Genomic DNA, 113,082 nt, shown 5'->3' with positions numbered 1-113,082 from the left:
ATTTTTTTGTGTTTCTTTTATGCAATTTGATACTTATTCAAATTTCACAGTTTGTGTTCTAAATTCAGTTTATGTTCTACTGTAAGAGTGATCAAAGAAAAGTATCGTACTATTGTAATAAAAGAAAAGCAATGAGTAACCTTTAACCGTCAAATGCATATTAAAAAAATAGGATAGTCATAAGAAAATAAAGAAATGAAGAAGACTTAAAGTCCAAATAATTAGAAGGCTGTTGATTTCTTTATAAAAACAAAATAAAAAAGAGCAATGTACATTGACATACCCGTTGAACTGGAACAATTAGAATTGCACTTTTGTTTTTGTAAGTAAAGTTTTCTCTTTATTGGATTTTGAATTTAGAAAAGATGATGATAATAGTGTAGAGAAAAGGAACATAGAATTGGGAGGAATTGAGGAAGAAATAAATTGAAGAAGTTGAGTAACTAATGTGACCGTTGTCCTTTTTTGTAGGTAGTGTTTTACATGGAAGTTAGAGATTATTTTTAGCATGTTATCCTTAAGTTTTAGAGAAATGATATGTCCACAACATTTTTACAATATTTTCACAATAAATCATAAGTAGCAGGTTGTTATTGTTAAGGTAAAAAAGTAATCTTAGTGTTAGGTTCAAATTTATCTCTACTTTTTAATATATTTTTTTCTTCTTCAAAAAAAAAAGAAAAAAAAGAAAAGAGATTTGAGGGAAAAAAAAAAAAAAACCAAATGTGAGATGAGATTAAACGTGGGAGTTAAACATGGCCTATTTTGTAGGCAAGGTAACCTACATCAAAGATGAAAAAGACCTTTATCCAAAAAAAGATGAAAAGATTGAAAAACCCTATATCCTCATCCCATGGTAACATACATCAATAATTCTATATATATATATAAATCATCCTTACAGAATGAAAAAGAACGTCAAAAAAATATAGCAAAAAAAAAAATAAACCTCATCCGTATGGGATGAAAAAGAATGTGAAAAAAAACCTAAACTTAAGGATTTTTGTTTTTGAAAGAAAAAAAAAAAAGAAGAAGCAAGTCTGGACGTGTAAAAAAAAAAAAGGGGGAAATTGGTGTGACATTATTGAACCTATTTTTTAAACACTTGCAAGAGAAGTTATTGGATAATAGATGAGGGTAATTTTGTTAATAGTTCAGTCCAAAGAAAGTGAATTATCTTATAAATAGTATAGACATTATATGATTTTATTATTTACTCTTCTATTTATCAATTGAGTTAAGATATTCCAAAAAAAAAAAGTTGAAATATTCTCAAAAAAAAAAATTTGAGTTGGGATAGAACTATATAATATCCTAATAATTATAGGATAATAAAATTAGTTCATGTTTCTTTTGTTTTTTAACTGAGTTGAGATAAAACCATTTAATATTTTATTAACTAAATGAAATGTTAGTTAGTTTGATTATTTGTGTTGGTTTGATGGAGTACTAATATAAATGTGTTGTTATTTGTATTAATTTAAACTTTGAAGTACTAATAAAATAGTTTGCGTTGAGTTTTTTTTTTTTTTTTTTTGTTGAGAAAACGATTGAGATTGTGTTGAGTTGGTGCAAATATTAAATTAAAAAACACAGTACAACCTATAAGTCTAGCTTGATCGAGGTGGGTTGGATTTTTTTTTTTTAACCCAACCATGGTGGACCAGATTAAGAAACCCTTCAAGAGCGAAAACTATATGTTGTTACGGCATATATGCTGGGTCTCTCACACAGAGGCGGGCTCCACAGTGTGTGGGACCCTTCAATGTGTGAGTGACCCGGCATATATACCAGCTCCTTCAAGAGAACCCAGCCTGCTCAAGCTCCTACCTATTTCAAACTTCATTAAAAAAAAAAAAAAAACAAACAAACAAAAAGAAAAAGGACAAAGAAGTAGAAAAGTTGAAAATTAATTATGGTAATAGAAAAGGGTAAGTACAAGTGCTTAGAAATCATGACTTAATTGCAATGCTCTACAGGGACTTACTATTTCCCCACTTGCTGTTGCTAATGTCTTAGATGACACTCTAATCTTCGGTTTTTTCTCTCTGTTATTTTTTCAGAGGGAGTGCAATAAGCCCGCCCATATCTTAGCTCGTCATGCTAAATTAGTTGTTGATTTTGAGACTTGGGTTGAGGAAACCCCCAGTTCCTTAGAAACTGCTATAACCTCTAATGTACCGGATTGTTTTTAATTTAATGCTATACTGCAATATTTTCCTATTAACAAAAAAAAGAAAGAAATCGTGACCTGTTGTTCATCCAAAAAAGAAATCGTGACTTGTGTGCATAAATATAATAAACAATCTATACCTCAAAAAATAGATCAGGCATCCTAGAATTTCCGTGTGTTCCATTGGACCATTTCCACGCCTAGGCTGACGGCCAGAGTTTTTCAAAAGCTAGTGACCAAAAACTTCCGTGGCGTTCACGTTTTGAAAGCGACTTCGAAAACAGAAGGACAAAGCGATAACATAAACGATTAACCACCAACAACCTTCTCTGACTATTTTATTCACAGAGACAGACTTTTATTCATATCTTTTTATGGGCATCATTGATTCATTATCCCATGTGATATAGATATAGGCGGAGTTTTATATACAAACAAAATCAAAGCTTGGATATTCTATTTATGGAAATGCCTGATCAGTCCCCCGTTGTGGGGTCTGAGTTTTTGAGTTTGGAGTTCGGACAGTGCAAGTGACCCGCACCAGATCCGCTATAGATGCTGAGGGACCTTGTCTTGTCCTTTCGCTTTCGTAGCTTCCGAGGATTCTTTTCTTTCATTCATGGTTCAAAGACTTGGTGCTCCTCTTCGATCCAGGCCTCTTTTTCCCAGACATTTGGAAGCCATGAACATGAGGTCAGTTTTCATGATTTCTCTCCCATGTTTCTGGACCTTCTGGTTTCTCTTCTTTACGTGTCGTTTTTTTTTTAATGTTGGATTAAATACCTTGTTTGTTTGTTTTGTCAAACTAATTAAGTCCTTATTTATCACTGCTTATTTGAATTTTGTTGAGGATGTGGCTTCAATATGTAACTTGTAAATTTTAGATCTGTATTCAAAACCATTGTGTGGTATTAGATTTAGATAGGAGGTGTAGTTGAGACTTTATATTCATAACATTGTATGACGTATAAATTTTGCATTTTTATCAATTCTTTTGATATGATACCATATTAGATTCATTCTAATTTAGGTTGTCTATGTGAAACAGACACTAAAATACTAAAGATACTTCTACATAACCCTTACAATTTTTTGTTTGACACTTTCTGAGCAAAAAATGATAAAGACAGTGCCAGAATGACATTGTTGCTTCAATATCTATTCAGAGCTGCGGATTGCACATTTCATCTAAAATGCTGTTGGCAAAGAGTTTTGTAGCTCAACTAGTACATTCTTGTGTTTGTAACGGAGATGTCTGGGGGTTCAAATCCCTCCACTCCCAACTTCTAATTAAAAAAAAAGAAAATCCAAAATGCTCTTGGAGCAATCATACATCTCTAGCACTGACATATTGCTATTATTGTTTTATAGAAGTAGTTGTTGTTTTGTTGATGATTTGCCTCTAGGATTGAAATGGAATTGATTAGGATTTATTTTAGATAGTATTTCTTTGGCTTGTTATTGGACTCTGAAAACACCCTAGACCTTGATTAAGAAGTGATAGTCTTATACTCCTACTTATCATATAGTCTTATGATAACAAAGTGATATATAGTTGTATACCCGTCTTCATCAACATTGTTCATATTTCATAATTCACAAGTATATAGTAATAACTTTTTTTACAATGTCCATTCTTAGTAATTCGAACAATTAAGCTCTTCTGTAGCTTCAGCCAAATTCAACATGTTTCAATGAATTATTTCCATTGCTGCTACTCAAGTTTCTAAAATTTTGCCAATTCTTAAAAAAGGAAATGTGGAGAGAAATCAGTGAGTAGCCATGGGGGAACAATTCCACTGTAATGCTTTTGTAGATGCTGTAGTTACCCTTTCATTGTTTGGCTGGTATAAGAAGAGTCTTATTGTTACATAAAACGTATGCATTGGCTAGATTTTTGTGCTTTGAGTGAATGGGATTTCCTTTAACTAAATTGTGATATTAGATAGCCCATAAGTAGCTTGGGGGTCCTATTTCTGGATAGAGCTAGGCAAGGAGAAACAGGAAGCAGAGTATCACAATGAGGCTCGGGGGATGGAACTTGAATCAGTGTGAGGAACCAAACAACACAGCAACTATTCTGTAGATAGCTTCTTAGTTCTCAAAAAGGATCAAAAGATTGGCAAATTTAACGGTTTAAAATGTGTGATTAGGGGGAGCATTGATAAGAAATCAGTTAATATTTTGAGAATTCTTTCTAGTAAGGAGACACTGTCCATATCCCATTTTAAACAATCAACATTATGCCTGAAGATGTGTAATTCATGCCTTAGATTTTGTTCCTGTTTAAAGGAGTTTCACTCAATGCATTGACTTCTGATGTATCCTTACAATTGCTCACTTTTCACAGGACAAGAAAGATTTTTGGGGTTTCTCTCTCTCTCATTCTCATCAATTTGGCTGCCATAATGGAGCGTGCTGATGAGAATCTCCTCCCATCTGTTTACAAAGAAGTCAGTGAAGCTTTCAATGCTGGGCCATCTGACCTGGGGTATCTTACATTCATAAGGAACTTTGTGCAGGGACTTGCATCACCCTTGGCAGGTGTACTAGTTATAAACCATGATCGCCCTACAGTTCTTGCAATGGGCACTTTCTGCTGGGCCCTATCAACTGCTGCAGTGGGTGCTAGCCAGCATTTTCTTCAAGTTGCATTCTGGAGAGCAATAAATGGCTTTGGTTTGGCGATTGTGATACCAGCACTCCAGTCCTTCATTGCTGATAGCTATATGGATGGTGTGAGGGGAACAGGATTTGGACTGCTAAGCCTTGTGGGTTCCTTGGGTGGCATAGGAGGTGGTGTTCTAGCAACAATTATGGCTGGTCACCAATACTGGGGTGTGCCTGGATGGCGTTTTGCCTTTATTCTGATGGCAGCATTGAGTTCACTAATTGGGTTCCTTGTTTTCTTGTTTGTGGTAGACCCTAGAAAAACAGTTAGCATCAATCATGATACTGGAGAGGCTGAAGAAAAGTAAAGTTGCTTTTCCCTTTTACCCCAAGTTGTTATCTGTTTCAATGCTGCCTCCATGTGCATATATTATTTAATCATGTCATCATAAATGAACGATAGACTTGGCTGTAATGAACTCAAGTAATTTTCAAGCAAATGCACTTTCTCCTCTTATGTCAGTTTTTCGGTGACCTAGCTGAATGGATGCATTCTGTTTCAGGAAGGTTTTGATGGAAAAGGGCAATGCTATTAGCACGGCATCATTTTGGCGAGAGTCTTGGATGGCGATGAAAACTGTTATGAAAGTGCAAACATTTCAGGTCATTGTCTTACAGGGCATTGTTGGGTCGCTACCATGGACTGCCATGGTGTTCTTCACTATGTGGTTTGAACTAGTAGGTGAGCACAAAAGCAAATTTCTATGATTTTGTAAGTTTATTTGGGGCAAAAGATGTTGAAATTGAAGATGATATTATACGATTTGCATCTGTAACCTGCCATCATGATAGAGTGCCAAAGTAAAGATTACTCAGTACAAAGAAGGGAAAATTATTTGCTTATCTTGGTAGCCTTTCACTTATATTTATTAAAAATTTAAAGTTGGTAAGGCATGTATAAAATGCCTACTTTTATGGGCATTCGATGAGCAGCGTATAGCTATTCCATTTATCTGTTTAAATGAATGAGGTATGATGCCATCTAGATCTTTTTGCAGGTTTTGATCATAATGGTACAGCAACCCTCCTTAGCCTTTTTGCTATTGGATGTGCTCTGGGATCCCTCCTTGGTGGTCTAATTGCAGATAAATTATCTCAAATCTACCCCCACTCAGGTCGTATCATGTGCGCACAGTTCAGCGCCTTCATGGGCATCCCATTCTCATTGTACCTACTTAGAGTGATCCCACAGTCAGTGAGCAGCTATTACACCTTTGCTACCACCCTCTTTCTAATGGGTCTAACCATTAGCTGGAATGGCTCTGCTGTAAATGCCCCCGTGTTTGCTGAGGTGGTTCCTGCTAAACACAGGACTATGATTTATGCATTTGATCGTGCTTTTGAAGGATCATTCTCTTCTGTTGCTGCTCCCTTGGTTGGAATTATATCAGAAAAGATATATGGTTATGATTCAAAATCCGTGGATCCAGTAGGAGGGTCTGCACCAGAGGCTTTGGCATTGTCTAAGGGACTTCTCTCGATGATGGCTGTTCCATTTGGTTTGTGTTGCTTGTTTTACACACCTTTGTATTATACTTTTAGGCGGGACCGTGAAAATGCTAGACTGGCCACTTTAAAAGAGGAAGATGTGACACGAGAAGTGTCAATTTAGTTGCAGATGTACCAAATGTGAATGCTACTGTAAGTTTAAATTTAGGACTCATGATTTTCAAGATTAGGAAATTTTCTCAAGAGTTGGAGTTCAAATTGTCTTTTAAAATAAACTACACAAAAATGGACTTTCAACTTCAAAAGATGATCCTTTTTTACTTTAATGTGAAAATTGTGCATAATTCAGTTTCTTTTTCATACAATTTCATGAATCTTTAATGGTAACACTCCTCGTCCTGGTGTATGTCCAACTTGAACTCTCTTTTACAGTTCTGGGGTTGGCTAGCACGGCAAAGATGATGGCTCGTTAAGGAACAATAAAACTGAATTGCATATGCCTAGAGGACTCCATGTTCTGATGATATCTGCTTTTTTAGCATATTCTGCTGATGCTGTGCACGTATGCTCTATCAGGTGTTGCTATTATCTTATCTGACATATATTTGTTGTGGAAAAAAAAGTGATTATGGTTTTGACCCGGGAAATAGCAATGCTACAGACTTAAGTTTTTTTTTTTTGCAACTTTTTTCACATTTTATTAAGGTGGTGAGTTATGATTGGAGTAACATCACTTTCACATAGACCACTAATTAAAATCACTTTTATCATGACTTCATTACAACATTCCACAAGCAATTGTGAAAAATAATGTGTCCCTAAATTTTAGTCCATTATTTTACTTTGTTGCCTTGGATCAAATCGTGATATCCAAATAAGGTGTATTGAGAAAAATCAAAATTTAGGGTACCAGCCACCAAGTATCAATAGTCTATAGGCAAAACAAATTCTAATTGTCAACTCGATTCCAAAACCGGTTCATTAAGGCAGTTTAATAAAATTTAGTTTATATATGAAAGCAATACTTTCATGCCAAGAACAAACAGAAAGAAAACACAAGATAAATTCATTTTATTGAAAAATACATAATTAACAAAACTGAAAACTTCCTTTCAGCTGCCTTGCTAGAAACTCTAACTTGCTAATTTTTGTATTCAGATGAGATGCTCTCCCTTATCAAGTAAAACCAAACTCTCCACGAAATTAGTTGTGTAAAGCATACATCTAGAGTGTGGAATTCTAAGATTTTCCTCATTTAAACTCTCAAGGTCAAATGGAAGGCTCTGAAAAGGGTGACCAAAGGAGCTAACATTCTCAATCAGAAGTTCCCCATTATGGTGCAGCCAAAGATGCCTGCAACTCCTTTCATCTGTACACTTTTTTTAATCCAAGACTCAGGGCATATGTCACAAGTGTCACTCTCCTAATCTAGAGGTAGAGTACAACTGAAAACAATCAATGCCAACGACCCCTTGAACACTGTAAGACACTGTCGATAAACTCCATCAAAACCATCCAAGTAATTTTGAGTAAGCAATGTCTCATAGAATCTCTCATCATTGACGTCAAAGGATAAAATGAATTTGAGGTACTCAGAATATGCTATAAAGTGCAGAGCTCCATTTTAAAATAAACATAATGTGTCAAGAACCACTGATAATGATACCACAATCCTTCTCCATGAATCCGTACTCAATGTGTAAACCTTAGCCTTTACCTTTTGGTTTTGCCCACAAAACCCTTTCCACGTAAGTTTCAGAATCTTGGAAGTCATTGTTTGAGAATGATACGCAGGTCCAAGAGTGTGATTAGGGTCAATGAAGTTGGGAGTAGAGAGCATCTTAAAGCTTTCTAATGTTTGGGTTTCACAAATATATTACTCCCTCCGTCCCATTTAATTTGTCCTGTTTGAAAAGTTAAAATTTTTATAGGAACATCATTTATTGTCTTGTCTAACTATTAAAAATGTATTAGTTTCCAAAACTACCTTTAAATAAAGTTGATTTTCTTTTCAATTGGAGTAGTTTTGAAAATTAAATAGGGGTATAATAGGAACATTAGTAAATTAATGACTTTTATTCTTAGAAACAGAACAATATTTTGGGATATTCCAAAATAAAATATAGGACAAAATAAATGGGACGGAGGGAGTATATGATTTCCATGGTCGTCATGCCTATCAAAGCAGAACATGCCGTTACAAAAGCCAAGCATGTGGGGTGGGCATCTGAAAAGGAAATTTCAAACCTAGAAATCTGGGGTGTCATTAAGCAAATGTACACAATTCTTAAAAAAATGAAAGATGCTCTCTTTCTGCTATAAAAAACAAGGATTTTGTTAATGTGTGCCCTTAGAGCACACAATAATAATTCACTTTTGAAAATATTTTCTCGAAAATTGAAAAAATATTGACAGTTTTTTCAATTCTGGAGAAAATGTTTCTAAAAATGAAAGGCTTTAGGATTTGGACCCAAAAAACAAAATAGTCATTGTTGTTGGATAATGATTTAGCTTGGTCAAGGTGTGCCTTTTTGAAATCCGGGTTGGTGATGGTGGAGTACCGAGATTTGGAAACACGGCTCAATCTTCTTCTTCTTCTTCTTTTGTGAGGAACAGCTCAATCGGATAAATGATTTTACTATCAGCAGAGTTAGGATGTCATAGACAATGTCGTCCTGTAAGACATTGAGACAATAATAAAAGGATTTTACTAATAATATATCATTTTTGGAAAAAATGATATTGAAAATTGAAAAAGTTTTATAATTTTTCAATTTCTCATAAAATGTTTTAAAAAATGGATGGTTTAAGTGGATCCATAATAAAATTTGATGTTTCAAAGGTCCAAACATCATTGGTGGGTTGAATGGAAGACCATCACAAAGGGACTGATCTGAGGCAGATTGATTGTGTTTCTGAATTATGATGTGCTATAAGGTTAGATTTCTGAATTCATGCTATATGCTATGCTGGACCAAACCAAGCTTAATTTGGTATCTTTAATAACAGGGCTTAGATTGAGCTAGCTGTCATAAATCCAAATTCAAGCTATGACCCATTATAAATGAGTCTTTTTGCAAGTTTGTCAAATATTTTCTTTTCTTTGAGAAATTTTTTTATTATAAAATCCTAGCCTCTAAGCACGCGCTCGTGCTCAAAAGTTCTTATATTTTTTTAGATAAAATTAATAATTTGTATCTATTATAATTTAAATATATATTTGTAAGTGCACATTTGTACCCGGACCCAAAAACAAGTGATGGGCTCAAGCCCAATAAGCCTTATACAATGAAATTTGTAGAGTATGAGTTTGAAACCTAGGATTGGGACGTTGGAAGTTGATTAACAGGCTAAAGTGCCACAATCTATGCAAATGATAAGTAAATATGACAAAGAAACCCCCTCGGACGTAAGCCGAGGACAAATTGTATAGTACTTATCTTTCTATGCCAAAAATTACAATTCTTAGTTCTTTTTTCAGCTCAGAAGCAGGTCCCCCCTTCTTTCCTCTCTCGTCTTCTTATATACTTCTTCTTCTTCCATTTTTCATCCACGTGTCATACAAACCTTCCCCTTAGATACTTGTCCCATCCACCATCTTCTTGAAGTCTTTAAATAATAGCAGGAAGGCTGAATTCTACTGTTTAGAGGTCATTTCCCCATTAATGCGGCCAGGGAGGTAGATGCAGGGCCTTTAATGTGGTGGTAGCAGCTTTTTCCTCAGATATTTCTCACACATTCTTGCTTCTAAAGGGTGCTTGGATCACACTTTTACCCACCAGTTCTTCCAGAATTCTGCCTCCAATCCGTCTAGCAAGTCCCAAGGCCATTGATGGGCCTGTCCGAGGATATACTCCTCCTCGGACCATTATATTGCGGACTGACCTGTGGGCCTATGTACCCTGACCAAACAGACTTGTATTAACCAATCAGGCTCAAAGCCCAAATGTTTGTTCGAACATTTTTACCCCCCACAATATTTTTTTTAATTTTTCAAACAAATAAAAATGATAAAATTTGGAGATAAATTCTATTTTGAACTTCAAAAGAAAAAATCCTAAATTCTAGGAATTCTCTTTTTGAATTCAAAATGAAATTTATCATTTGACATTTATGATTCTATTTCTAAATAAAGTTACCATTTATTAATGAGGGTATTTACGGTGTTATTCATCGATGACTTTTTCTACAATCTACACATGAATATCCTCAATCCAAATGACACAATCATGTATGCCTTTTGCAAAAGCTCATGAGCAGCTTTATTACTGCGTTTAGTAACAGGAAAAAAAAAAAAAAAAAAAAACTCTGACCATCTTCATTACTATATTTAGTAACAGGAAAAAAAAATTACTCTTAGAGAATCCAGCGCTGGCTTCATCCAAAATATGCCCTACGTGCGAGAGATACTGCGAAGAAGATCAGAGAGAACCAACGTTTGTTGTATAGAATCACCTAAAATTGTAAGAATTACCAAAGCTTTTGCTACATGCTGGTCTCCTTGGCGCCACAGCTTCTCACTCAAAACCACAATGACTGACCGAGTCTCTGTTGTCTCGTACTAGCACTACTCCAGTCTTTAGAGCATGTTTTTGAACACCAGAGTTGATTGTCATTAAAACTTTGATTCATTATAACATCAAAGACTAATCTGATTTTAGCAAAAATTAAAGAACTGTCATATATATGTTACCGGCCCACGCTTTAAACTTCCACCTGTAGACAGTTTTCTGGTCTTTATAAAAGTTGACTAAGAGCACTCACAGCAGTGGTGCTATATTGGTATATTTTAGCTTCTCAACCACCAAAAAGTATGCTCCAACAGTGGAGCTATAGCAAAAAAAAATTTGCTTCCAGCTACAGTATATATCTAAAGATAGATGTGCACTATAGCTCAAAGGTAAAAGAAAATATATTACTTTATTAAATTTCTCTCTTCTATCGTTTAAAAAATATTTTCTCTTCCTTTCTTTTTCGCTCTCTCCGACTTCTCTTCTTTCTTCGTTTTTCCTTCTCATTTTTTTTTCTCTCCCTCATCTACTCTCTACTTCGCCGCCGATCTGTTTTGGATCGTCGATCTTCATCACCGATCTGTTCTAGATCGTCGATCTTCATCGCCGATCTGTTCTGGATTGTCGATCTTCATCGTCGACCTGTTCTGGATCATCGATCTTTCATCGCCGACCTGTTCTAGATCGTCGATCTTCATCGCCGACCCATCTCGCCCAGTCCTCCATTTCAACGTCGATCCTCATCTTCATCGCCTACGTCACCGTCCCATGCCGCCGACCCATCTCGCCCAGTCCTCCATCTCACCGCCGATCCAAGCTCCATCGGCACCGCCTTCATCGAACTCAAGAGCGTTGCGGATTTCGTGACATGGCTGTGGCTGGATTTTGTGGGTTTCTCTGTGGCTGTGTTGGTGTGGTGGTTTGTAATGGTTTTTCTCTGTGATTTGTGTGGGTTTGTTAGTGTGGGTTTCTCTGTGATTTGTGTGGTGGTTTTTGGCTAATTTGGATTTTTGGCAGTGGTTGTGGGTGGTTGTTGGCTTGCTAGTTGTTGTTGGATGGTTGTGGGTGGTTGATCTTGGTTGGTTGGTAGTGGTGGTGGATCGGTTTGTGGTGTTTTTTTGTTTTGTGGGATGTATTATTTTATTGTAATAGAAATATTATTTTATTGTGATGTTTATATTATTTTATTGTGTTGAAAGCTAAAATAGATACACTGCTGCAGCATGTTTTGTAAAGTGAGTAGATAAAATAGATAAAGTAACTTTTTGTGGAGTTAAATTGCTAAAATTTTAGCTCCACTGCTGTGGATGCTCTAACATGCTATTCCGAAAAACATTAAACTATGAAATAAATATGTATGAACTAATTACCAGTGATGCCAAAGAATGGTACCCAGATGAATGATGAGCATTGAGCTACCAAAAAATCAGTGTCAATGCAAAAAAAAACAAAAACCAATCAAACTTTTAGCATGTAAATTTCATTGATTTGCTTTATAGAGCTATTGTTAATCCAGAGCCCAAGTACAGATTCAATTGAACACTCGACATACACCCCCACCCTCATAATCACAAAGGTAGTCGTCGGAGCCTAGTTCGTGGTGGTTGGCTTTTGGCAACCGCAGCTGAGGCAGGGGCTGTGGATCCCACAGGGTCGCGCTGATCTAGTGGTTGGGGCCATAGATCTAGTCAGGTTTTAGGCCGATATGATGGTGGCAAGCTTGGCATATACCGATTTGCTCAAATTGCGTCGATCTACTGGGTGGTTGGGTTGGATTGTGCTAATCTTATGGTCGTAGTAAGTTGCGATATCACATCGAACACTTTTTTCAAACACAAAACATTTTACATCGAAAACAACGCGCTGGAAAAATTCCATATCAAAAGCAATACTTTCATGGCTAGAAAGTTTGGAAAGAAAATAGAAGATAATAACAGATTCATACTTGTTGATATAAATTTCAAAAAGATGTGTCTTGCTAGAAACTCTAACTCGCTATATTTCGTATTTAGATGACCCCTAATCCAGTAAAACTACGCACTCCACATTGTCCACAAGGTCAAATGAAAGGCTCTGAAAACAGATCATTTTACCTGACGATAGCTACACTTGTGGATCCAAAGTTTCCCATTGATGAAGCAGCCAAAGTTGCACGCAACTCCTACCATTGGTATACACTTCTTTTTAGTTCAAGACTCGGCCACACCATATTCTTTCATCACCCATATGTGGCCGAGTCTTGGACTAAAAAAAAGTGTAGCCATATGTGGCTAACAGATCAAGTAGTCTCAGAGTCTTGAAGCCATTGTTTTGGGAATGAAACGCAAGTCCAACAGTGAACCTATGATTATTAACGATGCTCTTGGACTTGCCTCTCATTCTGAAAACAAGGAATCCGACACAATTGTCTCCATTGCTATTGGATAATGATAAAGTTTCTGAATTCTCTGCTGTGCTGTGCCTTAAGGTTAGGTTTGTGTTTGCGGCGATGAATGAAAAGAGACCTAGTTTACCCCACTATTTAAGCTATGCTAAGCTTGACCAAACCAAGCTTTATTTGGGCTCTTTAAAAACAAGAGGCTTAGATTAAGCAAGTTTGTCATAAATCCAACTTCAAACTACGGCCCAATTATAAAGGGTTTTTTTTTTTTTTTTTCAAAATAACACAAATTTGAAAACATTTTCATTAGTTAGCACGGTTTCAAAACTATTTAGCAAACTAACATCTCGAGTGCAAGGAACTCGATTTTGGACTATACAACTCAAGTTTGTAAGGCTCGATTTTCGGCGTTCTTCTTCCCACGAAGAATAAACCCAAACTACAAAGGCCGAAAAAACAAACCAGAGATCAAACCCAAGCGGCAATGGTGAAGGCTCTAGGAGGTAGAGGTAGCAGCGAAGGTCCTAGGTGGCGGCAACGGCGACGGCGACGGCGAAGGCTCTAGGAGGCATCGGCGACTGGTTTGTTGATGTTTCTCTCTGGGTCTTTGGGTTTCTTGATTATTGATGTTTCTCTCTGATTCTTTGGATTTCGTTGGGTTTGTTGTTATTGACGAAGTGTTGTTGCATCTGGATTCTCTGGATATGCTGGGTTTGCTGAGAAATCGAGTTCTACAAACTCGATTTGTATAGGAAATAGAGTTCTGTGGACTCAATTTAGCACTTCAAAATCGACTTGGTTACACTCAAGATGTTAGTTTGCTAAATAGTTTTTTAAATGTGCTAACTAACAAAATTTTTTGCAAATTGGTGTTATTTTGAAAAAAAAAATCCCAATTATATATGAGTGTTTAATAGCTCCAATAAGTCATGAAGGAAAGGAAAGCTGCTTGTGGCTTATGCAAGCAAGGGCCCGTTTGGTAAGAGATTTTTAGTAATGTTTTATGGTTATAGAAATACGTGTGGGTGAAAAATTGTGTGGAAATACGTGTAATGTTGTTTAAATACTAAAAACTGTTGTTTAAGCAACAGTAACAAACACCTCCTAAATCGTCCGTTTTATGTAAAGGCTCTATCCAAATGCTAAAATCACCGTGCAAGAAAGCATTGTTTACATCTAGATGAGTCAAAAACCAATTGCGAAGGAAACACCTTACATTGGTAAGTAAGAAAATGTCTCATAATAATTTAAACCTGCCCTTTGAAATTAATTTTTGCAACTAATCGAGATTTGTATTTTACTTTATATATCCATTTGCATCCAATGATGATTTTCCTTTCGAAAGATCAATTGAGTTCCATGTTTGATTATTCTTGATCTCAGTAGCTGTGGACTTTTTCCAATGATCATGTTGGATGACTTGGTAAAAGGATTAAAGCAAATAATTTGTGATAAATTTTTATTTCATTAGATACACTCATGACACTAGTATAATCATCAATAATTGTTAGGGCTAAGATGGGAACCCAGGCCAAATAGGAATAGATGTGGGCTAAAGCTCCAACCCGATGCAATTTATTTGTAGAGGTGGATTGTTAAGGTCAAACTTTCAAGCCTTAATAGCCTTAATTGGTGAATTTGGGGAAAAAACAATACATAAAACAAAAGTGAAGAAGTTAATCATGGAAAGAACAAGTCATATTACTCAAACTCTTTCCTCGGGCCTGTCCGAGGAACAAGTATTTCTTATGATAGTCAGGCTTTTAGGTTACACAATTCCCTGTCCTTTTCTCTCTCCTTTCTCTTTTGCTTTCTTCTCTTTTTTCTCCCTCCCCTCCTTTTTAGGAGGATCTTTCCTACTATATATAGCTGCTTGGATCGCATATTTGTCTTACACTTGGAGGGTTGTTGATCATTTCAGGGATACTTGTCCCATCATTGCTTAGCTGGTGGTGGTAGAGTTGGATATATACAAGGTGTGGTGACATTATTCAGAGATCATTCTGCCATTAATGCAGCTGGCTGAGTTGGTGTAGTGCATTAAATGTAGAGGTGATGGGTGCTTTACCTGGAAGCTTCCTCCTTGTGTTGCTTGCACGTCTCTACTTCCTTCATCGATCTTCAATCACATAACCCTAGTAGTTCGCCTATAGTCTTCCGAGGAATGTCATTCCTTGAGCAAATCAACTTCCTCGGTTTCTCTATCTGGATTGGCCTTATTGTGCTAGTCTTGAGAGCATGAGTAGTTAGGCCTAACTGCCTCCTCGGCCCGAACTTATTTGGGTAATATCCCTTATTTAGACCCTACCCCACAACAATATTTAGGAAATATTTATGACCCCATATGCCACAAGTGAATTAAAGTAAAGGTAGCACTAACAATATGATTATGGTGTTCAGTGAGACAGACCCAACTCATGATAAAAAGTTATATTATGAATGGCGCTTTGGAGCGTGATAATGTTTTTAGTAATATTATTATATTGATAAGTACGTGACATTCTCATCCTACAATAGAATTTTTATTAGTTTTCTCCGATATTTCAATAATATTCCTTATAAAAAAATTATACTTTATAGATAAAATAGAAAGACAATAAGAGTGATGTTGTGATTTGATAATATTGTGTGTTTAAAAATTTGAAAGTTGCATGATATAATGACTGATATAGATAGGCACGATTCATGCCTACTCAATAATGCAAATATCCTTCAATTATTTTTATACACTCTTGATTGTGTGTTATTATTATTTTTTTCTTTTGTTGGGCATTGTTTCAATTGTTGCAAAAGAAACTAAATTTTTTAGCAAGAATTATCATATTTTAAATCAATTGTTTCTCAAATAGATATATTTTTTAATAGACATCATGAAATGTATTAAGTTAAATAGTGTCTTAGCAATATGTTTTACACGGCATCTTTGAGAATTGCCAATTGCGATGGTTCAGGAATTTCATATGTCACGTCTTATTAGAGAGAATTGAGGATTAGACTTCAGATATTATATATACGGTAAAAGATATATTGATTGGTTGGTTGGGTACAATTCCTTTAAGAAATGACAATTTGTAATTTGACGGGTGTCTCAAACGGAAATGCTAAAGAACATTATAAAAAAAACTTTTTAAAAAACTACTTTATAAGTAATACATTATCACTTTAACAATACATCTTACATCCTATACTCTATTATTTTACTACCATATTTAAATATTCTTTTTTTATTCTGTTTTACATTACCACTTTAACAACACACTCTACATTTAATACTCTATTTTTTACAAAATTAAAATAATTGGGTATGGAATAAAATAATAGTGTTTAAGATACATATGTTACTATAGTGAATATCTACTATTTTTAGGAGCTGGTATCTTATGCACCTGATACATAAAAGATTTTTCCCAATTTTTAGATGCTATTGTAGCAAAATGCAAAAATTTTTGCATTTTGCATTGCCATATGTGGGACTATTTTTGTGAATTTGATGCTACGGTAATAGTGAGAAAGCTTTAGGCCAAAAGTGATTTCGAAGTGAGTGCAAAAAGTAAGGATAAAATAATTATTTTATCATTCTATTAAAAATAAAATAAAAATATCAAATATTATTTTTTCTAGAGTGCAGCTTATGTCTAGTTCTCTAGTGCATCGAAGTCGCACCGATTGTGACATGTGTCCATTTGTAAACACGTGTCACAATCGCAACTCGTTCAGTTCTCCAGTGCATCGGAGTCGCACCGATTGTGACATGTGTCCATTTGTAGACACGTGTCACAATCGCAACTCGTTCAGTGCACTGAAGCACTAGACGTAAGCTGCACTCTTTTTTTTTATCTATAAAGTTTTAATCTATGACGTCTACTTTTAATAATTCCACTTTCAAATGAGTTAACCTATAATCTTAAAGTTTCTATTAATGACTTTTTCATAATTCAACCTAACTCTAGAGTTTTTTAAGTTAGAAGACGACAAGTAAGTTTATACATCAAGAGCAATGAGTTGCTCTGCATACAGACTATATCCTCCATCCCAATATCGCAATCACAATCATGTATGCTTTTTGCCGAGTGTGCAGGGTCATGGGCAGCTTTACTTTGATTGACTAAAAAGGATGAATGTGGCCTTGGGCATGTCGGAGACTCTGGATATATCATTAATATAGAAAGATGGGGATATGTCACTAAAACAGAAAGATGGATCTTATTATCTACAGCAGTTAGAACTTCGAACTTGTAAGGCATAAAATCTTCAACCTCAGAATGAAGCCAGTCAGAAGGAACGAAAAAGGGGTGGTTTTTACTTATCAGGAAAAAAACCAAATACAGTTTTCTTCCTGATCATCTAAACTCTAATGTCACAGTTCTTACTTACCAAATAGCAGTCATCTAAAGCACCTCAGACCCTTTTCAGTATCATTTCATCACCACGGGATTCCCAATCATCTGGGATCTCCAATAAAAACTTGAACCCATTCCAGTCCGACGCTCAAGTATAAACACAGTAGGTGTTTAGTAAGTTCAACGCATTGTAAAGTACCACAAATATGAGAGAGAGAGAGAGAGAGAGAATGTGTCCTTTTATGCCAATTAAGGATATCCAGTCTATCCTTGTCCCACATTAACATATTGCATATCAATATACAAACAGCATTACAGAAGTTACAATAACACACCACCTTCATTTGGGTTTTAATTGCTTGTTCTTTCAGGAATAATGCCCTAGCTCCACCCAGAAATCACAAAGGGACGACAGAAATTGTAATTTTCAAATAAATTCACAACCCAATCGGTGAGCATCCACTCATAGATGAAATGTGTAAACCAGCAGTCAGTGCTACAAAGCCTACATACACCGTGTGAAAAAGGTTTGCCCTACATACCCACCGGCCATAGCCCTTCTCACATTAGCTTCAAACATCTTGGGATTGTCTCTCAACACTGCTGCTGCATCATGGTTAAGGGGATCTTCATAATTTGGCTCCTGCACACATAATTGGAAGAAAAAGAACAACAGCACTCAGATTTAGATGGCAACAAAATCACATGGATCTAATTATCTAAACACCAGAGCATCAAGTCATACTGTGAAAAGATGATACAATCCATAGATGATAGTGTTTATATTAAGGACTGGTTTCCAATCTTCACGTAAGATGTTGAGGCAAACATTGCCTTCCAAGTCAATATTTGGATGGTAGAGCTGCAAGCAGGACCATTCTATATAAGAAGCTAGCTTACTATATAAACTAATGAAATGCCATTAAGAGAAATCAAAACGAAAACAAAAGAAACAAAATAGATAGAATGAGCAGGTCTACCTTGGTTTTGCACTTAACCTTTGGTGCCTCATGTGGATAGATGGGAGAAACCTGGAAGGAGAACGAAAAATTGCCACCTCTGTAACCACAAATGGAAGAAAAGACAGCTCAATTGTTATTGCTTTCAGTATTAAGGACTAGTCACATGTAAAATTCTACTCTAAAGCAAATGCACTTAAAATGCATTGTTATTGTTTCAAAGCAAATGCACTTGTTTGAGCAAATTCCAGACACTAAAGTTAGAAAGATTCCATACAAATAATATCCTTCATCAGGTCGAATGGAAACCTCAAAGTTCATCAGGTCATCCTTGCCATTGGGAAATGATATGATGCACGATTTTGGTAGATTCAGCTCAGAGATATCTGCAAGAGGTGACAACGCAAATCTGTCAGAAGAAATTCTACATTGTATTAGATGGTAGAAATTAGGAAGTCAATCCCTAGTTCCCTATGAGAAATACTTGGTAGAATCCTAAGCTTCAATAAGGAAGGGAACCAATAAAACTAATATGTATTGCATCATACTTTCTAGTTTCTGAAACCTAAGATTCTATATGAAAGCCAGTCATTCCAAAAGAGAGTAAGTCATTGAACTTTAAGCTCTGTTTGATTGGGAGAATAGAAAAGTAGAAGGAAATAAATGATCTAAGAAATTAGACTGTTAATATTATCAAGAAATTACAAATAATAATTTTATATCTAACGAACTTATTTACAAACTTATACAATGCAATCTCAAGTCTATATAAATATATTTGTATATACATATAAAATATGACATTATATACACTTAAACTGTTTCTCATATTCATGGGCTTGTTCACAAACAAGCTCTTATATTTGATCTTGGCTTGTTTAACAGTCAAGCACTTAAGCCTAAACATCTATGTTCATTTACAACCTTACTATTTCTTTACACATCCAGCACTTGCCATGGTGCCTCAATTTCTAGTAGCTACCAATGGTTTACAATTTGTGATTCTCAACCAAGGGGGAAAAGAATCAATGCTTTAAAAACTAGACTATATAAAAAGTTGAAGAAAAGAGAAACTTAAGGTATTGAAGTCCGACCAAAATTAACCAAAAGTCAAACCATGATAATGTCATTACTCCATTTCTCTCCAAACTACACCATTTGCTACAAATGTAACAAGAAACCCCAATATACATGACCCATGAATTTTCTAGTGGCCTAACATAGAGAGGGGTCGTCGAAAAGGGATGCGTATGGCTGACCGCAAAAAGTCAAGATATCAATTCAAAGCCACCAAAGACATCGTCTTTGTCATCCATGGAAGAATCTTTATGTTCATAATTCAAGGGTTCAACTGTTTCCCAATCAAAGGCATGACAGACTAGGAATCTACAACTATGACTTCTGGATCTTGGGAGCAGTGTTAAAGCGAATTTGTTCCATAGTAATTGGAATTTCAAGCATTTAGCTTAGCAACTGGTAAAACCCTGAGCTACAGTGACAGAAATAGGATGCAAATGGGATGATGATGAAGATGACGAAACACGAGGCAGGTCTGTGATTGTGAGTTAAGAAAGTGCCAAAAGGATTGGATCATTGGAAGACATGGATGGCCAAATGGTAACTACAGCTTACACTTTGTTTTCCTCTCCAATATCTCCACATTTTGGGTGGATCAAAATGTGTGGGACCGGGTGAAAATACCGTCCCATGCCTCTATCCTTCCTCCCTATTTTCTTCTCTATTGCAGAGATGAAAACCTCACTCCCTCTTCCTTCTTCTGTCACCCCCAAAATCCTCTCAACCAAACACACTCTTAGCGAGCAACACATTAGTGGTAATTCACAGCAAAATAAGAATTTTTTTTTTTTCCTTTTTATAGATAAGAATAATTTTATTGAAGAAAGACTGACAATGAACATGGAAAAGCATAAAAAAAAAAAAAACAGAAATAATTATATACAAAAAGAAAATGTCTCTAAAAAAAGGTCGCAATGAAATCACCATTTGTAAAACCTCATGCATGAGATCAATCAAATAAGGAGAAAGAAAAAGTTTTTTAACAACTAATTCCCCATACTTTCCGCATCTCTGAATATACGCCAATTACATTCCACCCCCGTATAGTCCACATCAAACACAAAGAACCATGTTACTACATCAAACACAAAGAACCATGTTACTACCAACAATAGAGTAAACATTTCTGCTGGTCAATTGATCAGCCAGGGTCCATGCTTCAAACATGATTAAACTTGTCCTATGCTGAGAAGCACGAACACTGTAATTTTGCCAATGTACTGGTGTCTGACACGGTAGGGCAACACTGGTCCGAATGTGTCAAGTACGTACCCAGCAGGAAAAAAATATCAATTTTTTATTTCGGACACGGCTCAGCCACAGTCAGGACATACCTGCAGAACAGAAAGACCAAAACAAGGGGAAAAAAAGAAACATAATTACACCTGGCAACTCCACCCCATTCAATCTTTTCTTTAGTGAAAATCCTCTTCAATTCTAGCCCTAAATTTCACACCTATTTCTCTCACTCTCGCTTGTTCTCTCGTACTGTTCTGTTTCTCTCACTCTGGTACACTCACAGCCAATTATAGCCACAGATCATCGACTGCCGACCAGTAAGTCTTCTCACACTCTGTCCTCTCTCTCTCTCTTCGTTTTGTACTAATGTTTTTTTTATTATGTTTAGTTTTTTAGTGACTCTGTGAGGCACTAAACATGTCTTCTAATTGATTTTTGGCTAGTCTGGTTAGTGACTTAGTTTGCTAATTATTTTTAATTTCTCTCTCTAAGTTGGACTTTTTGAATATTATTATTATTATTATTATTTTGTTAGGATACCTAAGAATAAATAAATATTAATTAATTAATTTCCATATTCTCGATGTGTCGTATCCAAGCTTTTCAAGAAATGTCATGTTGCTGTGCTACGTATCATGTTTGTACTCGTGCTACATAGGTCCTATGCCCCTATAACCCCACCTAAATAAATTATAATGGCACCAACCAGCTATCTTTGCAACCAAGAAGGTTGAGAAGTGCAATTATCATTATCTCCAATGACTCAGTTCATCTCTCAAACTACCCGAACTTTTTTTTTTTTGCAAGGTAGAAAGGGGAACGGGGTGCTGGTAAGGTTCGAACCCCAGTGCCCAGGCACCACAAGAGGTGCCGGAACCACTGGTGTAACCTCCTAACCACCTCTCAAATTACCCTAACTTGATCTGCCCTCTATTCAATCTGGAGCCAACTTGAAAAATGATCCATTAAAATATTTTGGAATGGATCTAATCAGGATGTCGGCCTTAAACTTCAGTATTGCTCACAAATTGATTGTTGATTTAAACACCACCCTCAATGGGCATAAATTATGAGGTATCTTCTTTTTTTGATGACGAGGAACCCCCTCAAGTTAAGGGCAAGTGGGACCACCCCTGAGGGGTAAACCCTGGATGCCTACACTCCCCCACTGAGCAGGCATTGGGCAAATCGTGCAATCACAATGTCTCAGCTAGGAGTCGAACTAGAGACTTCTGGGTTTACAGTTAGTCCAAGAACTCTCCTTTACCGCTGAGGTACCAAGGGTGGGGGCAATAAATTATGAGGTATCTTATTTGAATATTTCATCCCACTATGTACATCCAACAATGACATGATCCTAACCATTCACAATCCCTTTTCAATCTAGATGGTACTCCCTACTCAATATTTTCAGATGACATTACATGAACAGATGCTTATTCTAACATAGTCTTGACCCTATCATATGACTGCAACTTGGGGCTAAACAAGAATAAATGAATCAAAAATCAGAAACCATTAAGATGATAGAACACAAAGCAAAATGTACCATGACCCTGCATTCTCTATAGAAGTGTATTGAAAGCAACATCACCTTCAGTAAAAATTGTACCAGTTAAAAAATTTATAAATTAAAAAAAAAAACAAAAAAAAAAAAACCAACAACAACCAGACTTCGCTTCACAAAATAGACTTTAACTTGTAGAAACGGATGAGCTTGTATATGAATTTTTATAACCAATTCATATTATCAATGGCTACAAACTCCCCATTGAACCCTAATCCATCTCAAACTTCCTTCACCCAAAAGAACAGCTGAAATTACTGAAGATATCATCTAAGTAGTAATCCATGTTGCTCCATTTCTTCCTCAAGTCCCTAACCCTTAAGAGTTATCATGACTCTTATTACCAAAATGACATATTGCTTCGTGAAAACCATTCAGAAACTAAGCAAGCCAACATAAAACAGTAGAATAACAATAGATAAAGAAAATATATTGCCATAAGAAAACTAAAATTAAAAACAAAATGGTGTCATCACTAAATGGATAAGAGAACCTTTATGAAGACGCAATTCTCCAGCACTTTGCTTCTTAATAGGTGCCCCACCATTGGCACTTTCAGCAAGTTCTCTCTGCTTTTCCTTTACTTTGAATAGCCTAATCATATTTCCTACCAAAAAAAAGAAAAAGTATTACAATTAGCCTGCAACATATCATTGTGCTTCACAAAAAATCAAATCCATCAACATCACTGAGAAATATCACAGATGAACAACTGCATGGGTCACAAGGCAAAACAACAGCGAGTTAAATCTCAAAATGCAAATACCACTGTATATAAAATTCAATCCATCAACCAACTAGTAAATAAAAGTATAAAAACCCTAATTTTTCTCTGACGCAGCGTGTTGTCACCAGTCGAACCAAGAAGTAGACTTCCATCCACCAATTTGAATGATGAAGTTTACAACACTATAACACTATGGTATATAACATACAAAACCACTGTGAAACAAAAATATAAGACTGCGTGTCAATAATCAAATAGAGTTGATTTTAAGTGTGCAACAAGAAGCAATTAGCATCTAGCTCAAGTACAGTAAAGCCTATTTTCCATACTTTCAACTGTAAAAAATATATATATTTAAAAAAAAAATTAATTTAAAAAAAATTGTAAAAAAAAAAAAAAAAATTCTTCCTTTCCAGTTCAGAACTTTCACTCACTAAAGTCCCTCATTATCAAATTGAATTCTTGACCTTTTTTGCATAAACTTATGGCAGTAACTATCCTATTGTTTTTGGTTAAGATATTCTCAGATTAACAGTCTTGTAAGCCCTACAAGTAACAGGATACTTCAAAAAAATTCAACAACTTACACACATTCATTAGCATCCTACATACCCATTTTTTTGGTCATGTAATAAGATGAAACAGAAAAGCATCATATGATATGTTCTCCAAAGTTGTCTTTGTTTAGTAGAAATCAACTCTCTCTTACTAGGCTTTAGAATTTTCTAACACAGGGTTTGAGATCGGGTTTATATGACAGCATTTCACCAGTTGATGCACAATATAAAATTTTATTAATTTCTATAAATTCGATAAGTACAACAGGGGAGAGGGGGATTGGTACCCCGGATGTCTCAATGGGAAACACCAGGAGGTGCTAGTTGAGCTGCAAAGCACTTGACAAAGACTGTATAAATTAATCCAATGCTAAACCAATATGATTCCCTGATTGCAAACGACCAACCAATACTAACACATCACGTAATGTCATTAACTCAAAGATCTTCTAAGAATTATGAATTCAAAAAGAATTTAGCACGCAACTTAACCATCGGTTACTACTTTTAAAAATATATATATAACAAGAACAAGAATTTAGCAAGAAACCCTAGAACTGGTCATAAAAAATATAAATTTACTTAAACCCAAATTTCAAAATATAAATACCATATCAGAAGCCAAAACCCAGGTGCTATATAAGTAATGAAAACTACTTTTTTTCCGTTTTTTCAAGTAAACAATCTGAAAACCTGAATTGGGTTCAGTGGGAAATCTATTGAAAAATTCAATACGGATAAGGAAAGAAATATTGACAAATGATACAATAATCGATGATATCAAGGACAGGGTTCACACGAAGCAAACCTGTTCGATGAAAAGTCGCAGAGAGAGAGAGAGAGAGAGAGAGAGAGAGAGAGAGAGGAAATTATTTGATTGAGGCCCGCGCGAGATAGCGAGCGAGGAAGGGTTGGAATGGATGGGTTAGGTATAAAAAGGAAACAACAGTTGCACGGATTTGGTAAATAATAGGTGGACTTGTTGGATTTCTGCGTGTGTGAGAGATTTTTGTTCCTGCGGCTCTGCCTGATTTGTTGCTGGAATTAGAATAGAAGAATAAATTGTGCCTAAAAATATTTGCTTTTTTTGTACGCTGGGGAGGGAGTCGAGTCGAAGAAGTGTCAATGGAAACTAAAAAATACAATGGATAGGGATTGTATAATAGTGGAGAGGAGTGGGGGCCTTTTTGGCCTGCGCGGTGCTTAATCAAAGATTCGTGCTGATCGTTTAGGCATGTAGGGTTGTGTACATGTCAGCCAACCTAAGTTGAGCATGTAGTCTAGACTATAGACCATACAGTCTATAATACAAACAATTCTTGTGGGAGTTTTATGTCAATGCAACAGAATTGAATGTATTTTAACAAATTTTAAAATTTTTCGAGTTGTGCTTAGGTTTTTTTTTCTTAATATTCAGTTATTTGACTTCTTCTTTTTTTCCCGTGGATAGAATTGTATTTTTATTTAAATAATTATATGGTTGAATTTTAAGAATTGAATCTAAAAAATATCACTTATATACCTAAGTTTTGCACTTTGAGTAACATAGAATGAATGGACTAAAATGAGTTTCATTCATATTGGAGCTCCTCCTATCCATAAATAAAACATTGGAGCTTCTAAAATAGCACTTCAAACACCTAAAATCTTACTCCCTTTGAGATGCTATATCTAACAAAATTTAACACTTAGCTATAGTAATCTACAACTAGCAGAAGTTACTATAACATATCTTACTTCTTTTTTAATTAATTTGTTCTCCATCTACCTCTCTCTCCTCTTCTCTCTTCTTTTGCTCAAGTCTCAGATCTCTCTTTCTCTCCTCTCTCTACCTCTCTCACTCTCTCAAATCTCACATCTCTCTTCTCTCTTCTTTTTTCTCTCTCGTCCCTCTCTCTTCTCTCTAAACCCATCCACTACCCATTTCCAAACCCAACACTGTATTCTCCTCAGTCAAAACCTTTGCCCATGCCATCATGGCCAACCTCAGCCCAGGCTTTGACTTCCTCTAATTTGGGTGTGATATAGTGTTGCGATTTTGTTGTGGTGGTGTTTTTTTTTAGGGGGGGTGTTTCGATGATTTCGTTTGGCTTTTGTGTTGGTTTTTTTTAAGGTAAAATTAAAGTACTAGTTCTACTTGAATGGTGAAACCAAATCAAGCTTCAAACCCATCGAATCAAATCCAAATCTAGATTCCTACTTCACTGATTTTGAACCAATTCAATGTTTCAAACCCATTTCAAAACCTAGTTAATTGTTTTGAACCTAGTTTACAGGATGTAGTGGTGGGATAGTTAGATCTGTTTTTGGGTTCAGGACTAATCCAAGAGTAAGAGAGATATATTAATTTATGGGTTTGGGGAGAGAGAGAGAGATGAGATTTATGGGTTGAGGAGGAAAAAAACAGAGAGAGAGAGAGAGAGAGAGAGAGAGAGGAATCAATTATTTAAAAATTTATATACATAGCTACAGTAACCATGTAAATAGCAATGTATATTTATACAATTTGAGTTTAACTAATGTAGGTGTATGTTGGGGTAAAATGTGTAAAATTGACCCTTATGCTATTTCACATTGTTTGATGCGAATGTTCTATACCGAGCATAATGATTATAGACTATAGTACTAACACTTCATTTGGGAGTTCTAAAACAATAGAATGGAATGTATTTTACACAATAGAAAATGGAAGGTGAATTAATAGGAAAAAAAATAGAATGTAAGTAATCTTGTTTGGGAGCAATATAAAATAAATTGAATATAATAATTTTATAACAACATTACTATTATACCCATTGTATGGGCTAACAAATTGAAGTCCCTTGTTTGGGCTAGGCCTTCATCCGAGACAATTAATTTGTAAGAGGTGGGTATTTAGACTAATAGTTAAGTGAAAATAAGATCTTGACTAAGAGTATTAAAAATAAAGGCTTCAAACAAAATTATAAGTTTGTTTATATATGTTTATTACACTTTCCTTATAACACCTGAAGAGTGTTTTTGTTAGGAAAGGAATACATGGTAAGTCTCTCTTGAATATTAACAAAGTTTTAGCTCTCTCTTTCTATCTTTCTACCTCTTTCTAAAATCTCATCCCTATACACGGTGGATCTTTTCCTACTATAGTCCTAGTGCCTTTATCTCTGCCATCCACCTGTAGAGTGAATATATGATACTTCAGGCAAGATACTTGTTCCATCCTTCTTATCCCTTCCTCTTGAGATTGTGCTGAGTTAGTAACATGTTGTTGGGACACTGTAGAAGGGATTCAATCATTAATGTGGCATGCTTTGTTGGTATAGTGCATTCAATTTGGAGGAGATGGTAGCTTAGTCAGGAAGCTTCTTCCAACCTTTGCTTGGACTAGATACTGTTACTTTTATCAGTCGTCATCCCTAGCATGGCTTGACAATTCCCAGTCCTTTTCATATGATTGCTAACTTCTTTCCTTCATCGGTTGCTTCCTCGGATTCAAGCCTTCCTTGGACCACTTGAGTCCAATTCTTCTATAGGAATATTTCATTGGGCCCTTTCCGATTTCAACCTAGGCCTATTCAACTGATCTTGGCCCACACACCCATATTTTTAAATAAATGACTAAATGTATGGGGGTATTTTTGGAGTTTTTGTCAAAATTTCGTTATATCTTATTCCATTCCTTCTGACTCCTCCCAATTTTTGAGAGCATTAAAATTTAATTTGAGAGAAATGGGAGGAATGATTGTTCTCCTCTACCCATTGAATTTCCTCTCACTTAAACTCTCAAACAAGAAAATAGTTTTTCCTTATCCCTCCATTTAAACTCTCAAATAAGAGAATTGAAAGAATATTCCAACATCATTTTTCTTCTTCTATTATTTTCCATATATTTGCCTCCTCCCAACAAAAGTGTAAAAGCTTAGAATCATTCATTATTATGATTATTTTTTTAGTACACAACACTATATATATATATATATATATATATATATATATATATATATATATATATTTACAAAGGATGTTAATTGTTTGTATTTAATATTGTTTCAAGCACTAATTGAGTTTAGTTGATCGACAAATTAAATTATATGTTTAAACTTTGTTTATTTTAAAAAAATTGTTGACTAAAAAGCTCGATATTGTGCACAAATAACTTTATTAATTCTTTATTTTCCCATATATAGTAAATACCAAGATTAATTTTTTATACCCCTTCACGTATCTACATTAATAATTAATGAATAAATTATACTTATAAAAAAATTAGCAAATAAGTTATTTTTTAAATTAAATTATTTGAATTATTTAGATAGATTTTTTTTTTTGTTTATAAACTTATATTTTTACAATTATAAAATTCATGACTATTTATATTATCAATAAATTATATATGTTAGTATGATATCTTATGAACTTGCTTACAAGCTTAACAATCTAATATCAAATAAATGTAATTATATTTTGATACTTATATTGAATCATACACTCACAAATACATTATTAGGTTTTAATTTGGCTTGTTTAATAATTATATTATGTTAATTGTAAGTTTTATTTGAAAGAGTGGTTAGCAATTAGCATATTTTCTATGATTTATTATTTTATATACAAATTTAATAATATTGGCTTATTGGCTTGTTATTGTTTGTTTAATGTTTTTTTTTGGATGCATGTGATTTGAGTAATTATTATATTTAGTTGTTTTATATGTTTTTTTATTATGTTATAATTGTAGTTTTTTGATATTCTATATAATTGTAGTTGATCAAGTAGCATGCATAATTATTTAACCGAAACATTAAGGTAACCACAAATTTAAGCCTTAGATATTTGGTTTTATTTTACTACAGATAAATAGTAGATTGCTTAAAAATATAGTTTAGAATCAATTATAAATTGCTAATAGCCTTGTAACTCAACAAAAACATTGTAGATATTTCAACAGAGATTTCCAAGATCCAAATCACCGTATATTGAATTATCAAAATATAAAGAATTAGCCTATAAATTTTTTTGGTATATAAACGTCATCAAAGTATATATACTTAGCCACTGCTTGAGTGGTTTTCAAAAGCTAACGAATTTATTAGAATTAAAGTACTCTTGGTTCTCTGTGGTGAATAGTACTGCTCCAATTATTATTAAAAAAAAAATACTGCTCCAATTGAATCAGAGTTATCTTCTTAATTGATTTGAGCCCACGGAACTAAATGTAGGAATAAAAAAGTTTATGGGCTTATGGAAAATCAAAACCACGGAAAGAATCAGAATTTTACTGTGGAGGATAGCGACAAACTCTCTACCAACCAAAGACATCTTGAACCAAAGGTTTGAAACCTTTAACTCCTCCTGTGCCTTGTGTGGAAATGAGCTTGAGTCCATCTACCACTTGTTTTTCACTTGCCCAATTGCCAGAGCTGTTTGGTTCGAATCTTGTTGGGGGTTCAGAACGGATTCTCAAAATGTACAAAGCAGCGGTGACATAATCGAGCTCATCCTTGCACCCCCTCTTTCCACCACCACATCAGAAGTAGAAAACTGGTATGTTTCTTCAGCAATGACATTTGTGGTAGATGGAATATGGAATCTAAGAAATAGAGTTGTATTCCAAGGCGAAAAAGTTAACATCCGTGAATCCTACTTGCGGATTCAGAGCAGAATCATAGAGTTCCATAATGTAATCCTGGCTGCAAACCAAGATCATTGTGCACCTACGTCCCAAGTTTGGAAGACCCCCTTGACTGGGTTCATCAAGCTAAATGTGGATGCTGCAACTGGATCATTAAGAACTGCACTAGCAGTAGTAGCAAGGAACTCCCTTGGTGAGGTGATCAAAGTATGGGCTAAACCTCACCATAGCTGCACCCCCATCCAAGCGGAAGCAAGTGCAATCCAATGGGCAATCAACCTAGCCTCTAGTGAAGGGTGGAAACAAGTAATCATCGAGAGCGATTCCAAGATGTGTATGGATTCATTGTCTGACAATCCTGTTGTGCCTTACTGGGCCATCAGCAATGATATTGTTAATATCCTAAACTCTATTTCAGTTTTCCTTAGTTGCTCTTTTGTTTGGGTTCATAGGTCCTGTAATATTGCAGCACATAATGCTACAAAGTTAGCTTTAAATTTTGCATTACTTTTGTGTTTTAACAAGGAGAATCTACCTGAGGTTATCCTCTCTGCTTGTGTGGTAGACTCCCATGCTGTAGTTTCCTCATTTTCGGTTGAATGACATTGAAGTTTAGCAAAAAAAAAAGAAAAGGAATAAAAAAGTTTTCTTATTTTCTAAAAAATGAAAAAAGTTTTTTTTACCTTACATATTTATACATGGGTACTGTTATTGAGGTCTCGAAAAGCACATGTTAATAATTGACAATTTTTTTTTATTAGGAGTTGTAATATAAATTTTTTAAGAAGAAAATATATTTGAAAATAATTTATTAATTTACATGCATAAATTCATTATTTTTGTTGTTGTTGTTGTTGTTGTGTGTTTTTTCTTAATGTTTATACATAATTTAACTATTTTTTTGACAAATATATAAAGGAAAAAAAATGATGAATACCCTAATATTATTTAATAAAATATTAAATACATATTAAGTACTACCCTCCATTCATTCGTTAATAAAAAGCTTTTAAATATTGCTGATGGTATTCGTATGCATGCACTGATGCACCCTTACCCAGGAGATGGACGTCCTAGTTGGCCAATGGTGGGAAACTCACGGGTGCAGTGCATTGATGATTGCGCTTAACATTACTAGCATTCACGCGTACAAGAACAAAAGTCTTTTTTTATACAGTGATTAAGGGGAGTTCCAGTAGGTAATCACAAACACCGTGACACACCATTTTGATTATTACATGCTAATGTCCAAAACTAACCTTCTAAGTTTTAAAGTTTGTCATTTTAGTTCTTTAAGTTTCAATTTTATCATTTGAGTCTTTTAAGTTTCAGAATTTGTCATTCAGTCATTTGTTAGGCATTTGTTAATTGTTGCCGTTTACCAACCTTAAAACGATGCCATTTTGATATTTTTTTTATTTTAATTTCATAATTTACAAAAAATATCAAAAACTAGTATTAAAAAAAAAAAAAAAACTAAATCGTTCCTTTGCGTCTTTGTTCCCCTGCCCCTGTAAACAAAATAAAAATTATCCCCATACCCTAATTGAAAAAATTGGGGGAGAAAGAAAGAGGATGAAAGAGATAGAGTTAGAGATCGTTGGGGGTGAGAGAGGGTGCGAGATCGAGACCGTGAGAGAAAGAGAGATTGACACCGATAGAGAAAGAGATTTCGGGAGGGGGGGGGAGAGAGAGAAGATGGATTTCACGGTAGGCTGGGGTCTTCTTCGGCAGCTTCGACTTCGGCTCTAGCCAAGAGAAGATGGGACTTGGAGTTAAGTTCTTCACATGCTAATACAACTATATTGTAAATCTGTTGAAATAATTGTTTTTGCAATTGCAACTCAACTTAACACAACAAATATTTATCCCAAATGCTTGGATGACCTTACACGAGTGATGCCTTGAACAGATTTACAATATAGGGTATGGGGATAATTTTTGTTTTGTTTACAGGGGTAGGGGAACAACGACGATGCAAGGGAATGATTTAGTGTGGGGTTTTTTTTTTTTGGGTATACCTGTTTTTGATTTTTTTTAATTACAATTTTTTTTAATAAAAAAAGACGTTGTTTTAAGGTTAGTAAATGGCAACAATTAACATAATCCTAACTGAGGACTAAATTGACAAATTCTGAAATTTAGAGAACTGAAATGATTAAACTGAAACTTAGAGGACTGAAATGACAACAGTTAAAAAAACCGTGTCACAATTAATTTGGTCTTCGTTATTTTCATCTTGAAATCAATTTAGTTCATACTATTAACTTATTAACAGAAAATGTCAATGTGGCAAACCGTGTGCAGTGATGGCACATTTGAAGCTGACTTCGCTTATAAAATAATATTAATTTTTTTAAATTAACATAAAAAATGCCACATCACCTAAAAAATATTTAAAAAAATTAGAAAAATACAAAAACAAAATTAATTAGACTGAAAATATTTTCTTAAACTTTATTAGCAACCAATCACTCAATACATCCAAAACAAATCAGTGAGTCACACCCCAAAAAAATCCCTCACATGGTCTTACCCAACGATTAAAACCCAATACAACTGGGTATCTTTTTTTTCTCTCTAAACCCAACAACTGAATCAATAATTGAAGCGAAATCATGGATAAAAAAACTGTGCTAAAAATTCCTTCGTTTTCCAGCAAATTTCCCAGTTTTGCGCAATAAATATAAATTGAGACCTGATGAGCTTGAAACACTATCCCTCTTACTGTTGCATGGTTGGTTGCTTTGGGTCTCAAAATTTTTCTTTAAGTTGAGTTGGGTTTTGTTGCCGCAGATGAGTTGGATTGGTTTGGGGTTTATAGCATGGGTTCATTTGGGTTTTGTTGCTGCGGCCGTGCGGCGTGACTGGGTTTTGGTGGATGTGGATGATTAGTGGTGGCCGATGGTTGTTCTTGGGGAATTTGATCTCCAAATGGGTTTCAGTGTTTAGTTACTAGTAAGTGGAAGAGAAAAAAAAGAAAAAAAAAAGAATTAGAGATGATTTGTTTTGGATGTATTGTGTGATTGGTTGGCAAGAAAGTGGAAGAAAAAAAATTTGATCCTGAGTTTTTATTTATTTATTTTAATTGAGGAATTAATTTTGTTTTTTTTTTTTCTAATTTTTAATATATTTTTAGGCGAGGTGTCATTTTTTTTTATTACAATTTTTAATGTTATTTTATAAGTCATGTCAACTCTAAGTGTGCCCCCATAGACATTTTGGGTGAGTGATTCAAGGGTGGGAAAAATTATTGTATACTCCTGTGGGGGGTAAATAGATCCCGATTTAACATGCCAGAAGGAGGCTGACTAATTTGCTGCTAAGTTAAGTTACTTACATCACCAATTGAAAGGATTCGATCTACCGAAAGGTGAACTTACCCTGACAGCACCAAAGAACTCTGGATTTCATAAGAAAGGTTAGATGGCACAATTAAGGCCAATGGTTAAAGGGGAAACCCTAATGCCCTGTAAGACCACCGGTGTCAAGAAATGTCAAAGATAAAGGCCGCTACCTCCACATTAAAGACCCCGCACCTACCACCCCGGCCGCATTAACGGGAGGCTACACTTCGAACAAGTGGCTTAAAACTTCTACATCGTTCAAAGGCACTAAGAAAAGAAATATCTAGGCTATGAGGAATAAAAGCAACACGCGTATAAAGATTAAAAAGAAGAGTATTTAAGAGAGGGATCGAGAATGCATACAAGGAGATGGACTTTCTTGTAACCTAAAAGAAAAAAGACAAAGGTAGAGATAATATAAGAACAGCCTTTACGTCCGAGAGCGCCAATTACAATATTCCTCATTGTTTTCAATTACTTCGCAATCCTTAGCTTTGTCATTTAATCCTCACCAACTTCTAACCCTGGGTTTCACGCCCACACTCTACAAATTATTATCGTTTAAGGTCTCACGGCCCGAGCCCCCATAATCGTTTCGGCCTGTGGTGCAATTGCGCACTTACAATTGCGCCGTCTGTGGGAAATCTAGTCTAGAAGTAGTAGGGATATTATGGCAGCTTAGGCTCTCACCACGCAGTCACAGGATCACAACCGGAAGATCATTTCGAACGTCTTGAACATCGTAGAGATCGTGAGGGAAGCGTCCATATTGCACACCTGTGCGCTAGCCATACTCATGGAGGGGTAGCACTACCCAAGACGAGGGTTCTAAATCCATGCAGAAGGAAATCACTCGTTCAAGAGGAAGTTACGCCGTGCTAAACGTAAGGTTTCCCCGTCCTCATCTAGTTCTTCCTCGAGAAGGATCGGGGACATGGCTGGCGTCATGGTCACATTCCCCCACCAAAGGCAACATCCTTCCCGCGAGGAGAACGACCAAACAATCCGCGTACGTAAGCTTCGTCCTAGTGGGCTTAGGCAACGATACTATGAGTGTGGCGTTGCACCAACTCTCTAAATCTCCGTTTTCACGTAGGATCGAGAGGGGAGGCTTCCCAGAGGTTCACCTGCCCCACGTTTACCATCTATAATGGCCGATCGATCCGTGGAGCACGTGAGTCACTTCAACCAAAGGATGGCAGACACTCACACAACGAGACTTTGACGGTAAAGTCTTCCCTCCAAAATTGGGACCCGTGGGCGAGATGGTTCAACGGTCTCAAATCGGGGTCCGTAGGCTCGTTTGGGGAACTAACTAGAGCCTTTGCCTCGCGTCATCACGTGTAGCGAGTCCCCTGCCATTGGACTCGTTGCTATCCATGGTCATGAAGGAAGGGGAGACACTGAAAGCATACTCCGACAGATACTGGGAGATGTTTAATGAAATAGACGGCGACTTTGATGAGGTGGCGCTTAATACCTTTAAGGTGGGCCTCCCTATTGATCACGACCTACGAAAATCTTTGACGAAAAAGCCCGTCCGCAGCGTACGCCGTCTTATGGATCGTATTGATGAATATAAAAGGGTAGAGGAAGACCAGCAGCAGGGAAAAGGGAAGGAGAAGGTTATCCCGCAGGAGAGAAGGGATTTCAGGTCGGACAGATATCACAACAACAAGCCGAGGAGGGATTACATCGACAATCCGGCTTGGCAGACCCCGGCCGTAAATACCGTGTTCCGAGAACCGTTGCATCGCTATTAGAAAAAGTTCGGCAAGGAGCCTTTCTTCGATGGCCCGGCAAGATGGCAGTGGGACCCCGCAAGAAGAAATCAAAACCTTTTCTCGTCGCGCACCATCAAGATGCGGGCCACACTACCGAGAACCGCTCTGACCCCGTGGAACCATCTGTGAGTACTCGTCGTGAGTGAGGGAAAGTTGAAGCAAGCATTTGTGTCACCCCACCGGCGTGTCGTTGGTTCAAACAACCAGCAGGAACAACAGCTCATCTCGGCCAGATTGGGAACAATTAACGTTATCTTCGCCGCACTGGGCAGACCGTCAGTCCCACTAGGTCACGGCGGTTTCCCATCCGCAAAGCCGATGATGTGGGTGGTAGGCCGAAGAAATTAAAGAGCACTTTACCCGTCTGGGTTTCTCCGAGGAGGATAAAATATGGGACTATCCACCTACGACGATGCTCTCGTGGTTACCCTCGAATAGGAATTGGCGACGTGAAGAGGTGATGATAGATCGTGGCACGTATATCATGTACCCCGATCTATTTAAGGGGTTAAGGTTGGAGTTGGAAGATTTAACTCCTTATGACTCACCTCTTATTAGCTTTGAAGCGGGAGAGCGTCCTGGCTAAAAGGATGTATCCGTTTACCCGTACAATCCGCACAGAACCACTGAAGTAGATTTCATCGTGGCCGACGCGTACTTCCATATACGCCCATCCTCGCCGTGCCATGGCCGCACGCTCTCGGAGCCGTCTCCTTACCTTGCACGTTAAGGTTAAATTCCCCTCGGGGAACATGTTGAGGAAATCCTCAGTGTTGCAAGGGTTGTGCAATGCATATCGGCTGCAGATTTCGTCACAATAAGTCGAGTTATTTCAACCTTGCCCATCCAGGAGTCATAGTAATTACCGCCCTCCGGAGGCACCTGGAGCGATGACAGAGGATGAGGTTGTTTGCGAGGAGTTAGAGAAGTTTGTGATAGCAGATGATCCAGAGAGGTTCTTCCAAGTTGGCATACTTTTGCCATACCAAGAGAAGATGGAAAGTTCTTAGGATATATGATCACTCATAGGGGCATAGAGGTGAACCCAGTGCAGGTTAAGGCTATTCGACCTTACCGCCTCGAACTCCAAAGGAAATTCAGAAACCGACCGAATGATTTGCGCGTTGAACGTATTTATTTCTGGCCACCGACCGTGCCGTCCTTTCTTTCGCCTGCTGAACAAGTGGAAAGTGGTTTCAATGGACCGAGGATCAGAGTCGCCTTTCCAACAGCCTAAGCAATATCTATCTCGCCACTCCATTTTATCTCGCCCGAGGTGGACGAGGTGTTATTCGCTTATCCGGCCGTGGCTATTCATGCGTGAGTCTAGTCCTTATAAGGAATGAAAATGGAGTGCAGTAGGCCGATCTACTATGTTAGTAAGTCCTTGAATGAAGCCGAGGTGCGCTATTTGCCCGGAAAAGGCACTTCGGCCGTAGTCCACGCCACGCGCAAACTTCCTCATTATTTCCAATCTCATACCGTGGTTGTTTTGACTTGACTATGTCAAGGTCAGATATTGCGTAGGTCGATTATTCGCAGAAGTGGCAAAATGGGGAACCATTTTGGAGCCTTTCGATGTTAAGTACAAGCCTCGCACTCGTGAAAGGTCGTGTCCTCGCCGATTGGTGGCGAGTTTGCCGAACCATTGTTAGAAGAAACTTCAAAGGGAGCACACATGGGTGAAAAATCGCTGGTGTGATCGCAAGATCGCCCCTCGCTTGGAAAGTATGTGGACGGGGCTGCTAATCATAAAGTGGTCCGCGTCGGACTTGTTCTAATGTCCCCGAAGGAATTGTCTTTGAAAAATCTTTGAGATTGGCTTTCTCAGCCTACTAATAACGAGGCCGAGTATGAAGCGTCTTGGTAGGCATGCAAATGGTACATAAGATGGGTGGCAAGGAAATCCATGTGTTCTCGACTCTCAATTAGTGGTCGGCCAAGTCAGCGGAGACCATGAGGCGGGGAGACCCCTTTAATGCAAGAATATTTGGCCCAGTTAAACGTCACTAGCCGAATTCGACTCATTTGCCTTAGCTCATGTCTCTAGGAGTGGAAACACTCATGCAGCATTCTTTGGCTACATTGGCCACATCCCCGCTCAAGGTTTACCAAGTGGTGATTCTCGTCGAGGATCTCGGTAGAACCTTCTCTTATAGCCTGCTAATGCACCTCGCATCCATCTAATAAGGCCCGGTCCTAGTTGGATGGATTCGATCATATCTTTCCTCAAAAATGACATCCTTCCCGAAGACAAAGTTGAAGCGTTTAAAAGGTACGTCGAAAGGCGCCGCGTTTCTCGGTTGTCCGAGGACCGAGTTATACAAACGATCCTTTTCGGGACCGTATTTGTCGTGTGTACACCCCGAATCAACGAATCATTACCGGAGGAATTGCATGAGGGAATTTGTGGAAGCCACACACCGGAGGAAGGTCCTTAGCCCATAGAGCCCTCGACTCGTGGTTATTGGTGGCCCAATATGCAGAGGAGGCTCAGACTATGCCGTAAAATGTGATCGCGTCGAGGTTCGCCCCTAATATCCACCAACCTCGAGGGTTCTTAACCCTCTCTCCAGCCCTTCGGCCTTTCGCGCAACGGGGCTTGTGACATCAGGTAGGCCCTTTCCGAGAGCCGCCGGAAACAAAAGATGGTTGTCGTGGGAACATACTACTTTACTAAGCCGGGTCGAGGCCGAGCCTTTGGCCAATATCCGAGATGTTGATTCCAAGAAATTCATCCTGGAAAATATTGTTACTAGATTCGTATACCACATACACTCGTCTCGACAATGGCGTTCAATTCGATAGAAAGCCTTTAGGCAATATGTGCGAGATGGGTATTATAAATAGATACTCTACTCCAAATTATCCTCGAGGAAATGGGCAGGTGCCGAGGCCGTTAACAAGGTCATAGTCAACGGGCTCAGAAGAGGTTCGACGATGCGAAAGGCAGATGGGTAGAAGAGCCTCATGTCCTACGGACGTATCGGACCACACCGCGTAGGTCCACCGGAGAAACTCCATTCTCTATGACTTATGGAGCCGAGGCGGTGATACCACCGGAATCCGGTTTTCCTACTCTAAAGACAAGTTCTTTTAGTCCAGAAAACGAGGGACTTCGTAGAGAAAGATTCTTGATCTACTTCGAGGAACGGCGCGCCATGGTCCAATTGGCTTATTATCACAGAGCTAAAACGAGGGTATGATGCCCACGTGAAGCTAAGGCCACTTGCACCCGGTGATCTTGTATTAAGGAAAGTTGTAGGCACTTCTAAGAACCTGCATTGGGGTAAGCTAGGACTAATCGGGAAGGCCCCTATCGCATTGTTTCAATAGCAGATAGGTCGTATAGGCTAGCCGACTCCGGATGAACGAGCCTGTACCACGTCCATGGAATGTAAATAATCTTGTAGGTATTATTATTAATCAAATAAGCTTTTGTCAATTAATATTTCAAAGTTATGGCTAGCTCGTATTTGAAGTTACAATTTTTAAGAATCAAACAAACTTGGTTAAACTGAAATTCTCGACCACAAACCTTGTGGAAATTGATGTCTTGTCATTTGTTAAATGTAACCTTAGTTATGCCGGTTTCTACCTCCTACTTTGGGAAAATTAACATTTGAAGTTACAATTGTTAAGAATCAAACAAAACTTGCTAAGTTGCAGGCCCCTTACCACAAACCTTGTGGAAATTGATGTCTTGTCATTTGTTAAACAACCTTAGTTACGCCACTTGACCTCCTACTTTGGGAAAATTAACATTTGAAGCTACAATTTTTAAGAATCAAACAAACTTGGTTAAGTGCATTCTCGACCACCAAATTTGTGTAAATTGATGTCTTGTCATTTGTTAAACAACCTTAGTTATGCCTAGTCTTCGTAACCTCCTACTTTGGGAAAATTAACATTTGAAGTTACAATTTTTAAGAATCAAACAAACTTGGTTAAATGCAATTCCTTTGACCACAAACTCAGGAAATTGATGTCTTGTCATTTGTTAAAATGAACCTTAGTTATGCCGGTCTTCTGACTCCTACTTTGGGAAAATTAACATTTGAAGTTACAATTTTTAAGAATCAAACAAACTTGGTTTAGGCAATATGACTACCACCAAATTTTGTGGAAATTGATGTCTTGTCATTTGTTAAAATAACCTTAACATGCTCGTCTTCTGACCTCCTACTTTGGGAAAATTAACATTTGAAGTTACAATTTTTGAGAATCAAACTAAACTTGGTTAAGTGTAGCTCTGGACCACAAACCTTGTGGAAATTGGTGCCTTACCATTTACAGTACAATTTTGAAGAATCAAACTAAAGATTGCTTAAGATTTATCTTTCTGACTATGACTTTGTTTAAACTTAACTTTTACTTGTGTCTGGACGTTAATACGTTACCGTTTATTAAACTCGGATCTTAAGTTTCATATCTCCAAGTGTTAAGCAATTTTGTGTAAGGAATGGTCCTCAATCTTACATCCTACAAACGTGCTGTTATGATCAGAAGGCTTAATCATTATATGAAGTCCTCTTTCCTTTTTTAATCGAGGTATTATTCAAATGAATTAACCATGTCACCTTGTATTAAATCTCTAATAATATATACGCATGATTATGTGAAAGTTATGACTATGCAATCCTTGGAGTTATATTTTGATGCTCGAGAAACTTCGATACGACTTAATGGGAAAACTTTTGTAATAAGTACATAAAGAATAAAGAAAAAGGTACACAATCCAGTGAAAAGCAAACGAAATTGTTCTTCATTAATCAAGTTGAATATACATTACAATATATAATTCAAAAAACAAAAGGAATGGAAAAAGAGAAGCCCTAAGCTAAGTCCTAAGCCGTTGGAGGAAGATCTTGCCGAGGTAGGAAGTGCCCTCCCTTCTCAACTCCCTCAAAGGAGTCATAACTCGCTTCCTTTATCCGTTGTCTTTGTTGGAAGGACGTTGGGTTCCACTATCCGGTTCAAGTCCTTCTCGCATCTACTCCTCCTTCCTTTTCTTTATTGGAACCAAAAGGTTCTCGTAGGATCAGAATCCGTCAGTCGTGGGACCATCGAGGTAGGAGAAGAGTTGTCTCGGGGTAGAGTAGGCTAGGAGCCTCTTCAATCTCCCCGTATTTCTAGAAGCCAAACGTTTACTTCCTCAAATCCGAAGATCAAACTCCGCTACGTTTAAAGCTTCCCCCCATACTTTTGATAAGATTCGGCATAAAGCCGCGACCCCCAAGCGTCTCCTCGGTGGTCGCTACCCCTTCGTCAAACTTGCCGGCCGTAGCTTAAGAGAGAGTTGGATGAGCCGGCTTCTTCCTTCATCGAGCCGCTGTTTTTCGTATCCGAGCACCTTCGAGCTTGAGCTCTTCATTTCTTTCCTTAAGGAGTTTGCGCCGTCCTTCTATCTCGGGTCTTCATGGTCTTTAAGTTTGACTCGACCCCATTCTTCTTCTCTCGCCCGCAAGTCTGCCGCCGTTCTTGCAGTGGCCGTACCTAAGGTCTTCTCACCCTAACTTCGAGCTCAGCCCCGGCTACTTTTCCGAGCGTCTTCAATAAACTTTTTAGCTACAAAGACCTCCCGAATAAGCCTCGTAAAAAAGCATGATGGAGTTAGGAATAACAAAAACTAATTTACTTATAAATATTGTTGAAGGGAGAAACACTTACTAAGTAGTTCTTTTTAGAGAGAGGAATAAGTCTGGTTGGCCCATCTTTTCCAAGGTCTCCATGTCCTGGACAGGAGTATGCTCTAGACCTCGGCCAAAGTGGCGGGCGTGGCCTTCGAATCGCTCTTATACCGGATCGGCAGAGATGAGAGCGCCGGCCCGCCTTAGACGGGGACTGTGTGGCCGGTGCTCGCGGCACTGGCGCCCTCATCCCGATTTCCCAGTTCAGCCTGAACGTGCTCTACCCTTCGCACTTGTCCCGCTTCAGCCGCCGGCCGCGGGAGTTGTCGGCGGGTTTCTCGGGGTCTTTAGTGATCGCCCCGTCATTATCCCCCTTCCTTCTTCGGGATCCTCGGCGCTGGGCTCGGGGCCAGAGAGCATGAGGAGGTAAGGCCGGGGGAACTCGGGGACGTCCCCGTTTTCTTCTTCTCTCGCAACTTGCAGCCCCGTTAGTGAGAAGACCCTCCATTCGTCCCATGTTTTCTATAGATTCGTCCCTGGAAGTGGCAACTACAAACCCCGAATTCCAGAGGCCTCTGGTGCTTCTCCTCCTCGTGAAAGTACCACAAACCGGTTTCCGCGAGGTCTTTCTGTCTTCTAGATGGAATTGGTCTATCTCGTCGTCAAGCGTGTGCGAAGAAGACACCGTTCTTCCGGAACGAGCGCCGTCAGGAATGCACCCAGCGAGTGGGACCGCCGTTCTGGGCCGTACAAAATGGTGTTGTGAGCGTCCGGGAGGTCACGATCGTCCAAAATGGGGCCGAGCTACGTTTATCCTCTTTCTTCTTCGCCGCCCGCAATTATGGCGCTATCTATCTCTTGGAAGTCTTTGGAAAGATGGGTGTACCCGAGAATAAGGTGAGCAGCCCGGAGTTGTAGGTCTTCACTAACGAACACCTCGGAGCGAAGTACTCCCTGGCTTAGACCGCGACGCTGACTCGACGAGGACGCACGTGTTGCTTATCTCGCAAAAAAGACATCAATACAAACAAACTTGGTCGCATTTACGTAAATGTTTAACAAATTTAAGCAAGTATGAATACGCTTTTGTGTGTGCTAGGAGAAGTGGTGTCGTGGGGAGGTTAATCCTACGGCCGCACTCCGGATCTCCCCACTCAACCGGGCAAAGGGAAGCCGTCGTGCCGCTCCTTTGCATTACGATCAAGTAGTCGTCCTTCATGCCTTTGTTTGATTCGCGGCATGAGATTAGCCTAACGGTGCCGGACCGAGATTTAATGTAATAACCTACATTAGAAAGTTTCGTGGGACTCATATAGGAACACAACATCGTGCCATGTGAGGTTTAAACCCATCTCGCTCGTTTAAAGCATCTACACCGCCTAGAACTCTAAAAACGTTTGGGAGGCATTGATCTGGAACACAACCGGTGGTTGCGAAGGTACTCCCTAGTTACAGTTTCATTGGAATAGTCATCCCACCCTCTAGAAAGGCTATCATAGGAATGATAACCTCTCCTCTTTCCTAGAAACCACGCTTCGCCGGCGCATTTTAGTCCTACATCGCTAGGAATACTGTACTGCTCTAAAGCCTTTCCATACCAGCGGTATCAACTAGACACTTTAATTTTCCCATTACAGAGGAACGATAGACCAAACTCTAAAAGTGAGGGTGTTTACGAAGATGCGAGGACCGTATCCGAGGAGAAAAGGTTAAGAATAGAGAGAGAGCAAGAACTTACAAAGTCAAGGTACAAGTTTCCACGATTTTCTCGCCGTTAAAGAATAATTGTTGTTGTTTTGATGGGATTGATCCCCGAAGATTTAAATGAAGGCGCAGGTTCCCGAAGCGTCACGACGTGCGAAAAGGCGGCCTCGAAATTATATTTGTCCCGCCTAAAATTTCGTGGAGTGATTTGTGGCCGCATGTCCATCTCACCGTTGAACGCGAGGGACAAAATGTAACCGGCAGCAATAAAATACGCGCGGTGTTCAAAATAAAACCGCCAAATGGCATACTCGGGACGCGAAACGATTTCCACACGTGGCATTACTCGCAAAGGAGTAGAAAGCGTGTTCGTCGGATCAAAACCCTATTTTTCTCCTGACGTTGAAAATTAGGGTTTTCAGGGGCTATCTGGGTAAATAGATCCCGATGGGAACATACGGGCCTTTCGGGCCGTGTTAAGGAGGGCCGACCCGACCCCGGGTTTAGAAGTTGTTAATACTATGATCACGATGCGCCGAGGATCCGAGGACCCTCGAGGGTGGAACTTACCCTGACGAGCACCAAAGAACTCTGGATTTCATAGTAAAGGTTGTGGATGGCATGCGAAGGCCAATGGTTAAAGGGGAAACCCCTAGAATGCCCCCACCGGTGTTGGAAGAAATGTCAAAGATAAAGGCCGCTACCTCCACATTAAAGACTCGCACCTACCACCCCGCCGCATTAACGGAGAGGACACTTGAACAAAGCTGGAAGGGAAACTTCTAGTTACCGTTCAAAGGCACTAAGAAAAGAAATATCTAGGCTAGGGAGGAGTCGGCAACACGTGTATAAAAGATTAAAAAGAAGAGGTATTTAGAGAGGACCAGAACGTACAAGGAGATGGACTCTTCGTAACCTAAAAAGAAAAAAGACAAAGAGAGAGATAATATAAGAATGTTTCGCTTACGTCCGAGGAGGCCCAATTACAATATTCCTTGTTGTTTTCAATTACTTGCAATCCTTAGTTTGTCATTTAATCCTCACCAACTTCTAACCTGGGTTTCACGCCCACACTCTACAAATTATTATTGTTTAAGGCTCATTGGGCCTGAGCCCATAACTGTTCTTGGGTCCAGGTGCAATTGTGCACTTACAACTCCCATAATATCATAAATGTGTACTCTCTCCTCTTACATGAATAGTGGGTCTCATTAATTAAATTTATAGTGGAACCCACTATTCATATGAGAGGAATGAGTACTTAATAATTTTCCAGTAGGGTAGACACCAAATTGACTCTAAGTTAAAAACAATAGAGACCAAATTGATTGCTACAAAAATATAAGAATGACTGTAATCCCAAAATGTAAATAACAAAATGGAGTTCTCTAGTAACTTAGGTGATGTTTGGTAGGAGTATTTAAACAACAGTTTTTGTTGTTTAAATAATACAACACGTATTTTTACAACACTTTTTCATCTATACATATTTCCAAAAAACTTAAACAATGTTACTAGAACAATATTACCAAACGGACCATTAAATTTTGGTTACAAACAAACATGTACCGCACGATTTACATACGGTCTTTTCTCACGTCTTTTAACTCTCAATCTCAAATCTTTTGGATAAATGTCAAAACCACGATACCTTCTACCAAAGCTAAGAGCATCCACAACAGTGGAGCTAAAATTTTAGCAATTTAGTTCCACAAAAAGTTACTTTATCTATTTTACCTACTCATTTTACAAAACATGCTGCAGCAGTGGATCTATTTTAGCTTTCAACACAATAAAATAATATAAACAACACAATAAAATAACATATCTACTACAATAGAATAATATATCCCACTACTCAAAAAATATTCAACCACAATTTAATTAGAAAGGTGAATATATATATATATATATATATATATATTTTTTTTATAGCTCTCAGCTACAGTGCTCATGTATTGATACATGAGCACTGTAGCATTTTAGCTAAATTTTTTTGCTTTACCTCTACTACTGCAGGAGGATTTTTTGTGTTTGAGTGGAGCTAAAATAGCTATATAGTTATTTAGCTCCACTACTGTAATTGTTCTAAGACACCCTTTTGGTGGTTGGGTATAATCATACTATTTCAAGGTTTATCATATTTTTCACATCATTGCTACATGCCTATATTTAGGGTGTGCAGCCAACCCGTCAAAACTAACCCGATTCAATCCAACTTGTCAAAACCAACCTGATCCAACCTAACCCGCCAAGTTGAGTCGGTTTTTAGGGCTTAGTGGGTTGGGTTGGATTTCAATTTTTTTTTTTGATAGTGGGTCAGGTTGGGTTTGGGTCATAAAATTCCAAACCCCCCAAACCCAACCCAACCCACCTATATATTTAAAATATATTATATAATTAATAAATTTTTTAAAATAACTAGTTCTTCCTATTCTATATGAAAACCAATTAGTTCACACAAACCTTAGTAAATTACTATTGTTATTTAATTATTAGTGTTGTTTGCCTTTAAAAAGTTACATTGATATTAATTTTTGGATTTATTTAAACATATTTATATTTATATTTTTTTCTCCTCAATTTAATAATAATAATAAGATTTGTCCAATTTATAAGTTTAACCTAACCCAATTTGACCCATGTAAATTGGGTTGAATTGAATTTGTTTAACCAACCATGAATTGAGTAAAAAAAAAGTTCTTTAACTCGATCTAACTCCACCCGTTAACAACCCTTATCGTTCACAAAAGTGCAAGGCTGCACTATTGCCAATTGCCTAATCAAAAGCTCAACCAATCAATACCTACGTTATCTTTGTCCCTTCTTCACTGTACTGAGCCCGTAGTGCATTAAACACTATCTCCCTTTTCCACACTATCTCTCTCTTACAGAATCGCTCTGAAACTTTAAGAAATTGGAGTCTACGACTTAGACAGTGTTTGTTACTGTTAACTCATTTAATGCGGTCTTAGGAAACATCGCTGCTTGCCCGCATAACAATCCAATTTTTGCAACTCATTAGCCCTCAGCTTATAAGTATTATATTAGTAAAGCTAGATAGTCCCATAATCAAGACCTAAAAAAAGAAATCAAATTCATCTTTTTGTTCTTCACTTGTCTCTGCTCTAGTGTTCTCTCTCCCACTACAAAGAAACCAAAAACAAAAGCACTTTTCTATCTCAAGTTTTAAGAAAAAATGAGTTGTGTGAGTCTTAGTACATGGGTCCAAACCTGTTCATTGTTCAACCAAGCTGGTAGATCCAGATCCCCAAGTTTCCATATCCTTCATCCTCTGAAAAGCATACCCGTTTCCATCATATCCCAAAAACGACAAAGAACTATCTCATCTTTTTCAGTTTCTGCGGTGCTCACCAAGCAAGATACTCTCAGAGAAGAGGAAGAGTCTGCATCAGAACCCACTTTCAGTTTCAAAAACTACGTTGCCCAGAAAGCCAATTCCGTCAACCAAGCCCTCGAAGCCTGTGTTTCGCTTAAGGACCCAAAGAAGATTCACGAGGCTATGCGCTATTCTCTCCTCGCCGGTGGCAAGCGAGTCCGACCCATGCTTTGCATCGCGGCGTGTGAGCTCGTCGGAGGCACCGAGTCCATAGCCATGCCCGCCGCTTGCGCCGTCGAAATGATCCACACTATGTCTCTCATCCACGACGATCTTCCTTGCATGGACAACGACGATCTCCGCCGTGGAAAGCCCACAAACCACAAAGTGTTCGGCGAGGACGTCGCGGTTCTCGCCGGCGACGCGCTTTTAGCCTTCGCTTTCGAGCACATAGCGGTTTCTACGGTGGGTGTGCCGCCGGCGAGGGTTATCGGAGCCGTCGGGGAGCTCGCGAGGTCGATTGGGACAGAGGGACTTGTTGCAGGCCAAGTGGTTGATATATGTTCTGAGGGACTTTCCGATGTGGGTTTGGAACACCTTGAGTTTATCCATTTACACAAAACGGCAGCGTTGCTTGAAGCTGCTGTGGTGCTAGGAGCAATTCTGGGAGGTGGGTCTCACGAAGAGGTTGAAAAGTTGAGGAATTTCGCGAGGTATATTGGGTTGTTATTTCAAGTGGTGGATGATATTCTTGATGTGACAAAATCGTCTCAGGAATTGGGGAAAACAGCTGGGAAAGACTTGGTGGCTGATAAGACTACCTATCCAAAGCTAATGGGTATTGAGAAGTCCAAGGAGTTTGCGGATAAATTGAACAAGGATGCACAAGATCAGCTATCTGGGTTTGATCCAGAGAAGGCTGCGCCGTTGATTGCTTTGGCTAATTACATTGCTAATCGGCAAAACTAGTCTCATTATATGTATAACAATTGTTGTTCAGGTGAGATGGATAGTTATGTTTGAGAAAAGGTTAGAAGACTTTGCTGTAGCAGAAGAGCTTGTATCAAATCTTGGAATATTCTTCTACATGGATGAATCAATTATATTAAAATTTTTTTCTTTTGAGATTCATCTGTGTATGCTGGAATAGTCTTTTGTTTCAGATGACAGTAATATGCTGCATCATTCTGTGTGTAATAATGCCCAGAAGAAATGAATAGATCTACTCATGAAATCCGAATTTGAGGGATTCATCATTCTCTCAATGCTTTTGGCCCTTTAGATTCTTTTATAAAGATAATGGGGATCTATTCCCCTTTAACCAATTAAACATCTGAGCCTTTTGAAGCTTGATTGAACCCTGCAAATTCTCACACGACATAATTCCTCATTTTGTGATAAGTTGGATTATGTCACGCGTTGATGGGAAAATTACTCACAAGATACTTCTTTTTTAACTTATTATCTGCTAGAGTCTGGTTATTAATCTGCTGCATTCAAACATATCATCTCTTAAGTTGTTGAAAGTTGATTCTAATTTTTGCCTTGCAATGATTTCTTTGATCCTTTTACCCTTCAATTTCTTTTGGCTGCAGTCACAGTGGCAGTGGGATAATGTCTACAAAAGACCTCACAATTTTCTTTGTTTTGCCAAGGATTCAATTTTATCCCACTTAACAATTGTTTTGAACTTGACTGGCACCAAAAAGGGATTTCTATATAATTGCATCCAGATTGATAGACATGGGTTTAAACATTTTAAAGTAAACAAACTACCCAGCCCTTAAGCAAACCAGATTGTCCAAGCAGATCAACCATGCATGCAACTATACTGTTCAATCTAAGCTACAAATCTGCTAATTCAATGTATCAAACTATATGGAAAACCTTCCTCGATGATAATATGCGGGGAGCAAACAGATAGGACGGCGAGAAGTGTAATTTCGTCTGGTTCTTTTCCCTCACCAATTAAACATCCAGACCATAACACGTGTTGTACATGTTAACATGTGCATTGTACTTGCCCACAAAAAAAGTGTATTCATGAATGACCTACGCATAACTATTGTACAATTGATCAAAGACTTTCGAGTCTGCGGCCGTAATATTTTGGCTCCATTAATGCTAGTTTTGATAATTTGGGCTTGGGCACTACATAGTAAATTTTTGTCTTCAGGTCTGGTCAATAACTCCGGCAAAGAGAGGGACTGGTAGCTTTTCGGTCCATATGTTCATATGGGAAAACGTATAGAAGCAGTAGACATGTTTGTATTTTGTTCAAAGCTGCTTAATGGAAAGGGGTTAAAGAATCTTTGATGCTGAGAGTACCAAAAATTGTGTGCAAAAAACAAAATTACAGAAAATTCGCCGTTGCCGGGGATCGAACCCGGGTCACCCGCGTGACAGGCGGGAATACTTACCACTATACTACAACGACTTGGTGTTATTGCAGCTCTCCAAAAGACATTTAACTCAATTCAAAACGGTGCAAATGCGGCTCCTACCTGGTCCTAATCATGATGTCACGATGATGGCAAAGTTACCTTCCGACCAAAAGTTTTAACATGGTTGAAAGTTGGAACTACCATATTACAGTTACAACCCTCCAAGTCACCAACAGATTTTTTTATATTTACTAGTTTCATCATCTGCGATCTTTGCACGTGTAATTCAGTGGATAAAGTAATTTGAAAATTAACAGAAGATGAAACTATTTTTTAGTAGTCTTATTTGGTAAAAAAAAATTGTGTTTTTATTTTATTTTATTTTATATATATATATATATAATTTTTATTTTGAAAATCTAATTTATAAATGAATAAAATAATTTGAAAATTTACAAGAAAATTGTCCTAATTTTTAGGCAATGTTTTAGTGGGAGTTAGAGTTACATTTTTATCAAATTATCTTATAGTTTTATCTCTACTTAAGCATAGAGGTCTAGGGTCATTTTTAACCTAAAAAATGAGAAATCTAAACCGGGGAAACCCTTTAAATAATAGTATAGATACATACATACATACATATAGATACATACATACATACATATAGATACATATATATATATATATATATATATATATATATATATATATATATATATGAGAAGATTTGAACCTAAACATCTCAACTAAATATAAAGAGGTGTTAATTGAGTTATAAGATTCTTGGTCTAAGTGTACCATTCCTGAAGCTACCTACCTTGTTACCCTAGAGTTCGATGAGGTTGGATTGTACAAATATGAATTAATATTCTAATATCAACTATGCAATTAAATTTTTTTAAAGTTTTAGGGTAACTTCTTTATAATAAGATTTCTTTTTGAATTTTTGGGGCAATTCACAATTGTATTGTGGAATTTATAATCTTATCCATTAATTTGAAATTAGTGGATTGGAATTTTTTTTTTATTACTTTAGATGCTGATGATGTGGTAAAATGAATGGATAAGATTTGAGGAACTCCATAATAAATTTATCCTAAGATCCTGATCTCACCTATGGTGCCTTGATTAAGTAGTTTTTTCTTTTTCTTTTTAAGTTGTAGGTTTCCTATAAGAGAGGTACTACGTCCACAACCTTTTCACAAAAAATCATAAGTGTTTAGTTTTTATTGGTTTTAATTTGAATCTACCACTGTAATTATTTTTCTATCCTAACAATAACAATCCATAACAACTTGCCATATATGATTGATTGTGAAAATGTTGTGGACATAGTATTTCTTTTCCTATAAACATACTGTAAGGACGTTTTTCGTGCCTAGGCCCAGCAAGAAGGAGGGTATAGGCCCAAAGAACCCAATACAATAAATTTATAGAGTATGAGTAAAAAATCTTGATTCTAATGAGCTTTAACGGTAACAGCAATGACCCAATATTACAAAATAATAAAGATGAACAAGTTTATGAGACGAAACTTATCCTCAAACTCAAGCCGAGAACCAAGTGCTTATATTTCTTCTTACTTAAAGATTAACAAAGTTTAGTCTACAGTGCTTTTCTCTCTCTCTTTTTCTTTTCCCACCCCTTCCGGAAGTCTTTGGGTTATAGCTATAAGGCTGAAATTCACTATTCAGATATCACTTCCTCAAAAATGCGGTCAGAGGGTTAGGTACAGAGCATTTAATGCAGTGGTAGCAGCTTTCTTTAGGATATTTTCCAACTGTTCTTGTTCTCCGTGTCCCTGTGAAACATATCTTCATCTTCAAAACCTCCTATACCATCTTTCTAGTCAACATGTCTTACCATTTGACCCCCATCTCGACTGGCCGAGGATGTATCCCTTCTCGGATCGCTTCTGTAAGTGCACAATTGCACCTGGCCCCAAGAACAGTTACGGGCTCAGGCCCAATGAGCCTTAAACAATATGAATTTGTAGAGTGTGGGCTTGAAACCCAGGTTAGAAGTGTGTGAAGATTAAATGACAAGCCAAAGATTGCAAACACTCGAAAACAACGGGGAATATTGTAAATTAACCTCCTCGGACGTAAGCCAAGAGTTGTTCTTAGATTATCTCTTCCTCTTTTTTCTTTTCCTTTTAGATTACAAAGTAGTCCGTCCCCATTTTCAGTTCTAGGTTGCTCCTTAAATACTCTTCTTTTTGATACTTTGTACACGTGTTGCCCCAATTCCCCCTTAGCCTAGATATTTCTTTTCTCAGTGCCTTTGAATAGTAACCAGAAGTTTCCCTTCCACTGTTCAGGTGTCACTTCCCCATCAATGCGGCCAGGGTGGTAGGTGCAGGGTCTTTAATGTGGAGGTGACAGCCTTTATCTTTGGTATTTCCTTAACATCGGTGCTTCTAGGGCATTCAAGGGTTTCCCCCCTTTAACCATCGGTCTTGACCGTGTCATTCCCTAACCTTTATCATGAAGTCCCGGGTTCTCCGGTGTCCGTTCGAAGGGAAATTCGCTCTCGGCTGGATCCTCGGATCCTCGGCGTATGGGCCGACCCGTAGTACTAGCAAGTTCTAAACCCAAGAGCAGGTCGGCCTTCCCTAGCATGGCCCAAAGGCCCACATCTTCATCAGGGTCTTTTTACTCCCCACAATAGCCCCTCAAAACACTAATTTTCAACGTCCGAGGAGAAAAATAGGGTTTTGATCTGATGAGAACCTACTCCACACACTTTGTGAGTGATGGCACGCGTGGAAATCGTTTCGCGTCCCAGAAGGTGCCACTTGGCGGTTTTATTTTCAAAAACGCGCGCATTTATTACTGCAAGTTCCACTTTGTCCCTCACGTTCAACGGCGAGATGGGCATCCAACGGCTCTCGTTACTCCACGAAAATTTGGGCGGGACAAATATAATTTCGAGGTCGCTTTTCCGCACGCCGTGGCAGCGGGAACTTTGCGCCTTCATTTAATTCCCCGGGGGTTAATCCCATCAAAACATCGGCCATCATACTTTACTGAGAAAACCGTGGGAATTTGCACACCTTCAACTTTGTAAGTTCTTGTTCTTTCTATTCTTAACCTTTTCTCCTCGGTCCTTGTCCTCGGCTGTCACTACAAGCATTCTCCCTCTTAGAGTTTAATCTTTCGTTCCTCTGTAATGGGAAGATTCAAGTGTCTAGTTGATACGCCCAGGATGGAAGGCTTTAGGGCCAAGTGCAAGTATTCCCGGCGACGTAGGTCTAGAATATTGTCCGGCGGAAGCCGTCGCCGATTCTAGGAAAGAGGGAGAGGTTATCATCCCAATGATAGCCTTTATAGAGGGTGGGATGACCCTCCCACATTGAAACCTGTAACTAGGGAGTACCTTCGCAACCACCGGTTGTGTCCCGTCAGTGCCTCGAACGTTTTTAGAGTTTTGGGTAGCGTCGATGCTCTAACGAGCAAATGGGTCTAAACCTCTCTGGCATGATGTCATTTTTCTGTACGAGTCCCATAAACTCTCCAATGTAGGTTACTACATTAAGTCCCGTTCTAGTGTCGTTAGGTTAATCTCACATGCCGCCCCAAATCCAACAAAGGCATGAAGGACGACCACACGATCGTCTGCGGGAGCGGCACGACGGCCTCCCGCTGCCCGGTTGAGTGGGGGGACCCAGTGCGATGCCATAGGATTAATCTCCCCACAACACAACTTCTCTAACACACACAAAAATGAGTATTCATAATTACTTAAACTTATTACATATACGTGTGAATCGATCAGGCTTGTTTGTTTTGACGTCTTTTTTGCAGATAAGCAACACGTGCGCCCTCGTTTGAGTCACTGTAACATCGCAGACCTAAACCGAGTACTTCGCTCCGAGGTGTTCGTTAACGAAGACTTACAACTCAGGGCCGAAATGCACCGAGCACCGACCACCTGGTCCCCCGACTTAAGACTGGACGGCGCACCCATCTCCTGCCAATCCAGTATAAGGGCGGTTCAACAAGGCCATGCCCACCACTTGGCCGAAGTGTTGGAGCGCCCTGCCTGTTGCCCAAGGACATGGAGACCTTGGAAAAAATGAGCCAGCCACGACTATTCCTCTCTTTAAAAAGGGATTTAGCGGTAAGTTTACCCTTTTTAGGAAGATTCCACTTTTAACAATATTCATAAGTTTGTTTACTATTCTGATTCCATCACACTTTGTTACGAGCCATTCGGGGAGGTCTTTGTAGCGAAATTTATAGAAGACACTCGGAAGAAGGCCGGGACTAAGCTGGAGATTAAGAGCAAGACGAGAGAAGTCCTTGGGCACGACTCTTGCGAGAATGAAAAGCTTACCTAGGAGGTGGTGAGTGAGGAGAGAGAAAAATGGGGTCGAGTCAAACTTGAAGACTATGAAGACCCGGATAGAAGGGCAGCGCAAGCTCCTTCGCGAAAAGATGATGAGCTCGCCGAGTCCAACGGGAACGCTCGGATTTGGAAAAAGAACTTGCGGCGATGAAGGAAGAAGCCGGCTCGTCCAACTCTCTTTACAAGGCGCAGCGGCGAGTTTCGAGGAAGGGCGGCCACAGGAGAGCGGTGACGGAGAGGACTTTGCGGCCTTGTGCGGGAGTATTGTCAGAGAAAGTACGGGGGAAGCTTTAAACGTAGCGGGGAGTTCCTCACATCTTCGGATCTTAGGAAGTCCAGAACGTTTGGTTTCCCCTGGAGATACGGGGAGATTGAAGAGGCTCCTCTTGCTAATCCTACCCCAGAAAACTCTTCTGCTCTTCCTCCCATGGTCCGAAGCCAATTCCGGATCCTCTGAGAACCTTCGGGTTCCAATAAAGACAAGGAAGGAGGCGGAGTTGCCGAGAAGGGCCTTAGCCGAGCCATGGAATCCAATGTCCCTCCAATGAAAGTAGCGAGACAAAGGAAAAAAGGTTACTGTCTCCTTTTGAGTTGGAGGCTGAAAGAGACCGAGGGAACCAGCACTTCTCAGCAAGATCCTCCTCCAAAAGCTTAGGACCTAGCTTAGGGCTTCTCTTTCTCCATGTTCAGCCTTTATATGTAATGCATGTCCAAATGATTAATGAAGAACAACTTTATTTGATTTTCACTCGTGTTGCATCTGTTTTTACTTTATTCTTTTTATACTTATCGTAAAAGTTTCCCATTAATACATAGTAAAAGTTTCTCAGAGTAAACAAATCTAAGTCCAAGGATTGCACAATCATAACTTCCACATAATCATGCGCATGTTATTAAAGACTTAACAGAAAGTGACATGTTTGAGATATTTAAACAATGCCTTGATTAAAAAGAAGAAAAGACCTCATATAACGATCAAACCCTTGTAATGTATAGCACCGTTTCTAGTAGGATGTAAGGTCCGAGGACCATTCCTTACACAAATTTGCTTAACACTTAAAGATATAAAATTTAAGATCCGAGTTAATAAACAGTAACGCATTAACACCCAGACATAATAAGGAGTTAACTTTGATTAAGTTTGTGGTCTGAGGACAAGACTTAAACAATTTCCCATTGGTTCTTAGGATCAATAAGTTTAAATGTCAATTTGTCCAAAGTAGGAGGTCCAAGGACCCGGCATAACTAAGGTTCTGTTTAACAAATGACAAGACATCAATTTCCACAAGGTTTGTGGTCCGAGGACTACACTTAACCAAGTTTCTGTTTGATTCTTAAGATCAGTGACTTCAAATGTTAATTTTCCCAAAGTAGGAGGTCCGAAGACCCGGCATAACTAAGGTTCTGTTTAACAAATGACAAGACATCAATTTTCACAAGGTTTGTGGTCCGAGGACTGCACTTAACCAAGTTTGTTTGATTCTTGAGATCGGTGACTTCAAATGTTAATTTTCCCAAAGTAGGAGGTCAGAAAACGGCATAACTAAGGTTTGTTTAACAAATGACAAGACATCAATTTCCACAAGGTTTGTGGTCGAGGGGTACTTAACCAAGTTTTGTTTGATTCTTGAGATCGGTGACTTGAATGTTAATTTTCCCAAAGTAGGAGGTCCAGAAGACCGGCATAACTAAGGTTACGTTTAACAAATGACAAGACATCAATTTCCACAAAGGTTTGTGGTACGAGGTACACTTAACCAAGTTTGTTTGATTCTTGAGAACGATGCACTGTCCGTCGAGAGGTACTCATAACTTTGAAATGTTCAACGGCAAAAGCACACTTTATTAATAATAATATCTTCTAAGATTATTTACATTCCATGGGCGTGGTACAATTCTTTCATCTAGATCGGCTAGCCGATATGACCCTATGCACATGCGGAAACAATGCGATAGGGGCCTTTCCGGTTGGGTCCTAGCTTACCCCAGTGGGTTCTTAGAGGTGCCCTGACTTTTTCTTAGTACAAGATCTCCGGGTGCAAGTGGCCTTAGCCTCGCGTGGGCGTCATATCCGTTTTAGCTTCTGTTGATAATAAGCCATTTGGACCATTGCGCCTCGCGCCGTTCCTCGAGCAAATCTAGGCCTTTCTCCGGGAGTCCCACGTTATTCTGCGGATTGAAAGAGCTCGTCTTTAGGGTGGGAAAACCGGATTCCCGAGGAGGTATCACCGCCTCGGCTCCATAAGTCATAGAGAATGGCGTTTCTCCGGTGGACACAACGCGGTGTGGTCCGATACGTCCACGAGAACATGAGGGAGCTCTTCTACCCATCTGCCTTTCGCATCATCCAACCTTTTCTTGACCCGGCCCGACAATGACCTTGTTAACGGCCTCGGCTTGCCCATTTCCTCGAGGATAAGGCTGGGGGTGGAATATCTATTTATGATACCCATGTCACCACAATACTTCCTAAAAGCCTTCTTGTCGGCTCGAACACCATTGTACGAGATGAGTGTGTGTGGTATCTTACGAATCTAGTAACGATGTTTTCCGGACAAACTTGTTGGAGTCAACATCTCTAATATTTGCTAAGGGCTCGGCCTCGGACCCGTTTAGTGAAATAGTGCATTTCCCACGAGAAGCCATCTTTTGTTACACATTTGCCCTCGGAAATGGCCCAACTATGTCTAGTCCCCTTGTGCAAAGGGCCGGGGCCCGGAAAGGGGGTTAAGAACTCCTCCCGGGTTGATGAATATTAGGAGCGAACCTCGACACGATCATTTTCGGCATAGTCTTGGGCCTCTCTTTGCATATTGGGCCACCAATAACCCTGAGTCGAGCTCTGTGGGCTAAGGATCTTCCCCCGGTGTGGCTGCCACAAATCCCTTCATGCAATTCTTCTAGAAGCCCTTAGTTAAATCGGGGTGTACACACGACAAGTACGGTCTGAAAAGGATCATTTGTACGGTTACGGTCCTCGGACAACCGAAATGTGGCGCCTTCGGCGTACCTTATCTGCTTCGATTTGTCCTCGGGAAGGACATCATTCCTAAGACAAGATATGGCCAGGGTCGATCCAACTAGGTCCAGGCCTTATTAGATGGATGCGAGGCGCGTTGGTAATGACAAGAGAGGGTTCTAGTAAATCCTCAACGAGGATAACCCTAGGTAAACCTTGAGCCGAGGACGTTGCCAGCGTGGCTAAGGAGTTCGCATGAGTGTTTCCGCTCCGAGAGATATAGGTTAAGGCGAAGGAGTCAAATTCAGTTTGCTGGCGCTTGATCTGGGCCAAATATTCCTGCATCCTTGGATCTCTAGCCTCCATGGTTCCCGTGACCTGGCCGACCACCAGTTGAGAATCCGAGAAGATATGGATTTCCTTTCCACCCATTCTATGCACCATTTTCATACCTACCAAGACCGCTTCGTATTCGGCCTCATTGTTAGTAGCCGAGAACGCCAATCTCAAAGATTTTTCGAAGAAAATTCCCTCAGGGGATGTTAGAACAAGTCCGACACCGAGATCCTGCGATTAGCCGCCCCGTCCACATACACTTTCCAAATCGGAGGCATGGCGAGTGTAATCACACCAACTGATTTTTCATCCATGTGTGCTTCTTTTAGAGTTTCTTCCCGGTAATGGCTCGACGGCAAATTCCGCCACCGAGTCGGCGAGGACACTGGCCCCTTCACGAGGTGCGAGGTTTGTATTTAACATCAAAAGCCCCCGAGGATGGTCCCCACTTTGCTATCCTTCTGGGAGTAGTCGGCCGCTACGCGGCAACGCACTTAAGGGGCAATTGGGTCGAACAACCACCGTGTCGGACTGAAAATAATGGGAAGCTTTCGCGTGGCATGTACCACGGCCGGAGCGCTTTCTCTAAGGGTTGATAACGCACCTCGGCATCACCCAAAGACTTACTAACGTAATATACCGGTCTTTGCACCCCGGTATCATCTCTTATCGGGACCGAGTGATCGCGTGGACGGCCAAGCCGGATAAGCAAACAAAATCTCATGTGCCTCGGACGAGACGAGAATGGGTGGCGAAAGATATTGCTTGAGCTTGTTGAAAAGCTAACTTGCGGTCTTCGGTCCATTAAAACCCTTTCCACTTATTCAACGAGTTGGAAGAAAGGACGACACGATTAAATGGCTTAGAGATATGAACCTATTCAAGGCGGCAATCATTCCCGTTAACTTTTGAATTTCTTTTGGGTTGCGAGGAGGCTGCCGAGTCTGAATAGCCTTGACTGCACGGATTTAACTTCTATGCCTCTATGAGTAATCATGTATCCCAAGAACTTTCCAGACCCTACGCCGAAAGAACACTTTGAGGCGTTGAGGCGCAACTTGTACTTTCTCAATATCTGAAAAGTGTCGGCCAAATCTTTCACGTGTGAGGGTATTGTTTTGCTTTTCACCACCATATCGTCAACATATACTTCAATGGTTCTCCCCATTTGCTGTTCGAACATTCTGGTCATCATCCTTTGATAGGTAGCCCCAGCATTCTTCAAGCCAAATGTCATGACCTTATAATGATAATTCCCCGTCGGTGTAATGAAGGCAGTCTTCTCCTGATCCTCTAATGCCAAGGGAATCTGGTGATAACCCTGGAAGGCGTCCAAAAAACTCATCCGAGGATGTCCGATAGTGGCATCCACCAGTTGATTAATACGTGACATTGGGAACGAATCTTTAGGACAGACCTTGTTCAGATCAGTAAAGTCCACACATACCTTCCACGTTCCATTTTTCTTTTTAACGACAACTGTATGGGCCAACCACTCGGGGTAGAAAACTTCTTTGATAGCCCCAGCCCTCTTGAGTTTAAGCACCTCTTCCTTCACAGCCTCAGAATGTTCTCTGGAGGAGCGCCGAGGTGGTTGCCTTCTCAGAACAATAGCTGGGTTAACATTTAAATGATGAAAAATGAAGCTCGGATCGACGCCTGGAGCTTCATAAGGATCCCACGCAAAAACATCAATATTTTCCTTCAGAAATTCTAACAATTCCATCTTCTCTTGGTATGGCAAAAGTACACCGACTTGGAAGAATCTTTCTGGGTCATTGGCTACTGGAAACTTCTCTAACCCCTCGCAATGTGTCTCATCTCCTGTCACCATTCCAGATGAATCAGGAGCCGTTAACTGCTATAAGTCTTTGGTGATCAAAGCAGAAGACTCGGCTTCTGCCTGATGCAGTACTGCAGCCGAGATGCACTTTGCCCCGATTAGATTAGGCTGCCGAGAATTTCCTCGACACATTTCCCAGGAGGGAATTTAACTTTAACATGTAAAGTAGAGGAGACGGCTCCAAGCGCATGCGGCTAAGGCACAGCAAGGATGGGCTGTATATGGAGAGTACGCATCGACCACGATGAAGTCCACCTCCACGTTTACGAGCCGGATTGAACGGGCGAAACGGATCTGTCCCTTCGGCACAACGCAGCTCTCCCTTCAAAGCTTATAAGTGGTGAATCATAAGGAGTAAGGTCTTCCAACTTCAACCTTAACCCCTTAAATAGATCGGGGTACATGATATACGCACATTGCCACGATCTATCATCACCATTCTCACATCATAGTTCCTGTTATTCGAGGGTGACCACAGAGCATCGTCATGGGGCTGGATAGTCCTACCTTATCCTCCTCGGAGAAGTCTAAGGACGGGCAAAGTGCCCTTGACCTCTTCGGCTGCGACCCGCGTCCTCGGCTTTGAGGATGGGAAGCCGCCATCACCCTAGTGGGACTGGCGGTCTACGGGGAGCGACGAAGATAACATTAATTGTTCCAATCTTGGCCGAGATGTATTGTTCCTCTGGTTGTTTGAGCCAACTTGGCGGCACGCCGGTGGGCTGACACAAGTCTTGCTTTAACTTCCCTCAGACGAGCTCTCAGGATGGTTCCACGGGTCAAGACGGTTCTCGGTAGTGTGGCCCACATCCCGGTGGTGCGCGAAAGAGGTTCGATTCCTCTTCGCAGGGTCTCCTGCCATCTTATCGAGCCATTTAAAGAAGGGTTCCTTACGAACTTTCTCCGGCGCTGATGTCTTGGTTCCGGAATACGGTGTTCACGGCTTGAGGTCTTCTGAGGCGGAGGCCAACGTAATCTCTCCTCGGCCTGTTATTGTGGTATACGCTCAGGCACGAAATCCCTTCTCTCCTGCGGGATAACCTTCTCCTTTCCCTTTCCTTGCTGTTGGTCTTCCTCCACTCTCTTATACTCGTCAATACGATCCATGAGGCGACGTACACTGCGAACATGCTTTTTAGTCAAAGACTTTCTCAAGTCGTGATCAGTAGGGAGGCCTACCTTAAAGGTATTAAGCGCCACCTCATCAAAATCGCCATCTATTTCATTAAACATCTCCCAGTAACGATCGGAGTATGCTTTCAACGTCTCCCCTTCCCTCATGGTCATGGATAACAGCGAGTCCAATGGCCGAGGTACTCTGCTACACGTAATGAACCGTGAAGCGAATGCTACAGTGAGCTCCCGAACGAACTTATAGACCCGACTTAAGGCCGTTGAACCACCTCGTAGCAACGGGTCCCGGAGGCTAGAGGGGAAAACTTTACACATCGGGGTCTCGTTGTGAGAGTGCACGCCATCCTGCGGTTAAAGTGACTCACGTACTCCATGGGATCGGTCAGGCCATTATAGATGGTGAAAGTGGGGTGGGTAAACCTTGGGAAGCCTTCCTTTCTCAATCCTCAGGTGCAAATGGAGATTTGGAGAGCTGGTGCAATGCCTACTCATAGCATCGTTACCTAAGCCCCTAGAATAAGGCTTCTTACGTACGCGAGTTGGTGGTCGTCCTCTGCGGAAGATGTTGCAGCTGGTGGGAGAGCGCGACCTTGAGGCGTAGCCGGCTCCCTGTCCTCCTACGAGGAAGAATTAGATGAGGACGGTGAAAACCTACGCTTGGCGCGGCGTAGCTTTCTCTTTAAACGGTTGATTTCCTTCTGCATGGAGTTAGAACCCTCATGGTGGGTGGTGCTACCCCCAGCGTGAATATGGCTAGCACCTGGGTATTCTGTATGGACACTCCCCTCACGATCCCTTCGATGTTTAAGACATTCAAAATGATCTTCCGGCTGTGATCCCTGTGACTCTGCATGGTGAGCACCTAAGCCTGCCATAGTATTCCTGCCTCTTCTAGACTAGATTTCCCACAGACGGCGCCAATTGTAAGTGCACAATTGCACCTGGCCCCAAGAACAGTTACGGGCTCAGGCCCAATGAGCCTTAAACAATATGAATTTGTAGAGTGTGGGCTTGAAATCTAGGTTAGAAGTGTGTGAGGATTAAATGACAAGCCAAAGATTGCAAACACTCGAAAACAACGGGGAATATTGTAAATTAACCTCCTCGGACGTAAGCCAAGAGTTGTTCTTAGATTATCTCTTCCTCTTTTTTCTTTTCCTTTTAGATTACAAAGTAGTCCGTCCCCATTTTCAGTTCTAGGTTGCTCCTTAAATACTCTTCTTTTTGATACTTTGTACACGTGTTGCCCCAATTCCCCCTTAGCCTAGATATTTCTTTTCTCAGTGCCTTTGAATAGTAACCGGAAGTTTCCCTTCCTTTGTTCGGTGTCAGCTTCCCCATCGATGCGGCCGGGGTGGTAGGTGCGGGGTCTTTAATGTGGAGGTGACGGCCTTTATCTTTGGTATTTCCTTAACATCGGTCTTAAGGGCATTCAAGGGTTTCCCCCCTTTAACCATCGGTCTTGACCGTGTCATTCCCCTAACCTTTATCATGAAGTCCGGGTTCTCAGGTGTCGTTCGAAGGGAAATTCGCTCTCGGCTTGGATCCTCGGATCCTCGGCGTATGGGCGGGCCGTGAGTACGCGAGTTCTAAACCCGAGAAGCGAGGTCGGCCTTCCCTAGCATGGCCCAAAGGCCCACATCTTCATCAGGGTCTTTTTACTCCCCACGGCTTCCATTAGCCTCTTTTGCCACAATTAACTCTCGGGTCTCTAAATCTGACATCCTTATTGTTACTAATCCGTCCTCGGGTGGGTAATGATCCTCGGACAAAGCCCATGGACCGAAAGCACCTTTTGGGCATTTTACCCCCCACACATACATTGTTACTGTTCTGTTTTATTTAAAATGAATGGAAAAAAAAAAATACTATTAGAAATGACCAATCATTAAAGAATTACTGCATGTTTAGGGTTGATTCATTATGCCATTGTTATTTGATTTTTCTCATTATTATTAGGGCGGGATTAGGAATTTTGTTTAAGGGGTGGGTTATAGTATAGAAACATAATCAAATTACACACACGTACCTACATTTAATTACACTTTTTTTAGACTTCTTAACATTATCAACTTTAATTGAATACATTAGTTTTCTTCTATTGGAAACGTTTTCTAACTTGTTATTTGGAAATGAGTAATTTTTTTTTTTTGGTTGTTTCTCTCACATTGAGAATCACAAATATCTATTATAATTTAAATATTTATATGATTTTCATAAAAAAGTATTTATATGATAAAAAAAACCCCAAATAGGAATATATTATATATTTTTTGGGCCATTTGAGGACTTCAATGTGGAAAATAGACCTCAAATTACCAATCAAATTAGTTATTGGGAAGTCATAATTTTAACAGGCCTATTAAAAGCTATTCATGTGATAGAATTGCCTTTGAATCTACATGCAAAAAAGAAAGTGGGAAGGTGATTGATTTAAGGAAAAAAAAAAACCATTTGGAACAAAATTAAGAGCTGATTAATGGTTGCTTTGTGGAGAGACATGTGAGGTCAAGAAAAATATATATATACACACACATTATGTTTTTTTTTATCATACCAAACATGAAAATACAGAAATTTTTTTTTTTTTTTTAAATGGCATGTTAGGATTTATAAAACTCAATAAAAATTTATATATGATATTAAATACTCTAAATACTTAACTCTTATAAGATAATTCTTGAATGTGAATTGAATATTTGTATTGTGTCTGTAATTTGGGGTGAGCAATAACTTGTTGGACTCGACCGACTTGTTTGATCCTGACGGCTTTGAAGCATTTTGATTGATTTCAACCATTGTTTTAGTCAATGGTGGGTTCTTTGCTATGAAACCTGCTTGTTTTTTGGTAGTATATTGGGTTATGAGGCTCAAACCATTAAACCTCCCGATCACATCTTCTCTCATTTTCTCTTTCACAACTATCGAAGTTTGCTTTAATTGGAGGCCATTTGATGCCGGCAAGGGTTTGTAAATGTCAAGATATATCCTTCGTGGAGGTCGAGATCTCCTTTACATTACTGAGAATTTGACGTACTTGATTGTTAAATCTATTAACCCATTCAGTCCGTAATTATGTGATGATCTATTAACAACATGTTATGTTTTTCCCAATTTGATATAGCTAGGTTGAGTGAGGGGATGAGGGTAAACCCGAACCAACCTAACCAATGATCAACCCAATCTATCATATATTGTATTTCTTTTATTTTCAAAATTTAATTTTATGAAATAATTTTGATTTCCTTGAAAATTCCAACATCATGATATATGAATTTAAGAGATTATGTGTCAATTTGGAAATTGTTTATTTCTAGCTGTTCGTTTGCATTGTGTTTATATAAAAAAAAGTTTATGTTAAATGTGTGAAAGTTTTTTTTTTGAGAGAGTTTAAACCTATGGTGTTCGCTCTTGATAATGTTCTTTATTATTAAACCAAGACACCAATTGATTTTTGGTATACGTGGAGATTGAACTCCATATCTCTTATTCAACCATTAGAGACTTTACCAGTTGAACTAACTTGAACTTACAAACGTGTGAAAGTTAAAAGCTAGTTTATTATCCAAAAATACTAAAAGTTAGATTATTTGTAATAAAATTGAGACAAAAAAAAAAAAAACAAAAAACAAAAAAGTAATTACCAAACGTGCACTGTTCCTTTTATTTTTTTGGAAATTCCAAATGCTTTTTTATGATATCTTTAATCTTTATAGATTATCATCTATATTCTAGAAATTTTTTTTAAAAATTAAAATTTATAATTTCTATATTCTAGATTCTAAACGATATTACAAGATATATCCAACCATTTTTAATCAAGTGAATGTGTCTTTACGCATATCTTAAAGCCATATCTTCTTTAAAGACTGACTAGCCACTCTCCCTAAGTACAAAGATTCGTATCCAGAAAATCATTGGGCGTATATTATGACTCATACATAAAATATACGTTACCTTTTTTTTTTTCCTCGTAAAGAAACATGTTCGAGGTTTCCGCCCTAGTTCACTCCACATATGTCACTCTACTGGTGGCTTAAATATTTTCCAGTTTCAGATATTTTTTTAGTCCCATTATTAATCAGAGACACAGAATTTTCAACAAACTTCACGCGTGGTTGAAAGCTTGGAAAGTGGAAACCCTTTGGAAAAACACACTGTTCAAAACAGCCCCTAATTGTAGTTAGGTAGTCTTCACTCTTCATCCCCATTTTCCTCTCACTTTCCCTTGCAAATCGCCCATCAAAATTGAAGAGCTAAAAAGAAGTTCGTTTTGCTGCTCTTCATAGTTCCGACCCATCATCATTGCTTATTGAAACTTGTCCTTTTTTATTGGTAATTTTTGTCTTGGAGTCAAAAACCATTGCTTTAGCTTATGGGTATCTTTGTGTAATTGTTCATTCGTTTCTTAAGTTTTTTGTTTTTAGATTTCTTCAAGGTCGATCGTGCACTATACTGCTACTTAGTTCACAAAGATCTTAGCTTGGATTTTGGGATTGTTCTGCTTTCTTTGATGGATTTAAGCGAGAGAGAACCTTCTATTTCTTTTTTAATCATTTCAGGTGAAATTCAGGTACCTGAAACTCTCCAAATTGAGTTTTGACATTTTGGGTTTCAATTATCCAAAAAAGTGACTTCTTTAGCAAGATTTTACTTATAAATTTGACATTTTGACTTTTGGGTTTTACATTTATTTTCATTGGGATCTGGCTTGTGTTGCCAAGTGAATCTAAGCTTTTGGTTCTCAAAATCTTATCCAAAAATTTTGAGCCTTTTCTTCTACCCTGTTTCAGCAAGCTCCAAATCGACCTGATTTAGCTCAATTTTGTAGATTTTAGAGTATCCTTCACCTGGGTTTGCGATCTAGTTAGCTGGATTACTGTTGCTTTTCATTGATTTGTAATTTCTTACCATCCAATTGAAGTAAAAAAAAAAAAAAAATTTGTGCAGTTGATTATTTGGCCAGTAGAAACACTTTTTTTTATTTTTTTTATAGCAAACATATATACATATAAAGCTTAGTTTTACTTCTTATCGATTCTTGCTGTGCAATTGGCAATGATGGGAGGAAAATGTAGCAAGAAAACTTCTAGTGATGCCCCACCACCACCACCACCACCGCCGCCGCCGCCGCCGCCGCCAGCAGCAGCAGCAGCAGAAGCAGCAGCACCAGCACAACCCCTCCAAATAAATGCCGATGCCACTTTCAATGTTGATCTTAGCTCTTATGAGGCGGCGTGTATGCTTGATACAACCTTACAGTCCTTTGATGCTACTATCCAAGCGCACACCAACAGGGCCATCAGCTCGCTTGCCTCTGGGGTCGAGGTACGGTCCCTATCTTTTGGTGCACTCAGAGAAGTCACAAATAGTCTGCTAGAAATGAACCAGGACGTGGTTAAAGTCATTCTAGACTGTCAGAAAGATGTGTGGAGAAATCAAGAATTGTTCTCATTGGTGGAGATTTACTTTGAGAACAGTCTCAAAACATTGGAGTTCTGTACTGCCCTTGAGAACTGCCTGAAGCGCACACGTGATAACCAGTTGATGATGATTAAACTTGCGGTTAGTTATTTTGAGGAAGAAGTAGGAGATGGGGTTGATGGGGGGAAGTATGTGAAGACATTGCAAGAGTTAAGGAAATTTAAGGCGGCTGGGGACCCTTTTACAGAAGGGTTTTTTGAGCTGCTTCACTCGGTTTATAATCAGCATCTTTCAATGTTTGCCAAGTTGCTGCAGAGGAAGGGAACGTTAGATAAGAAATTGAAGTCTGTGAAGACGTGGAGAAGAGTGTCGAATGTCATTTTTGTTGCTGCCTTTGTGTCTGTGTTGATATTCTCTGTGGTGGCAGCAGCCATGGCTGCTCCGCCTGTTGTAACAGCTTTGGCAGCTGCATTGGCTGTTCCAATGGGCCCAGTGGGAAAATGGTGTAACTCACTTTGGAAGCGCTATGAGACTGCACTGAAAGGACAAAGTGGGGTAATCAACACAATGCAAATTGGCACTTTTGTTACAATGAAGGACTTGGAAAGCATTCGAGCACTTGTTGGCAAAGTGGAAATTAAGGTTGAGTCACTGATGCAGAATGCTGATTTTGCTCTTAGAGAAGAGGAGGTGGTGAAGCTTGCAATGGATGAGATCAAAAAGAAGCTGGAAGAGTTTATGAATGACATTCAGAAGTTAAGTCTGCATGGTGATAAGTGTATCCGGGAAATAACATGGGCAAGGACAGTGCTTTTACAGAAAATAATGAAAACTCCAAACAACTGAAGAACACATTGGTATGTTGTTCCAATAACTTTTCTCATGTCCGTGTTATGTGAATTTCATAAACCAGTTGAAGAATTGTTGATCAACACCTTGGGAATCAACCTTGAGATGGAGTTTTGTTGTTGAGCAGGATTTTTTTGTTTTGTGGGGGGGGGGGGGGGTGTGTGTGTGTGTAAGATTTTTCCTTGAAGTGATTATTAGATGTAACATAACTGAATTTCTATGTTTATGTTTCTTAGTTTCTAAGGAAATCTATAAAATATAATTACACAGTCCTGGAGTTGACCATTGGACTCTTAATTTGAGTTGGTGATGCAGTAAATGGTTAGTATTATTATGAGAACGGCCTATAGTTCACTTCAATTACAATGGGAGTTGCAATCTTTGGCATATTATGGGAAACTGCAAAAACTTACATAGCAGCAAGGTTAATGTAACACTGATTTTTGATGAAAAATTGCATTTGTAATGGTAATAGGGTAATGCACAAGTAATCATATTGTCATAAATCATAATAGAGTAGGTTAAGTGTCCAGAACAAACAAGGAAAACTACCTTTAACATAACGTATGATAGAACACAAAAAATTAACTGATATTGTAACTATTAAAATTTGAGATGTGAGTACCTTAGTCATGTGGAGATATACAGTGAATAACAAGTCTAGTCTAGGAGGTCCGTTGTTCATATAATAATTTTTAGTCACCATGAGGGTGGATATCATTGATTCAAATCTTGTGTTTTAACCATAATGAATGTTACTGGTAAAAACTAATCAATTATAGACATATACAAGAAGACTCATTACTGTGCTTTAATATTTGAACCTTTTAGTTTGATATTACCCTTCATCTTTGCCAAAACACTGAGGTAAGTGTTTAGTGTTATAAGAAGAGCTGTTTCTTGTTTTTGCCTCAGTTGATTTATTGGTGGGCCATCAGTTGACTCTTTTCTTTTATGTACCAAAACCAATCGCAGATTCACTTAGTTTGTAATTTCAGAAGATTCTTGGTTAATTCTAGAATTTCAAAACATGGTCATACAATCATGCATTCAATAAGTATTATTAGAATAGAGCAAAATTATTATATTCTTAAAAATCTTGACACATTGGTTTGGCATATTCCTACGACCCATCTAGTTTTGGTATGTGCCAAATCAACCAAAGTGCCAAATCAATCATTTTCCTGTATGTAGGTGGGATTTAATGTAAGGGTTGAGTGTGAGAGTTTGGTGAAGAATTGTGAAGACAATGAAGCTCGCTAGTGGACAACTTGCGAAAAGCCACCTGAGAAGCACATGTTGGATGATTTAAATTGTGCTTTCTTTATTTCTTTACTCTCACTGTATAAGCCCACATTACCCACAAAATTGTAAGGATACTTTCAGAGAGAAAACCCCAACAATACACTTGAGAGTTAGAGACTGTAAAACCACAATCATCTACACAATTTCTCTTAATTTTCCTCTAACTACCTCTCCAATTACAAATCCTTGAGAGGTTCTTAGCCTAAACACTTATCTCACCCAATTTGAGTGTTAAGAGAAGTTTTGGTGTGTGTGAGAAGCATTGGAAGAAGCCATTGATTGGCGGATGCAATTTGGAGCTAATTGCGGGATTTGGATAACTAGTGAAGATAAGACTCGGTGAAGTCTGTTGGGAATTGGAACTCAGATGGTTCAAGTACATTGGGTAGCTTAGGTTTGGAGGCTCTTTTTGATATCCTTGTGTTCCAACTTTATTCACTATTGGATCATTTTGGCTTTAGAGGGCTGTAGAGAGGTTTTTCGCTGAGTACTTCGGTTTCCTCTTCGATAACATATCTCAGTGTTATTTCGTTGTTTGCATCTCTCTTCCCTTACTCTTTATGCTTTATACTTATGGTCTATTGTATATGCATATGCTTTAGAGTAGCTCCGGCCTTATTGCATTACACTTACTCTTATTTCACACTTAGTTAAGTAGGGTAAAAGCAATCTAACCGTAAGTTTAAAATGGGGTCTAAACTTGCAATAGTGTTTTACACTATTTAAGCTTTCAATATGCATGCCAGATATTTTCTATTGAAAAAAAAAGTCTTTTTATTGGTAGCTTGACACTTGCATCCGGTGGGTTTTGAACCATGATCTTGTTCTTGATCTTGTTCTCTTCTCTTTCTTATGGGGGGGAAGGGAGGCGCTGTTTAAATTAGAGCTCACTGCCATAATAGATAGATGGCCACCCTGCATTTGACATAACATTTATCACAGCATCCAAGCTAAAGGAGATGTGGAGAAGTACACTATTATGCTCGAAACAATAACATCACCTTAAGATATATTTTTGCTCTAAAGTCTAAACACTCATGTTTAAATATATTCTTATCATGCTAGTTTTATTTATTTTTTGGATGTCAGCTGCTTGCATGATTGAACCTAAAGACCCAATCGGGCCAATACTCAAAAATTAGAAGTAAGGTTAATTTCCTTTCATGTCTCCACATGGAGTTGCAAGACATATGCTTGATGTAAACATCTGAACTTCTGCTGCTATAGTGTTTCACAACTATTTTCCATAATATTTTCAGAAGCAGAGTTAACATAAGGGTTAAGCTTGTCATTTTCTTGGACTTTCAGGAATTATTTGGTGGATTCTAGACTTCTAGGTGCAAGTTGTAACTGACCTGTTTCTTTTGTGATTAAATGACAAAGCTAGAGGTTGATGGTTAAGGGACCACAGAGATAGAGAGACTGCTGGGATTTAAAGTGATGAATGCCATTGGCAATTTTGGTTGATTATTCTCTGACTAGGCCTTTTTTTGGTCCATTTGAAATCTGTTATACATTTATACTTACAAGCTACATAACAGGAGATAACCCTTTTATTCCTTAAACCTCTCTCCCCATGATGTAGGTGAAATTTGATCTCAAGTCCCCTGTTTGATTACAACATACTTTATCAGTTATGCCAATTGACACCTACAATTTTCCTTTTTATTTTCCTGATTTTCTTTAATGTTTTTGATATGATATATTAGCTTGTTTGAATGTCTCTTTAGTCATGATCAGAGGAGAGAGATTAATGCGCTGATAAGAAAGAGTGAGTTGATTCAAGTTGAGGGAACGAGAAAAAGTAATGGAAGATCAAATATAACATTCGTAAAAGTATTTAAAAATGACATATCAATTAAGGAAGTAATAGAGACTAAGATTTTGGATAGAATAAAATGGAGGAAAATAATACATATTATTGACCTTGATTAAGGATCCATAACCAAAATAAAAAATTAATTGAGGATCCATAGCTTTGTTTTGAATTTCTCTAAACCCTTCTCTTACCAAATTTCCCTTGGCTAATGAGGCTAAAGTCCGTTTCCTTTTCTCTTAAGGGCCAATTAAAAATAAGTTCATCCTCTACTAGATTTTTTTTTGTTGGTGTACCATGCATATAACATTTAGTACATGTTGATATCCTAGATTGTCTAAAATCAAGGAACATTAATTGATCTTGATTTTAGTTTGTGTTTGAATACCGCTTATTTTGCTAAAAACTTATTGCTGAAAACAATTTAAAATTAATTTCTGAAATACTATTCACATAAGAAAACACTATTCACTTGCCTTAATGCACTGTTCATGGGACATGAACAGTGCAAGAGGCGTTGGTCAAAAAAAAAAAAAAGGTGTGAAATACCAGACGCCAAATGCCATCACTATCCAAACGGGGCTTTAGTCCAACCAAGGAATTCTCCTAAGTCAATTTAGTTCCCATATATACCCTATATAGGGTTCACTGTAAAACAACAATTCTGAATAGTAAAATTGTAGCTGCTAGGGGCTTTCTATTGCGGATGCAAGCTGTTGGGCAAAACCACGTAATACTCCTTGGTTCCTCTCTTGCATTTTCTCTCTCTCTCTCTCTCTCTCTCTCTCTCTCTTTTATTTCTTTGTATTATTTTAATAGTTTTTGTTGAACACAGAGAGAGACCGAGAAAGAGTTTAGTGATTTCTTAACACCATTAATTTGGATGAATTAGTATTAAGCATATAAGTTTGTATTTTGTGAATGATGCATGTGTATTGTACTTATGACCCATGAAATGAGCATAGTTGTATTATTCTTATAACCTGTAGTAGAAATTGGTTAGGCAGTGACTGTTCTAGAGTCTAGTGACGGTTTTGCATTCATTCCTTGGGTATCTCTTTATGGTATTGAAGCTCTAGGTTCTTTTCTTAGTGGATTCTCATGGTTCCACTTGATACAGCCCTCAAGCTTCCTTCCTTTCCTTTTCGTCTTCAGCGGCTACTTCTTTTTTGTTCATCAATATTAAGAGTTATGTTTGCATTGAATCCACTTATTCAACCTATCTTGTTTGAAAATCCCTTGTTATTCCGGTTTTGAAGAGCTTTAAGCTTAAGGGTGATATTAGTGGCCACTTCATTTGCCCTTCTCCTCGTTGGAAAACCTTCAGCTGAAAAGAGTTTTAATCTAGAATATTTTCCTTGGATGCAGTAAGACATCGCAGTTGTCTCCTGATTAAATACTACGACTATGTAGATATTTTAGAAGATGTTCTTGGTACTTACTCTTTACTGCTTCTTGTCAACCAAATTAAACTTCAACTTGAAACATTGACAAAGGAGGTCCTTTCTAAGTTTTCTTTTCTTCCAAAATTGTAAAATGTTAGTGATTCTCTGAGAACCATTAGACACGTAGTCCCAAAATCTGATTTGGCATTATGTCTTTTTGATTTGTTATCTGAACACGAGCTTTGTCAGTTGCGGTGACTTCAGACACTAACTTCCAACTTCTGATGTTTGCATCCACTACTTCTCAATCGAGAAATTTATCTTCAGCAGTTTCATCCTCAGGTGACTTTAGATAATTCCACTGCTTTTATCTCTGCTACCACTCGAATGCTAACTAGGGTCATCAAAACTCAAACTCTAGTGGACATTATGGTCTTAGTTCCAGTTTATATATTAACTTATTAATGAAAATTTTGACCTCTTTGCAATCTTTGAGCTCTACAAGCATATTGATTCAAGTAGAATTGTGCTTCCAAGCAGTGTTTACGGGTTCAGAAGTACCAAATGCAATGCAAAGACTTTGGCACATAGGAGGGTAAAAGCTATTATCAGAGGCTTATTTATATTTGGAGTGAAAGAAATGCCAGAAGTCATGGCAATAGTCCTTGCAACGAGGAGGCCATTATTCATGATGTTAAAAACTTACTGCAAAAAATTGAAATTGTCGACTCAAGCTAGCAGATTGTGCAACAACCTTGATATCCCCAATTCAGTATTTGACAATTGAAGCTGTCGTCCTGAACTTTTAGTTTTGGGTTGGATGGTGCTCTAGTGTGTAGCCTTTTGTTTTAGAGGTTGTAAACTTAGAGCTTTTAAGCTTAAGATTGTTAAGCCTTGTTCGGTAGCATTCTTTTTATTAGGGAAAAAAAAAAACAGTTTAAAAGATGTGTTTAGTTGAGTGTTTTTTTTTTTTTTTTACTTTTTGAAAACTGGTACTCAAAATTCAACGTGGAAACAATTTTCAAGAAATTCTAAAATGATATTTTCATTAATTTTCAATAACTCCCTTTTGAGTTTAGACAGTGATGCATTTGTAAATAAACTATAAATGTAGTTTGAATCCTCATAACTAGAAATGCATTTGTGAAGATAACTTCGCTTCCTATTAGTTCCCTTCCCATTATTTATTTTCCAAAACTAAATTTGGCTCCTCTATGCTAATTTAGATTAGACGAAATTACACTGTTGGTCTCTAAAGTGTACTCTATAAGTGCAATTGGTTCTTCAAGTTTCAAGTGAATACTATTGATCCCTTAAGTTTTAAAAATGAGTATTATCAGTCTATTTGTTAACTTTTGTTAGTTTGTTACTTAAGTGGCTTACAAAATAGTATCTAGGCATTTTTTCAATAGGAAAAAAATTACAAAAATTATTTTACAGGTCATAAATCCATTAATGCTAAAATACTTTACCTGGCAAATCAAACCCATTATAGTTTTAGTCTTTCATAAAGGGTACACACGAAACGAATGGTGAATGGGTAATAATCCGGTAGGCAATAGGAGGCAAAGTTGGGGTGTGTGACTTGCGAGAAGGAGCAAGGTAGAATAATGGCTACATAGGCTTGCATATAAGGTGAGTTTCAATTGGTGAATATAATGTGGCATGTAAACTGATTGGTTGAAACATCAGGAAGGCAGTGGCAGTGGGTACATAAATAAAGAGATTTGAGAAGGCCAACTTTCAAATGTAAATCTCAGTCTCTTTTGTTAGATCTTTCTCATACCATAGGAATAGATATTTCTCATACCATAGTCCATAGGATACCTGAGTTTGGATTGTATCAATTTTTTTTTTTCTTTTTTGGATACCATAGATTGTAACCATTTTGGGACTCATTGCATAGCTGTGAATACGGGTAAAGGGAAAGTTGTTCCTCGGCTATTTGTTGTTGCGCTGTTGTTTATGATAGCATGCTCTTCATTTCGGGAGCTTTGCGCTTATCCGATAATCATACAATTTAAAACTCTTTATCATAAACACGGTGTAAATATTTTGATATTAATGGGTTTCTTCTTACTGAAAAATATTTGTTGTAACTATTTTTATTAAAAAAAAAAATGACTTAAAAAATTGTCAAGTTACTATTTCGTTAGTCACGTAAGCAATAAACTAATAGCAGTTAACAAAAGGATTAATATTGCTCATTTTTAAAACTTGAGGGACCAATAGTGCTCATTTAAAACTTAAGGGACCAATTGCGCACATGAGGTAAACTTCAAGGACCAATAGTATAGTTTCGTCTTTAGATTAGCTTTTTATTTAATTTTTAATTTTTTACCTATGACCTTTTTAAACCCTCATTTTGGAAATGATATTATATATTCTCTTTTTTTTTGTGTGGATATTGTTTATGTAAAAAAATGTAAACTCTTGGGCCTAGAATTTGGCCCATTTGATTGTATTGGGGTGTTTTTTTATGCACCGGTGATTTTGGGAGCTAGCCTAGAACTCAATGTTGGGTCAAAGGGAGAGAGCCCAATGGCCACTAGTGTGCGTGCTTACTTTGAATCAACTCATGTCCCAAATCATACACTCGGCAAGGTCCTCAATGATTATAATACGACTCGAAAACACCTAATGCAATAATGAGTCACCACAATAAAGATTCACTACAAATAGGTGCTTAGCGATAGTCTAGCGGTAAAACATAAAAAAGGTCCAATGGTGAATGAATTTGACAAGTTCTGACAACCATTGCATTTCATCTTTTAATAGCAAATACATACAAGAGACAAACTCAATAATTAAAAATATATCATATCCATATATTCCATAACAATCATAAGTTAATAGAGGACAGACTTAGTATGGATGATGGTGATGGGACTCATGGGAGAGAGAGTGTCTGTCTAGTTGCGCTGCTATTGATCAAGTAACCTTTTTCATTGTCACACACATATACACACACAGAATTATTATAGAGAAAAATTCTTTGAAGCTAACTCAAAAATACTGACAAGAGATTTCAAACTTAGGATTTCATGAATATCATTAGACATTAGGAACCATTTAGCCAACTTCTTGGAGTTTGGTCTTGATTGTTGACCGGCGGGCTAGTTGTTTGGTTCAGCCTGAACTATAAAGAAACCAGCACAGCAGCAGCAAATTCCTCAGTCCTCACGTGGGCTTTGATTGTGGGTTGCCTCCTTTTGTTTTAACACATGGGCTGAAACCTTGGAGTGGGTTCGTCCTTTGTGGCTATTCTTCCTTGGGCCATGCATGTAGTGTAGTCACTTTATAGGCTTTGGGCTTGATTATTGGCTAAGTGTAGAGAGGAGGATTGTGGGTATTTTTTCTGCCCATGCTATTTGGTTTAGTGAGGAGAGAGAAAAATGGGCTTATGGGCCCGAATTGTCTTGGATGAGAGATTTTGGGCTTGTATAATGGTGATGTCAAGGTGGTTCTTTCGGCTCATTTTTAGTGTAGTGAAGCTCATGTGATGTAGGCCCAAAAATATTTTTAAGTAGTGTGAATGTTGGGTGAGGCCTATTTATATATATTTTTTGTTGACTTGGTAAGTGTTGTCTAGACTGTCTAGTGAGGCTAGGGCATGTGGCGTGTGGGATAAAAAATTGCTCCTCAAGACTATTTTTTAGAGATGGGAAAAACATGGCCTTCCTCTCTTTTTTTTTTTTTCTTTTTTTTTTTTTAGTAATTTAATATCACTGTTCATTAACATAAAATAAACCGTCTTTGATAATATAAATATATAACTATAATGACAAATATATAAATATGCATTCAGCAAAATGCTAATCCAAAATGCACATTATTAATTGAAAAATAGTGTGCCTTTTCTGACTCTTTCAAATCAACAAAAGTGTATAAAATATCAAAGCCAGCTCAAGGGCATAATACGGTGACTCAGTTTTTGGGATAAATTTCTTAATAATGTTCAGTCCCCTGCTAATTAAAGTCTTTCCCTTAACACTCCACCTTATCTCTTGCCATCCATAGAAAAGTATTCTATATGCCATACAAATTGTATTGGAAATGATGAGTCATGCTTACTGCTTAGCTTAATTATGCCGGCTATTGGAAAAGAAAATGTCAACTGGTTTGCCCAGCGGATGAGAAAAGAATGAAATGAGTTATTTCATGGAGGAAGAGAATAAACTGTTAGCTTAAGCACTAAAACTGGTATTTTATATTTTATATTTAATTACAACGAGAGAGAAAAGATTTGAACTTTGAATGTTTTCGTTGAAAAAACTATGAGATATCGACCAGTTAAGCTACAGAACACATGGCTTAAAATTGACCCCTAAATCCTTATAAGATAGTACATTTTTTTGGAAGACTTATAAATTAGTACTGATATTACAAAAGTCAATTCGGATGATTATTAAAATTTTCTACCTAACAAATTTTATTATGGTTACTTAAACATTGTTCACGTATGCAAATAAAAAAAGAACTCCTCACGTTTCTGGACCTAATTAATAAAGTTTCAAGAGCTGAAGAAAGATGGAAATGTGTCAATGACTAAGCAAGTGCTGTTGAATCATCAATGCTTAACAAATTCAATATGAATTACATTATAGCTATTAACTGGTGGGCCTAATTACTATTCATCCAACTTTTATACTATATTATTGATAGATGCTTAATGCTACCCGATGTTGGCCACTAATGCCTCTCAATTGTGAGTGTTGGCAACAAGAACACCAGTATTTACTGCAGTTTTACAGCCTTCCACCCCAAAGAGTATAATGTTATCTTTTGATTATACTAAGTGACCAGCTCTATAATCTTTTCCAAGAATGACACAGCAAATTAATTTCTGTGAAACGTCTTTTCTCCCTTTCCCTTTTCTGCTAGTGCATCATTTAATAGATTGCTTTGGCTGAAGCCTCTTACCTAACTTTAGCGCAACTTAAATAATATAATTATTCGTATAATTACTTGACAATTTCAAGCAAACTTAAAAAATTATATCGACAATATAATATAAATATACAACTATAATAAAGCTTGATACAAAAAGAAGAACAGGCCATTGTACATGGCCCCCATCCATGCTAGCTTTTTAATGAATAAGCTGAAGGTGTCTGCAATCAGTGTCACTAATAAGTGTAGAAATTATTAGTATGTCTGCTAAGATGACCTAAAAATTTCCCCCCAGAGGGATTAGACTTTAGAGTTAGAGAGCCTAACACTACCTTCAGGTATCAGAAAACAGAATTTGAAATCATTCGTGGGGTTGGAGGACCCAGTACTCTTATGTGAGAAGTGGGCTACTTCTCTCTCCTCTCCTTCAATTCAATCGGACTATAAATGTAAGTGCTTAACCCTATATTAGGGCATCAGAAAAAGAACTTGGAACCATTTGTGAGGTTGGACCTCTTTGCATATGAGGGTTGGTCAAGCATGTAAAGTGACTAATAAATAATAAAATTCTGCCTTGATTCTTTTGCTCATAAATCCTGCATTGATAGAATTGAAACAGGATATATACCTCCTAGGAATGGAAAGTTGTGGATTGAAAATTGAGAGAAATAGTCCAATCCCTCGTCATTTTAAGACTATAGACCTCAGAATATATGCTGGCATATATAATGCTATGCTATCCAAAAGACGTGAAGAAAAGGCGAATCAAAAGACGGTGGAACAATAGTACAGAACCATATTGCGAGTACAATTTCTAGCCGATAGGGTAACGTGTCAATAATGTAGGAGGCTGACTCTTCTTTTTTTTGGCATCACTTTTTTGATACAATTCTCGGAGAAGAGCGGGTTAAAATCTAAGAATAAAAGCATTGCGTACTCGGTACTCTAGTCTTGGTTGGATTCTCTAATTTGTGGGTTGATATTTGCCTCTATTTCTTGAGCAATGGTGGAGACAAAATTTTTAGAGTTTTTTTTTTCACAGTTGTCAATAGGATATTATGCTATAATTAGAGTAACATCATTTTTATTAAGATGTATTTATACATTACTCATAATAAACCGTGTCAATGTTTTGTGGAAAAATATTATGCCTTTAAATTTATTGTGATTTTTGTTAACTATATCAACTACACCTTGATTGTCTCATCTAATAATCTATTCAAGATCATATATATATATATATATATATATATATATATATATATATATATATATATGCAAGGTCTTAGTCTAGCCCAGAAACCGTCTCAGTCGCTGGAAAATCTAGCAAATAATTAAAAGATCTTGTCGATAAATTATTCCACCAGGCTTCACATTTTTAGAAGAAGAAGAAAAGACTTCTCATGCCTCTTCTGAAGCATCTACCAGTCACCAACTAGTTGACCCCTTCGAGGATTCTTAAGACCCCTATGAGGGCCATAATTTGGATAGTCCCTAAACTATTCTACTAGCACCAGTCACTACTCAGAATAGCTCCAAACAGCTCCAGATTTGGTCACTATTCAGCACAAGTACCAGTAGACAAGTTACTATTCATGAACAGTACCAATCGACGTAAGAAGACAAAAATAGTACCAGCCGACACAAAAAAGACGAAAGTTAAACAGTGGCGCAGCTACGCTGTGCTTTCAGGGTTCCTGTCTACTTTCAGTGGAAAAGATTTTCATCCTGGAGAAAACCAAATTACCCCCCCCCCCCCTCAGAATTTCAGGAATCTTGAGAGGATCCTAAGCTCCCCAAGAGGATCCTAAGCTCCTCCCAATCTATATAAAGAAGTTCAAGTCTCATTCGAAGGCAAGCTTGGTTCAACATAACTCCCTTTTACAGAATCCCTTAGAAACCTTGTAATAGGAAACATTATCCAATCGTGTAATCAAATGGCTTTTTTAAATTTTAGTTTTCTATGTAATCATATGACTCCAGTTAGCCCTTCAGCATACTTGTAATTTACCCTAAGTGGTATTAGAGCCTAGTTGGCCGATAATAGTTGTAAGTTACATTTATTAAGCATTAACCATTTGAAAAAGTTACATATGCTTAATAGTTACATATGATTACAAGATTGGAAACATTATCCAATCTTGTAATCAAATGGCTTTTTCAAATTTTAGTTTTCTATATATTTAAAATTTTTGTCCTATTATAGGAGATATATAAACAAGGATGAAGATAATTATAATGGCCAAGAGTTTTGTTACTTGATTAGTTGGTACTTCTTAGTGTTTCCAATGAAACGCTACAATTGAAGGTACTATTGTCACTTGGACAAATCCTGCCCGTGTTTTCTTTTCTCATTAATGGTCATGTTGCGTATGTTAGGCGGCTGGCCTTGGCAGTTGGCATTCACATTTTATCAATGTGACACTTTTTTGTAGGAAAATTATTGATATAAGTTGTGAATTTACCTAGAAGGAATATAAGGATTTTGTGTATGAGGAATGAACAAAAAACTTTTACTTCATACACAGAATTTTTTTTTTTTTTTTTAACTTAAAAAAAAAAATCATAGGTGTGGTCTGCTGGTCATTGTCTCCGACCCATTGTGATAGAGATAGAGATAATGCATACTCTACATATTATATTATGATAGATAGAGATAATGCATATTTTACATATACACAAGATACCTTATCCAGTTACATTGTTACAAGCATCTAATAATGCATTGTTGCGATAAATAGAGGCACATTCCATATCTATATTTTACGTTTTTCTTGAATTCATATTCTTACTAGCTAGGTCAATAACAGGTTTATACTTTATATAGGACGCTATGCAATATGCATTCAATTGCACTGCGGTAGTGCGGTGTGATCCCCACTTCTACAGTTCTACTCCCAATAGTTCTTGGAATATTAATAATGGGGATTGAAATCTCACAGCTATAGAGAAAAATAACAATAAATTCATGGCTGAAATCACATCAAATTCATAGCAGCTTGTTGCAGACAGACTATAAGGATGCTTCTACGTCAACTTGTGACACTTCCAGCAGTTGTTAGGATGCTTGGTGCCTCAAAGTCCATAACCAATCCCATTATTTCATGTAGATTATAGATAAATAATAGGCCATGTTGCAGAGAATGCAGAGAAAAAGAGGCCCTGTTGTTAGAGAGAGATTAAGTCACTTCACATGTTGTTGCTAACTGCTAAGGTCTGATTAGGATCTAATTCAGATAATTATGACACATGGCATTTAGCTATCGAGCTAAATGCCAGATAAAACTTTTGTGTCCTTTTCAATTTATGACCTAAATTCTTTCCCAAGCATAGCAAATACTCTCTGTTTCAGTCTTTGCAAAAAAGTGGAAAAATTGAGTGGTTTTAATTTGTAAGTTTTAACTTTCAAGCAACTAATGATCGCAGTGTAAAGGCCTAAATCAAAGTAATTTCCAAATAAGACTAGAACAAATCATAGAAGAAATTAAAATATATAATAAAATTACCCTTTAAAGTTCAAACCATAAAAATAAGACACAAATGATAATGTCTTGGGAATAAAATAAAATATGTAGCTTGTTTACTTTATTTTATTTTATAGATATGATACAATTTAAACCTACGACATTTGTCTTATGATGATCACTTTTTATTATCAAGTCAAGATACCAATTTATTTTTGATGTAGGCAGTGTTTGAACCTTGTATCTTTTATTTGACGATAAAAGACTTTATTTGTTAAGTTAACTAGAGCCCACATATAGTAGCGGCGCCATGTGCAGCTCAGGTCAAGGTGTTCTCAGCAACACCCTGACTTGAAAAAAAAATTATATATAATAATTAATTTTTTTATTTGTTTACCCTTAAAAAAAAAATAGGAACACCCTCAAATTAAAAAAAAAAATTATTTGTTTTACTTTCAAGCCAAAAAAAAAAAAAAAAAAAATTGTGACAGAGCAAGCGTCAAGCCCATGGATTCCTAAAAAAAAAAAAAAAAAAAGGACGGCAAGCCCAACATCAAACCCACAGCAAGCCCAACAGATTATCGAGGTAGCAAACCCACAAATTCTCAAAAAAAAGAAAAAAAAAGAAAAAAAAAAAGACCAAACCTCAATATACGTTGCAAATCACTAAATCATAAACGTCAAATCATTAAAGCAAATCTAAAGACAAAAACGTCAACAGAGCAACACCTCAGGCTCAAGCCAACAAAAGGATCGAGCATTGCCGCATTGGAAATTGGTCAGCCAAGCTCCAGTCCAGAGCACATTGCCATATCGGAGATTAGTCACGTCGCTCGCTCGTCATCGTCGTTGCTCGCCCCTCATTGGAGATTGCTTGTCATTCCCTCAGCCTTAGCCTTCAGGCCCCCCTGCTCTGGTCCTCCCTCAAGGTATTTCATTTTACTAACTTCTCTCTCTTTTTCTCTCTGACGCTCTCTCAGTCTCTCACTCTTTCTTTATTCTTTAAGACTAACTTTATCTGATTCTTTTGAACTGTGATTAGCTAAAGCTTTAACTTTATTAATATTTTACCTGTTTTTTGAAATTTTGGCTTTATCTTATCCATTGGTGTTGGTGTTGGTAAGATATTAATTGTCTTTTAGTGTATTGTGTATTGTGATTTGTGATTGTGAAATTTTCTGATTGGCAATTGGCTCTTGTGATTAGGGGCATTAGGCATGAGGCTTGTCTGTTGAGTGGGGTGGGGGGTGGATGGGCACATGGGGCTGGGTATTCTTTTGCTAGAATTGGGGGAAGTAAATCCACATGGGATGTGTGTTAGTGCAACTAATAAATAATAATTTAATTAATCAATATATTATAAAAGACAAAAAAATTAAATTATGTTAGGCTAAACAACAATTAATAATTTTATAATTAATGAAACAACAATATAACAAATTATAGTTTATAAAAGATAAACAAATTAATGAAACAACTAAACAAAAATAATAAATATTTTTATTAATATTTTAAATGAACTTATAGTTTATTGTTTATTCTTTTGCTAGAATTTTTTATTGTTGTTGTTGTCAATATATGAATTTCTCTTTTTATTAGAGTAATTATGCTTCTTAAGGAACACTTTGGGAAAAATTCTTGGAGCCGCCACTGCCCACATATGAAGGTTAAAATTAAAGGGTGTTGCTATTGGTTGATAATATGTGACTTCATTTGACTGTAAGGTGATTTTTTTATATATAGTAATATAAGATGTAATATTTTGATACAAAAGCATATGCATCCTAGAGATGTTGAGATTAAAGAAAGATCTTATGACTTGGGTTAGGTGCCTAGAGGTAGTAAACGTATCAAGACTTAAGAGCCTTATAACTCAATTGACACTTCTGAGTGTTTTTAATATAGATGTTTAAGGTTTAAATCTCCACTTATTTTTTGTTATTATTGAATTTATTAAAAAAAAGAAAAGAAAAAAAGGGTTAGTAAATGTAGCCATTTTAATGGGTCGAAGGACGATATGGTTGTAAATCCCAAATCCAAATCGCATATATCTTTTATTTCTTTTATTTTTTTTAATTTTTAATTTTATTTTTAAATCTCATATATCCTTTATGAAATTACAAAGAGCCTCCTCACACTTTTTCATTGGCCAATTGCAATACAGTTGAATTTAATTAGGGTTATAATAAGTCGGCTCGAGTCCAATATTAAAAATTAAAAATTGGTTTATTTAATTTTATTTTAAACATGAATTACGTCTGAGTTCATCATCAAGGTAAATTATATATTCAAGTTTTTTTTTTTTTACTTTCTTGTTGAATAAGCTCAAGTTTCTTCACTAGCTATTTGATCAATATTTTTTTCCACATATAGTAAACACTATGACAATTTTGTTTTACCGTCTTCACAATTCTATACTAATAATTAATAACTAATCATAGTTGAAATTATATTGCTTGATTTGATTAGATATAATATTTTATGAACTTTTTAAAATTAGATTTACCAATATTGTACTATTAAAAATATACTATTTACATTATCAATAAATTGCCAATAATAACATGATATTTTAACTTTATGTAAACATTTTCAAATTTATGCAATCCAATCTCAAGTTTATATATATATATATATATATATATATATATATATGTATACATATAAATATATAATGTTATATTTACTCAAATTGAGCATCATATTCACAATTTATTTATGAACACATTATTAAATTTGAATTTGGCTCATTTAATACTAGAGTTTAAACCTGAGTTTGGAATTAAATTATTTGTAAAATAAGTGAACAAAAAACAAGATTTATCCTTAGCCTAATCTAAAATGTTTATAAACATATGATATATTATTTATTAGCCACCTCCAAAGATTTCCTCTCTAAAATTAACTAATGTGTGAGACAAAGAGACCGTAAATACATGAATAAATACACACATCATATTCATATGCTTGTTTCAACTTTCAACACCCCTTTTTTCTAAAAAATACATATATCATATTCATATTCATATTCATATGATTATACGAATACTAAACAAAGTACTTTCAAAGCTCGTGGAAAACATTTGATGCATTTATCCTTTCTTACATTTTTCTTCTAGATATCAAAAGCCTGATTTTAATAATTTACGCGGTTACACCACAATAACAAAATCAATGCGAACAATCTATCTATCAATGATTGTTCAGTCAATGACGTATCTTTGATTTTATAACTAAGAAATAAAAAAAATAATCAGACCAATCCAAAAAAAAGAAGAAGAAGGTAACATCACAGATTGAATTGATGTCTAAATAACTAAAAAGAAAGTTGATAATGTTGTAGCACAAATAGCATCCCACTGGTACGACCATAGCTCCGATTAATCATGATTAATTAGATGTTAATTATTCAATTAATTAATTAATTAAATTCATTTCACGTGCAAAAGCATGATTAATCAAATGCTAATTATTCAATTAATTAATTTTTTCAATGCTGATGATCATCTACTGGATTTATCCAGAACGCGGCAGTTGATTGCCCCAAAAATAGTTAACGTAAGTAGCTAAAATAATTTATATCTAATCAACTGCCGCTCTGGTCACCAAAAATAATGTGTAAGGCGGTAATTAGCTAGTTGAATCAACTTCAATGAAGTCAATTCTTAAAAGTTTAGAGCTCTTCACTAAAATTCATTTTAAAGGTTTTAAGTTTGATCTCATCATCAGACTAGATAATATGTTTAAACATGATTCTCTCTCTCTCTGTTTTTTTTTTTTTTTTAGAACAAACTCGATCTTATTTATATGCTACTTTATTAATAATTAAATTTGGTTAAAATTATATAAATTATTTTAATTAGATATAACGATTTTCATTGAAGAACTTATTAGATTTCCTACAGAATGAGTTTTTTTTTTAATATTATCAATAAATTATAAATAATAATTTGATATTTTTATGAATTTATTAACATACATTATCTAAGTATATAGCAAGTCTACATAAGTATATGTCTATACATAAATACATACATACATACACTTGTAAATGTGTGTATGTATTCATACACTCACACACGCACACCTATATAATCAAATTTTATGTTTGCAAATTTGTTCATGAACTCAATATTATGTTTAAGCTTGATTTGTTTAATAGTAAAGTTTAAACTTATAATTTTGCTAAATATATGAATGTAAACAAGTTTTATTTTTCTCAAATTGAGCCCAAGTTATTCATAAACACACTAGTTCATTTACAACGCTAATAATGTAATATTAGCATTTTTCATTTTGTTTACTTGTTTCTTCTTGAAAATACAAATAAATGAATTTTTTTAGCTACATTTTAAAGCTAATTTTTTTAGGCATGGTTATACTTTCACACAATAAATATTTTTTTTTTAAAAATAAACCAAATAAAAATAATTTAATCCCAAACAATATGGACGACCTTGGTTAGAACACAATACATCCTCAAGTCGGTTAAGACAAACCTGTGTCTACTCTCTTCTCATTGAACTTGTTGTAGCATTTTGCACGAACAAAACTTATTTACAAAGAACTTATTTGGATTTAGTGTTCTAGTCACGGGAATTGTTGAGACGTGAACATGTGTCAAACAATTGCCACATATCCACATTGTGCACTAGATTCAATTCTTGTCCCATACATAATATCCAACTCGATGAAAATAGTGACTACTTAATTAGTTGAGAGTAACACATGGCTATCTCACATCTCCAGATCATTAATCGAAAAGAGACAAAAGACATAACCCCAATGTGCGAGACTATTCAAGGCATGAACAAGTAGCATCCGAACCAAGCGCTAGCGGTTACGACTTACGAGCCATTAACAATCATTTATCAAGACCTCAAGATTTCTTATAACGATCCTTCATGAATAATCATTGGAGACAACCTTTAAAAGACCCAAGATCCAAAGAATAAGGTAAGCACAAAGTTACCCAATAAAAAATATTTCATTTTCCTCAAGAAATCTTGATCTTTTAACTTAAACATGGGAGTATCAATGGTCAATAACACGTCCTAAATCCTTTCTTTTTTATGCAAGTTTTACCTTCAAATTGAATGTACAATCAATTGTAACACTGTTAAGAGCTTTGTAATTTAATTAACATATTTGTTTTTTGATGAAAACTTAATTGACATATTTAGTATTTTTAATGAAGATATTTAAATTTTACAGTTAAATTCTTCCCTCCTGTTGTATTATTAACTTTATCACCGCCCCCTCCCCCCTCAAAAAAAAAAAAAAAAAAAAAAGCTGTAACACCAAACACTTATTATGATCTTGTTAGTTGTCACTTCCCACCAATTGACTAGGAAATGGTTACTTATGTTTATTATATTAAACAAGTGAATTGAAATTTGGAGATAAAGAATTTAAAACAAAATAATTGATGGTGATCCATGATAAGATAGTTTGCCAAACTAATTATACTAGTGTATGCATCAGTGAAGTAACATATATCAAATTTTTGCTTTCTTAATTTTTTATTTGTAAACAAATGAAGTAAATCCTGTTTTCTTTTCTTTCCTTTTTTTTATAAAAAGATTTAATTACCTTAAAAAGGGTACTCTTAAACCAATTCACCAAATCCACTTGAAAAATCTATTACCATTCTTTAGTTTTTATTCTTACAATAGACTTCATATATAAATTTACCTCACTTTTCCGTTTGCCACCAACTTTTCCGTATGATTTTTAACTTATTTTGTTTATGCACACCTTCTAACAATATTATTTAAAAAAAAAAATTGATTATAATTTCACCAACTATTAACAAAAACCAAATAAGTTGTGCCAACGGGGTTCTACTAATTTATAGTACAAACCATTGTTGCATAATCTTATATATAGTAGCAAACTCAAAATTAATAATTTTATTTCTATGTCTTCGGCTAAAAATCACCATTTTCTTATTTTTTATACACCAAATCCAAGTCACCTTTTACATAAGTCAACCACTAAGACCTCAATAGGTGTTTATTAGAGTTGGGTGATAAAATAAAGTGAGTTGTTTATGAACATTTTGGATTCAAATAAAAAAAATTATTTATATTTATTCATTTAGCAAATGAGTCAAACTCAATCCTAAGTTTATACTTTGAATATAATTGTGTTTGTGAATAAGTTTATGAGTATGAGACTTTGTTTAAGTATGAATGATATGGTAAATTACAAAAATCTCCCTTGATGTTTAAGGGAATGAATGATGCTCCACCCCCAAAACTTAAGGGAAATGATACTTCCCTCTCTTGAAGTTTGAAGGAAATCAACATGTTAGTTATTCTGTTAATGAATAATATAATATTCCAAAATTTGAAAAGTTGGTGAAGTATGTGTGGTATTGTAAGAATTGTAGAGAGAAAGAAAGAATAACTAGAGGTAGCTAGATTTGTAGACTTTAGTTGCAGCTTGAAGTGTTTTTTAGGAAGTTTGGTGATAAAGAATGACAATATTTACCCTAAAAAGCTTTCACTAACCATGGTTGAGGCTTGGTCAATGAACTTTTTAAAATTTAGAATATTTTATTATCATTATTAACTAAAGGACTAAAATGTTTATTGTCTCTAAGCCTCAAAGGAGAAAAGTATCATTTCTCTTAAGTTTTTTTTTTGGTGGTAAAGTATCATTTTCCTAAACCTCAAGGGATATTTTTGTAATTTACTCTATATAATATTACTATGTTTATATATATACTGTGAGGACACGTTTTGCTTGGAAAGCCCAAAAGTGAAAAGGACTAATGCCCAAAGAACCCAAAACAATGAATTTGTAGAAAATGGGCTAGAAACTAAATTCCAAGGTGTTGGATAGTAATCACAGTAGGCTAAATGATATTTGCAAGCATGAATAAACAGTTTAATGCAAAGAAAATCCCCCTCGGCAAAGTCCAAGGATGGTAATTCTTATATATTTCTCTTAGACTTAAACATACAGTTCTTCAGTATACAGTTTCCCTTCTCCAGATTATCCCTCCCTCTGTAATGGGGTTTTTCTTCTTTATATTCCCCTGTTTTACTTCATCTCAGTCCTCCATGTGTCGATCAAATTCCTGGTGTTGATCTATATCCCATCATCACATTTCTGAAGTCTTTGTGGGTAGCTGTAAGCTGCATGTCTCTGCTTAGGTATCACCTTCACATTAATGCGGCCAGAGAGTTAGTCGCAGAGCATTCAATGCGGTGATAGCAGCTTTCTTTTGGATATTTCCTAGTTTTCCTTTGTCTTATTCCCTTTTGACACTTATCCTTACTAGTATGATCATCTGGTGTATTGTTCTTGATGAAAGGTCGAACCTTTGACCCATACTCTGCTTAGCTGATGAGGTATTTCTCCTCGGACTACATTCCCAATCCTTTACGACCAGACTTCTTCTATAACTTACTAATTTTTACGTCCCCGTTAATGTCTACCTGTCCTCGAACGACTTAATATCCTCGGACACGACCCACGACCCAATATCCTTTTCGAGGCCCCTTATCCCTACATATACAATACAAAAATATACTTATATAGACTTCAAATTGAATTGTGTAAGTTTGTAAATAAGTTTATAAGACATTAAATTATTAATGAGATTTGTAGTAAATTATATATATATATATATATATATATATATATATATATATATATATATATATATATATATATATAAAGATTTATAAGGTTGGTGGTTTTAATTTTTATAAGTTCAAAAGCAAAAATTATCCTATTTAATTAATTTAAATATTATAATTTCAACTATAATTGGGTTATCAATTACTAGCATAGATTTGTGAAGGTTAGAAAAATTTAGCCATGGTGTCTACTATACGAAAAAAGAACAAATTAATTCAGTAGCTAATGAACAATCTTGCTCTTATTCAATAAAGAGATGAACTAAATTTAAATATATAATGTAATTTGATAAAAAATTTAACTTTGATAATAAACATGTTTAGGATTCTAAGTAGTACAGATGTCCTTAATGAAAGGATGAATGTGAACCTTACCCACCGCGATGTTAATTGGATTTACTATCGTCACAAACTAATAGGTCAAGGGTACTACCTAAAAACTAGAGTCCCCACGGTCAGACTTATTTCGTGTCTCCCTAAGTCCAATAAGGGTATGGACAAAGATTTTTTAATCATCTCATGAGAGGGGCATGATGGACTTCATTGCCCAACACGAGAAGGGACACCAAGTGGGGTGCTTAGATCTAGGGTTATTAACTTAATACTACCCCCTCTCTTACTGACATTTTCTACGCTCACTTCTTCCGTTTTTGCTTGTAAATTTATTCTTATTTTACCTGTATTGTTTTCTATTTGTGTTTTTACTTTTGGAAAATTTGCAAATAAGTACTCTGCAATTCCAAACTTTAACCTTATCAACGAGCCTGATTTGACAAAAATACTCCAATTCGAGATCTTTGGCCACACTGACAGATAGCTAAGAGTGGCCTACCTCATCCTCAGCTATGACCCTATCTCATCCAGCTTCCAGGTGCCCAAGTACGTGATAAAGACAAAAGACCCCTACTTACATTGAATTAACATTGCAGTACCGGGCTTCCTTGTTGGCCCTGCTCCAAAAGGTGTATTACAAGTGGAGTTGCCCTCCCAACATACCACCAAGGATAAAACAACCCCTTCCCAACCAGCTCTCAAGGAAGTAGTAAAAGTAGTTGAAGTCTCAAACTCTGAGGACGACTTTAAAGTCTTTAATCAGCCTCAATCTCCAGAAGCCCCAGTTGGTGACTTTAGCCACCTTCCTCTAGCCCAAGTAAGCAACATCTAGGAAGCCTCAAGTTTACCTGACACAATGGTACTTCAACGCAAAACCAAAATGAGCCTCTTAGAGCTCCTAGAGTCTCATGCAAGAGGCACTGTGCCTGAGGTGGCTGCCCAGACTAAACCTCCTACTCTTCCTCCTACCCATACCTCCCAACTTGATCTTGAAGACAAGAAGAGCAAACGAGATCAAAATGGCAAGGATGTAGTGGAGGAAGGAAGAGGCATTCCTCCCAAAGAAACTAAGCCCCAAAAAAGGGCCAAATTGGCCAGGATTGCCCAGACGAGGTCTTCAAGTGAAGGGTCCATCACGGAGAGGGGGTGTGATCGTCACACCAAGATTCCAGCTTGGAACCCACCTCTGGTGTTAAATGGATCTCCTTTCCCTATATATTTTTCTGTTAGGGATTTTTAACAAGGAAAAGACGGATACATAGCTGACGCCTTGAAATAGCCCCCGCTACTGCCCGATGACATGGCCGACCTAAGGACCATAAAGAAACACAAAGTGTTTCTTACTCTGAAGAGAGATCTTGTGATGGTAATTGTCCCCCCCCCCCTTTTTACTTAGTATTCCAATTATTTTCTCTCGTCAACTCATTATTGTTGTTGTTGTTGTTGTTTTTTTTTTTTTTTTTCCTTTTTCTTTAAAGGCTATTCAAGCTGCGCATATGGCCAAGGAGCTAGTGAACAACTCCCACAGGCAAATGAAGGAGGAGGAGGGTCTACGCATAGCTACCGTGGAGTCCTTCACACTGGTTGAGAAGAGGATCCAGGAGTTAAACACCAAGCTGACCTAGGCTGATAGGGAGAGAAAAAGTGTTGAGGATGCTCTATAAGGGGCTGAGAGGCAGGCGAAGAATTAGCGCAAACAACTCCATCAGATCGAGGATGAGCTTGCTACACTAAAGAGTGTATATGGGTCCTAAAGAAAAAATTGGAGGAAGCCGAGAATACTGTGGAAAAGGCTGAGCGAGAGGGTTATAATGTCTGGGTGGCAGAAACTGAGGAGACCCTTAGGGCTGAGGTTTCTGGGGTTTGTAGAACTTACTGCCTACAAGTATGGAATGAGGCCATTAACCAAGCTGGAATGGAGGCCTCTTCCACCCTAAAGAGAGCAGAGTATGTCTATTACCCTCCAGCCATTTGAGCATCAAGCCCCTCAGGGTCTAAAGCTAATACTTCCCCCAAAGATCCAAACCTCAGCCAAGAGATACCTGCCAAGACCCTTCCTTCTCCCAACAGTCCTCTTAAAGGGGTAGAGCAAGCTGGTGCAGTTGAAAAAGAGAAAGAAATAGCTATAGAAGTAGCCCTTGAAACTACAAAGCCCCTAGCTGCACCCAAGGATTCCTTAAAGGAGAAAGTGGTTTCTCAAAGCTGAGAAATTGTTCTGGCAACTCTCCCCATTCCTGTCAAGGACGATTCTAAGGGTAAAGGTCCAGCCTCTTTAGTAGCAGCACCTGCCAAATCTACTAAGGCTACAGCGAAAGACAACCCCCCTCTCAAGATTAAGCAGCTCTTAGATTGGATTTGATAGGTTTTTTTTGTTGTACTTTTCTTCATATCCAGTTTGTTATTTATATTCCTGAATGTGTACTTGTTTTGCCTTTTTCAAGGCTTGACTTAATGCAAAATACTAAATTCCTTTATATTTCACTGTGCTTGTGCAAAGTTAAATATGATGCCTCTTCCATTCAATACTAAACTGATATAAGCATAATCTAATTTGAAATACATTTTCATTCTTAACTTTAACAGTTATTTATGCAAATGGTAGTCTAGCTGTTACATTTCATGCAAATGGCAATACATTGGGCTAATCTTTCCCAGCCCATAATGTTCAATAAAGTGTAATTTAACTTTAAGACATTCCGTAGATACCTTAGATAAATAGCTCAAAGGATCATGTCTACTGTTGGATTCTCTTTTTAACTTCAAATAATGGTGAAACATCTATTCGTCCAAGGCTCCACATAACTTTCCACTTAATAGTAGACCTAAGTAGTTCTAGGTGTTAATTTACTCATGAATAGATCATGGATATACTTACAAATGCTTTAAGTGATGTTCAGGGGCATCTTTTCAATTAAGTTATTACAATAAGAGTCTTGGTTATCCACCATAGATAGATTGGCTACTAATTTACCCAAGGCATGTAATTTGAGGAGCCAGACATGACCGATGTTCTGTTTAGTATTTGAATAACCAGAGAAGTGTTAATTTACCCAAGGTATGTGGTCCAATGAGCCAAGCATGACCAAGGTTCTGTTTAATACTCAGATAGATAGTGGATAGTGCTAATTTACCCAAGGAAAGTGGTCCCAGGAGTCAGGCATAACCAAGATTCTATTTAACATTTAAGTACGTATTGAGCAGTGCTAATTTACTCGAGGCATGTGGTCTAAGGAACCAAGCATAACCAATGTTCAGTTTAACACTTAGACAAATAATGAAGAGTATTAATTTACCCAAGGTATGTGGTCTGAGGAGCCAGGTATGACGAAGGTTCTGTTTAATACTTGAAGAAATAATGAGGAGTATTAATTTCATCAAGGTATGTGGTTTGAGGAGTCAGGCATGACCAAGATTCTGTTTAATACTTGAAGAAATAATGAGAATTATTAATATACTCAAGGTATGTGGTCTGAAGAGCCAGACATGACTAAGGTTCTGTTTAATACTTGAAGAAATAAAAAACAACCCCATAATATTTCAAACAAAAATGTGGCAGAGATGCCTTTCATTAATAGTAATACTTTCGTAGGTTATTTACATTCTAAGGGCGTGGTGCAACACTTTCATCTAAATTATCCAAAAAATAAGCCCCTATACCAGCTACTGAGGTGATGCAATATAGTCCCCTCCAATTGGGTCCTAACTTTCCCCAAGAAGGATTCTTTGCAGTGCCCACAACTTTTCTCAATACCAAGTCTCTTGGGGTTAAAGGCTTTAGCCTTACACTTGTCACATACCCCTGTTTGAGCTTCTGTTGATAATATGCACCTGAATCATGACAGTTTCTCTTCGTTCGTCAATCAAATACAAGCTCTTTTCTAATAGGTCATCATTGTTGTCTGGAGTGAACAAGCTTGTCCTCAGCGTGGAAAATCCAGTCTCTAGAGGGATCACAGCCTCAGACCCATAAATCATTGCAAATGGTATTTCTGCTATTGACCGAGGGATAGTCCGATTTGTCCAAAGGACATGTGGTAACTCTTCCACCCATTTACCCTTTGCATTATCCAACCCCTTCTTAAGCTTATTCACTATAACTTTATTAACAGCTTCGGCTTACCCATCCCCCTGTGGATAGGCTAGAGTTGAATACATGTTCCTAATACCCAACTCATATCAGCACCTTTTAAAAGCTTTACTATCAAATTGAACCCCATTGTCCGAGATAAAGGTGTGAGGAATCCCAAATCGAGTAACAATATTTTTCCATACAAACCTCTTTGCATCCACATCCTTAATGTTAGCTAGTGGCTCAGCTTCAACCCACTTGGTAAAGTAATCAGTGCCGACCAGAAGCTATCTCCTGTTCTTTTTTGCCTTAGGGAATGACCCTACAACATCCAAGCCCCACCGAGCAAAAGGTCATGGGCTAGACAGAGGATTAAGGATACCCTCTGGCTGATGAATATTTGGAGCAAATCTCTGACATTGGTCACATTTCTTCACATATTCTTGTGCCTTTCTTTGCATACTTGACCACCAATACCCCTGAGTGAGGGCCTTATGGGACAGTGACCTGCTCCCTGTATGACTTCCACAAATTCCTTCATGTAACTCCTCCAAGAGTGGCTCCACTGCTTCAGGATGGACACATAATAAGTATGGCCTGGAAAAAGAATGTTTGTACAACTTTTGATCCTCGGACAACCAAAAACGAAGAGCTTTCCTTCGCACTTTGTTTGCCTCTCCCTTCTCTTTAGGCAAAGTACCTTCCTTGAGGAACAAAACTATGAAATCCATCCAACTAGGCCCTACCCTAATCTGGTGAGTTTGGATCTTCTCCTTCTTCGCCTCAACAGGCTTATATGAATCTTCAACTAGGATAACCCAGGGTAAACCTTGTTCCGAGGAAATTGCTAAAGTGGCAAGAGAGTCAGCATGTGTAATTTTGCTCTTTGGGATTTGCTGCAAAGTGAAAGATTCAAAACTTGAATGCAAGTGCCTAGCTTGGCTTAAATACTCTTGCATTCTCAAATCTCTAGCTTCCAACTCTTCTTGTACCTAGCCTACCACCGACCTCGAATATGAAAATACATCTGATGGTGAATTATAAATCTAACTAACTCCAACTCGTCCAAAGGAGGCGTCCAAAATAGAAGGGACATCCCACATAGGAAGGTCGTCCATGTAAGGATAATCATTCGTGAGAGGGTCATCCATAGAAGGATGACCTTCCGTGGGAGCAAGGTACGCTCGTCAGGAAGGCTTCTAGATGAGGACACTTGGGAAAATTCCCAAGCGTGAACTTGCCTACACGCTAGTATTCCAGGACATGAGCGAAATCCAGGTTCAGTGCTACGACTCCTTATCACATGCATAACTTCCAATGACAGTTACATGAAAAAGTGTAACTCCTAAACGGTTGTGGAAGTTATCCCCGAACCCTCAGACCTCCTCAAATATAGGGGAAGTTACAAATCTAATAACTGTTTCTGGGGTGTACTATATAAACACCCATTCAGACTAGACAAAGGTACGTTTTTACGATTCCTGAAAAGTTGAAACTCCAAAATTTAAGAGAGAAAACTAACTTTAGCATCAGAGGGTTCTTGGCCGGCAACCTTGGTCACCTTTGATCATTGTTCTTTCTTTTTTAGGCCTTCAAGATAGTCACTAGACCTTTGAAATCCAAAACATCCAATCTATTGATTTTCTTCGCATCATCAACATCTATTGCCTTTCCTCCCATTTTTTGGACCATAGCCATCCTTATCAACAAAGCTTCATATTTGGCCTCATTGTTTATGGCCGAGAAACCTAACCTTAAAGACTTTTCAATAGTAATTTTTTCTGGGGACACCACAACTAGCCCCACCCTAGATCCTTTTTGGTTAGCTGCACCATCAACGTACAATTTCCAGGGTAAGGGTCCTTGTAGAGAGATTGACTCGACTGGTTTTCCTCCCAAGTTCTGCTTCTCGCCCTCCATTTCTGTTGGGGACTTAGTAAATTCTGCCCCTAAACCTGCAAGAACGCGGCCCTTAATAGAGGTCTGAGGCATATACTTGATATTAAAAGCTCCTAAAATGGTTCCCCAATTGGCAATTCTTCTTGTGTAATCAGCTTTTTGAAGTAACAATTGAATAGGAAGTTGGGTTAAAACCATAATTGTATGAGCTTGGAAGTTAAGAGGGAGTTTCTGTGTAGCATGTACCACTGCCAAGATAGCCTTCTCCAATGGCAGGTAATAAACCTCTGCCTCGTGCAATGACTTGCTCACGTAATAAAATGGTCGTTGTACTCCATTGGCCACTCTTATCAGTACTAAGCTCATTGCATGAGGGGCTATAGCAATATAGGCAAAAAGAACCTCTTCCTCTTTGGGCCTGAACATAATGGGTGGCCGAGAAAGATATTCCTTTAATTGCTGAAAGACCAAGGCACACTCTTCAGTTTACTCAAATCCCTTCCACTTGTGTAACAACTGGAAGAAAGGTCGGCACCTGTCTGCAGACCGAGAAATGAATTGGTTCAAGGTAGCAGTCATTCCCGTTAACTTCTGGACCTTTTTGGGATTCCGAGGAGGCTGCAGATTGTTAATTGCCTTAATCTGATCAGGGTTGACTTCAAATCCACGATGAGTGACTATATAGCCAAGAAATTTGCCCGAACCAATGCCAAAAGAACACTTATAAGCATTAAGGCCCAGTTTATGCTTTCTCAGTATTTCAAAAAAATTTCCGAGGTCATTCACATTCTCGAACTCTACTTTGCTCTTCACCACCATATCATTTATGTAGACTTCAATGTTTTTACCAAGTTGAGGCTCAAACATCCTAGTTATCATCCTCTGATAAGTTGATCCTACGTTCTTTAGTCCAAAGGGCATCACTTTGTAGTGGTAATTCCTAGCAGGTGTAACAAAAGCAGTCTTTTCTTGATCATCTAAGGATGTCCAACTGTTGCATCCACCAATTGGTCTATTCGAGGCATTGGGAATGGGTCTTTTGGGCAAGTTTTGTTTAAATTAGTGAAGGCCACACATACTCGCCACTTCTCATATTTCTTCTTTACCACCACTGTATTGGCTAGCCATTCAGGATAGAACACTTCTTTTATTGCCCCCGCCCGCTTAAGCTTGATCACCTCCTCCTTAACAGCGTCAGAATGTTCTTTAGAAGAGCGTTGAGATGGTTGCTTCTTAGGAGTGACAGATGGATTAACATTTAAGTGATGGAAAATGAAATTTGGATCCATGCCAGAAGCTTCATAAGCATTCCATGTAAACACATCCACATTTTCCCTAAGAAAAAAAATCAGTTCTTCCTTCTCCCGAGGAGGTAACTGTACCCCTACCTGGAAAAATTTATCCTTGTCCTCACCAATAGCAATTTCTTCTAATTCTTCACATTTTGCCCCTTCTACCACCACATCTGTGGCAACATTGTTTTCTTTGATTGCTACAAATCCTTCTTTACAGAGGTCGAGGACTCACCTCTAGTCTGATGCCTATCTAATGCCTAATTGCAGCCACCAAACATTGTCTGGCCATAGATTAACTCTCGATCAGCTCCTCAACTTGATCTCCTGATAGATACTTCACCTTCAAGTGCAAGGTGGAAGAAATAGCCCCCATGGCATGAAGCCAAGGTCTTGTCATAATAGTAGTGTAAAGGGAATATGCATCTATTGCAATGAAGTCCACTTTAACAACTTCTGATCTTGCCCGAACAGGCAATCTATTTTAACCGCTCGAGATGACTATTTTCCCATCAAATCCCACCAAAGGAGAATCAAAGCAAGCCAAGTTTTTAGGCTTCAAATTGAGCCCCTTATATAGATCAGGGTACATAATTTCTGCCTTACTGCCTTGATCTACCAACACTATCTTCACATCATGCCCTCCAATCCTAAGGGTAACCACCAGAGCATCATCATGTGGTTGCAAGGTTCCAATCTTATCTTCATCAGAAAAGCTCATAGCTAGTCAGATCCCAATTCTACTCCTCTTAGGGTCATGGGCCAGGTCTTCTATAGACATCATCCTAGATGGATGGGAACCAGTCCTTCCTGGGGCAGTAAGAATAACACTAATTGTCCCTAAAGGCGGTCTTGAAGAAGCATCTCTCTGATATCCCGATCTTGCCTGGCTCTCCTGCCTAATGGGCTGATACATGAATTGTTTTAACTTCTCAATTTTAACCAGCTGCTCCAGATGATCCTGTAAGGTCCTACATTCCTCTGTAATGTGTCCTCGGTCCTGATGGTTCTGACAATGAAGACTTTGGTCGCGCTTCGTGGGGTCTCCACCCATCTTATTTAGCCACTTGAAGTATGGCTCAATCTTTTTTTTTTTTCCTCTAGGATTTGGTGCACAGGCTCCCTGAACACAGTGCTAACTACTTGTACAGTAGTAGACCTAGTATGCCCAGCGAAATCCCTCCTGGGTCAATTGTTATTGTACCTTTCCGACCTGAAATCCCCTCGTCCTTGGAAAACTACTTTGGCCTTACCCTTTCCTCGTTGTTGGTTCTCGTCGACCCTCTTATACTCATCAATACAATCCATAGGCTAGCGTACACTCCTAGCAGGTTTTCTAGTCAAAGACTTCCTTAAATCATGCTTGGAGGGCAAGCCGACCTTGAAAGTCCTTATTGCCACATCATCAAAATTTCCATCTATTTCATTAAACATCTCCCAATACCTGTCCGAATACATCTTTAGGGTCTCACCCTCTCGCATGTTCATAGATAGAAGGAAATCCAAGGGATAAAGAACCCTACTACAAGTAACAAAATGAGCTCCATAAGCCCTGGTAAGCTCTTGAAAGAAGTTGATCGAACCTTTCTTAAAACCATCAAACCATCTCATCACCATTGGCCCCGGGTTGAATGGAAACACCTTGCACATCAAGGCCTCATTTTTCGAGTGAACTGCCATTCTTTGATTGAAATGGCTAACATGCTTCACAGGGTTTGTCCTACTATTGTACATGGTAAAAGTTGGTTATGGAAACCACCGAGGAAGCTTTCCTCCCTCAATCCTTCACATAAATGGTGATTTAGAAATCTGGCGCAAGGTAGGGCTCATAGCATCATTACCTAGGCCTCCGTGAGATGGACTTTTGCTTCTCTGCCTATAATGGCGCTCCTCATCACATGAGAAAGACTCACTAGGGGGAGTCTTTGATCTTGGCATATAGCTAGCATCATTATCATCACCAGAGGAAGGTTTTGAGCTTGAAGGAGTCTCTCTCCGTTGCTTACGACGTAGTTTCCTCCGTAAGTGGTCAATCTCCAACTTCATATTCCTGGTGCTTTCTCCCTGGGACACGACTCCCACTTCTAGAATGACTCATACTTGTATGAGTGGTGTGTACACTAACTTCACAGTCTCTCATCCGTTCAAGATTTAAGAAATGATCTTGACATTAAGACCCCACAAACTCTTCACGTTTTGACCCTGAACCCATCATGGTTACGTGACGAACTCAAGGATGTTCACTTTTCCATAAATGGCGCCAATTGTTAGGGCACGTTTTGCTTGGAAAATCCAAAAGTGAAAAGGACTAAGGCCCAAAGAGCCCAAAACAATGAATTTGTAGAGAGAGGGCTAGAAACTGAACTCCCAAATGTTGAACAGTAATCACAGTATGCTAAATGATATTTGAAAGCATGACTAAACAATTTAATGTAAAGAAAATCCCTCTCGTCAAAGTTCGAGGATGATAGTTCTTATATATTTTTCTTAGACTTAAACAAATTTATAGTTCTTTAGTATACAGTTTCCCTTCTCTAGATTATCCCCCCTGTAATGGGGTTTTTCTTCTTTATATTTCCTTGTTTTACTTCATCTCAGCTCTCCACGTGTAGATCGAATTGCTTGTGTTGATCCATATCCCATCATCATCTTCCTAAATTCTTTGTGGGTAGCTGTAAGGCTGCATGTCTTTGCTCAGGTATCACCTCCACATTAATGCGACTAGAGAGTTAGTTGCAGAGCATTCAATGTGGTGGTAGCAGCTTTCTCCTAGATATTTCTCAGCTTTCTTTTGTCTTATTCTTTTTTGATGCTTATCCTTACCAGTATGATCGTCTGATGTGTTGTTCTTGATGAAAGGTCGGACCTTTACGACCAGACTTTTTCCATAACTTACTAATTTTTACGTCCTCGTTAATGTCTACCTGTCCTCGAACAACTTAATGTCTTCGGACACGACCCACGACCTAATATCCTTTTCAGGGCCCCTTATCCCTACATATACATTTACAAAAATATACTTATATAGACTTAAAATTGAATTGTGTAAGTTTGTAAATAAGTTTATAAGACATTAAATTATTAATAAGATTTGTAGTAAATTTTATATATATATATATATATATATATATATAAAGATTTATAAGGTTGGTGGTTTTAATTTTTATTAGTTCAAAGAGCAAAAATTATTCTATTTAATTAATTTCAATATTATAATTTCAACTATAATTTTGTTATCAATTACTAGCATAGATTTATGAAGGTTAAAAAAATTTAGTCATGGTGTCTACTATACGAAAAAAGAACAAATTAATTAAGTAGCTAATGAACAATCTTTATCTTATACAATAAAGAGATGAACTAAATTTAAATATATAATGTAATTTGATAATAAATTTAAGTTTGACTCACGCTGGCAATAAAATTAAACAAATAGTCTTGACTCTTGAACAATTCAATAGCTCAACAGTGATGAATCTAGTTTAGGCCTAGGCCACTTTGACCCTGCCCTAAAGGTAGGGGTGTTTGTGGTGCGGTGCGGTGCGGTTTGGTTTTGAGCCATTTTTAACACTGCACTTTACGGTATGGTTTGACTAAAACCATAACTGCACCGCACCTTATTTTTGCGGTCACATGTGCGGTGCGGTGTGGTGCGGTGAGGTTTAAAATTTAGCCAAAAGCATAACCGCACGGCACCTCATTTTTGCGGTCAGATATGCGGTGCGGTGTATAAGATGCGGTTTGAATGATTTGAAATTGGTACATTTTTCAAATTTTGGGCTTTTTTTTACCCAGCCCAAAACTAATTTTTTCCTTTGTTTTGGTCCAAATTTTAAACCATTGAGCTAGATATTCTTTATTTTGGATTGTCTTTCCTAATCAACACTTGCTAGGATTATCAAAAAAAAATTTTAACTAGGGTTATTAAACTATTAAAAATATATTTAATATTAAAAATAATTAAATATATTAATATATAGAGAGGGTGCGGTGCGGTTTGTGCGGTTTTCTTATTATAAAATCGCAAACCGCACTGCACCATGCAGTGTGGTGCGGTGCGGTGCAAAATTACTTGCGGTGCAGTGTGGTTATACCATTTTGCAGGCGGTTTTGGTGCGGTTTATGCGGTTTGGTAAACACCCCTACCTAAAGGTTTCCTTAACTGCATTGTAGCGCATGTTTATAGGGAGGCGAATAGGTGTGCTGATAGATTAGCTAAGATAGGGGCTGATTTTCATTCAGACCACCTTATTTTGTATAACCCACTGCTTGTGGTGGAAGATTTCCTAGCTAGTGATAAAGCTGGTTATGTTTGTAATAGACTTGTGCTGCCTTAGTGCAATATATATGCGTGTTTAACCACAAAATAAAAAAAAGGTTCCCAATACAAAAAAACCCCATAATTATATTATATTATATTAATCTATTTCACGCACCAAAAAATAAATATTAAGTGATACGCCTAGGAAGTTATGGTAAGTGAGAAAATTACTCTTAGACATATCTGACATTTTGTCTGCCATTTCGATATTTAAAATGTCGAATTACTCCTAACTTCTACCTATTTTTCTGATTTATTTTTCTTTCTCCGTTTTGCCAAATAACAACTCCTCAATTTGATGTAATTTTTTTTCTTCATTTTGCAAGAGCATTTATATTAATTCATGCAAAAATAACTGTTTATTTTAATATAAAAAGTTTACTTTTTATATTTTATATAGTCATTTTTAAAAAAACATTCACATCGAATGATTTATTTTAAACAATATTTTATTAAAATATTAGTTATTTATCAATTTTTTTCTCCTAAATCATTTAAATAGAATTGAATATAAACACTAAACATATATATATTTGCACGATAATTACAACTAAAATTTTATTTTGCATAATTTTACATGAACTAATATGGACGTATTTTGAAGTTAATTAGGAAAAACTGTGAAACTTCAGCTTAATGAACTGAGGTGAGAGTTATCATCATAATTATTATATACAGTAAATAACATACTCACCTTTGAACAATAATATGCCAAAATTTGAGATTAGAAAAAAAAAAAGACAAATTATTCCTCAAACTGTCACGTGCAAAACTAGTTTTTAATTTTGTTGGGATTAAAAAAAAAAAACTAGGTTCAAAATTAGTTAGAAATATTTTCTGGCTAGTATTTAGCAATTGAGCTAATTTCGTGGGAGTGTTATTCGTGAAAAAGCGAAACAGACCTTTTTTTCAGATACAATGACAGAGCATATGTGGAATGTGGCGATGCGTTTGCGTGAACGCAAGACTTTTTTAACTCGTCATTAATAATCTAACCTCCACCAGTTCTTTTCTTTCTTTCTTAGTTGCCAAAACCCTCTTTTCTCGCACTTTTTTACAACGTAAACATTGTGAGCACTCATCATCACACATGTTATGCATAATCACCGCACATCACTGCTTTCACAAAAGCTAGTCAACATCCACAACACCAACCCCCAGATTATTATTCATACGATCAGACGGTGGTGACTGAACGAGTCTTTAAATCTCATCCAACCACGTGTACGGTGACCATCGGACTCGTTGTCTCGCGATACGATATAATGAATCCAGTCATCACACGATCATATCCATGAGAATATTACACCTACTTTTAATGCCAAGAAACGAATATGCCATATTGCTATGCCTATGCCTCAAAAAACCAACCAATTCTCCCCGCTATAGCCGTTCCAAACGGCACGTTCAAAATATCGCGATATTTTCAGAAATAATTTTTTGGTTTATCCTCATCAGTCATCACCATGTCATCCATTAACTCCATCCAAATGGGACTTCGAAGACAGGACACCTATTTAAGGAACCAAAGCCAAACCCATTCATAAAAACAAAAGCTTAAAGGCTTTTTCTCAGTAATCCTAAACTAGAATTCTCTAGTTGTCTCTGTGTTTTGTATTAATGGCGTTTAGAAAGACGCTGGCTCAGCGTCTTTTCTATATAACGAAGGTCTCAAATCAGACCGTAGCGAATTGCCGGGTTTCTTCCTCTTCGATCCGGACCCGGGTCCCGCCCGATCCGGACAAGCCCGCCATTGGTTCGGATCCCGGAGACAAGAGCATTTTCCGGAGGTTTCTTCACAAGGGTACTGCTTTTCAGCCGGAGCTCCGGTCACTACCGATCGGGGAGAACATGCTGGAGAAGCTGAAATCCATGGGCATTGCCCGGGACAGGATCCGACTGGATGGTCTGAGTCCGCCGGCGGCGGAGAGGCCGGAGGTGACGGTGGACCATGCCAGGAAGTTACTGAGGGTGGCGCAGTTGGAAGCGGTGAAAACGAGGCTGAGAGAGATCCAGCAAAGTTGGATTTCTTATCCGGACTTTGTTCGGGTTTGCAGTGAAGGGTGTTCGGATCCGGATCAGGGTCTCAGGCTCGCAAAGATGCTTGATGAGTCTGGAACCGTTATCGTCTTGGGAAACAACGTGTTACTCAGACCTGAGCAGGTAATTTTTTATTTTAAATTATAGAAAAAAAAAATCTCTATTTATTAATTAATTTATTTAAATTTGTTCGCTTGCTTTGTTATTTTTTATTTGTTATTTTTGACTGTCTTATTACAGAGGAAATTCTTTAATAATGATGGTTCTGAAAGGGGTAGGAGAATTTTAGTTTTAATGTTTTTTTTTTCTTTTTTAATTTATAAATTTTGGGAAGGCCGAGGACTGATATAGTTTTTATGATTATTGTCTGTGTGTTTTCTTTGCGACAGGAAATTGAAACTATGTTGTAACACGTTACGCCAGATCTAAAACGTGTAAAGGGTTCCACGTTTATGATGGGGTGTTGATGTTGAAGGACCATATAAGCCCTTCAGTTTCTCCACAGTGACTCACCAGAACCAGATTTTCACTACCGGTTATGGGATACACCCATGACCTACCCTCCTCTCACAACTTAACTAACAAATAAATTAAGAGATAAACGAATATATATACTTATATAGCAGGGGAAAATGTGAGAAAAGATGGGTGAAACTTGTGACCAGTGCATTTTTGTTGGACATGATACAATTTGGATATGTGTCTAATTTTAAACACATGTCCGCATTGCATTGTGTTAGATACAAAAATGCACTAAACATAAGTTGTATCCGAATTAATTTAGATACTAAAATTTAAGTGAGTTGGTGAATTTTGGGGGGGAAAAAGGAGAGAATTACAAAGACATACTTGGATTTTTTTGGTAGATTTTATAATTTAGGGGTTGAAAAATCAAGTAAAAAAAGAGAGAAGAGAGAAAGGAAGGAAGAGGAAGGAATGAAGGATAAAGCTAGTTTTTTAGGGTAGACTAGTCACCACCAGCCATTGGGGTTGGTTAATAAAATATTCGTGTGTGTGAGTTTCTTTATTTTGCTCCTTTTTTGGGTGGGTTGGGAGAAAGGGGAAGAAAAAAGTGGGGATGTTTGCTAGGTTTTAATTTTATGGAGGTTGGGACTGATGTAGGTAAATAATGTAGTTTCTAGAGTGAATAGAGGTTGATTGTTTCAGGTCATTGCCTAGAACCAGTAAAGGCCAAGTGCTTCTTTTGTGTTACCTTTTTTTACACTAGCATGAATTTTTCATTGCTGAATAGAGTTTTTAATTGTTTCGGGTCATTACCTAGAGCCAGTTTTAAGACATTGTGGAGCTTTTTGTGTCTTACCGTTTTTACACTGAAATGAATTTTTCATTGGCTTAGAACCAGATTTTCATACTTTCTTTCTTCAATTTCTTAAATAGTTTAAATTTTTTTTTTCAATTTTAGTTTCTTTTTAATTAATTCCAAAGACCCCTAGTCCTCAAGTCCCAACACAACAACTAGACATCCCAAAGTTTTAACATAGCTAGTTTTTCTGACACACCAAAAAGATCAATTTTTAAATGCTTCTTGGTTTTTATTTTGAGCTTTAAATGGTTTATGTTTCAGTCTTTATTGTTTTCCCTGTTTTTTTTTTTTTTTTCTATATGAATTTATCAAATGGTGGACTACAAAAGCCCAAGTTTCATCTAGTAACATGGTTGAGCCATGTTTTACCCAAACGTTTCAAAATTCTTTGATTACAGGTTGCCAAAGTCCTCCAAACTCTTATTCCTATGCCTGGAGGCAATCCAAATGACCCCAGACTAAAGGAGCTGGAAGAGATGGAAAAGCAGAAGGCTGAAATTGACAAAAAGGCCGACATCTTGGTTCGCCGGGAACTCTGGGGTGGACTGGGGTTCCTGGTGTTGCAAACAGCAGGGTTCATGAGGCTAACATTTTGGGAGCTATCATGGGATGTTATGGAGCCAATTTGCTTCTACCTTACTTCAATGTACTGCATGGCTGGATATACATTCTTCCTCAGGACCTCCAAAGAGCCTTCTTTTGAAGGCTTCTATCGAAGTCGGTTCCAATCAAAGCAGAAGCGCCTCATGAAAATCAACAATTTTGACATTGCAAAGTATGATGCTCTCCAAAGAGCTTGTTATCCCAATTCAGTGTTTTCAGAACAGGCAGCCACTTCAACTGGTCCAATTGGAAAAGTTCATTTTGGTACTATAAACCATTAATTCAACAGCCCCAAAACTTGGGATACTATGGAATTCAACTTCTAAACCCCCCTGCCCCCCATCTTTCTTAATCCCCTCCATTATGTAACCCAAAAAAATAGATGCGGCTTTCTATAACGTATTGTCGAGTCTTTTTGTAGGTTTTTTTTAACCAACACCTAACATCATTCTGGTCCTTTTGGATCACAAATACAAGTTATAAATGAAATTTTGTTCTGACATATATCTAAGAGTATTTCAATTATTGAAATTTATAATTAGCAATTAGGATCTGGTTGAAGCCAAAAGAATAAACGTCGTAGTAACATAACCAAAAGATGGCTGACATAATAAAAAGCAAGTCCTATGCAACACCCCAGCACCAAAGGTATTAAGATCCTCTCCAATTTGGGCAGGAATTCCTACTTTGCGTTTCAAACCTGCAAGAAATTAATTAAAATTTGGTGGAGTATTTGTATTGGACAGGATATACCTATTTCTTTCTGTATCTTTCGTTGGATTTTCTTGCCTTATAGGGAAGGTCCATTCAGAGATAACGACTATGACATATGCCAAAAGAAAAACAGTAAAATTTCGAGTAAATGGGCTAATTCACACAAAATATTCAAGCTGTACTTAAAAAATATAAGAAATAAAGCTGGAGACAATTCATTGAACCGTGTAAGTTGCTTCAAATTGGATTAATTAAGATTGGATGTGATAGTTAAGACTGTTGCACTGTGTAATTGTCTCTCAAAAGCTGAGATTGAAAGTTTAAAAATTGACTTTTTAATATTAACCTTGTATTAGAATTTTTTTTTAATCTTTTAAATCTTTACATTTTACCTTTTTAATTTCTTTCTCACAAGTGAATTCTAGTTAGTTCAACTGGTAAAGACTTTGATGGTCGAATAAGAGATTTGAGTTTCAATCCTCGCCTACACCAAAAATCAATTGGTGTCTTAATATAATGATAAAGGTGAATCTAAATCCACTCAAGTAAAGAGAAGAAATATATGGAAATTTTGAATGTTAAAAAGTTTATAAACTAGACCTTCTCATCCCTCACAAAGTTTGATCCTTTGCAACCAAAACCACAACCCTCAAATCTTGAAGTAAATTGTAGAGTAGATATGATGATCGAGTCTCAACCTCAAGCAAAAATCAAATAAATACATCTTAGAGAATGTTAACGATAATAATCCATCATTCTTCATGATTTTGAATTTTAATGATATATACCATGCCGGCTTAACAATATATGTTATTAATGCAGTCACTTAAGGCCCTAAGTATATACCCTAAGTATAAAAATTGCCACAAATTTTAATTTAATTAAGCCTAAATATTAGCCAATAAATAAAATAATATTTTTTATCAAATGAAAAAAAAAAAAGTACATTCACAACAAATCCTAAGTAATAGGTTGTTATTGATGACAAAAAAATAATTTCAGTGATGAGTTCAAATTAGAACCCGTAACAACTTAACACCTAGGATTTCTTGTGAAAAATATTGTGAATGATAACATTTCTATAAAAAAAAAAAAAAAGGAGCAATATACAAAAAAAAAAATCACAATATTTTTCACAATAGTTGAGTTGAAAAACTTTAATTGGTTTTCACCTAGGTCCACTACCAATATCACTCTTTTTCTTACCACTATCATTCTATCGCATCAACAGGTGTGAAAAGTTTTGTCAAATTTTTTGTGTCTATAGACTTTCTAAAAAAAAAATTATGTTGTTCATATTAATTAGTAATAATTTTTAATAGAGTTTAAATAATATATAATTTTTTTAAGTCATATTTAAATATATAAAATGCCTCAATTTCAATTTTTACCTTAGGCCCAAATGGATATATTCATGTGCTCTTGAAGAGTAGTGAACGGTAAATGTGAATATAAGGGAGAGTGAGTCTTTGAGGGTATTGTTTGTATTTGATCAATTCTAACCAAATGTGTTGTTACTCTTGACCTTCGGTGTGCTCCATAAGGATAGTGATGTGTATGGTTAGCATCCACATTGAATGTGGCAAATGGCAAATGGAGCCCTTCTTTGTAATTTTTTTTACAATTCAACCCAAAGTTCCAGCTCCATTGAATGTTGTATTTTGCAACAATTGTAAAAAAATATACAATTGAGCTACAGTACCATCTTTTAAGATGGTACTGTAGCTAATGGGATAAATTTTTTTTTTTTTTTTAATTCTCTCTCTCTCCACTTTTACCCCGGGAATTTCTCTCTCCTTATCATTATTTCTCTTCTTTTCTTTCTCTTCCTTCTCTCTTTCTCATCTGCTCTCTCACTGTTCAGACTCAAGAACCCCGTGGGTTTGCTCAACGGTGGAAGCGCATGGCTCCGATGGGTTGGCGGATGGCTCCGATGGTTTGAATCGGAGCTCCGATCGGCGTGGTATAACTTTTTGTTGTGGGTTTCTGGTATGATTTTTGGAGGTGTGAGTTTTTGTTGTGGGTTTCTGGTATGAATCGGAGCTCCAGATTGGCGTGTGGGTTTTTGTTGTGGGTTTCTGGTATAAATTGGAGCTCCAGATCAGTGTGTGCGATCGGCGTGGGTTTCTTTGGAGGTGGTGGGTTTTTTTTTTTTTTTTTTTTTTTTCGCCGATTGGATGATGGAGGAGTTGTGTGGAGGAGGAGTCTGGAAGGTCGGTGTTGTGGTGGCTGTGCCGTTGATCGGCGTGATGGTTTTTTTTTTTTTTAGCTTCGCCGACCTGGGTTGATATGAATGATGAAGGAGGATTGGAAGATCGGCGTTTGTGGTGGCTATGCCGTTGATCGGGGTGATTTTTTTTTTTTTTTTTTCAAGTTTCGCCGATCTGTAGTTGTATGGAGGAGTCTGAAAGAGAAGAGGTGAAAAGTTCAGTGGGGATAGATTTGAGAAAAAAAAAAGGAAAAAAATATTTTATTGTAAATATATATTATTTTAATGTATAGAATAGAAAAATAAAAGTTTTGATGTTGAGTATTGGAAAATGGTATGGTATAATTGATAAGGTAGTTTTTTAGATGGTAAAATAGGATAGAATTAGGAAAAATGAACGTGGATGCTCTTAAGAGCATCTACATTCATTTTTCCTAATTCTATCCTATATTACCATCTAAAAATCTACTTTAGTATTGAGTGCTGAGCAATAGGACATTTGGTCCCTGTGAGTGCTGAGCAAGGAAGGTTCTTGGAGATGCCATTGCCTCTACTTTCTTGAGGCATCCCAAAATTGATGGCATTTGTGTTTGTATTCAAAGGTCTTTCCTGGTGAGAGTGCTGATCTAGGGAAGGTTTTTCTTGGACAGGCCAAGTCTTACTTACACACTCTTCACACTTTTTATCAGTCAATGTTATTTAGTCTTTTTAACCTCGTCAGTCTGGGACTTTTATTTTATGGTGTTGAATTTGAAAACCCGAATATTTTGACGTGTTTTTCTGTCCACAAATTCACATGAAGTAGGAGTACGAATATGCCAATTTGTCAAGTCCAAGTTCATTGGTCATGTTAGGCAACCTCCTAGAACGGTCCGATTAGTGTGGCTCAGCTTGCATGGCCCCCCGCCCATTCAGCTTAAGTCGATACACTCGAGGTCGAGGGACCTTCAAGAAAGCAATTGGGTGCTTCATTCATTGTATAAAAGTTAGGCAAAAGGGTTGGGACTTGTTGCTCTATTATCATCTTAACAAAATTTAATCAAATGGTTTTTTTAATAATACTAAAACCTAACATGATGAATCTCTCACCGCCCAATCTTAAATCCATCTTTACAATTTTGGATTAGGCTTTAGTAAAATAATGGGGAAAGAGAATATTGCAATATTGAAATATACAAATATGAGTTTCAGTTAGCTCAATTGGTAAAATCTCTTATGGTTAAATAAGAGATCTGGGGTTAAATCTCCGTCTACATCAAATACTGATTGGTGTCTCGATTTGATGATAAAGAGTTATCATCAGAACCGAACACTATTGGTTTAAACTTTCTCAAAAAAAAAAAAATATATATATATATATATACACACACACACATACACATACACACACACAAATTGGCTGGTAACTTGAGGAATTGGATGATTGGTAACGTTGCAATTAGATATAGAGTCCGTTTGGATAGAACTTATTTTGCTGAAACTGAAAACTGAAAACTGAAAACACTGTAGCAAAATAATTTTTAAATGTGTGAATAGTACTGTAGGACCCATTTTTAATGAAAAAGTTGTGAAAAAGTGAAATTTGTGGGACCCATAAACAGTGCATTTGTGCACTGTTCATGGCTGAATAGTCAAATCTTGCGGCTGGGTTTAAAAAAAAAAAAAAAAGAAGCAAAACTCAGACGCAGAAACGCAGAAAACGCCTATCCAAACGCCCTCATAGTATGACTAATAAATGGCTAAAATGGTTGTCATGCCAACCTTGCGCACGGGCATAAAGTAGGTTTTTCGTGTCGTTTTGTTTGTTGAGGATGTTTCATATATGCATCATATAAAGAAACGTGAATGTTATTGCCTATTGGCATAATAGATGATGATCTCACAATTTTCACAGGCTCTTATACTATTGGTTCTTAACTAACTTATCTATTGTCTCATCCTACTTGGTGTACACGTCAAATGTTCCACGCGGTCTGTATGGCATTTTTTTTGGAGAACTATTCTGTATGACAATTCAATTTTGGATTACTACTGAATTTAAATATGTATAACTTTATATGGATTGAAAACTTAGGTATTGTTCAACTGATTTGTAAGGACCTAAAATTCACAAACTCATTAAAACGCCTCCTGCAAGTTTCTTGATCAAAGATCTTTATACAATATATTTGGTAGAGAGGGTCCAACAACAAAAGTCCCCTCTCCGTAGTGTCCTGACTCTTATTTATATCATTTGTTCCTTTCATCGTGGCCTTACACCTCGCAATCTACTATGTTTTTCCCCTGACACCTGTCTGTCGGTAATGGAGCAGAGGTCTAACTTTGCGTTCAGCACTGTTCAGGTCATATTTACATTAATGCAACGGATTGAGTTGGTACTTTCTAATTAATGCGACCAGAATGGTTGTTGCCGGGCATTTAATGCAACCCTCTAAATTAGCCTGCCACCTTCGGATATTTGTAACCCTTATGTCAGCAGCGCCCATACCACTTCATTTTCGGGTATCTCCAGGTAACTTCCCTTACTCCTTTACTTCATCTTGCTTAATGCATGTCGGCCTTCCTTTCCTCGGGTCTTCGGGTTCTTGGGTCTTCGGAACCTCACATGATTAATTAAATCAGTAAGTCTATAATTAGCAACCATAATCCCTTATTTATTGGAAAAAATTATGCAGTTGCTTGATTGTTTCAAAGAAGTGGTGCCTCATAGACAATGGCATTCTGCCCCGTTGGCATGTTAGCTGTTCATTTGTTTTTGTTTTAAGACCCTTTTGTGGGTTTGTATCATTACGCTTGTGTGGTGTCTCGTGGGAATAAACATCTTTTTTGTCTCGCTTTTTATATTACACTAATTGCAGTATGCCATGTATTTTATATATATTCAACTTTAAACTTTAGTTATTTTATAAGGGAAGTTTAAAAAAAGAAAAAGAAAAAAAAGTATCATCGTAGAGGCACAGACTATTGTGTAAAACGGTAAAACATTTGTATGCTTTATTGTGTACTATTGCTCATGAGAGAATAAAAACCTTCTATCTTACCTTTTGAATTCCTTTTTTTTTTTTCTTGTAAATTGGAATGCATATTTCTTTATTTAAGCCACTTTTCCCTTTTAATTTTTTTTTAATCTTTACTATAAATTCTCACTTTTATTTATAACATATAATTTTCCAAAATACAAATATTTATAATTATATACATACAGTAAAGTGAAAATGTTTGTGTGTCTTTTTTCCTATGTTTAAATTAAATGGAGGAAGATGTGGGGAAGAGAAGAAAGAAAAGTGAATGAAATGTACTAAATTTTAGTATATATATGCTTTACACATCTTTCCTCTGACTTTCTCTATGCATAACATAATCTTTATTTTTTCCTTTTCCTAAATGTCTCCCTACAGCAGGTTTTTTTTTTTTTGTTGGGGGAGCGGTAGATAATCACCTTCAGTGACTTCAAAGGGCTTATAGTACAATGGGATAGAAGGGTTAGTTAATTAAAGGGTAAACTATGTTTTAGTCCCTATCATATACATTATATTTTAATTTGATCTCTAACTTTTTAATTATGTCAATTTGGTATTTAACCTTTTAGTACCATATTAATTTAGTCATCGTCATTATCATTTGGAAGAAAATTGATGACATGTCTAATGGCCAAAATAAAAAATTAGCTTCCGTTAATGTGAGAATAAACTAAAATTTTATTTTGGTTGTTTGCCATGTTAGCAATTTTTATCCAAGATATAATGGCAAGACTAAATTGACAAGATATTGAAAGTTTAAAGACCACATTGATACAATTGAAAGATTAGAGACTAAATTAAAATATGATGTAAAAAATAAGAACTAAATATATAGTTTACTTTTAATTAAATCTAGGCGTAAAAGTGTCAGTATATTCACTAAATTGAACCTAAATGAAATGATGGGCTTGGGTCTATGATGTATAATGATTCATGATAGCCCTCTCAAGTTTACACTTAGGGTTCGTTTGAATACCGCTTATTTTGCTGAAAACTGAAAACAATAAAACAAATAATTTTTTGTTACTGTTTACTTTTAAAATTACTGTTCATTTGTCTCTGTGCAATGTTCATGGGACATAAACAGTGCAAGAGGCGCTGCACTGAAATGAAAAAAAAAGAAAAGAAAAAAGTGCAAAACGCAAAATGTGGAATGTGGAAGCTGAATCCAAATGCTACCTTAATATAAGATAAACACCCATGAACTTTATGGGGTCTCTATACAGGATTATAGGCTAATGACTTAATTTTAGTAAGTATGGTGTACAATAATAAAGAAGTGTTAGAAAATTGAACCTAGAGGTAGAAGTGTCAGTAAATTCACTAATTTGAATCTAGACGAAATGATTGGCTTGAGTCTGTGATGTATCATGATAGCCCTCTCAAACCTATATATGCTTAATATAAGACACTCACCCATAAACTGTATGGAGACTCTATATCGGATTATAGACTAACCTACTTTTAATAGTACATAAGTATAAGTATAGTACAATAATAAAGAAGTGTTAGTAAATTGAATCCAGATGTAGAAGTGTTGGTAAATTCAGTAAATTGAATCTAGACAAAATGATGGTCTTGGGTCTAATGCATCATGATATCCATAATTATTAAAATGTGAATATTCGTTTTCTTTTTTATGTATTGTTTATCATAACGTATTGTAACTTATATAGACATTATATAAATTTATGAAAAATTATATATATACATATATAAATTATAGACACTATATAAATTTATGAAAAATTATATATATACATATATAAATTATATATTTTTTAAGAAATCAAACATATTCAACTAATAACTATTTTAATTATAATTTATGCTATAGTATTAGAAAAAATAACTAAATAAATCAAATAAAAATATATTTATAACATTTATATTCAAAATTATCAAAGGTAAAAGTATTAATACTTAATACGGAGTAATCCAATAGCATTTCATCAGAATACATCCCATCATTTCAACTTAGTAGTCCTGTGCATAATTAGTACTACAAAGGAAAATTTATAATAATGATGGTCTTGAAAGGAATAAGAGATTTGTTTTTTGTTTTTTAATTTTGGGAATATTGAGGACTGATATTTTTTTTATGATTATTTTCGTGTGTTTTCTTTGTGACAAGATATTGAAACTGTGTTGTTAAGTTACGCCAAATTTAAAATTTGTAAAAGTATTTACATTCGGATATCTAAATAAATACCTATTTTATTTTCTAAAAAATTACTTTATCTATTTTATCACACCATTTTATAACTCACCAACATCTCATTTCTTGTTTTTCAAACTCTATTAATTTATTTATCCTTTCTCTCTCTTCCTCTCCAACTCTTTCTCTCTCTTCCATTCCATTTCTATTTTTTCCTCTAAAATAAACCAAGCAATACAGTAACATCCATGATCTAGCAAATCCACACCCAATCTGGCAAGCAAGCCCACCACTGCCGAGCAACCCAATTGCATGCTCTAGGGAAACTTTAGAGCTTGGGCTTGAACTTTCGAATGAAAGTTTATGGGCTTAAGTTTTAAACATACCCAGTAATTTTTAATACATACCCAACATTAAATATAACATGGGGAAATGTGAGAACAGTGGGGTGGGAAAGAAGAAGAATTAATTTAGGCTCTGTAATTTGACTGAGTTGGTGAATTTTGGGAAGGGAGAGGAATAAATTACAAAGAGATACTGGGATTTTTTTTTGGTAAATATTTTTTTTTTTGGTAATATTTAATTTAGGGTTTGAAAATTTATTTAAGAGAGAGAGAAGAAGGAAGAGGAAAGAATGAAGGTTTTTAGGGTACACTAGTCACCACTGGGTTGGTTCAATAAATATTTGTATGTGTGTTTCTCTAATTTATCCCTTTAACTGGGTTGAGTGAGATGGGATGAAAACTGGGTATGTTTCATAGGTTTTTTATGGTAAGATTGGGACTGATGTAGATAAGTAATGTCTGTTGCTAGAGTGAATAGAGGTTGATTTTTTCAGGTCATTGCCTAGAACCAGTAAAGACATTGTGATGCTTCTTATGTTTTTACCTTTTTTTACACAAGTCCAAATCTTTTGTCCCACGCTTCCTGCTCCACTATATACTCCACAAATAAAAACATGTCACATGTCCATCTACTTTATTAAATGCTAAATTTAATAAAATAAATAGACATATAGCATGTTTTTATTTGTGGAGTATATAGTGAAGTAAGAAGGGTGAGATAGAAGATTTAAACTATTTTTACACTGACATGAATTTTTCATTGTTGAACAGAGTTTTTAATTGTTTCGGGTCATTACCTAGCCAGTTAAGACATTGTGGGGCTTTTTATGTCTAACCGTTTTTACACCAACATGAAATTTTCATTGGCTTAGAATCAGATTTTCATACTTTCTTATTTCTTTCTTCAATTTCTTCATTTTTAAAAAATATAATTTTAGTTTCTTTTTATTAATTCCAAAGACCCCAAGTCCTCAAGTCCAACGCAAGATCTAGACATCCCAAAGTTTTAATGTAGCTAGTTTTTCTGACACAACAATATCAAATTTCAAATGCTTCTTGATTTTTATTTTGAGCTTTAATGGTTTATGTTTCAGGCTGTGTTTAGCTCGATGTAAAATGTTTTTCGAATATAAAAATTTTTCAGGTGAAAATATTTTTAGTTATTTGGTTGTGTTATGAAAAATACGTAGGAAAATGATTGTGTGTGTTTAGTTTGCACGTAAAATAGTTACCAAAAAATATGTATAATTTGAAAAAAACGTCTCTCTCTCTCTCTCTCTCTTGGGTGGCTGAAGTGAGGTGTAAAATGGTTGAAGGTAAAATGAAATTGTAAAACAATTTACACTCCCACCTCCTTCATATTCTGTTCCACCCAAACAGGCAAACACCCTGTCAGGTGTAAGATATTTTTCATATATGTTTTCGCTCGAAACAAACACTGCCTCATGAGTCTTTCTTGTTTCCCTGTTTTTTTTCAATATGAATTTATCAACTGGTGGACTACGAAAGCCCAAGCCCAAGTTCCATCTAGTAACATGGGTTGAGCCATGTTTTACCCAAACGTTTCAAAATTCTTTGATTACTGGTAGCCAAATTCATCCAAACTCGTATTCCTAATTTCCTATAACTGGAGCCAATCCAAATGACCCAAGGGTAAAGGAGCTGGAAGCCTGGAAGAGGTGGAAAAGCAGAAGGTTGAAATCCACAAAAAGGCCGTCATCTTGGTTCGCCAGGAACTCTTGGGTGGACTGGGCGTCCTGGTGTTGCAAACAACAGGGTTCATGAGGCTCACATTTTGGGAGCTTTAATGGGATGTTATGGAGTCAATTTGCTTCTACCTTACTTCAATATATGCTTTTTTTTGAGAGAATATATGCATGTTAATTTGTTTAATAAGAGTTGTAGTCTTAGACTACAACTAAATTTGTAGTCAAATTCTTTTCAAAAAAAAATTTTGTAGCCAAATTTTGTCTTTAGACTTAAGTCTCCTTAGCAATATATCAAAACACTTATAAACAAAAAGAGAAAACTTTTATTAAACTAAAATCTTGTAAGAAATATAGTTTGTAGTAATGATAATTAGACTATTATGCAACAATTTCAAAATATAAAAATTAATAAAAAGAAATTGTAAAATTTTATATATTTGCGTATGTGTTTTTTTTTTTCAAATATATGAAGTTTTCTTTTTATTAAATTTTATATAATTCTGAAAAAAGTTCCTAAAACTGTCATTGTCCAAACTCCAAAAAGCCTTAATTCAACGGGCCCAAAACTTGGGGTAATGTGGAATTCAACTTCTAAACCCCCCTTACTTCTCAACAAAATATATATATATATATATATATATCTAAACCAATCATCCACCCCGCCCCCCTATGTAACCCCAAAATATAGATGCGGCTTTCTATAACGCATTGTTTTTGTTTTTTTTTTAAACCAAACTCTAACATCATTCTGGTCCTTCTGGATCACAATTACAAGTTATAAATGAAATTTTGTTCTGACATCTATCTAAAGAGTATTTCAATTCTTGAGATTGATAATAAGCAATTAGGATCTGGTAGAAGCGAAAAGAATAAAACCCCGTGGTAACATAATCAAGTCCTATAATCCAAGACCCCCAGCAACAAAAGTATTAGGATCCTCTCCAATTTGGGCTGGAATTCCTACTTTGCGTTTCAAACCTGCAAGTAATTAATTAAAATTTGGTAGAGGATTTGTATTGGGCAGGATATACGTAATTCTTTCTCTATCTATCACAGGATTTTCGATGCCTTATAGGCAGGGGCAATTGCCCCTACTGACCTTCTCAAAATTTCTCAAATAGTAGCAGTACTAATGTAGTAAAAAGATTATTTGCCCCTCTTCCACAAAGGACAATGGATCAACTTTTTTTTTTTTTACTTGTTACATGTGTTAGCTTGTCAACAAGAAAGCCAATTTTACATTCACATGTCAATACACTTATCAAATGTTAACTACTCAAAAGAGGAGGATAAAAGGTCTACATAACGTTTTTAAAAGCATTCAAAGTGTTGAGGTATGTATAAAACTTCACACTAAGATTGCAATATTCTTTATATTTATACATTGATTTATTTTAAAGAGTCAAATTACATGTTTAAATTGTGTGTCTTTACATTAGTCCTTGATTTGATTGTTATTAGCTATGAATTAATAATAATTATTATTATTTTAATGCTATGAAATATGTAGTTAATTGAGATTCTAGAGAAACCCGATCATAATAGTGAGTTCTTTAGGCGTATTATTCAGTTTTTTCTTGTGTTATTATTATTATTATTATTATATTTGCACTAATATTTGGGGCGGTTAGATAAGGTGTTTTGAGTAACTATTTTCATTTTTATTTTAACAATATTACACATATTTTCATACATTTTTTTACCCACATATTTTTAAAAAATACAAATAACATTACCAAATAACCCTTTAATATAGCCAGTTTGTTATGCTTCAAAACACAACACCGTGATGAGTTTCGGTGGTTAGAGATAGGATATTTTCTCTTAGATATTTTTTGTAACAGGAAAGATATTTATAGAGTTTGTTATTAGAAGTTTGTTGGGATAGGAATTCCACGACTTCAATTGTATAGCTCAATAAATAGGAATAGTCTCTATGATGACCTTTTGTTTTCACGCCGTACTATGTAGCTTTTCGCTTTCCAAGCTTTCTTGCTTTCTTTCACATCCGACACAAAGTTTGATCCTTTGCAACCTAAACGGCTAAACCACATTCCCCCAAATCTTGAAGTAAATTATAGAGTAGATTTGATCGTGAAGGTGCGGTTTGGATACAAATTTTTTGCGGCTGCGTTGAGAGAGATCACGTTTCAGCTTTTTTTTTTTTTTTTTTTGATTCACGCGTTTT

The 113,082-nt window shown here is 37.0% G+C and overlaps 7 protein-coding genes and 1 non-coding gene across 12 annotated transcripts; 4 read left to right on the top strand and 4 right to left on the bottom strand.

The window, feature by feature from the left end:
• The first annotated feature begins 2,333 nt into the window (after nt 1–2,333).
• LOC142623243 (uncharacterized) lies at nt 2,334–7,468 on the top strand. 3 transcript variants are annotated; one of them, XR_012842087.1, is made up of 6 exons: nt 2,410–2,866; nt 4,524–5,147; nt 5,347–5,525; nt 5,842–6,484; nt 6,725–6,868; nt 7,451–7,468. XR_012842087.1 is itself a non-coding variant. In XM_075796638.1 (5 exons), the coding sequence occupies exons 1-4, from the start codon at nt 2,793–2,795 to the stop codon at nt 6,453–6,455; spliced, it is 1,491 nt and encodes a 496-aa protein (XP_075652753.1). In that variant the 5' UTR covers nt 2,410–2,792; the 3' UTR covers nt 6,456–6,484; nt 6,725–7,028. The 3 variants fall into 3 exon arrangements, 2 of the variants coding, with proteins under 2 accessions (XP_075652752.1, XP_075652753.1); XM_075796638.1 differs by lacking the exon at nt 7,451–7,468 and having other exon boundaries at nt 6,725–7,028; XM_075796637.1 differs by lacking the exons at nt 6,725–6,868; nt 7,451–7,468 and having other exon boundaries at nt 2,334–2,866; nt 5,842–6,626.
• Nucleotides 7,469–17,761: 10,293 nt separating this feature from the next.
• On the bottom strand, nt 17,762–24,908 carry LOC142624183 (NEDD8-conjugating enzyme Ubc12-like). 2 transcript variants are annotated; one of them, XM_075797715.1, is made up of 6 exons: nt 24,458–24,908; nt 22,859–22,972; nt 18,760–18,868; nt 18,504–18,582; nt 18,269–18,385; nt 17,762–18,166 (listed from the first exon to the last, which is right to left on the bottom strand). In XM_075797715.1, exons 2-6 carry the CDS (start codon nt 22,965–22,967, stop codon nt 18,029–18,031), a joined length of 552 nt encoding a protein of 183 aa, XP_075653830.1. In that variant the 5' UTR covers nt 22,968–22,972; nt 24,458–24,908; the 3' UTR covers nt 17,762–18,028. The 2 variants fall into 2 exon arrangements, with proteins under 2 accessions (XP_075653830.1, XP_075653831.1); XM_075797716.1 differs by having other exon boundaries at nt 22,859–22,976; nt 24,459–24,811.
• Nucleotides 24,909–44,513: 19,605 nt separating this feature from the next.
• On the top strand, nt 44,514–46,330 carry LOC142624682 (geranylgeranyl pyrophosphate synthase, chloroplastic-like). The gene has a single exon (XM_075798366.1). The coding sequence runs from the start codon at nt 44,925–44,927 to the stop codon at nt 46,032–46,034; it is 1,110 nt and encodes a 369-aa protein (XP_075654481.1). The 5' UTR covers nt 44,514–44,924; the 3' UTR covers nt 46,035–46,330.
• A 1,100-nt stretch (nt 46,331–47,430) lies between these two features.
• Nucleotides 47,431–47,502, bottom strand: TRNAD-GUC (transfer RNA aspartic acid (anticodon GUC)). The gene has a single exon. It is a non-coding gene; the product is annotated as a tRNA-Asp (tRNA).
• A 14,529-nt stretch (nt 47,503–62,031) lies between these two features.
• Nucleotides 62,032–67,317, top strand: LOC142625616 (UPF0496 protein At4g34320-like). 2 transcript variants are annotated; one of them, XM_075799276.1, is made up of 2 exons: nt 62,032–64,352; nt 66,958–67,317. In XM_075799276.1, exon 1 carries the CDS (start codon nt 63,130–63,132, stop codon nt 64,339–64,341), a length of 1,212 nt encoding a protein of 403 aa, XP_075655391.1. In that variant the 5' UTR covers nt 62,032–63,129; the 3' UTR covers nt 64,342–64,352; nt 66,958–67,317. The 2 variants fall into 2 exon arrangements, with proteins under 2 accessions (XP_075655391.1, XP_075655392.1); XM_075799277.1 differs by lacking the exon at nt 66,958–67,317 and adding an exon at nt 66,739–66,755.
• A 22,297-nt stretch (nt 67,318–89,614) lies between these two features.
• Nucleotides 89,615–92,027, bottom strand: LOC142625429 (uncharacterized). The gene is made up of 3 exons (XM_075799089.1): nt 91,696–92,027; nt 90,867–91,578; nt 89,615–90,157 (listed from the first exon to the last, which is right to left on the bottom strand). The coding sequence occupies exons 1-3, from the start codon at nt 92,025–92,027 to the stop codon at nt 89,615–89,617; spliced, it is 1,587 nt and encodes a 528-aa protein (XP_075655204.1).
• Nucleotides 92,028–92,137: 110 nt separating this feature from the next.
• Nucleotides 92,138–93,173, bottom strand: LOC142625428 (uncharacterized). Its single transcript, XM_075799088.1, has 2 exons — nt 92,942–93,173; nt 92,138–92,625 (listed from the first exon to the last, which is right to left on the bottom strand). Exons 1-2 carry the CDS (start codon nt 93,171–93,173, stop codon nt 92,138–92,140), a joined length of 720 nt encoding a protein of 239 aa, XP_075655203.1.
• Nucleotides 93,174–98,251: 5,078 nt separating this feature from the next.
• On the top strand, nt 98,252–101,242 carry LOC142624715 (calcium uniporter protein 3, mitochondrial-like). Its single transcript, XM_075798433.1, has 2 exons — nt 98,252–98,936; nt 100,536–101,242. Exons 1-2 carry the CDS (start codon nt 98,394–98,396, stop codon nt 101,019–101,021), a joined length of 1,029 nt encoding a protein of 342 aa, XP_075654548.1. The 5' UTR covers nt 98,252–98,393; the 3' UTR covers nt 101,022–101,242.
• The last annotated feature ends 11,840 nt before the right edge of the window (nt 101,243–113,082 follow it).

Source organism: Castanea sativa, chromosome 2, assembly GCF_040712315.1.
Source record: "Castanea sativa cultivar Marrone di Chiusa Pesio chromosome 2, ASM4071231v1".
Lineage (NCBI taxonomy): Eukaryota > Viridiplantae > Streptophyta > Magnoliopsida > Fagales > Fagaceae > Castanea > Castanea sativa.
Note: the sequence above shows the minus strand (reverse complement) of the source record. Positions and strands in the feature narration are given on the sequence as shown.

Excerpts from the sequence above, each read along its gene's own strand:
- LOC142623243 (XM_075796638.1), top strand. The coding sequence starts at position 2,793 with ATGGTTCAAAGACTTGGTGCTCCTCTTCGATCCAGGCCTCTTTTTCCC. Across the intron at positions 2,867-4,523 it reads TTGGAAGCCATGAACATGAG|GACAAGAAAGATTTTTGGGG; the intron begins GTCAGTTTTCAT and ends CACTTTTCACAG. Across the intron at positions 5,526-5,841 it reads TATGTGGTTTGAACTAGTAG|GTTTTGATCATAATGGTACA; the intron begins GTGAGCACAAAA and ends ATCTTTTTGCAG.
- LOC142624183 (XM_075797715.1), bottom strand. The coding sequence starts at position 22,967 with ATGATTAGGCTATTCAAAGTAAAGGAAAAGCAGAGAGAACTTGCTGAA. Across the intron at positions 18,386-18,503 it reads AGGTTAAGTGCAAAACCAAG|CTCTACCATCCAAATATTGA; the intron begins GTAGACCTGCTC and ends TCCTGCTTGCAG. Across the intron at positions 18,167-18,268 it reads GATTGTATCATCTTTTCACA|GAGCCAAATTATGAAGATCC; the intron begins GTATGACTTGAT and ends TTATGTGTGCAG.
- LOC142624682 (XM_075798366.1), top strand. The coding sequence starts at position 44,925 with ATGAGTTGTGTGAGTCTTAGTACATGGGTCCAAACCTGTTCATTGTTC.
- LOC142625616 (XM_075799276.1), top strand. The coding sequence starts at position 63,130 with ATGATGGGAGGAAAATGTAGCAAGAAAACTTCTAGTGATGCCCCACCA.
- LOC142625429 (XM_075799089.1), bottom strand. The coding sequence starts at position 92,027 with ATGTTTGAGCCTCAACTTGGTAAAAACATTGAAGTCTACATAAATGAT. Across the intron at positions 91,579-91,695 it reads ATTTCTCGGTCTGCAGACAG|GCCCAAAGAGGAAGAGGTTC; the intron begins GTGCCGACCTTT and ends CATTATGTTCAG. Across the intron at positions 90,158-90,866 it reads TTTTGGATTTCAAAGGTCTA|CAAATCCCAAAGAGCAAAAT; the intron begins GTGACTATCTTG and ends TTCACTTTGCAG.
- LOC142625428 (XM_075799088.1), bottom strand. The coding sequence starts at position 93,173 with ATGAGCTTTTCTGATGAAGATAAGATTGGAACCTTGCAACCACATGAT. Across the intron at positions 92,626-92,941 it reads GAAAATAGTCATCTCGAGCG|ATGTGGTGGTAGAAGGGGCA; the intron begins GTTAAAATAGAT and ends ATGTTGCCACAG.
- LOC142624715 (XM_075798433.1), top strand. The coding sequence starts at position 98,394 with ATGGCGTTTAGAAAGACGCTGGCTCAGCGTCTTTTCTATATAACGAAG. Across the intron at positions 98,937-100,535 it reads TGTTACTCAGACCTGAGCAG|GTTGCCAAAGTCCTCCAAAC; the intron begins GTAATTTTTTAT and ends CTTTGATTACAG.